This window comes from Adiantum capillus-veneris, chromosome 14 (genome assembly GCF_014529385.1).
Source record: "Adiantum capillus-veneris isolate H3 chromosome 14, ASM1452938v2, whole genome shotgun sequence".
Lineage (NCBI taxonomy): Eukaryota > Viridiplantae > Streptophyta > Polypodiopsida > Polypodiales > Pteridaceae > Adiantum > Adiantum capillus-veneris.
Window position 1 is genome coordinate 21,106,405 of NC_140944.1, and position 126,501 is coordinate 21,232,905.

The window sequence follows — 126,501 nt, forward strand, 5'->3', positions numbered from 1 at the left end:
GCCAAAATCATACTCGAGATAATAAGCGTGCTTATTATCTCTAGTGTAATTTTTTTGCCAATTTAGCTTTTTCATGCACGCATTTTGTTTTCAAGGATAAAAGTAGTAATTATTTGGTTTTAATAGTGAAATTGATTTGCTAAAACTCCATTGGGGCTTGAAAAATAAGTTTTTTGCTCTAAAGTGCACCTAATTCTAGTGCATGGTGTAGTTACTCTAGGATTAATGCAGAACCAACCTTCTACACTAAAAAAGAAGACCCAAAAGCAGAGGATTCTAGAACTTCCAGAGTACCAACTAGAAGAGTTAATCAAAGAGGCAAAGAAAACCTTTGCAAGAGATCTATTGGACAAGAATCATGTGGCCATCTTCTAGGGCTGATTCAAGATAGCAAATAACCAGGCAGTGGAGCTCCAAATGATGCCAAAAGAGATATATAATGTGGCTCCAGCCTTAGAGCTTTGGGAGGCCCACAGAACTCTCGGCCTTCCACCATTTTACCAGATGGAACCCTGTGAAGTAGGTCTTCAAAGAGATTATGAATTGCTGAACTCCATTCAAGAAGGCAGGGCATCTCACATCTCAGACTCTATAGGCCAACCAATTGAAGTGAATATCTCAAAGGAGATAGGTAAAAAGAGAGTTATGGGGAGTAGTCATAGCATTGAAGTGTGACAAAGAGTATTTAATAAGAGCAAATGTAATAGTGGAGATTGATCCTCTACACTTTCTTGGAATGATCACAAGTTTCTCAACTCCCGACATTGCTCTAATGAGATGGATTTCCTATATAAAGTCTTTGAATCCATAATTTAAGCATATGCAAGTAAAGAGAATCTAGTTGTCGGTATGCTTTCTAGAAAAAGATATCAAAATGAAGAGGAAATGGTTGTCGAGGGTGACGATGCAGGTACAAGGTTTTATAGTAGCTCTCATGCTAGAGGTGATCATGTTTGCATGTCAAATGCACTTGAGTCATTTACAGAGGACCTATATCAGGGTAATTGGTTGCTCATTGGATACTATTTGAGCACTTTGACAAGGCAAGAAAGGTGGAATGATCAAGAGTTGAAAAGAATATGCAAAAAATCCTATGGATACTTTTTGAAAAATAGGTACTTGTGGAAGCATCCAAAATAAAGAAATGGGATGCCATTGAGGGTTGTGAATGATGAGGACACTAAAAAAGACCTTATCAAAAAGTTTCATGAGAGTCATAATGCTGGACATAGAGGTGTATGGCCCTCTATGGGCCACCTTTACTAAAATGAAAGAGAGGTATTGGTGGAAAGGCGTGTATAAAGATATATATCACTTTGTGGAGACTTGTGAAACCTATCAAATGTATTCAAATATGAATCATCGTGATGGATTGAACCCTACCTACCCATTGGCTATGCACTATAAGTGGGTGGTAGATTTGGTTAGAATGCCATTGGGCTTTTTGCATATGAGATACATAGTGCTTACATGAGAAGGTTTAATTAACCATGTTGAAGGTCGTGCTCTAAGAACAAAAAGCATGGAAGGAATATATACGTTCCTCTTGGACGATGTGATAAGCGATTATGGCTATGTTGGGAAAATAACAGTAGACAAGGGTGAGTTGGATGCCGACAAAGCCAGGGAATTTTTCTCTAGGTTAGGCATTAAACTTGCTCTCACTATTGCATACAATCCTAATGGAATGGTAAATAAGAACATGGCCATCCTCCTATCTATTGGGGTAAAGGCGCTCCGTCTTTTGCCCGCGTCTGGACGTCCAGTGTCCGTCTGCCTGCCCACGTGTGTACATACCCTTATTCTTCATTACATATGAAAATAAGGAGCTCCTCATCATTACTTCCTAAGGCTGCTCCACCCACACCGGCTTGTGCTTCTCCCCTTTCCCGCATGCACCGTGCATGCACGCACCCATCCACGCACACACGCACTCACAAGTGGTATTAGAGCTATGGCTCGATGGCGACGGTGATCTCTCAATGGCGACAGAGCTCGATCGGAGCTTGCTGCTTCACGGCACCGGATCAGGTTGATTCGGTGGTGGATCCGGCAGGGATTGGACATCTCGGTGCTTCTCGACTATCCAAAGCACACATCCCCTCTAGAACATGTGAGGAATCTTGGAGATTCTTGAAGTATCTTTGTAGAAACAGAGATTTGCAGGAGACAGGATTCTTGAAAAAGCTTGGAAGCTTGAACAATTGGAGAGCAAGGCAGCACATCGGGGATCGGCCTTGACATAAAGGCTTTTGTGGAAAGCTAAGGTGAGCTCAAGAGTTTTGGAAACTCAGCAGGTCAACACAAAGGCTTGGAAGCAAAGCTTGTGGTGTGTGTAGAAACACATACACACACACACACACACAATTTTTATGCAGCTAGTCGAAGCAAACTCGACCAAGCAATAATATTGAAGCAATTACTCAAGCAAGACACACACTCATTGTGTATAGTGAGCCAAGCAAGCTCTGAGCAATCAATCAAGGGGATTTTGGGCAGCGCTGAAACTTGGGGAAAGCCGAGCAAGGAAAACAACTAGAGAGCCTTTTGGGAGAGTGTGTGGTCACACACACACACACTCACTACATTAGTTGGCCTGAGGATTTAGTAGAAGAACAAACCCTTACATAGGTATTTCCTTACAAAAATCAGACCCTATTAGTCAAATGAGTACACACACACACACACACACACACACACACACACACACACACACACACACACACACACACACACTCACACTCATAACACTGATGGATTTAAATAACTACAGATAAACAATTGTTTTTTCACACAGGAAAGGTCCTTCTAAGCCAATAACAAACAATAATAAGATATTATTATCCGGATATCTATATCATAAGAGAATCTAACTCTAAAATGATTGCAATACAAGCAAGAATTACTTCGAGAAGTATCGGTTCCTCTGGGAATCCTCTAAGCAATGTATGATCAGACAAGTATCAGCATCTGTGATACAATATCTTCAGGAAAAATATTTCATATTGCAAAGCTTCATCTACCTTGTAAATAGAGTGAAGACTGCTTTTTCAATAAATCTCAGATCTTTGTACCGGCTTTAGAATTCAATTGAATATATATATTATTTTGATTACTCTTGGATAATATCCTAGACTTTCAGAAAAGTAGCTGGAGTGCATACTCCTTATATTAATGTGGTTGTTAGTATGGAGTACCACCGAACTCCTAAAATTTGCCTTCACATGGTGAGTAGCTAGTGGGTTAAAAATAGTCCTTGCCTAAAACAGCATATGAAATCGTGAATACCCATTTGGGCGCGGGATGAGTGGATCACTCTTCATATTGTACTTAAAGGGTGTCTCCTTGCGATGTCTATGCATGCACAAACCCTGGACTATAGTGTCTTGGCACATATAGGAGTGTTATTTGGATTTTATAAACTCTCGCCTTCACACAAGCGCAAGCGAGTACACACACACACCTACACACACGCACACACACACTCGAGATATCCTCTCTCAAATTGCATGCTTCGGGCTGCTAATAACACTTGATAGCCGGGGTGGAAGGAAATCGTCTACATTTGCGCAAATACATCCATATTGGAGCATGGCTACCATATCGAATCAACAAGTAGGGTTTACCTATTGAGATTATTGGAATAATGTGTACTCTATATAACTCAGATAAGTGGTCACACAGCACACACATTACATAGTGTTTTCCACTATTTTTGTCTTCTTCAGTAAACTAACCGGCAGGGAAAGTAGGACCTACAGCCGGAAACTGGTATTGGTTATGACACATGCATATCTGGGTTAAGTAGGGCACTTTGCATACTGAGTTTTGGTTGGTTTTTTATGACATATGTGCTATACATTTTAGTGGATTCAACATCAAAAGAAATCTATATATTGAGAAAGAAGGATGGGTTGTACAACATCTAGGGATTTATAAATAATCAATTGACGGGATTACACAGGAAAAACTGCATACCGAGGGTGTTTAACGCATCTTGAATTTCATAGCATAAAACATGGCATTGGTTGAAATAAAGCAAAATTTTGGAAGGTTGCTTTGGATCTCCAAATTATTGTTATGTAGCATAAAAGGAGTTTAGATCTTGCTGATACTGAGGTTTAAAAACCTGGTCGTTGTTTCGGACATAAGTAACATGCACCCAGAGGAGGGTGTAATACAAGTAGAAGAGGAGCCGATAGTTGTGCTTTGTAATTGCATGATGGTAGCAAGATGGATTGAGCATAAAGCATAAAAACAGTAAATGTCATATGGTTTTTTTTGAGATTTTATACTAGTTACAAACATCCCATACCATACCGATTCAGATTTTTGGTGGTTGAAATACCTTTGTTGATAATACGGTTCGTACCTATTACTCATGACTGCTCATACTTTATTGAAGTTCTGCAATATACATAGGATATATTTCAAATTTTGCCTTTATAACATCTAACAATGATTGCCAATTTCTCATGAATAAGTGTGTATTTCAAGAAAAAGCTAGTACAATGGATTTTACTTACAAGGTTACAGCTAGGATGCATACTTGTACAGACCCAGTCAAAATGGCAGCTGTCAATAGAAAAATGGAATTAGAATGAGAAAAATAGGAACTGGAATACCTTGTGATTAATCATAAAAAACCATTGTCTAGAACTAGACCATATCTTGCCCGACTGGTCAAGAAAGTTGTAATATATCCAGAATAAAATGTACTACCACTTAGTGTGCGAAAATTTTGTTTGGGATTGATAGCAATAACAAGCGGCTGAGGTTGCATTGTACCTATCTTCCCACAATGTCAGAATGTGTTCTAATACATTTGTGTTGTTGGATCGAGGCAGGTATAAACCTCAATCTTGTTCCTTAGAGGATTCACCACAACCTTGTTACCTTACTGTTGTATTGGGTCTTCATTAATAAAGATGGTTATCATATGTCACAATGGTTTTGTAATTTGTTTTGTACTTTGTTAGTATTTAATATAATTTAATTATACAATTTGTATATCAAAAGGGATTTTCATAAACCCCCCCCCCCCCCCCCCCCCCCCCACACACACACACACACACACACACAATGAGGTAATTGACCAGAACCAGTAGTGGTCGGGTGCAGGCCACAAGAAAAGTGAACAAGCAACGGAATTGCATCAAGACCTCTAGAGAAGCAAGGAAATTGGGAGGGGAATTTGCCCAAAGGCAGCAGGTCGACACCATAGGGGCGGGCTCTCTATGAGCTACAATAGTTGAGTGAGCATTGCATCTAGTCGAGTAATTGAAGGGGCAGACGGCAGCTCTCGGGCAGGTGGAGTTGCCATGGGCACAATCCATACCTTGCAAGGCATTGAGTCAAGATAATCGAGAGTTTTGAAGGCTTGAGAGTCTGCGGGCAATAGAGCCATAACCAGAGCGAGCACTGAGCGCAACCGAGCAACAGGTAATTGGGGGGGAATTTGGGCAACCGAGCAAGCCAGTCAAAGGCGGCAGAGCGAGCTTGAGCAGCAGGCATAACACACATACACACACTATGTTTTCAATCGGGGTATGCAGCGCTGTCGTGATGTAGTCTGGAGAGTCTTGGCAACGCTCTGCAGCTCGTCAGAGCTTGCCCATTTTGCAATAAAGTTCAACCTTTTTTATAATTGTGACTTTATACACCTTTTGTGTGTGCAAGGGTGGGTTCACCCCCCCCCCCCCCCCCCACAAAATCGATTTACCTTCAAGGGATAGATCCGGCCAACGGCTCCCAACAGCCCCGATTATCGACCTTGACTCCCTGCCCCGTTCTCGCACACAGACTCTTCACTATGGCTTGAGAGCATCCTGACAGAGAGTGAGAGCGAGCAAATGAGAGAGACAGCTTGAAAGATATTGAGAGCAAGTGCCAGAAAGATAGCGAGTGTGAGAGAGACATAGTGAGCGAGTGAGTGAGAGGTGAGATAGAGCTCGCCTCTTTTGTCGTGCGCTCATGCACACAGGCAGACATGTGCAAGTATCGACGAGTAAGCCGCCTGGACATCACCCGGCATTGGCCAAACTTCGTCGACCTTTTTGGTGATTTTTCTCCTTCTTCTCAACTTCAGATTTTTGCGACCTGACATCGGTTTCGACACCGATTTTGGCTTTTTTTACTCGACGGCTATTGCCCGACATAACGCACTTTTGCCCGACGACTAAAGCCGACATCGAGCATTTTGTTGACTTCGAGTACATGTGGCCATAGTTTTGGTGCTTCTGCCCAGCGACGGAAGACGGCTTTTCGACTTCCACGATTTTCTCCAGTTTACGGCTTTGACGGCACATACCGACAAATCCAGCTATGAGGGCCCATTCCAGAGCAGGTTTTTATCTTGAGCGCACACAACTCTTGGATGGCTTTTTTGATCGACATGTTTACCGATTGATGAGGTAGTAGTTGCCAGTTTCTCAACGGTTTTTCTCACAGGTTGCAATGCAGCTTGTGTGGAGCATTAGAGAGCAGTTTTTGCACGGTCTTGTGCAGTTTCATGCTATGTATGCTTATATCGATACGGTTTGAGCTAGGTGTAGCTTGCAGGTAGCAGATTTACAAGTTTGTAGTGGTTTTTGGACAGGTACACAATGGAAAGGGAGAACGGGGAACACGCCCAGCACACACGCAAAAATGCCTCCTATAGCTCAGAGCATACACAACACCCCTCCCCACTTGGAAACCACCTCCAAACAACACAATCACCAAGACCACATGTGCACACATGCTCACACAGACTCATCCAATCCCACACAGAGCATAACACAACCTACCCCCATAGAAAATATGCCAATGATCGCCGCCCTTCGCACACAACACCACACACTTTCTCTCCGCCCGAGCTGAAGAAGAAGAAAAATTTTCCATCCTTGCCTTCGCCCCTCGCTCGCGAAAAAATCCCCCTTCTTCTTCTTTTTTTCTTTTTCTTCTTCCTCTCCCTTTCCCTTTCTTTTTCTTCCTCTTCCTTTCCCTTTTTTTTTTTTTTGGCTTCTCTTTAGAAACCTTTCTTCTGTTGTTTGCACTCAAGGGGCAACGATGGCACCGTCCTTGCTCCCTTTAAGTCTTTCCTTTTTTTCCTTTAAAGAGATCAGGGGAAGGGTCCCATGCACCCCCAAAACAATGCCACATGCACTACTACTCCTACACGCCATCACTAAGAGAGCTCCATGAGCCCCTCTCCCTTGTGGTCCCTCCATATGGTGCATGGTCCAAGCTATATAGCCTTGCTTGCTTGCTTGTGAAACCCCATGTGGGTTATATGGTGCACTGCATGGTGGCCTCTGCTCGCTTTGCCTCCAAGGGCTTAAACACCTCCATTCAAAAAACCCAACCCCCAAAATTCTCCTTTTCCCTATCACTTCAAACACCTGGAGTTTGGCACCTGATGATCGGAACACCAAACGGCAAAATCCGAGCAAACACTACCATCGTCAATTTCAACTTGTGAGCGGCCGGAAAGTTTTTTCGAAAATAAAAAACGTGACTCTTAAAACGGACGGGTTGGTTTGTATAAAAGATAGATCGGGATCGGGATCATTTTCCCAAGCCCAAACCCAAGCCCAAGCCCAGGCCTCAGTCTTATGATATATACTAGACTCACTCTTATATATATACCCTACTCCCTCAAGAGAGAATGAGAGCATGTGGGACAAGTCCTCCACTCTCCTCCTTTCTCTTCCCACTTGCACCCTTAGACTTTCTAGTTTGGGCCTAGTTCCCTACTGGAAATTGACAGTTTTAGGGATTTCGAGGGCATAGAGTGACCAAACGGAGGGCTGTAAAGCACGGCACGACCCTCTGACCGATACGCTCATTTTGAGCTATCACACGGCCCATTCCACGACACGCTCTAAAAATTCTAGCAAAAAAACAAACAAAAAACACGCTAAAAACTAGTCACAAGGCCTCCTAGAGCAGCTTTTTTGACACCTTAGGGTATCAAAAGCACATGCACTTACGCTCTGGGCGGGTGCTAGAACACGAGCATATTGAGAGTGCCTCTGTTCATACGGACACCCATTACCCATCCACGATAAGCTCTAGACCCTCAGCGGGGACACAAGGTAGCACCACCCAAGACCCTAAAATAGCCGCTAGTGATTCCTCCTCCGACTCAGAAATCATGGAAGCATACCCTACCCAAAACACTGAGAGAGAAGGCCATGCACCTCCCGAAGCTCCACAGCCTAGTACTAGTATGTTTAGCCGTTTCATGGAAACATTAGGTAGAGCTACTCGCTCGGAACCTGAGGCAAATGAAGCACGCGAAGGGGGTGGGGAAGTGGAATCTCCTTTCACATCGCACGTGGACCCCACACCCCCAAAGAGTGTCCATGTGGATATCCTACCAACTTCTTACCAAGAAGGCCCTGTTGAGCTGCCTCCTTCAGAAGTTCCCTCTAGAGTACCGTTGGTGACAAGTAAAACCACGGGGAGCAACATTGCTTCTTCCTCACAAGAAACCATTAACACGTCGACTCTAGAAGGATTGTTCATTAATGATCATTGGACATACGACCTCCACACTGAGGTGTTGACGGATCTACACTCTGGCCACGCCTACCATGTAGGATGGATAGAGATTGTACAATCCACTTCTAGTGCCACGAGCATCGAAGATCAACAGAAAATGATCTGTAATGTTATTCATGGCATTATTCAATCAGAAAGGCAAAACCGAGGGGTAAATATACTCTCAACTGGCCCCATGAGATTTCTGGATACGAGCAAGGCTCAACAGCCTACTCTATCACAAATGGAGACTCCTCTAATGAGCCCCATGGACCCATCTTACGTCATTTCACCTGGGATCTCTATGCAATCTGAGCCTCCGAGCGAAAACTTTAGCTTCCCTAACTTGGCTCAACCCTCTATCAAGGAAAACACAGTGCTCACTCCAGGGATAAGCCTGACAGAGAATGTACCGATGACATCTACGGTTAGCGCAGTGCCACTACCTAGTGTCGTAGTACCTAATATGGGGCCTCGACCATATGTGCCTCTAGCCCCTTATGCACACATGGCCCCCACACCTCCAATTGTACCACTTGCTTATGCTCCTCGAGTGCCGCTCCCTAGCTCTTATCCGAGTGGACCTATGCCCGGTTATGTTCCATATCCTGCATCATCCACACATATGCCAAGACCGGTACCCGTTCCTCTCCCACATATGATTCCAAGAGTACCTCCACCGGCCCTGCCTCCTCACATAGGTGACTTGGCAGTGTTTGCTCAAACCATAGGTCGATCTATCGCGGAAAATATGCGTCATGCATCTGATAGAGAGCCTAGAAGTAAGGCAGTACAAATTGCCAAACTCACGCAAAAATTCAATGGGGACGAAGATGCTAGAAAACACATTGAAGTGTTTGAACAAGTATGTGATTCCTTAGGGGAACGCAACGAACTACATAAGTGCAATGCCTTAAGCTTGACATTAAGTGGGAAGGCTGGAGATTGGTATAGGACCCTAAGGGTGGACGAGAAAACAATCTACCCTACCCTTCGAAGGTTGTTTCTAAAGGAGTACATACGAGAAGGTGTGCTTTGGGGTGTAGCATCTCAGCTACAGAAGGCCGAACGTAAGGAAGGAGAGTCAGTAAGGGACTTCATTAGTCGTCTAAAGCACTTAAACTCTCGTTGCCCTGTAAATGAGCGCTTCAACAATAACCAACGCTTGATCGATTCATTCGAGGGTTGAGGAATGAAGGAATCTATAATGGACTAGTGATTAGAGGTATCACAACCTGGGAAGATGTCACTGCCAATGCAATCCAATTAGAGGACAACTTGATGATAGCAGGCATGAGGGTGTCTACTGACACGAGATCCACTAGCTCACAAGCCATTGAGTATGAACCCATGACTGCAAAGCCCATTGCCAATGAGCCAAAGGTATTTGAGACATTCTTGACAGACCTCACCAAGGCAATCCAAGAGTCTCTTAAGGATAATCGACCCCCTCAAAATAGTCACATGTATCCAAGAAGGGAGCAACAATGGTGTTCCATTTGCTTAGGTCCACATAGCACTAGTGAGTGCCCTACGTTTAGAGTAAAATTTAATGGAACTTGCAACGCATGTGGTAGGTATGGTCACCAAGCTAAGGATTGTTTAATGATCAAACGTATGATGGCAAATAGACCACATGTAGCCTGGACGGATGCGCCTCGAGCTCCTGTATTGATGCCTACTCCACCTGTTGAGCAACTACCGCAACACATGGTCCCTAGATCTCAAAATGTTGTACAAGCTACACCGTTACCACCTCCTGTGCTAGGACCGCAGCCCCCGCATCCAAGAGTCGCCCCTATGAACCAAGTGGGTTGCGAGCCATCTAATGCTTATGCAGATGGCTGTGAGGAGGAAATAGACACTAGTATTGCCTATGGACTTGATACATTGGAAGAGTGTCCTATATACTACATGGAAGATTGTTGGGGATAAGTCAAGCCGGTTTATCAAGCTGCTGCTCTCGCACCCAGAGGTCAAAATATCAACACCCAGGCTAGGAGGCCACCTCTTCAATGCTACGAGTGTGGTGGACCACATCGAGTAGCGGAGTGCCCTATTAGGCTGCAAAAGAATGCTGCACAGATGCAAATGAATCAAGGGAGCACGTCTGCAATGCCAATACTCACATGTAATCGTTGTGGCATAGATCACTTGATTGCCCAATGCCCCTATAACCCAAATGCGCCTAAAATCACACCCCTAAATTTGGTCGAAATTGCTAGTGTGACATCGCCAATACCACCCGTCGCACCCGCTTATGCGATTACACGGTCCATGCTTCAAGGGCCAGGACATATCCTCGAAGAGAGAGATACCGCGTCAGTTATCCAAGCAAAGAAAAAGAAGACACGAAGGAAGAAGTCGCAGAATACGGAAAATTCAAAGCCAAGTTCCAAAACAAACATAGGAACAGGAGATGACCCCGTGTATATGAATGACCTCGAGGATGATTCAGATTCAGTCGAGACAATGGAGACTAGAACCAATACCACAAAGGGAAAGACCGACAAAGAAAACCGTAACATGGAACCAAATGAAAACCGAATGAGAGAAAACCATAAAGAGCCTCTGAAAACACCACAAGTGTTTCCAAATCCAATCCAAGACCCCCAAGATAAACCGCAGGGGCAAAAAGGAAAGAATCGTAAAAAGAAGATTGGGACGTACCCAAACCCAGTAGACGAGATTGAGCAGGTGAAACATCTAAGAGGTTTAGTGGAGGAGACTCAAAGGAAACTAGAACCAGAACCCATGCATATCAAAATTCATGACACAGTGTTTCCCACGCAAGTTCATCCACCCCACATGAACCATAGACCGTTAGCCATATCTAGTATCATCCAAGAAGGGAGTGAGGACAGGACATCAGAAAGTGAGCATACACCCTTCTTGTTGGAAAGGATGTTTAACGAAGGAATACCTGATCCCATTGAGGAATATGAGATTCCATCCTCACCAGTTCCTAGTCAAGGACCTACACCCTGCAAAACGCCAATGAATGTTGCCAAACTAGTGGACTTCATGTCTTCTGAGGTCCGAACCACGATCATAGCAAAGCTGTATGGAGATCCTGAGTTATTCCTTGCACTTCGAGCATTCCTTAACGGAGAGCTACGAACGGGATTACCGCAGTTTGCGCAACCAAATAGGCCTGACTCGATTATGATTGATGAGGAAAATCATGTGCAATCACTTGACTTAGATGGACACGAGTCTGTGATCGAGGTACCCATTAACGAATTAGGGCAGTATTTTGAAGGCGACGAGTCTAATGCGACCCTACCCATCACTACCAAGGGATTAACTATAAAGGGAATTCTTGATGGTGGTGCGGGAGTTAGCATCGTTACAAAAGATTGTTGGGAATCCATGGGAAAACCCCGCCTCAGTGTTACTAACATTGTGGTAAAGATGGCAAATGGTACCATAGCCAAACCTATGGGGATGCTCAAGGATCTTAAGATCAAAGTTCTAGGACACAAGGTTCGACATACGTTCATTGTAATGGATTTCTCTAAACACCTTATGTCATATGAAATGATTTTAGGACGACCATTCATGAGGGAAGCACAAATGGTTCACGATTGGTCTAAAAATCATGTCTATTTGCAATTCCAAGACTCTGTCCTTAGAGTGGATTTGGTGACTGGTAAGGTACACCCCTTAGGGAGTAAAACCATTATTGATCATCGCTCTGACACCACAGTTCACTCGACCCCACTACAATATTGTTACACTTGTAAGAAGGATACAGACATTGGCCAAGATTCTCCTTATATGGATGTGTTACCGGGTATGACGGAATCAGACAATGTGGATTGGGTCCACCTAGCATCAACCATAGATACCTGGGGAAATAGAGGAACCACTTGGGTCACACCAGAGGGGGAAGAGGTACCACAAATTGCACGTCTGAACATGATAAGTGCCATACATGCATCTTCTAAGGGCAAGGCAATTGTGGACCAATCTGACAGTGACACCGATAGCTCAATAGAAGACTTTGACCAACACGACTTGGACACTGACTCCCAGAGTGAAACGGATTCTGAATCTCATGAATTAGAGAGTGGAGCAAGTTCAGAGTCAAAACATTCGGAAGGACCGAGCACATCAACCGATGATAGCTCCTCCGAGAGTGAAGAGGACACCAACGAGGACTCCTTTAGTGAGCCAGATCTAAATGCAAATCAAAAGCAGGTCTCAAATAAGAAAAAGAAAAACCTTAAGAGGCGACGATATCGAGCCAATGTACGTGCTAGGATAAACGAGAAGAGATCCTCAGCAGAATGGCTCAGTTATATAGGAGCATGTGATGCTCATCGAAAATTGGTAGACAATTGGGGTGAATATCTCCAAAATGTTATGTGGTGTAGACCACGACCCCATGACATAGCCCAATTAGAGATCATAGACAAGCCAAAGTTGAGCCGCACTGCAAGGAGGCGTCAAAACCAAGAGTTAGCTCGACAACACAAGAAAGCAGAAATGGAAGCACAAACCAACGCACAACCAGAATCCACAGACTTGCATCCTGCACCAGAACATTTCAAATCTTACACCACAGGGGAAGCAAAGGTTGTGTACACAAAAGCCCAAAGAATACCTATCGATGGGAATAATGGAATCTATGATGGTCCGGCAATAGTTAAAGAAATAGAATTAGCTGACCCCGGTGAAGAATCAAAACCTGTTTTTATTGCCCAAGACCTCACAGAAGTTGAAGAAGCGGTCCTCAAAGAGCTTCTCAAGGAATTCAAGGACGTATTCGCTTGGACATACCATGATATGAAAGGTGTTCCGCCTTCTGTGGTCCAACATACAATCCCTATGATTAGCACTGCGAAGCCCGTACAACAAAGACCCTACCCGATGAATCCTAAGTACGCAAAGATCATTCAAGAAGAACTAGAAAAGCTTATCAAATGTGGGTTCATATATCCTATTGAACACTCTGAATGGGTGTCGCCAATAGTTATCGTGCCAAAAAAGAATGGGAAACTCAGGGTGTGCGTGGACCTCAAAAAAGTTAATGCAGCTACTAGAAGAGACCATTACCCCCTACCATATTCCGAACATGTACTCGAAAGAGTTGCAGGCAAGGAAGCTTATAGCTTTCTAGATGGGTACTCAGGCTACAACCAAATCACGATAGCGCTAGAGGACCAAGCTAAAACTGCCTTCATCACAGAATTTGGCGTGTTTGCATTTCGTGTGATGGCTTTTGGCTTAACAAATGCCCCTGCTACATTCCAACGATTAATAAACACTGCTTTTAAAGAATATTTGAGAGAGTTTTGTGAAGCTTTCTTAGACGACCTTTGTGTTTACTCTTCTTGGAAAGAACATCTATCATGTTTGCGGAAGGTGTTTGAAAAATGTAGGTTATATCGTATCTCATTGAACCCGTTCAAATGCCAATTTTGGGTCAAGCATGGAGTTATTTTAGGGCATATAGTATCCAAGAATGGTATCTCAACCGATGAGAGCAAAATTAAAGTGATTCTAGAGTTACCACCACCAACCAATTACAAGGGAGTTCAAAGGTTCATGGGACACGTGGGTTATTATCGACGGTTTATTTTATTTTTCGCTGAGATAGCACGTCCTTTGTACAAGCTTCTCATTGAATTTAAATGGACTGAAGAGTGTGACCAGGCCTATGAACAATTGAAGAAAACACTAGCAAGTGCTCCAATTTTAAGGACACCTAACTGGGATGTCATTTTCCATGTGCATATTGATGCATCAAACTTTGCTATTGGGTGTGTTCTCACTCAACCAGGAGAACATAAATTGGACTATCCCATTAGCTTTGCAAGCCGTCAATTGAACGATGCTGAAAGGAACTACACCACTACAGAGTGAGAAGGTTTGGCAATGGTTTATGCAGTAAAGAAATTTCGCTACTACCTTCTGGCAAACAAGTTTGTATTTTATGTGGATCATCAAGCGTTGCTGTATCTGGTAAACAAGCCATGCTCCACAGGAAGAATCACACGATGGTTGTTAATTCTTCTTGAGTTTGATTTCACGATTGTAGTGAGACCCGGTAAAAGGCACGTCATGGCTGATCATTTGTCTCGCATACCCAATGGTGAAGCCCCTACAGGAGTTGATGATGAATTACCCGATACTTCCCTATTCATAGTTGAGACTATGCCTGAATGGAGTGAGAACATTGTTAACTTTTTAGTTAATGGTTTTCCACCCAAGGAACTTCGTAAGGATATCGCTCGAAGGCTAGTAAAAGAATGTGAACCCTATTGTTTGATTGCCGGAACCCTGTATAGATTGGGCAAGGACGATATTCTTAGGCGTTGTGCCCGCGAGGATGAATATTTGTATATCTTGCAAGAAGCACATATGGGCATAGCAGGAGGACATTTTTCAGGGGACCTGACTGCTAGAAAGGTGCTGCAATCAGGCTATTGGTGGCCAACTTTATTTAAGGATGCATCACTTTTTACAAAAGGGTGTGATGAGTGCCAACGTTACAAGACCACACAGCGCAAGGACAGAATGCCCTTACATCCTATTAAAGTAACCCAACCATTTGAAAAATGGGGCTTAGACTTTGTAGGTCCAATTAGTCCCGCAGCTCGCAACACTCAATCTCGATATATTCTAGTTGCTACGGACTATGTAACAAAGTGGGCTGAAGCTAAGGCTTCACAAAAAGCTGACGCGAGGACAACAGCTAAGTTTCTTTTTGAGAACATTATCACAAGATTTGGTTGCCCTTTTGAAATTGTTAGTGATAATGGTACCCATTTTATAAATGAGGTAATAAGAGAGCTTACCACGACCTTTATGATATCCCACCATAAGTCTACACCTTATTACCCGCAAGCTAATGGACAAGCCGAGAGCACCAACAAGACTCTAATCTCTATTTTAACCAAGACGGTAGAAGCTCATCGCACTGATTGGGATTTGAAGTTGACATCTGCTCTATGGGCTTATCGTACTGCTTATAAAGTGGCTATTAATTGTACGCCATTCAAAATGGTATACGGCCAAGAAGCGGTTATGCCTTGGGAGTTTGTCATTCCTAGTCTTAGGGTAGCTTCGCAAGAAGGATGGAATGGTAACCCCTTAACCGAGCGTTTGTTTATCTTAGAAAAACTAGACGAAGAGAGACAGTTGGCTGTGCAAAATGCTCTTGTGGAAAAGGATAGGAGAAAGAAGTGGTTTGATCGCCATGTGAAGGACAAGGATATCAAAGTTGGTGATAAAGTCCTTATGTATGGAGTACGTAAAGAGAAGAAAAAGTTGAAATATGCTGGTAAAGGACCATATAGAGTATGTGAAATTACCCCACAAGGTACCCTTCGTGTGGAAACTCTTGATGGAGTTGAAACCATTGGATTCCTCAATGGGAGTAAATTCAAAAGATATTATGATCCTTTAAGCCAAGAGGAACTACGGGCCATTCATCAAAAGAAGGCCGCCAAAGCACAAACCGAGTTAAACAAGATACAAGCTCAAGCTGAGGCTAAGGAGCGACAACAACGTATAAGACAAAAACGAGAGGCTAACCTTGGGGTCACAAATGCATTCCACGTGGAAATCGAAGAGGATGGGTTGGACTCTGACACACCTCTACGATACCCCATTGAGTTAAATAGTGCCTATGGAAAAGTGCTATATAACGCCTTATTGGACACGGGTGCTAAATACAATCTGCTATCCTATGGGGTGTGGTGTCAGTTAGGGAAGCCACCTCTATCTGAGAGTATTATCCAAGTCAAGGGTGTCAACAAGAAAAAAACTGCGGTTTTTGGAATCTGGCACACTTCTGTCAGTTATGACAATGGGGTGGTAGCTCAAGACTTTTTGGTCATGCCTACTGGAACTATGGAGGGTAATATAAACCTAGGCCGCACGTGGATGATAGCCACCAAATGCACTATTGATTGGGGGACTGGGGGTGTTACAACGCAAAAACCAACTCTTAGCCCTACCACTCAAGCCATAGTCCCTGAGATATTGCCCAAGGAAATAAAACCCAAGACATTGCATGTCCAGGAGGTTGAACCATACGTCCCCATAGCCCAACTCTCTAGAGCTTCAACTAATGTAGTTGAAAGAAAGCTTGAGACACACAAGAACCATCCTAATATAACAGAGAAAACATACAAGTGGGTCCCTAAAGCTTCTTTAGTGACCATAGCTAGTGCTAAAAAACAGAAGCCTTGTAAGAAACGTACCAATCGCTCCAAGAAAAGTAAGAAAATGTTGCGATGGATCCCTAAACGACTATTGGAAGCCCAAGGATACTATGAAGGAAATGATCAAATCTGGGTGCCCAAACGTAGATTGTGCTCTTACCTATCACCTGACCCAAGTGAGCCCAATCCCGTAGCTCCAAAACGAATCAATGATCATGGAAAGAAAAAAATCACAGAATGCTACACACCCGCTCCCGAGCTAGTTTGGTTACCAAAGAAAGAATGATTTGTTCCACCTAGCTCAGGAAGGGGGGAGTCCCATGAAGATTCTAGCTCCTCATGTAATACATCCATAGAGGTAAAAGATTCTACACAGCCTCCATCTATAGTAGTGGACCTCCATGAAGCTACAAAAGAATCCACACCTCCCAGTGTTCAAGAATCACCTGATGAACCACTTCAAGTTCGATCCTGGGAGAGTACCTTACCACCCTTGCAGCTTGACAAGGCACCTAGGGTAATAACAAACTACTGGCAAAAATCCTCACCTATTACCAACTGGAACAATTGGTTTCAAAGGGTGACAAGCTCATTTCAAACGGTATGATCTACCCTAGGAAGGGGGGAGTGTTTGCTGACAGTCATCATTCATTTGTTTCCCTCTCAACCTTTTTCCCTGACCTCTCAATCTCCAATCTTAGGGAATGTACATATAAAGCTTTATACTCACAAAAAAAAAAAAAGAGCAAGAGCAATTAGCAAACGAGTATGCACATTAAAATCAAAACATTGACTCAGACCTACACATGTCACATTTGGTACAGTGAAACGGAAACCTATGCCATAAAACACCTTTGATCCTCATCACTTGAGTGATGGAGGGTAGGTAAGATTAGTACGATAGGAGTGTTTCTGTTTTAGAGTTGAGTGATTAGAAAAGTTCTCTTTTCCCACTGATGTGCCTCCTGGAGGTATTCCTTTTGTTTCCTAGTGTGTACAGGAGCGTATTGCTATTGATAGGATTTGGATCTTCATGGAACCTTCAAATCAAGCGCGACCATCAACACAAACAGGTGTTTCTTGTCCATTAGCATTGCCGTTATCTTTTTGCATCTATGTTTGTCTGCTTTGATTGTGATTGGTAGCATAATATTCAGCGCATTGGCTTAGTATCAAACATTTAATTCAATGTAATGTTTTGTCATAATCACTTGTTTAAGGTGTAAAAATCAAGCAGTCCGACTAAGCTAGTTTGACCAAGTTAGGTGTTAGAGATCTTCTCTTAATACCATGGGGAATGCCTTCCTAATAAACAATGGTTACTTAGGTTCTTAATCCGATTTAGGCAGCATTGTATGAAATGTACTAGGGCTTTCTAGTGGGCTTAACCCTAGTGACCTTTAGCTTAAGTATTATAAAGGGAGTTTACTAATGTGATGAGCCTGGGGAGTGTAACAATGTTATATGACCCCCCAAAGTTACAAAATGTAAATGCTGAAAATGAACAAACAAAAAATCAAAGTGCCACAATGTAAAATTTTAAGCTGGAAGAGAAATCTCAGCTTGATTTGGTACTTCACTCACATGTATCGCCTATGGTACTAGAGCCCTAGAGGTTCCCAGTGTGGGCGCTTTTCCTTGAAAAGCAAAAAACCCAAGGCATACAAAATAAGCACACACATCATAATTGAATCACTGTGAAAAGACCTTGGGGGGTCAAAGAAAAAGTAATCAGTCAGGCGATGATTTCATGAGAAATTCCTTTTATGGTAGCTTAACTACAAGGTTTTCTAGATATAGCCTCTAGTCAGCCCTTGAACATGAATACTTGGCTCTCGCGATTAAACAACTTAATTGACCACAGAAAATTAAGAAGCTTGCCCATGGTATTAATATTCGATCTCTAGTGCTTTTCGATCGTCATATTAGCGACCCCAGACTTGTTTAATTTTTTACCTTTACATCTGTTTATGCATTTGATTACATTGCAATTTAATGTTCATTGCTAACAAATTGTTTGAAATTCTTTTACCAATCAATGTGTCTACCTAAAACTGCATATGCTTCTTAAGAGAATGCAATTACTGTGCCAATGTTGTTTGATTTTGCAGTGACTGAAGAAGGCTAAGGACATTCATCTCAAATGCTCTTCCACCTCGACGAACCAGCTTCAACTCAATAGCTTCCGAGGACGGAATCTACATCAGGAAGGGGGGCATGTTAACCCTCACGGCTCACGGACACCCCATCACCTACGACGGACGTGTATTATGTATTCGATAGAGTCAGGTACCGGGCTTGTCGGACCAATAGGGAAAGGTAGAGTGATCGCCGATGAGAGGCGCACTTTAACTTGGACATTCAAGGGATTAGTTGGTTAAGCATGGGCGCCCAAGTGTGAATGGGGTGAGCTCCTATAAAAGCCAACTAAACCTAATTTTTACTCATTCTCTCATTTGTGCAATTGAAGAGTGCTCTTGCTCCATCTCCATCTTCTTCTTCTTCACCTCCTTGTGTGTGTGTGTGAGAGATAGAGAGAGAGGGAGAGTGTGTGTGCGATCGAGCATTACGAAGGCACGACGGCGGCGAAGCGGTTGAGCGCGGCACGACTGCAGCTTCTTCTTCATCGCGGCGAGGAATCCACCACGAAGGCGAGGGTAGAGCGGTGAGTGACACACCCTTTGTTTTCTTGAGCTTGCTAGTTTAGGCTTGTTGTGTGCTTGGAGCCGTTTGTGGCTCGCATACGGTGTATTGGCAAGTCCCTTGCTTCGACAGTGCGGCAAGGAGCGCACACTTAGGTTTCCTAGTCCTGCAATCCCAAGCTGCCAAAGTTGGCAAAAAAACATATGACACCTTACTCCGAGCCGATGCCCCGAACTTCGTCCTTTCATAACTTTCCATCGAGGACCCCGACTAAGGAGCCATTGATTCTTGATAAACCCACATGGTAAAACACGACCCCCAAGAACTCCAACGAGGCCCAAAAACTACCATATGGCACACTTTCCAATATGACCAGATGGACACACAACTGGCCCCTGATAAACTTTCAAATGGCCATAACTTTCCTCGTGGGGTTCCGATTGACGATCCAAGAGTAACGGCATGCTCCACAACCCGAGGTTCATACACTTACTGGCATGTTTTGGCCCGGGCCACCTGTCCCCATCTGCCCTATCAATTGGGGATCAGCAAAATCTTCCAAATTTGAACTAGCATATCTTTCACACCCCTAAGCTCCATTTGATGAGTTGTCCAGACGAGCCTCTAGAGTATCCCAAACACTACCTTCTAGGGTGCATCCCCCACATTTTGAACACCTTGATTATCCCAACTTGGAGGTCCCTTGGCCTAAAAAACCACTTTGAGCATACATTTTTGATGTCACTACCTTGCCAGGTCTCCCACACTAGCTTTAGCCCTTTACCATGCACCTATCCACATACACAACATTGCACTTAACACTTTCCAGCACGGACACCATCATTGCCCACCCCCAGTTGAACATTTATATTCAACCACCATCATATTTATAGAACTTGAAACCTGCAACACTTTGCTAGCACTCAAGCAGATTGAAAAAGGCACAATCATACGTGCATTATGTGCAATATGTACAACACCGCATATCCGCTACTCCCAAGTCTCCTCAGGTGGGTCGCCCAACCCCCCTGGCTACAATCTGGTTTACATCAGGCACCAAACCTCTGTTAAAGTAGAGCTTAAGCCGCACACCATTCACCCTGTTTCTAAGCAGCTTGCCAGTTGCCCTTATTAATTGATAGGTCCCGTTTGGAAAAGCTTTCTATACCCTGTACGGACCTGTCCACTTCTTCTTGAACTTCTTTTGGAAAGTAAAATCTAAATAGCTCTTATACTTCATCACTAGATCACCTTCTTCTATCCTTTTATCAAGCAAACTCTGATTATACTTAGCAATTTGCTTCTCCCGTTGCTCTACATAATAATTTTTTGTTGCCTCCCTGTTCATCTACAAAGCTTGGAGACTAGCAATTCGATCCTGTAGCATCCCCTTCTGTGTGGCATTGACTCGCCACATCCCCTTCAAAGCACCCAATTGCATATGCACCGGCAACACCGCCTCCTTATTGTAGACCAATTCAAATGGGGTAAAATTGGTCACCACCTTGTAGGACGTCCTGTACGCCCACAAACATTTTTCGAGATTCTCTTCCCACTCCGCCTCCTGCTTGTAAACATACTTTGTCAACATCTTTATGATTTGGCCATTTGCACTTTGTACCAAACCATTGCATTGAGGATATTTGTTGAGGCCCTCAAGCTAACTACTAAAGGGGAGTCTATGAGATCCAAAGAAAAGAAGAGAACAAGCCTCCACAATTATAGCACCTTCTAGGTAGCGGCCTTGCCTTGCCCCATGCTCCTCTTGGCTATCCCATGTCCATTACACTCAACCGCAGCTCTTGCATCTACTTTGATAGATCCTGAACCGTACGTATCCACTGCTGCGTAATAGCAGCCGCGAGCCCTATTCCTTGATTTTCCTCCTGAGTTGACTCTGGAGGACTTTGTGGTTGAATAGGTGCCATTGCTTCATAACTTGCTACGCCTTGTTCTATCCTCTTTTTAATTTTTCTACTTTTTGACCTTGCAATCGCCACTGTCCCATTCTAGTTCTTTGGGCTTTCAAAGTCCACTTTCTCTCGCACCTTCGGATGTAGGCATGCCATAAACTTATCCAATTTGAAGTACTCCCCATTGGCTAGCTACATCGCCGCTGCTAACTCTGCCCAAAATGCTTCGAAACAATCCAGAAACAAGCTGGATTCCTCACTTAGATCCTGCTTTAGAACCTTTAGCCTCGCATCCATCTCAAATAGAGATGCTTTTTCTTATGAAAATCATGTAAGAATCTTGCCCATAGAGCCCGACATGCATGTCGCGGATCAATATCCAAAGTTTCAAACCACTGTTTGGCCTTTTCGCGCATCACCAATGGGAAGGTTTGCATCTTCTTGTCCTCATTAGGCATTCACAAAGACAACATGTACACTTCAAAATTTGCAAGCCAAAAATCGGACCATAGCTTCGGGATGCCATCCTTACCAATACGGAAACCGGTATTTTTACTTCACCAACGGGAGCAATCAACGTGCTCCTCAGTGGGAACACCAAAATATGGAAAGGGGGAACAAGAAACATGCCCAACACAAACGCAAAAATGCCTCCTATAGCTCAGGGCATACACAACACCCCTGCCCACTTGGAAACCACCTCCAAAAAAAACAATCATCAAGACCACATGCACACTCACACAAACTCATCCGAACCCAACAGGGCATAACACAATCCGCACCCATAGAAAATGCACCAAAGATCACTGCCCTTTGCACACAACACCACACACTTTCTCTCCCTCTTTGCACACACACTGGCGAGGGGGCAACACTGCCGACACACACCCAAACCCACTTGTAACAGAGCAGAGAAGAGGGGAGAAGAAAAACCCTGTACGAAATGACCGCACGCTTCAAAATGGGGAGACTTTCTTCATTCAACAACAAAACACATATACAATCATGGCCATAGGCCGAAGCATACAAAAAACGCACACGGGGACGTGCTCTCTCCAACTCTCCACCCCAAGCTTTCCATGGCATCTTTCTCCACACAGAGTGCTCTCTCTCTCTCTCTCTCTCTCTCTCACACACACACACACACACACACACACACACACACACACCTTGTCATGCAAAAAAAAAAACCCTCCTTGAGCTTGCTTTACCCTCATCCGAGCCAAAGAAGAAGACAAATTTTCCATCCTTGCCTTCGCCCCTTGCTCGCTAAAAAATCCCCCTTCTTCTTCTGTTTTTCTTTTTCCTCTTCCTCTTCCTCTCCCTTTCCCTTTCTTTTTTTTGCCCTTCTGTTCTTCTTCTTCTTTTCCTTTCTCCTTTCTCTTCTTTCTTTTCTCCCTCCTCAACGACAACACCTCTTCCCTTTTCCTTTACCTTTGTATTAGCCTCCTTTTAGAAACCTTTCTTCTCTCTTTTGCACTAGAGGGGGAAGAGCGGCGTCATCGTTGCTCCCTTGGAGTCTTTTCTTTCTTCCTTAGAAGAGATCAAGGGAAGGGTCCCAAGCATCCCCGAAACAACACCACATGTGCTATTGCTCCTACAGGCCATCGCTAAGGGAGCTCCACGAGCTCCTCTCCCTTGTGATCCCTTCATATGGTGCATGGTCCAGGCTATATAGCCTTGCTTGTTTGCTTGTGAAACCCCATGTGGGTTATACGGTGTGTTCGGTGGTGGCCTCTCCTTGATTGGCCTCCAAGGGCTTAAAAAACCTCCATAAGCTTCAAAAAACCCAACCCCCAAAATTCACCTTTTCCCTATCACTTCAAACCCATGGAGTTTGGCACTCGGTGATCGGAACACCAAACGGCAAAATTTGGGCGAACGCCGCCGTCGTCAATTTTGACTTGTGCTTTCCTTGCTGCATCTTAGGTTTCTGGGTCCTGCAATCTCAAGCCACCAAAGTTGGCAAAAAAGAATCTAAATTTGGCACCTTACTCCGAGCCGGTGCTCCAAAATTCGTCCTTTCATAACTTTCCATTGAGGATCCCGACTAAGGAGCCATTGATTCTTGATAAACCCACATGGTAAGAACTACCCCCCAGAACACCAATGAGGCCCAAAGACTACCAGATGGCACACTTTCCAATATGACCTGATGGGCACACAAATGGCCCTCGATAAACTTTCAAATGGAGATAACTTTCCTCCTAGGGCTCCAATTGCCGATCCGAGAAGATCAACATGCTCCACAACCCGAGGTTCATACACCTATTTGCATGTTTCGGCCCGGGCCACTTGTCCCCATCTGACCTATCCGTCAGGGATCAACAAAATCTTTCAACTTTGAACTAATGTATCTTTCACACCAAAGCCCTTTTCGACAAGCCTCTAGAGTATCTTGAATACTACCTTCCAGGGTGCATTCCCCACATTTCAAACACCTTGATCTGCCATTCCGATTATCCCAACTTGGAGGTCCCCTGGCCTAATAAACCACTTTGAGCATACATTTTCACTGCCATTGCCTTGCCCAAGTCTCCCACACTAGCTTTAGCCCTTTACCATGCACTTGTCTGCATACACACCATTATACTTATTAACACTTTCCAGCACAGACCAACTTTGTTTGCACCAATGTCCATAGAGCTACTCGATCAGGAGTGAGCCAATTTGCCAAGCTTTTGGTAGCATATGTAGACCATTTGTGGATCTGTTTACTGAGACACTGAGTTTCTGTTCTTTATGCAATTTGGTGAAATGTTTTTGAGTTTTTTCTCAGTTTCCAAGGGAAACTCTGTCGGATTTTTTTCCAAAATTTCTCGCCATGGTTTATGCGTATTCGTAGTTTTCTCTCTAATGGTACAGTGGTCAATACTTCCCATTGAGGTGCTTGCCGTGCTTGCTGACTAAGGTGCTCGATGTGCTTGTCGTGCTTGCCGACTAAGGTGCTTGAGGTGCCATTCGTGCTTGCTAACTAAGATGCTTGAGGTGCTTGTCGTGCTTGCTGACTAGGGAGCTTGAGGTGCTTGTGGGAACACTACCCAAGCTTGAGGTGCTTTGTCATGCTTGCTAACTAAGGTGCTTGAGGGTAAGGTGTTCAAAAAATCAAATCCAATCTCTACTCAAGAGGGGGAGAGCCCTAAAGCTAGGGGGATGAGAGACAACACACCCACACAAACACACAAGGAAAGCCCAAGCCTCAAGAGGCAGCAAGGACACATGTTCACCCCCTACCCATATTGCCCTCGTGATGTGCCTAAAGCCTATTGGTTGGCCTTCCAAGGCATCCAATAATAAATTAGTTAATTTAATAATTTTGCATTTATCAAATCCTCTCTCTCAAAGAGGAAAGGGGGACACTTGTCCCAAGGCTACCCTTGTTGCTTGATATGCCCCTTGCATGTGATTGGCTAGACCTGGAAGGATCCAATGAGCTTCAAGCATGAACTACAAGGGGGGGTCGACCAAAGCAAGAAGGGGGGCTGCTTGGGGGTTATTTTCTCCCACACACACACTCATTGTGTGAAGTGCAAAGTGGAAGAGCTCCATCTCCTTCTCCAAGCTAGTGGAAGAGTTGAGAGCCTACACCAACACTCTTGGCTATGGAATGCAAATCCAACCAAGAGCCACGCTTCAATGCTTAAGCTTGCCATCTTATCCATCTTCATTACTATGCTATTATGTATGCTAGCAAGAAGAGTGATGATAAGTGAGGAACTATTTCTTTCTCCTATGGAATGTTTATTCTTCACGTTCCCTACCCTCATTCCCTGCTAGCTCTCTCCACCTTCGAAGGTGTTTGAGGCCTTGGGACTGAGGCTTGGGATAGTTAATGATTTTTGCAAATTTTATGCTATGCTTGTGATGCATTAAGCTTTCCATCTTCATTGCATCACCTAGGTCACAAGGAACACAAAGATTGTATTGTACCAAGTCTCTCCTGATGGGAGAATCTATAATACGAATGCCTATTGGAGGGGTGACCGGCTCCACATAAATCTGGTCCTCAACTGTTGTCATGTTCACTAAACTCTCTCTCTTGCAAAAGTATTGTTCATGCCAAGTTAACTAGGTACTATGTTTATGTTGCTACCATCAATTAAGTTCACCCTCTATGCTCACACAGTAATCTCACAAAAGTGCTTTCTCTAATTTTTCTAATTCCGCTACTCTCAAAGTTCATAGGCAATTTCCATTACATTGGTATCAGAGCATTTGGTTTCTCTTTTCTTGCTTAAGAAGAGAGGTCTTTAAGTAGCCTATTAATGGTTGATTTTGTTAATTATATTAGGGTAAGTGGGAATGGGATCTATTATCGGTTTTGTTGAGCCCACTATGTGGGATATGGTGCACACCTCGGGAGCTTTGATCCTAATAATGAAGTCTTTTTAGACTTGCCTACGGATTTCCCATTATTGAGCCATAAGAAGTCCAAAAGGAGCTATCCCTCGGCAACTCTGCCCTACTTCACTACTCTCTATAATTAACCAATTTGAGTTGTGGGTGTAGATACTTAAGTGTTGATTTTCAAAGGATAAGAGGAGTAGCAACTAAGGTTTTGAATTACCAAAGAGTACACTAAGTAACCACACCAATTTTGTAAACATGGCTGACAATAACCAAGAGAGTAGAATGAACATTGATAACTTTGATTTTGCACATGAAGTTGCTAATGATGATGCCCCCATGTTTGTCAATTATCTTATTACTAGGTTGCAACAAGCTATGGGAAACCCTGCTTTGCAAGTCGAAGTTACTCAACAACTTCGCGCTTATGGGATATCCCTTCCTCTCCAAGAGGAGAGAGAGCTTAGGAGGCCTCTTGAAGAGACCCCCAAAAGAAAACTCTCTCCCATACGAGAGGAGGAATCCAAAGAGCAAGAAAGTAATGAATCTTTAAGTTCCTCTGAAGATGTGGCTCCACGAAGACGGCGGTCTAGACGATCTCCAACTCCTCCCAAGAGGAAATGATCAACCCATAGTCCTTCTCCTTGTCACTCCAAAAGGGAAGAGAGAAAACAAAGGAAGAAAAGGGCAAGAAAGAGGTCACCCCTTCTCCTTCTTCTTCACCTTCATCCTTTTCCGATGAAAGCTATGGCTATTCTCTTGGAGAATACAAGAGGGGAGGACATCGCAAATCATGCATGGTGAACGTCACAAAAGCTCAAGAAGTTCAAAGAGGGAGGAAAGAGTATATCTTTTCTCACCTATAATGGCACCTTTGGTGCTACTAACAAAGTATTGGCCTTCATCCAACAATTTGATGTGACCTTTAGAGACGAGGGCTTCACGGAGTCCTCCAAGCTACGTCATAGCTATGCACTTCCAAAAATTGGCTTGTCAATGGTGGGCTAGCCTTCGTGGCAACAACAAAGCCCCAAAGACATGGAAAACTCTACAAGTTTCCATCATGAAGCAATTCCTTGCAAGCGATGCAAAGGACAAAGTGCTTACCGAATGGCGCAGTTTGAAGCTTCTCTCTCATCAGTCTATCCACAAATATGTAGACAAGTTTTGGGATTTACATCTCGAGGCTACTGTCTTCCAAAAGATAGACTTTGAGGAGCAAAAGCAACAATTCTGTGCGGGATTACTTGAAGAGATGGCCGAGTATGTCAACTCTCAACGGGCTGGTTCTATCACTGAAGTAATCCACCACACCATGGCTGCTTTGCACATCAATTTCCAAAAAGGGGCTAGACGGAATGTCAAGCCCATGAAAACCAAAAACAAAAGTGATGCAAAGGGGAAAACCAATGCCCAAAATTATTCCCAAGGCAATTCTAACAACAACAACAATCGGTCCAAGGAGAAGGGAGTTTACAAAGGTAAAAACAAACTCTGTCCTGAAGAGCTTGAAGCTTTTTGCAAGGACCATAAATGTTTTAAGTGTAGGGAGCAAGGACATGGCTATCGTTCTAGCCGCAAGAGAAATGCACTTTCAAGGGACAGCAAGCCTCCGTTACTCCCTTGATTGGGAAGTTGAAGCTTCATGTCCAAAGCTATGTCAACAAAGAAGACTTTTTCATCTCTCCTCTCCAACATGAGGATGCTGTCCTAGGGGCACCATGGTTCAACCGCATGGCTATCAACATGAAGTTCCCCGAAAGGAGAATCTACTTTACCTACAAGGGAAAGAGCATGTATATAGATGCTAGTGATCTGGTCGTACTATACCACTTGTAAATCCTCCTACTTTTGATAAATCAATGAAAAGCTCAGTTTTTGCATATATAATTTTTGTCAAAGAGTCTCTAAAAGGTCCTAATGTTTCATTAAATGTAAATGGTAGGAATCAAGAAGAGTTAGACTTGTCTAATTTTCTAAAAGGATTTCAAGGTGTGTTCATCGATGATGTCCCTATGGACTTACCTCCAAAATGAGGGGATGATGACTATCGAATTGAGCTCCTACCAAGAAGCTCACCGCCTAACAAGCCTCCTTATCGAGTTTCCCAAGCTCAATAGGAGATCATGAGGCAACTACAAGAATTGGTGGACAAAGGGATGGTGAGGCCTAACTCCTCTCTCCTTTTTTCTCCAGTTCTTTTAGTACAAAAGAAAGATGGTACATCCCGCATATGTTGGACTATCGAACACTAAACCATATCATATCCAAAATAGATTTCCTATGACTTGGGTAGAAGATCTATTTGATAAGCTACAAGGCTCTACCTACTTCAATAGGATTGACCTTAAAAGTGGTTATCATCAAATAAGGATAGTGGATGAAGATATCCTAAAGATCGCGTTTCGCACAACGTTTGGTATTGATGAATATATAGTCATGCCTTTTGGCTTGACTAATACACTAACCACGTTCGATTAATTAATGGAGAAAAATTTTAGACCCTACCGCAAATTCATTGGAGTGTTCTTTGATGATATTATTATCTACTCTATGTCATTGGAGGAACACAAGCAATTCCAAGTGATTTTTCAAGTACTATGGGAAAACAAGCTTTTTCTCAATTAAAAGAAAAGTGAAATTTTCCTTCAAGAGATTCAATATTTAGGTCATATTATCTCTTGAGATGGTATCCGAATGGATCCATCAAAATTAAAGGTAATAAAAGCATGGCCTAATCCAAGGAATCTACATGAGCTAAGAAGCTTTATTGGTATGTGTGCATACTATAGATGCTTCATAGCAAAATTCTCTCAAATAGCTAGACCATTACATGACTTAACAAAGAAGAACGTTAAGTATTCATGGACTACTAAGGAGCAAAATTCTTTTGACAAGCTTAAATAGAAGCTTACCTCCCAACCAGTCCTCATGCTTCCAGATCTCTCAAAGCCATTTGAGGTCCAATGTGATGCTTGTGGTGATTGCCTTGGAGCAGTCTTGCTTCAAGAAGGGCATGCCATAGCATATGAGATCCAAAGGCTCAATACGGATGAACAGGTCTTGTGCATTTATGAGAAAGAGATTTTAGCTGATCTACATGGCCTAGACACATGAAAGCCCTATATATTGGGGACTCCGTTTATTCTACAAACCGACCACCAAAGTCTCAAGTGCTTCATGACGCAAACCAAGCTTTCCGACAAACAAATGAGGTGGGTAAATTTTATTGCGCAATTAAATTTTCATATTGCTCACATTGCTGGTAAGCACAATCAAGTGGCGGATGCACTTTCACGACGACGATAAGTTAATGCGTTGTCTATAGCAACTCACAATTATCTATCTTCTATCATAGATGAGTATGCTATTGACTCTGACTTTAGAGACATAATGTCAGCCCTTGCTTTGGACCATGTAAGAAAGCTGTAATGACATCCATTTGATCAAGATCCATATCTTTAGTGGCAACCAAAGCAAGCAACATTCTCAGTGTGATCATCTTGACCACTGGAGAAAATATTTCCTAGAAATCAACACCATATTACTGCTTGAAACACTAAACAAACTTTGTAAATGTCAATCTTCTTCTTGTAAACCTTTTTACAAGGAATGCTTTCCTACCTTTTGGCAACGGAACAAGTTCCCATGTTTTGTTCTTTGCAATACTGGACAAGGAATGCTTTCCTACCTTTTGGCAATGGAACAAGTTCCCATGTTTTGTTCTTTCCCAAGTTCCCTTTATAGCATGTTCCCACTGAACCTTATCATTGGCTAGCATATCCTCTTTGTAACAAGAAGGCTCACCACTATCTGCCACCTGAAACAAAACGTTCTGGCGGATGTGAGACTCTTTGAGATCTCTACGGCTGATTAGAACTCGTACTAGCTTGTGTAATAAGTGGCTCGGGAGCTTCCTGGACAGGAGGTGATACATCAAAAAACGTCACTTTTCAAAATTCAACTCTTTCACTGGCTGTCTATGCATCTTAGTCTCATTAAAGAACATCACTGCTACGGATCACTGATTGACTTTTCAGATCCCATAAAAGATAGCCAAATTGACCATCTACACCATAGCCAATGAAGATGCATTTCCTGGACTTAGGATCTAGCTTAGCACGCAACTCCTTGGGTACATGTGCATAAGCTTCATAGCCAAATGTGGGGAGTTTTTCATAAGACAATTTATGTCCCGACCATAACTCCAAAGGTATACGAAACTGTAATGGAGCATGTGGTGATCTATTGATCAAGTACACCGTTGTGTATAATGCTTCAGCCCAAAACACTTGCAGTAGATTAGCCTGTGATAGTATAGACATAATCCGCTCTTGCATGGTCCTATTCATTCATTCCACAACACCATTTTGTGCAGGGGTATAAGGAGCTGTAAACTCACGCTTAATTCCCCTACTTGAGCAAAAGTCTGTAAACTCTTTGGAGACATATTCTCCACCATTGTCTGAGCGCAAAGCTTTCAACTTTATGTTCAGGCTGAGTTTCAACACTAGATAAGAACTTCTTGAAGCAAGAATAGGTCTCATCTTTAGACTTCATGGCATAGACCCAAACATGCCGTGTTGCATCGTTATGATGAATGTAACATGATAGGACGCACCACCATGGGATTTTCTTTCTTTGTCAGTAGAATGTGTACGATGTGTCCATGTTTGCTTTCCATATTGACAGTGCTCACAAAAGGGAAAATCAAAAAATGACGAAGACGGTAAGTAGTCCAAATGAGAGATTATCTCCATTCCCTTCTTTGACATATGTCCTAATAGGCTATGCCACAAAGCAACGGTTGGCAGCTCGGTTATAGAAAGAACATTGTTTTTATCAGATACATAAAGAGGATAAAGTGAACCAACTTTAGAACCATGGGCTATAATAAGATGACCCTTCGCAACACGCCAAGACTGCTGATGAAAAGTGACTTTGTAACCCAAGTCATCAAATACATCTAACCGAAATCTAATTGCGTGTCAAGGTTGAAACATGACGCATATTATGGATGATAAACTTCACCCCATTTTCCATAACCATGGCAATATCACCTATGCTAACAATGTTACAAGAGTAACTATCACCAAGTGTAACAGAACCAATGGTTTCCTCCTATGTAGTAAACCAATGCCTATGAGGTGTGACATGCAATGAAGCAGCCGAATAAAGAATCCATGTATAGGATACTTCACCACTAATAAGAAGTTCAGATGGTATAGAACTCTGCAAAGATAGAGTTTTTTGTGCATCATAAAAGACATCATTATTTTTAAGTCAACATATTAATGTCTTGCGCATCATTGTCATTCTGAACTATGTTCATTTCTTCAATCTTAACCAAACTCTTTGGTTTCTCCTCTTTATCATCATGATCTTTGCCTTTACCTTCGCCCTTCTCTTTGTCCCGCTTCCAAGCATAACATGTTAGGAAATAAGATGTAGCTAAATAGATAATTGAGTAGATTACTTAATGGAGAGAGACAGATTTACATGCACGAGATTATAGAGTAGAGAGAGAGAGAGAGAGTACACACGATATACGTGGTTCACCCAATGTGGGCTACGTCCACGTGAAAGCAGCCACTCAATGGCTTTAGTACTTCAAAACAAGAAGTAGTTACAAAGGGATTATACCCTTAATGGAGCTCCCGCCTCGCTTCACTCTCACCTCCTCACACTCACCTTGTTGCATCAACTTCACACTATGAAATGTGTGTAGAAATGGCCTTCTTTTATAGACCAAAAGGGATGCCCTCTCTTATGAGAGGCAGCCATGTGTAGCCGCCCTTGTGTGAATAAGTCCAAATCGGACCCTCCAATCCACCCATGTGTGGCCGCCCTTGAGAAGACAAGTCCGCTTTTGAATTCGCCACCGGCCATTGACTACCGGCCACCGGCCAACCGACAGTTGTTTTCCGACCGCCGTCCGTCCATAATATTCCGACGAGGAAAAAAAAAAGTCTCGGGGGCTTCCGTCCCCAAGGCCCCTAAAGTTGCCCTTGATTTTTTATTGTGAAATTTTTGGTTTCCGGTGAGTGATTTTCCTTCACGCACGATGGCTTCTCGTAATGGGGGCCTTACAAATGTGCGCTTTTACCATAGAAAATTACAACGGTAAATTAGACTCCATACTTAACAATCTCCCACTTGGAGACTGATCTCCAAACCAAACCTGTGGACTGATTTTCATTCTGGCTTCTTATCCTTGAATGCCGATTGAAGATGAGCAAAAGCTCAACTTCTCCTTGTTGACCACCTTTGTAAACATGTCTGCAGGATTTTTCACTCGTATGCACCTTTCCTAGCTTTAGCTGTCCCTCGTCCAAAAGAGTGCGTATGAAGTGATATCTCACCTCAATGTGCTTTGTCCTTGAATGAAAGGCTGAGTTCTTCGCAAGATGGATAGCGCTTTGGCTATCACTGTACGAGACACAATTGTCTTGTTTGAATCCAACCTCTTTTAAGAATCTGTGAAGCCATAGAATTTCTTTGCTTGCCTCCGTCATTGCTACATACTCTGCTTCCGTGGTAGAAAGTGAAACCACTTTCTGTAGCTTTGAAGCCCAACTTACTGTTGTGCCTCCAATCGTGAACACATAGCCAGTAGTTCTCCTTCGAGTATCTTTGTCACCTACCATATCTGCATCAGCATACTCTTCTAGAAAAATATCAGTTCCTCCAAAATACAAAGAATTTGTTGTTGTCCCTTTTAGATACCTAAGTATCCACTTCACAGCTTGCCAATGCTCTTTACTTGGGTTGTCTATGAACCTACTCACAACTCCCACTGCATGTGCAATGTCTTGCCTTGACTAGACCATAGCATACATTAGAGAACTTAACGCTGCAGCATATGGAACTTTAGACATATAGGCTATCTCCTCTTGTGTCTTTGGACACATATCCTTTGTTAGTTTAAAGTGACCAGCCAAAGGTGTAGAAACTGGTTTTGCATTTTGCATTGAAAACCTTTCTAGTACGTTCTTGATGTAATCTTCTTGATAGCTTTATTGTCTTCTTCGTCCTGTCCCTTGATATTTTCATACCAAGTATCCTCTTTGCAGCACCTAAATCTTTCATTGAAAAAGATTTAGACAGTTCCTCTTTTAGGTCTTTGATGTCCTGCATGTTAGCACTTGCAATCAACATGTCATCAACATACAACATTAGGATGATAAATTTCCCATCTCCCAAATTCTTCGTGTAGACGCAGTGATCCGAGTTGCATCTTGTGAATCCATGATCCAACATCCATCGATCAAACTTCAAGTACCATTGTCTTGATGCTTGCTTTAAACCATACAAGCTCTTCTTTAATCTGCAAACCATTTCCTCCTTACCTTTTACTTCATACCCCTTTGGTTAAAGCATGTAGATTTCCTCCTCTAAGTCACCGTGAGGGAATGCCGTATTTACATCCATTTGCTTGAGATTTAGATCATGAGTAGCCACAAGGCTTAAGACAAGCCTAATTGAGTTCATTTTTACAACATGAAAAAATATTTCATTGAAGACAATACCTTTCTTTTGAGAAAAACCTTTTACCACAAGCTTAGACTTGTACCTTTTCTTCCCACCTTCTTCTTCCTTCACCTTGTACACCCATTTGTTTTGAAGTGCCCACTTACCTTTAAGCAACTCAACCAATTCCCATGTTTGGTTGCGATGTAGTGAGTCCATCTCCACTTGCATGCTCTTTGTCCATTCTTCTTTGGATTCATGTTGCATAGCTTCTTCGTATGATTCCGGCTCTCCAGAATCTGAGATCAAGAGATGGTTGAAGGAAGGAACAAACATTTCTGGAGGTCTACTTGCTCTTGTAGATCTTCGGGGAATAGGTTGAGGCTCCTCATTTGGTTGACGTTGTTGCACATTGTCACCGTTTGTAGTCCTTGAGTCTTCCCCGTCCTCAAGCTCCATGTACTCATCACCTGTTTCTTTTGTTTGATTTCTTTCCAAGTAATCTTTGTACATATTTTGTTCGTTAAAAATTACATCCCTACTTCTTAAGATTTTACCATCTTGAGGATTCCATAGGTGATATCCAAAGTCACCTTCTCCATAGCCAATGAAGAAACACTTTTTAGACTTTGCATCTAGCTTTGATCTTAGGCTTCTATCTATGTGCATGAAAGCCTCACACCCAAACACTTTGAGAAATGCATAATTCACCGGTTTACCTGTCCATGCCTCTTCTGGAACTCCCCCATCCAATGCCGTTGAGGGTGACTGATTGATTAAGTACACAGACGTACTTACAGCTTTCGCCCAAAGCTCAAGCGGTAGGCTTGCATGTAGCCGCATGCTTCGTGCTCGCTCCATGTTCATCCTTTCCAAAATACCATTTTGTTGAGGTGTCCTTGGGGTTGTCCTTTGCCTCCGAATGCCATTGCTAGCACAAAAGCTTTCAAAAGCTTGGCTGCAATATTCACCTCCATTGTCAGATCTGAGGTTTTTAACCTTGGTACCTATTTCATTCTCCACAAAGGCTTTCCACCTTTGAAATATGGAAAATACATCAGATTTATTCTTCATGACATAAACCCATGTTTTTCTAGTCGCATCGTCTATGAATGTTACATAGTACAATGAGCGACCAAGTGATGGTGTACTTGCAGGACCCCAAACATCAGAATGAACAAACTCAAGTTTTTTATTTTTTCTTTCATTTCCTGATTTTTGAAATTTTACCCTCTTTTATTTACCATAAACACAATCTTCACAGAACTCTAAGTCCACTTCTTTCAAACCTGGTAGAAGCTTCTTTGTTTGAAGGATTTGCATTCCTTTGGCACTCATATGCCCAAGCTAGTAGTGCCACATTGCACTGTCAACTTCTGTAGTTGCTGCACAAGCTGAAGGTTGCATGCTAACAATACACAAGTAAAGTGTATCGACCTTTTCTCCCTTGGTAACCACCAAAGATCCCTTTGAGATCTTCCACCGTTTGTTTCCGAATACAATGTTGTGACCTTCATCGTCCAATTGTCCTGTAGAGATTAAATTTTTGCAAAGAGAAGGAACATGCCTAGCATCTTTAAGCTTCCATTCATTTTCGTTAGCAGTTTTGACAGAAACTGTACCTTTGTCAACAATCTCACAAGCTTCATCATCTCCCAAGTATACATACCCAAAATTACCTTTGGTGTAGTCTTGGAAATGTTGCTTGTGTGGTGTCGCATGGAATGAAGTCCCGGAATCTATTATCCAAGAATTAGACACATTGTCTAATGAGAGAATTAGAGCATCTTGCTCTACTTTACCTGCCACATTGGACTCCGATATTGGCTTGTTGTCTTGAGACTCTGTCTCCTTCTTCTTCTTGGACCAGCAATCCTTCTTGACGTGGCCCTTCTTGCCGCAGTTCCAACATTCAAGAACTGACTTTGTGCGTGACTTGCTCCGCCTTGAGCGATCACGACCCTTTTGGTTTTTGAACCTCTCCTTAGGCCTTCCTCTTGTTTCCACTGACAGTGCAGCACTTGATGATTCTCTTGTGCTTCTCCTTCGTATTTCCTCACTTAGGAGAACACCCACAACATCATCAAACTTAAGAGTATTTGTGCCAGAAATAGAATTACTTAGCCATCACAAGGCTGTCCCAACTATCCGGTAGAGATGATAGTATAAGGAGAGCTCGCACTTCGTCATCGAAATTGATTTTCACTGATCGAAGTTGACTTATGTTTGTGTTAAAGTCATTTAGGTGTTCTGCAACTGAACCATTCTCTGCCATCTTTAGATTGAACAAGCGCTTCATAAGAAATAACTTATTGGATGCCGATGGTTTCTCGTAGAAGTCGTCAAGTGACTTCGTCAAGTCCTCCGTGGTCTTCATCTCCGAAACATTGAAGGCCACCGTTGACGCCAAGCTTAACCGGATTGTTCCCAGTGCCTTTCGATCAAGGACAATCCATGCTTCATCTGCCATTGTTGCGGGCTTCTTTGCAAGACCGCCTAGTGGCAAATAGAGGTCCTTCTGGTAGAGATAGTCTTCAATCTGCATCTTCCAATGTTGGTAGTTTTTGCCGTTGAACTTCTCAATCTTGAGCTTCCCTTCCTCCGCCATAACTCCCACTCAATTCAAGGAATCCTTTCCTTGAGATAATTTAGCTACGAGCAAACCTTGCTCTGATACCAGTTGTTAGGAAATAAGACGTAGCTAAATAGATAATTGAGTAGATTACTTAATGGAGAGAGACAGATTTACATACACGAGATTATAGTGTAGAGAGAGAGAGAGAGTACACACGATATACGTGGCTCACCCAATGTGGGCTACGTCCACGTGAAAGCAGCCACTCAATGGCTTTAGTACTTCAAAACAAGAAGTAGTTAGAAAGGGATTATACCCTTAATGGAGTTCCCGCCTTACTTCACTCTCACCTCCTCACACTCACCTTGTTGCATCAACTTCACACTATGAAATGTGTGTAGAAATGGCCTTCTTTTATAGGCCAAAAGGGCTACCCTCTCTTATGAGAGGCAGCCATGTGTAGCCGCCCTTGTGTGAATAAGTCCAAATCGGACCCTCCAATCCGCCCATGTGTGGCCGCCCTTGAGAAGACAAGTCCGCTTTTGAATTTGGCCACCGGCCACTGACTTCCGACCACCGGCCACCACCGGCCATTGACTACCGGCCCCACCGACCAGCAGACGGTTGTTTTCCGACCACTTTCCGGCCGCCGTCCGGCCATAATATTATGGCGAAAAGGAATATTCTGACGAGGAAAAAAAAAGTTTCGAGGTCTTCCGCCTCCGAGGCCCCTAAAGTTGCCCCTGATTTTTGACTATGAAAATTTTGGTTTCCGGTGAGTGATTTTCCTCCACGCACGATGGCTTCTCCTCATAATGGGGGCCTTACAAATGTGCGCTTTTACCACAGAAAATTACAAGGGTAAATCAGGCTCCATACTTAACATAACAATCCTTCTTTATGTGACCAAATTTATCACAATAATGACATTGAACATTGCGACGACAACAAAACTTTGATCTACCCTTTGATGCATCTCTATTGTCCTCTTTCTTGGACTCACGTTGCGAAGAATGGCCCTTACGTTGCTTATTATCCCTTTGCACATAATGAGCTTCGTCATAATGCGAGCTAGTCATGGTCTTCCGACACATCTTCTCTGACAAAAGTGCACTAGTAACAATATCGTATTTTAGTGTACCATTAGGAGCAAAGTTACTAATAGTTGTGCAAAAGATATCCCACGAGGGTGGCAATGAACAAAGCGAAAAGATTGCTTCTTCTCATCATCAATGGTCATGCGTTGTGCACGAATCTGGGCAAAAAGAGAATCAAAATCATTGATATGGCTGGCAATTCTAGCCGACTCCTTCATACGAAGGTTGAAAAGTTTTCGCATCGTGAAAACCTTATTGCTAGCCGTATCCTTTTTGTAAGCATCCCATAATTTTTGCCATAAAGCATAAGCAGTCTCGCATTATAATACTGAAAAGTACATCTACTCACCAAGGTGCAATCTAATTGTAGACCTGTATAGCTCATCAAGCTCCTCCCACTAACACTGAGTGATGTGCATATCTTCAGTTCTAGCCGCATAGGCAATATGCAACTTTTGCTTCTTTTGGACAAGCACATCATGCATTTGGTTCTTCCAAAGCTGAAAATTAGTGCCATCAAACTTCTTTATGTCATAAACATCACGGTCTTTGCTAGTAGACATGGTGACAAAACTACCAAAAGATTTTGGGAAAATTTTGACAGAATCTCCTTTGTATTTGGGACTATGTCAACCAAAATACGAGACAAAATGACCAAGCATGTCACTCACAAAGCATAAAAGAGGGCAATGCCTCTCAAAAGCACACTGTATAGAGATCAACTGAGGCACATAAATTGTCAAACTAACCATAGACCGCCAACTTGGTGTCAAAAGCACCTATACCACTCTATACATATCCTATGGCGAGGTCTCGTAAGGGATGCTCCAGCTACCTGTATCACCGAAGGTATCTCCACATTTGACAATATCCCAACTGAATGAAAACCTCACGCTATCGACCCTCAACAACGTAGGTTATGTAGCAAAATGTATAGCCAAGTCTAAAAAATAGCTATCATTCAGACCAAGTCTCACAAATGGCTGGGACTGCCGTACTAGCCAAAAGATGGCTCCACAAAAGTGTACAATGGCAGTATCCACAAAGAAGTACAAGTTTGTCACGACGCTCAAACATGTGTCAAAAGCATGTGCATGCAAAGAAATATCCTTGCGACGAGGAGTCAAATTTCTCTAAAAAGAGCTCAAACACTGTCAAAAGTGCCAACATATGCATGTACGCATACAAAACTGCTCCCACTAGATCCAGAGTATGGCAAGCACTGAAACCTATAGCCTGTGCGATGCCGATGCTGTAGCCGAAGCTGAAATCGAGGCCGAGAAGCACAGAGGAAGCTAACCAAGCCACTCTATGTACCTGTATCTATATCTGTAGTCGAAGAAGGCAATGCCGTCAAACTCCCACTCTATGTGTGTGTATGAGGCCACTCCGAAAGAGGCTACACACTCCCGAATGAGCCATGGGATCTTGTAGATGGAAGAGACTGCAACAATGGTACTTGTAATGGCTATGGAAGCTCTGCAACACAAACTACCAAAAGAGAGCTGAAAAATACATCTCCTAAACTGTAGCTCGAATGAGGTTTCTGATGTCATGAATGGCTCCAAAAGGGGGGGTAAAACCAACAGGACACTTGATGGAAACGCTCTCAGAATGCTGAATTTGTCGATGCCGAAGTCGGAACCCTGTTTGCGCTCTTGAAAGTGTGCATGTGCGCGGAAGCGATTTCAAGAATGGAACAACTCTGATACCAGATGAAGGAGAGGATCCAGGAGCACAAGGGAAGAGAAAGATGAATACACACACACTCACACACACACCACCATAGCCACACACACAGGTGGAGGGAGAGAGTCGACACACACTGTGTGCCCCCTTTCTTTCTTCTCTATCTTATGCACTTAGGCACCATACACACTCTACTTTTGTGTTAGTGGCTCACACAAGTGTATAGTTGTACACTTAGGCCGGTTAGTAGCAGTTAGTGATGGGAGGTCGGCCACATGGCCATTTAACCTAACACATGCCTTGTACATTTCAAGCAACATGGGTAGGCTTTGGACAAGTGTCCTCCTTACCCCTTTGAGAGAGAGGGCTTGATAATATTTAGATAATTTATTAATCAATCTAAATGCTCATTGGACCTCTCTTTAGCCTAGCCAATATGATTCATGCACACCATGTGGCTAAGCATAGGGAGAACCTGACAAGTGTTCTTGTGGCCCTTAAGAAAGGGGTGCCCTTTGGGAGAGTGGAAGGTCAAGTCAAGTATGTCCCTAACTTTGGGGCTCGCTCCCTCTTTGTAGGGATCCTTTTTTGATTAAGCTCCTCAAGCGCTTACCTTCCAAGCATGGGGAAACTTCCCAAGCACCTTAGTCAACATGCATAGGCTTAGTATGAGCATGGACTCTCTTTCTCTCTCTCTCTCTCTCTCTCACACACACACACACACACACACACACACACACACACACACATATCCCTAGCTTGTAGGCTCGTTCCCCTCTTTGTAGCACTCAACTTTGACTTTGACTTGGACACCTCAAGCACATGGCCAGCTTGGCCAAGGACATTAGTTATCAAGCATGTCAAGCACTTTAATTATTAACACCTAAAACATGAACCTAGCTTAACCTAAGGTCCTAGGTCTAAGGACTTTTAACACTAACCTTTGGAGGTCTTTAATAAAGCTAACCCTAACGTCTTTCAAGCTCCACTAGCTAACATTGCTCTTTGACAAACCATCTCTCATTTGGACCCATTGACTTTGGTCCCATGTTGAGATAGATCATAAGCACATTTCTATATTCTAACTCTTGTTATCGTGTATTCTCCCACATTAAATGATCAATTTAATATGAAAAAATCATTTGGGTTAGTTAGATATTAAATTTTATGACATATTTTATGTCTCATGTTGGTGACCTTTGGAATCAACAATGCAACAAATTCGCAAAGTTTGCAAAAACGTTTTATGGAAGGGTGATTTGTCCAATTTTTTTTATCGAAATTCATTTGAAAATTTTGGAGTTTACCTAAAGATCAAGGAGGTTAAGGGATACTCATCGACATTTTAGTAGAAGCAAATAAGCTTATGAAAAAAATTGGGTAATGGCGTCTTTCCCCCCCCCCCCCCCCCCCCCCCATAATGATTAGGCACAATAAATTCACATAGGTGTTAAGCAATACTTCTTTGTTCAAGGTCCCTACTAGAAAGATCTCCTCGTTTTGAGTATTGTTCCTAGTTCTTTTCTTATTAAGCCCAAAGGCTCTAAGTTAGTAAAAGGCATTTGGCGGCCACACAAAAATTGGTGGGTCCGGGGACACCCCCAACTGTTTTCATCCAATCAACTGCCACCCTTGACTTGCGCACATTGCAGTCATGTCGTCTGAAGCCGACCTAAAATGCTAAACAACGTATGGGGCTGGAGCTTCTCTGCACAAGGGCCCTCCATTTGCATCGTTAGCGGACCTATGGGGGGAACCCTCTTAGAGGCCTGTCACGTGGTGGGTTATGAAACTCACATAATCCAAATAAGGGTTGAAAGAGGATAGCCTAGTTTGATGAGACCAGAGGCTCAAAATCAATGGGACTCTCTCATTTTAGTTTTTTACTCCAAAATAGAAAGTACCTTTTATGCGTGGGAAAGTGAAACTCAAAAAGTGTGGTGAGTTGACGTGTGTGGGAACGTCGTGGCAAAAATTTATTTGTGTCCGCTCCTTTGTGAATTGTACCATCTTCCCTCACCGTCGGATAGCTGCAAAAAAAGCAACGCGAAATTCACAAAGTGGACTTGAACCCTGCACGACAGACTAAGATCACAAAATTTCTTCCACCTGGGCTACAACAGTTGGATGCAGCTCAGTTCAAATAGTAAATACTTAAGTTGTGTCCGCCCTGTGTGACAAGCCCGACACCCAAGTTTGGCTTTTACGACCCTGTCCGTAGCCCGCGTGTGACAGGGGCCTTAGGCTGGGTTTAAATGAGCTCGGCGGCAAGCTGAGCCTCGTAACCTACCTAGCACCATCGTTCACATGAAGCGGAGGTAGAGGAAAATATAATGTAAAAGTTAATCAATTATAGCCAATGAGAGAGAGTTGTAGTTGCGCTGATGTATTGGATGCCATTGATGTCCGTTCTTAGGTGGGTAGAGAAAGTTGCTCTTCATTTTCAGAATAGTGAATGTGCGCCACCACATACCCACGCTCCTTTCGTCATTTCCGCCTCCGCCCTATCTGAACCCAGCCTTAGGAAACTCACCGCGTGGAAGGGCTCTCAGGACGTGTTCGTTCTACCCCAGTCGCTCGTAAGCGAATTTGACACATAGTTATTAATTGCCAAAGCGTGTGAACTCTTCACGAACCAGTCCGCAGAGTTGGGTCTTGGGGAGCTTCGTTTGCGGATGTGCACAAGGGGGGGTGGAACGATGCCTGTGGGAAACTGCTCTTATTCCTCTCTAAACATGGTGGACAAATCCAACTATGCTTGGCTAAATTTGCCAAATCCAACTAGCCGTTATGGTATTCTCTCTCTCTTTCTCTCTCTCCCCCCCTCCGCGCGCGCGCGCGCAAAACCGAGCTTGAAAGAGCTCACATGTACACATTATTCACACAGACTCTCTCTCTCTCTCTCTCTCTCTCTCTCTCTCTCTCTACACACACACACAATGGGCTTATCTGAGCGACAATCTTCCTCAAAGCTATGGAAGATTTCCATCTCTGCGAAGGCAGAGGGATTGGTGACAGCAGAGCTACAAATGGCATCTCCAGGAAGGATTGTAAAGAAGAACTTTCTTCTCTCGTTCTTGGCAAGAATCAAACGAAGAAGCTCCATGCATCAGCAGCAGGATGAAGGGGCCATTTGCGATGCTGCATTGCGTGTAAGGGCACGCCTTTTCTTCTTGAAGGCAAAGGTGGCAGCTGGACGCCTTTGCGAGTTTCACTTGCAGTCTAGGCAAGGCAGCCTGCTTCATTACAGAACCTCTGACAAAGCCTCTCTTCCTGCCCCAGCCTTCTTCCAATTCTTCAAGGTACATTACATTTCAAGAACGTCTTTTTCATTCTCAAAATGTCTTCTTTCAAGCAAATGTGAACGATTCTTCTTCCCGTGTACTGATGTTCGTTTCCTACACAGAACTTCCTTCTAAAACCCTCATTTTGATGTATACATGTGTGCATGCAGAAATGTCTATGATGTATGTTTGTAGGACCTCCCTGTCACATGTGTGTTTTTGCATTGATTATGCATGCATGTATGTTTATAAGTGCATGCCTATGTGCTTGTATCTGTATGTGCTAGAGTTTGTGCTTATATATGTATTTGTTGATGTATGTGTGTAGTAGGCCTGTGTATATGCTCGTCTTTGAGCTTGTACGCATGTTTCAATGTACGCATGCATTGATTATGCAGGTAACTATTTTCTAAACTGCACGTCTGTGTGCGTGTAACTGTGTGTTTGGATTTGGGCCCATGCCGGTTTGTATTCATTTAATTGTGTCACACATAGGTCTATATGTGTGGATGTCAATATCTAGTCTGAATGTGAACATTTTGTATGTGCTGAGCTTCACCAATTTTGTCAGCCCCTTACTTGTTGTACAAAGTTTCTGTGTATGTGCACTCACATCAATGAAGTAATGCTCTGTCAAAACGGAAAGAAACATATTCTATGCATGAGCTTAGCACTCTATGAGCCAAAAGGCTACTGTTGTGATGTAACTGATGTTTGAATGCAGAGGTCCTCTTCACTCTTGCGTTCTCCAGAAAGAGCACCATCATTACTATCAAGGATCCTCTTATCAAAGAGAAAGAAAAAGGGAAGTTTGCTTGTTTGTGGTGCAGGCATGGGGGCATTTGCTCTGTTTTTAGTAAATCATGCAAGCTCGTGGGCTACTCATTTTCAGACTTTTGCTTTGAATGCAGGCTCGCGCTTGGTTGGTTTATTTGTGAAATTTATTCACAGGAAATGTGATTCTGCTGGTTTTAAGGGTGCTGCTTGCTTTTGGCAAGGCATCCGGGGTGCAATCTCTCTGTTTCAGGTGCAAATTCAGCCTCTTACATCTGTAACCTTGATAGTCTCAAAACTTTCTTGTGCAAATATGTGGGGAAAGGTCAGGGTAGACTTTCTCTCTCTTAAAGCTGCTTCTCCAATTGTGGCCACCAAAGCTTTGTGTGTGTTGGCTGACAGTACAATGATTTCTGGACTCACCAAACTTATGATTTTTGCAGATGGTCATGTCCGTGGTTCGACCATTATTTACTGGGAATCAATTTGTGAACACAGCATTGCTGGTGGTTTTGATCGGAGTGCTTATCACGGTAATATGCTCTCTCTCTCTCTCTCTCTCTTTCTCTCTCTTTCTCTAGAGGAGAAGGCTGATGGTTGTACCTAGATTGAGAGCCTGGTGCCATGCCTTCCAAATTATCTCCCAATTTGATTTTAGAAAAAGAAAGGATTGGAATAATGCATCTGCAAATTATTTAAACAGAATACTCACTTTATCATCTTGCTTGCGCAGGGAAAAGCAAATAAGCTGCAAGATTTTCTAGATAGCAAGACAGGAGGTCGAGCGCAATTTTTGAAGGCGAGCATGGCTATGAAGTTCCTATTGGTTACACAGCTGGTTTGTGTGATAACCTTTCTGTATTTCTCTTACTCATGACTCTCAATGACTGCGGTTGGTTTCTAAATGCACTCTTTCTTCATTCCTGTAGATTAAGCGCTTTTGGGCACAGATAGGCCTTAAGCAGACCTGCCTCTTTGCGCTTTTGCTGGCATTCTTGACAAGTGCAGTGTCAGAAATGGACTGATGCCAGGTTAAGATTATGACGTGTCTTCTCCACTAAGAACGACCTCAGGCAGATTTTGGGATGTTCTGAGCAAAGATTGATCACAATAAAATCATTGAAGGGGCTGTTAGTGATGATTCAGAGGCAGGGGTGTGTACTAGAGTTCACATTGAAGGTGCTGAAAATATCGAAAGCTAATGTGCATACACTCGCAGTAGTTTGAGGAAATTGTGCCGCAAATAAGGTGCTCTAGTTAAAGCAAGACTGGATTGCTTGTTGAGGACAATGTGGCAGAAAATGAAATGTCTTCGTTGCAAGAAACTTCTTGGGAGGTATCCTTGGACGGATGAAATTTCTATGGTTATACAAGTGATCTGTTGTAAGCAGTTGTAATGGAAAGTATGAGGAGACAGAGGAAATTGCGCTGCAAATAAGGTGCTCTAGTTAAAGCAAGGCTGGATTTCTTGTTGAGGACAATGTGGCAGAAAATGAATTTTCTTCGTAGCAAGAAACATCTTGGGAGGTATCCTTGGACGGATGAAATTTCTATGGTTATACAATGATCCATTGTAAGCAGTTGTAATGGAAAGTATGAGGAGACAGAATCAGGATGACCTGCATTTTTTACAGCCATCTCAGCTGAATTACTCCAAATTGCAGATAAAAAGTTTATATGCAATAGGATGGTGCAACAACTCTCAATGAGCAACCTTTTGTTGTGAGTTTCTTTAACTCTTGATTGGTATGTATCTTTACCAATGAGGTGCTTCGTATATATGTGTCATCATGTAAGCATGACACTTCATAGTTTCATTTGAAGGGGTGCGACTTCTAAAATATTTTCCAGAAATTCAGGATTCAGTTGGTAGGCTGAATGGATCTCTTTATTTGAGGTGCAAAATCCCAAGATGGTTTAATACGGCTAACCTGGGATGGCTACTTTATAGCTTTCATACACTGCGTATATAAGCTTTTGCATATCACATTTCAGACTACCCTACTAAAGCCTTTGGGGTGTTTTCGAAAACTTACGAACTGAAAAAAGTGAAGATGTGAAAATGAGCCAGCTCCTTAGGGAATGCAATCAGATTCATTGATTTTTGTGTAAAAGCAATGAAATCTGCTGTTTTTTCCTGAATATGCTTTTCATGACTTCTGATATGCTGTTTCATTCAGTTTCATCGGAGAGAGAGAGAGAAATGAAATGTTATATTAACGTCTTCAAAAGGCCAAAATGACCTATGAGACCAATCAGTTACAAAATAGTGAATCTAATACCATGTCTGGGTACAAAAGAACTAGAAGTGGAACAAAATACTACTACTACTACTACAATCTAAAACTACGTGGGTGTAGCAGCTGATACAATAGGTACCCGGTAAACTGGATGTAACAGTGTGTGAAACAAAGATGGAAGAAATGGTGAGGATCCATCCTCATCTGCACTCTGGATGTCGAGAGAGTATGGCTCGAATCTTCTGTTGTAGTCTCCGTCGATGCTGTGTAGCTCCTCTCCTCAGTCGCGGTTGTCTGTATCTCTGTAGCTCCAATGCTCGGTCGATGAGAGTGCCAGTAGTGGTCGAATGAGTGTGGGACGAGCTCTGCAGTGGTGGCTGCTCCTCTGGCTGTCCCATATCTAGTGAAAAGAAATCTGTAATGTGTCTCTGGGACTGCCTCTCTCTAGCTCTCCCCAGTAAAGTGTCTCTATACCTGTGTAACTCAAGTAGATATAGTCCAAGACATCTCTGATCCTCATAACTCATGACCCTAGATAGAGGACCAAAACCCTCTCTGAATAAGCAGTGGAAACGCCCCCGTATCTCATAGAACACTGTGCAATGACATATGTAGTGCAACTCTGTCTCTGGCTCTCTCTGGCATAATCGGCATATCCTGCTGTCTGCTGGTATCCCTCTGAATCTACCAGTCTCAATCTCGAGCTGATGTGAGGATGTGCGTATCTGACCAATGGCACAACGCAAACCATGAGACATATGTGTGTCCATGTAGCTGGGTCGAATCACAAACCCATCTCCTGTGAGGTGGAGAAGATGCTCTCTATAGAAAGCCATCTTCGTGCTCAACTCTTGAGGCGGCTCTATCCATGTCCTCCTGGTGTCGAGCTGGATCAGGTCCTGACGAATGAGTCTAGTGATCTCCACCCGTGTAAGAGACAGCGAGGGTGCCTGAAGAGAATACTGGAAAGGGGGCAACCTATCCATGGTGAAGCCATGCGTCTGAAACCATGAAGTCATCTGTGCATACGAGCATGAAGTGTCCCCCTGTAGAGCTAACTGTCTGGAAGACTCAAGGGCCAATCTAGCATATCTGTCTCTAGTAGTATCCCATAGGCTGTGCACAAAGGACACTGATCTGGTAAGCGCCTCAATCTCCATGGGGGGGGGCAGCTAGCTCTGCTCGAATGATCGCGTGAGGTACGGAGGCCTTGGCTCTAATCAATCGGGAGATCATAGATACCAAGGGCCTCTCCATACGTCTCCAACCATCCTGGCCTACAGAAGGTCCCCATACATGTACCCCATACATCATAGCTGAGGCTACTAAAGTATCAAAGAGCCATAACTTTGTCCGAGGTTCCTGGAACTGAACCTGCGAACACATCCTCTCCAAGCCTCCCAAGGCCGCATAAGCTCTGGTCAGTCTAGTCTTTGCTGCTCTCTCCAAAGAAAACCTCGGCCCAGTGAAGACTATCCCAAGGTAAGTGTATGCATCTGTATACTCCACAATCTCTTGACCATACGTGAAGGTCGGTGCCGATCTCCCGATCCACTGCAGTGTGGTGTTAAACACCATGACCTTGGTTTTACCAAGGTTTACAGACAATCCACTATCCTCTGCAAAACTGTGTAATGCATCCAACTGTCGCTGCATACCCTCTGGTGAGTCAGAGATCAAGACAATATCATCAGCATATAACAACAATGGGATCCACGTCCCTGCCAGCTGGGCACCTCTATCACCCTCTCTGTCAATGTAATCAGACACCTCATCAACATACATACCAAATAGAGTAGGAGACAATGGGCAACCCTGTTTCACCCCGATAGTGGAGTGAACTAAGTCAGATATCCCCTCTGGGGTGCGTACATGTCCCATCACTGATCTGTATAAAGCCATAATCCCCCAAATCAACACTGTGGGCACCCCCATCTCCTGCAGTTTGCGCATCAGTCGAGCTCTCGGTACCATGTCAAATGCTTTGCGGAAATCCACAAAGCTACAATAAATCCGTCTCCCATGTGACCTGCCCTCCTCAATGATAGCTCTGAGTGTCAGAATATGGTCAAGAGTGGAGAAACCCCTCCTGAAACCTGCCTGTCCCTTTGCCCGTACACCCTCACCCTCTGCCCAGTTACTCAACTGCTGCTCAATAATGGATGCATACAATCGTGCCAGTGTGTGTCCAACCATAATAGTGCGGTAATTTCCAGGCTCTGTAGGATCACCTGCCTTGAATATAGGCACAATAGTAGACAACCTCCAAGTCTCAGGTAATCCCTCACACATGGCACGATTGAACAACACTGCAAGAACCTCCATCAGCATATCCCTAGCATGTATAAAGTGCTCCGCTACTAGACCGTCATGATCGTAAGCCCTCCTGGTCCTCATCCTGTCAATGGCTCTCTTTACCATCTCAGTGGTAAAGAAGGTGCTCGTAGGTGGACATGGCTCTGTAGGATCTGGAAGGGGATCCTGCCCAGGAACCGTATATAACGATGTCGCATACTGGCCCCACACATCAGGAGAAGTAATCATTGGGGGAGGGGAGTGCTCATGGAAGAGTCGCCATGCCTCGCCTGAGTCTCTACTCAAGAACAACTGATACAAGTCTCGCTCCATCTGGGCCAGGTAAGCTCGTTTCTTCTTTCGCACAAGGCGCCGGAAAGCAATCCGCGACTGTCTGTAGGTGATGACTCCTAAATGAAGATCCCTCTGAAGCTGGGCTCTCATCTCTCTGCACTCCTCATCATACCAACTATTCTGGGGCATGCTCCCAGAATGTCGCCTCCGATCCGATTGAGTGTGTGGGTATGCCTCTGATGTTGCATCATGTAGTGTCTCAGTCAATAAAGTAGTGCACTCCTCTACTGAGAGGCCTGGAGCAACTGTGCATAGACGATCCCAGATCGCCTCTGTATAAACCGAGTCAGTCTCTGGTGTAAATGTATAACGGGTGTGTGACCTGTCTCCTGATTTCTGGGCTGTACTAAACTGAAAAGATACGGACAGTGTCAAGAGAGCATGATCCACTGCTACGCCCATTGGTCTGGCTCCCACTGTGAAATCCTGAATACAAGGAATAAAGCTCGGCTGCGTCATAACATAGTCCACTGTACTGGCCCCATGTCTGTGTGGAAAGCATGCGAAGCCTGCTGCTCCAGGAAACGGCTGTAAGCCATTAAGTATGGCTAGCCCATGTGTAGTCGTCATCTCCATGAGGTATCTCCCATACTCAGTCTGCTCTCTGTCATGTGAGCATCTGTCAAACCCCAGCTCACCCACATCCAACTCTCTAAGCATCTCATCTGAGGTGTCGTAGAAGACTGTCTGACAGTTGCCCGTTCGAGCATTGAAGTCTCCTAGGAGGATGATATCACCATCCCTAGAAAACTCCCATATATCATCATCTAGAATTGAGAAAGGCGACTGCCCTCTGGATACAGCATATACTGATGTACTGGGGGGGGGGAAGTAACATATAGCAATATATAGAAATCGACCTGTGTCAGCTCTCAGCCTCACCCACATGTATCTAGCCTGATCATCTCTCCATACAATATGTAGTAGTGGCTGTAGCTCCTCCCTAAACAACACCGCTACTCCTCCTGAACCTCTACTCCCATGCTCAGATCTCGTGACTGTTCTGTGGGCTGTCTCCCATTTGTATCCCACCACATGTGGCAACAGTTGGCCAGGGGCCTGGTGAGTCTCTGAAAAGAAAACAATGTCCTTGTCTCTGAAACTGTCCTCAAAGGCACCAACATCCAACCTCATAGACCCATTACAATTCCAAGTCGCCATCCTCAATGTGGTCCCATAGGTCTCGCACCGTCATGTAGAGCGCCGCTCTACAATCACCACCCGACCATCTCTGTAAAAGGCCATCTTCCCCTTCTCCCTTGCCGCTTGAATCTCGGGCATTACTTCTCTCATATGCGCAAGTTGTGAGAGAGTGAGGTCATCGCCTAAGAAAATACCTGTCTTCTTGAGAGTAGGTCTCTTCCTCAAGAATTCCTTCTTCTCTTCCAATGAAGGGAAGCGTAGTATGAGAGCTCTTTCCTTTGAAGATTCTCCGGGGCCCTCACTCTTCTTGCCCACTCTCCATGCCTTTGTGTGTGAAGGCTTCTCCACCCCCATCATTGATGTGAGGCTTGTGACCTCTTTTTCCACATTGTTTATGTCCTTGAGGCCGGTTACCCTCACATGTAGAGCCCGCACCCTCCTTCTTTGTTCCTCTTCGAGGGTCATGTTGATAAGAGTGGGTGTACAAGGAGCTTCCTTACCTTTCCCTTTCTTGGCAACCTCAATCCATTTTTCGGCCTCCTCTACTTTCTTTTGCGTTTCGGATATGACCGCGGCCCATGACTTCTTCTCCTCATTGATGTTGTCAATTTCTTCCCTCAAAGAGGGCTGAAATTCCCCCTCTTCAAGCCCATTTTTTGACCGTGTTTCCAACACTTCTTTGTGGAGGTCCAAAATGCTATTCTCCAACGTGGCGATCTTGTTGAGAAGATGATCCTTCTCGTCCTTCCACCTCTTCTCCTTTTCTTCATTTTCTCGGAGGAAAACGGTCTTCGCGTTCCTCCAATCTTCCATCTCTTTTCTCCATGCTTTCATTTCCAATTTAATGATGGAAATTCGTTTGGAGTGAAGCATATATTTGAGTTTGCTTGTTGCCATAGGTGAGGTTGGGGATGACATGAGAGAGAGAGAGAGAGAGAGAGAGAGAGAGAGAGAGAGAGAAGAGAGGATTGATGTTTCTAAAGTGCAGAAAATGCAGCAAACCCTGAAACGCAGATCTGTCCAACAACCCCAAAAAAAAAAAAAAAAAAAAAAAAAAAAAGGTCGCGAACCCTAAAATACAGGTCGCGAGCCCTAAAAACAGGTCGCGAACCCTAAAATACAGCAGCAAACCCTAAACGACAGCATGGTAAAGAGAGAGAGAGAGATGGCGTGATGAGAGAGAGAGAGAGAGAGAGAGAGAGAGAGAGAGAGAGAGAGATTTTTTCTACATTCGTGGTACGAGGATTTTACATTAGTTGTCTTTAAGGACAGATGTTAGAACCCAAAGTATCCAGTATGGGAGGCTACAAGGCCCTGCGCAAAGTCTGCAGCAACAACGAGGAGTTGATAGGTAGCCAGACAGGTATAGGCACAACCTTTGCTCGTCTACAAACGAGTATTGAGACAGAGGTGCAGAGGCAAAGGAGTCCCCAGACAAATCGCTGGAGGAGAGGCTACCATACCAGGATTGAGAGGAGGTTCCAGGACAATTGGACATAGGGATAGAGGAGGACAAGCAATAGGTGACACACGCCAAGAGCAGTCTGAGTTGCCCCCCGGATAGGCCAATCTAGCAGACCTTGGATCTTTTGGAGAAGCAGCCGCAGGCGCCTCTCATAGTAGATGCTGTCCACGGGGAAGAGAGTGAGTCCTCAAAGTTTGCTGAGGACTTTGATTCATTCAGTAGGCTTTGCATCTCTTGCAAATGTTCCGATTTTTGAGATCTTGCCTGCTCAATTTTGTCCATGGAGATCTCCAGACGTTTCTTTGAGGAGTGGGCCAGTGTTGACATGTTTTTCTTGCAGTTGTCAGGAAAATGTCACATTCTCCTCAGTCCAGAGAGAGCTCCCACAATTAGATTTAGAGGGCAGGTTTCACATGATGACTCATTTTGGACGAAGAAGGCTGCTTATGATATCCTACAAGAGAAGACAATGGTTGAAGCCAATTACTTTATGGATATTAGATAATTTGCAGATTTGCTTGAGAGTCAGTTTAGAGAGGCTTTGGGAAGTTGGTTTGGTCAGAGAGATGTGCATGTTGGTACCTTCCCTTGGCTTTTGAGGTGGACAATTAATTTGTCCCTTTTGCCTCTCTTACAGTTTGGTTGGGCCGTAAATTTGCATCCTTTTTTGGGGTAAATCATGAGGAAATGTTAAGCGGTGCGGATACTCTTGGAGGCTCGGCCTAAGTTTCTACAAAAGATGCTTTATATGAGTCAGATACCTGGCACTGGTCTTCGTGGTTTTTTGCTACATTGCTTGAGGTGGACAGAGCTGCAAGCAATTTTGTGTAGACTTGATCACTATCCAGATAGCTATACATCACCACTTGATTAGAGTATCTTTATCCCCAGGCAGATTGTGTGATTTGCTATGGGAGTTTCAATGTACATCTTGCAAGGGTCTTTCCCTTGAGGAAGTTTGGTTAGACAATCTACCTCCTGATATGGACGTGGATGTACAAACCTTGTATGGGGATTGCGGATCTGAAGCTTCAGGAATGTCGAAACCATTGACCTTAAATTTCTTGTATATGGAATCTGGATCTATGGTTGATTTTTATGTAATGCAAAGAGTCAAAGCCCCACTCTGAGAGAGAGAGAGAGAGAGAGAGAGAGAGAGAGAGAGAGAGAGAGTGTCAATCGACCCTGTTTTCACTGTTGAGAAGGCTCTAATTTGGAGACTATGGATTTGCCCCTTGTTCAGTTAGACTGGGATCTTGTAGAGTGGCACTTGCCTTTGTTGAGTGATCGAAACCATTGACCTTAAATTTCTTGTATATGGAATCTGGATCTATGGTTGATTTTTATGTAATGCAAAGAGTCAAAGCCCCACTCTGAGAGAGAGAGAGAGAGAGAGAGAGAGAGAGAGAGAGAGAGAGAGAGAGAAAAAATAAAATGTCATACTAAACGTCTATAGAAGGCCAAAATGACCTATGAGACCAAACTGATACTATCGTGGTGGATCTAATACAATGTCTGGGTACGAAAATAAAATGAAGTAAAGTGAAAAGACTAAAATCTTAATTGCTAGATGTGAACTAAGCGGCTAGCTGGAACTGTGTAGAATATGAGGAGGGGGCTGAAATAGTGTCTAGGGGCTAATACAACACAATGTGGGTGTGCGTGTGGGGATATAATACAAAGGCGGGTACAAGATGGGTAGAGTGTACAATCCTCGAAATAGCTAAATCACAGGAGATCCATCATCGGTCAGTGGCGGATCTCATCAATCTCCTCCATGGTCAGTAGTCTGATCGGGCGTCGTGCATGTCGGGCCAAAGTGACCCTCGGAATTCTTTGGTGCAGCCTCCGTCGATGCTGTGTAGTCCTCCACAGTCGTTGGCGTTTGGATCTCCCTAGCTCGGTCGCTCGCTCGATCGGCGTGCCTCTGTTGTGAGGAGAATGTGAGCTCTACTGTGGTAACTGCTCCTCCGGCTGCCAATGTTTGCTCTAAAGAAGTCTGTGATCCGCCTCTGAGACTAGCTAGCCTCTCCTCTCATCAGGCTCTCTCTGTGTATGCACAGCTCAAGCAAAAATAGACCCTGACATTTCTGGTCCTCATACCCCATGACTCTAGAGAGTGGCCCAAAGCCCTCTCTAAACAAGCAATGAAAGCGGCCTCGTATCTCAGCTCAGACACTTTATTCCTATGCGGAGTCTGTCCTTTAGGTCCTTTAGGCTTTGATCTCTTCCTATGCGGAGTCTGTCTTTTAGGTCATGTCACGTCATCACTTTGCGACATATTCCCCTCTTGAAAAAATGTAATCGCCCTCGATTACGCCTGCAAATCAACATAAGCCAACAACCAGTTCGGTAGACATCGACGCACTAATCACATCCACATCTCATCGATCTCTAGCAGATGTCGGGATGGACTAAATCGTGTTATTATCATATCCACATCACCTCTCAGGTGAATCAAGACCGAAATGTTGTTGTCATTTCGTCTTTCAATCATGCACTCAAACATCACAGGCATGAAAGAGCACATATATCAAAATCATTAAGGAATTCCCATTACAAAGTACTTTTTTAGTCATATAGCAGAATACTGTCAGCCTATCAGTACCCTTGAAATCTGAAAAGGAATTGGTGACTTCAATCCATCTGGATAATCTGTGACAAAGGAGCGGAGTAACTCCCCTCTTGTGCGGACTAAATCGTGTTATTATCATATCCACATCACCTCTCAGGTGAATCAAGACCGAAATGTTGTTGTCATTTCGTCTTTCAATCATGCACTCAAACATCACACTCATGAAAGAGCACATATATCAAAATCATTAAGGAATTCCCATTACAAAGTACTTTTTTTCTTAAAGTCATATAGCAAAATAATGTCAGCCTATCAATACCCTTGAAATTTGAAAAGGAATTGGTGACTTCAATCCATCTGGATAATCTGTGACAAAGGAGCGGAGTAACTCCCCTCTTGTGCAGTCCGCACCACACCAGATTCAATCCGTTGATCATCGGTAACTCTTGGAATAGTTGAAGCAAGATCAAAAGCCTGAAGGTAAAACTGTAAAACTAAGGAGTATCTGCTAGGTCCTTCTCCTCCATCCATTTCGCATCCAATGCCGAATAGTTCTTAAACTTCACTAAATACCGTATCACTTTACCTTTCACTTTGCTTTCCTTGTGATCCAATATGTGCTTTAGAATGAGAATCTCCTCGGTCTCTTCCACGTCAAGTTGCTCCTCAGGCTCTCTATCCACTGACACCCTACCTATGAAAGGTTTTAATAGACTCACACTGTAACAAACTTGGACACCCCAAGTCTAGAATTTGGCACGACACACGAGAGAAAATCACTTATTCACACTTAATTCATAGTTCAATTGAGTTGATACGGCCTGGGGTAGTTCCGTGCCCAAAGAGATTGGCCCCAAAGACTGATGTCCCTTTCGGTATTTCTTTTTGTATTAATGTCTGAACAAAGTACAATTGCCCGCGGGTCCTCTTTGCTCACCGGCTCGTCAGCACAAGTGAGCCGGAAAGAGGCCCAGGGTCTTATTTAAAGGCCCTTGGCCATGGGAAAAGCAGTACATGTAAAGCTTCCAAACTCAAAAGCACTTGGCTCCCCAAAAGCAGCCAGCGCATAATGCGGAATTCTGTACGGCCTACCACGTCAGCAAAGCCAGCGCGTTTTACGAACATTCGTACGACAAGCCACGTCAACATTCCAACACAATTTTCGGGTTTGCGTACAACCAACTGCCAAATTTTTTTGATTGCTCGTGTCTCGAGGGCCCTATCGACAGGTGCCCTATAAGTTGAAACAACTTACGGGCATGCCACATCATCATTTTGTGACATACCTCTCTCTTGAAAGAATTGTAATCGCCCTCGATTACGCCTGCAAAACGGACAGAGGCCAAAAACCAGCTTGGTAGACATTGACTCTAAGTACTGATGCATTAGAAAAACACAAATCTAGCATGTGCTCAAAGACGACTCAGTCACTGTATATTCCCATCATATCAATCACATAAAAATTGATTCCAGATCTAAGACCATTATTCTTGGCAACATATTTTAGCAATCACATCTAGATGCACATTGGACCTCACTAATGTCAGATTAGCTAATTCTTATTGCAATCATGTCTATAGATTCTCAAGACCGAAATGCTGCTATCATTTCGTTTTTCAATCCTATAGTCAAACAAAATCACATGAGAGAGTACACATCAATTAGATTCAAGTTTGGAAATTCCCATTTTCTAGTCAAACAGAATCACATGAGAGAGTACACATCAATTAGATTCAAGTTTGGAAATTCCCATTTTCCTTATTTGTAAAGTCATACAACAAAATACTATCAGCACAGCAATATCCGTGAAAACCAAAGGGAAATCAATGACTTTATTCCATCCAGGTAATTTGTGACAAAGGAGCGGATTAACTCCCCTCTTGTTTAGCCCCGTGTGCACCAGATTCAACCCTGATGATCTGCGGGATCTTTCGGAATAGATGCAGCTAAGCCGAAAGCCTCAAGGAAAAGCTCAAAAATCAGAGGAGTATTTGCTAGGTCCTCCTCCATCCACTTCGCATATAATGCCTGATACTAGATAGTTCTTGAATTTCACTAAGAACCACCGAATCACTTTACCTTTTACTTTCCTTTCTTCATGGGCCAGTATCTGTTCTGGAACAAGTATCTCCTCACTCTCTTCCACTCTAGGTTGCTCATCTGGCTATGTGTCAACTGGCACCTCACCTTTAAAGGGTTTCAAGAGACTCACATGAAAAGCATTGTGAATCTTCCAAGTGTCTGGCAACTTGAGTCTAAAGGATACATCATTTATCTTTTCTTGAATCTGGAAAAGGCCATCAATTATAATGCCTCATGCTAAGCTTTGGAAAAAGCCGCTCCTTTCCCTTTCTTTTCCTTGGGCGTACCTTCTCAAAACGTAAGAGCACCCAATCATCTTCCTTCAACTTCAAATCGCGTCTATGTCTATCTGCTACCTTCTTGAGCCGTGTTTGAGACTTCTCTAAAGCCTCGCGAACCTTGGCAAAAGCAAAGTCCAAATCCCTCGTGTATTGAACTGCTTCAAAAAGCTTGTTCTTGGTGCTTAGAAACGAAGAGACCTTCTTAGCACCTTCGATTACCTCAAATGGCGTTTTCCTTGTTGAAGAGCGAACCGTGTTATTGTAGGCAAATTTCACCAAAGGCAAATATTTTTCCCATTGAGACTTTTGATCGGAGATGTAAGACTTCTATAAATCCAAAATCACTGAATTGGCTATCTCAGATTGCCCATTTGTCTGCAGGTGGAATGACAATGAGAATTGCAACCGCTTGCCAATGTTCTCCCAAATTGGCCTCTAAAACAAACTCGTGAATTGGGATCTCTGTCCAAGACTATTTAGGCATGCCATGTAATCGAAAAATGTGAGCAATGAACAACCTCGCCAAATGACAAGGCTTGATTGTTTTCTTTACTGGGATAAAGTGAGCTTGCCTGCTAAGTCTGTCAATGATCGTCCAAATGCCATCGTGTCCACTTTGAGTCTTGGGGAGGTCAAAGATAAAATCCATAGCAATGCTTTCCCAGAGGCGGGTGGGAATGGGTAAAGGCTGGAGAAGTCCCTGGTGCCTTATGCCTGTCAAACTTGACCTTTTGGTAGACTAAACAATTGCGAACAAAGTCATCCACATCCTTTTTGAGCCCCGGTCAATAGAAATAACGCTCCACACCCTTCAAGGTGGTATCTATGCCACCATGACTCGTAAAATGTGAACAATGGTACTCTGTCAAGACATTTTTTTTCTCAAAGACTGTGTAACACACAACATCGTTTTCCACATCAAATAGACGTCTCGTATGGAATAGCCTGAAATTGTCTCCCCATTCTATATTCGTGTGAAAATGTCAGCAAAGTCAAGATCTGTGGCCTATTGGTCAACCATATCCTTGAAGCTTTGGTGATGAATTGCGGAAATAGCTAGAACCAAGGTCTCCAGAGACAATGCATCTACCACTAAGTTCTTTTGTCCCTGAACATGGACAATCTAGAAGTGAAACTGTGACCGGATGTTAGCCCATTGCATTTGCTTTTTTGAAATCTGCTTCTGTGACAAGAAATAGCGTAAACTTTGATGAATCGTAAAGACTGTGCAATCAGCTCCGAGTAAACAGTGTCGTGTGTAAGAGCATGGATCGCTACCAATAGCTCTTTCTCATAGATGTGTGCTACCAACTCTGGCTGTGAAAACATCTTGCTTTCATAAGCAATGACATGGCCTTCTTGCATCAAAACTCTTCCAGACTACGACCACAAGCATCACAATCAACTTCGAATGGCTTCTGCAAGTCTCGCAAAGCCAACACTAGTCCACTAGTCAAATTTTCTTTGAGCGTCTGAAAAGTAGTCACCTCTATCGGTCCCCACGTGAAAGGGACTCCTTTTTGAGTTAGTAAATGCAAAGGTGAAGTTATCTCTGCAAACTTTCGAATGAACCGTTGATAATAAGAGCACAAGCCTAAAAAGCTTCAAACTTTGTGAACATTCTTTAGTTTAGGCCAATTGCGAATTGTCTCAATTGATGGTGATAATATTGAGAACTCTATAGTCAACCCACATTCTCCAATATCCGTCTTTCTTTAGTACTAGCAAATTGGAGAACAGAAAGGTGACGTGCTAGATTGGATGAGATCCTTTTCTAGAAGTTCTTTCACTTCATTTATTAATTCTTCATTCTAGGCTCGGCTAACTCGATAGGTGGCCGGTTCTGTGGTGTACTTCCAGGAATCAAATCAATCGTATGGTCCTCAGGACAAGGTCGAGGTAACTCGCATGGTAGGCCTTCAGAGAAACAATCCGCTTGTGTGCAAGGTGGTACCATACGTAATGTACATTACATATCTGTACGTACTCTTTGTCGTTCCGTATGAATGAATTTTTTATGTACATAAAAATACGTACCTTTGTAAAAAACTAGTAAATGAGAGAACATTAAGAAAAAAATTCCATTTCTCATTAGAGATTAAGAAAATGTATATCATGCAAACTACTTGGGGACACATTACTACACATTATCAATTGGAGATTCACTAGCCAAGTATTAAGTGACGATCATGCAAAACATACATTAAACATTTGTATTTGGTGACAAAAGAACAATGATAAACCTTCAAGCATTCATCAATGAAAGTACTTGCTAACAATTGAACAATGAAAGTGTACATAATAACATTGCTTCAAGTAGCCCACAACTCCTAATAAGGAGCGACCCAGAATCGTGACAAATGTCAACCCAAAATGGCTCCTAATAGAACATACCTAAATAAAAACACCCTGCTGAAATATGTGAAAATATCTAGACCTTGGTTGCTGCCATGAGGCCACAAAAAATAAAAAATAAAAAATTTCGTATAGTACGATCAGTCCGTGTACAGTACGGATCAGTATGGACGTGCCGTACAATACGGATCAACACATATGGACTACTAATCCAACCTTGCCTGTGTGTTCAGAAATTCTTGTCGTTCCTTATCCAATTCAGACATATTGGTTCGTTGTTCATCATTCAATTCTTTCAAGTAGATCGAGTAAATGAAAAGATTGGATTTCATTAATTTGGAAATGGTTGAAGCTGATACAACAGGGACGGACTCACCCTTCATTCAATTTCACATCAAGCACAATTTTCCTTCCCTTCTTATTCGTCAAAGTAGCTTTCTTAGCTCAATAATTAACCACGTCTTGTGGTACCAAGGGATTCCTAGAAGGACGTCACACCCTTCCAAAGGCATGATGTAAAAGTCCTCAAGCCATAAATACCCTTGACAATGCAAAAGAAGTTTGCCAATGACAGGTGTAATGGCAACATCCCGTCTGGGGGCCGCTAGAACCGCGTCCACCTGTAACCCCATTTTGTCGAGCGTAATTCCAAGTCAAGCCGCCAATTCAAGTGAAATGAAGTTGCCCTTGGCTCCTCTATCATAGAAACTGAGGGCTTCCTGATCTCGTACTTTGCCCCATGTGCGGCAAAGTTCTGTGCTTTCGTCCATTTGATCCGGGTCAATCTCCATACAATTTGGTATCAGACTTGCTTTCATCTTTCCTTTTCTGACACATTCTTCAGTTGCTCTAGAACTCTTTGGCCCGTCCTCTGATTTTCCTCGATGTGCCTTTATGGGGCACCTTGGAGAGATGTGTCCTTGTTCTCCGTAGTCAAAACACTTTCCCTCCTTGAGGTAGTCTAATTTTTGTTCCTCGATCAATCAAGGTCGTGCATTCTTCTTTTTTTGAAACTTCGTTTCTTTTTTGATATCATTTGTCGAATTTTGTCCGGTCCTTGGTGTCAAAACTTGATGAATGATGTAAGTCAGGTTACCCGAATGCATAGCAAATCCTTGCTTAGCATGTCCCATCAACTGTTGTATGGACTCGGACTTCTGCTGAAGGCAGTAATCTCGAATCTCTTTGGGAAGTCCAAAGCAAAATCGCTCATTTGCTGCTTGGAAGTGACCTTCTTGAAAGAAGAGGCAGGTAGAAAAGCATCCCAAATACCTTTCACAATAAGCATCCAAAGTGTCAGCCTTGGTGATCCGAAGATGGTTCCAGGCGGTAATCACATCTCATTTGTACTCCCAAGTCAGCCTAGAGGAAATAAAGAGCCGTTTGAACTTTAACCACTTAGTTGGGTCTTCTTTCCTTAGGAGAAGAGCGAACCACCATGTTCATGCATTTCCTTTCAAGAATGTTGCTGCCCTCTTGATTTTGGAGTGCTCTGAGTAGCGCCCTCCAGAGAATCCTATGTCAAACCGCTGAATAAAGGCTAAAGCGGGGGGAGTATCTCGAAACCCTCAAAAGGATTCAAACTTTACTGCTTGTCCACCCTCCTTAACTTCCTTGGTCTTTTTGCCCCTGTCCTCAAGGAAATCATGTTGGTTGGCTCTGTAAAATTGTTTCTTCCTTGAATAGAACATGTGGTCATCGGAGTCCGAACTCTCAAAGGATATCTCGTTAGATGTGTCAGAAACATGTTGAGATCTGCGGTATTGTCTGCTCTTCTTTGCCTTCTTCTTGTTCTTTCCAAATCTCTGGTTCTTTCTTCGTTTCTTGCTGTTCAAATTGGTGACGTGGCTACTGTACACACATGGTTGCCCACTGTACACACACTCTTTCGCCCTGGCTGCCGACTGCAATGACACGTGGAGTACGGGCAGGCCCGTGTTTTGTGGCGCAGATCACGGAAAAGCACTGATGACATGGCAGACAGCGTATGGAAACTGGCCGTTTTTCTTTACGCAGAGGTGGCTGCGCTGAAAGCTTTTGGGGATTTTCTTTAATTACCCAAGAGGGCTTGTGAGAGGAAACTGCTTTATTTTTGAAAGCTTTTGAGTTTTCAACTTTTGGGGCTCTGCTTGTGGCATCCCTTGTAATCTCTTTATAAGTGTGGGCACACCTCCCACGTCTCAGAGCATCAAGACGCAGAGTCTGAGAGTGAGAGCCTCCCACTCCCTTGTACTTTGAACTGCTGATTAATACAAAAAGAAATACCAAAAGGGGCGCCAGTCTTTGGGCCAATCTTTGGGGCCAATATCTCTAGGCACGGAACTCCGTCGGGCCAGTGTCGAATCAATTGTGAACTGCAAATTGTTTTGAAGTGAATTCTTGTGGTGTCACGGTAGAATCTCGACTTGGAGTGTCCAAGTTTGGTACAGTGGTATCAGAGCGCGGCCGATTTATCTTCTACCGGGAAATCCGATCCTTTTTATGCGGCACTTATAGATTCAAGCAGAGATCAATCGACTTCCTCTGCATCCGGAGATGCGGGAAGAGATCACGAAGAGAATTCACGCGAGTATGGCCCGCCTCGGCCTACTCAGGCGGAGCTTGAAGAGATGGAGCGTCAACGATTGATTGACGATGCAACAAAGATGATGCTAAATTTTGCGAAGGACCCGAAATTTGCAAAATTTATGAGCCAGACCTCCTTCAACGAGGTGCATTCACAGTGGCGGCAAACCACAGAACCACCCCTCAAACCGGCACTGAAGAAACCTCCTACTCTAAGGATGTTTACAGAGCAAGAATTAGAACAGGTGGTTGATGCACGGATTTCTTAGCTTTTTGACGCGCAGAACAAAGCAGAAAAGCACGACAAAAAGCAGAAGAAAGGAACTGACTTCCCGGGTTATTTGGGTCGTCAGTCTACATTTGCATCAACAAGAAAGCAAAAGAAGCGTGTTTGATTTGAAGGAGTACTGAGTTCTTTTGCTTCTTCTTCTGTTGATAGTTCTTCTAGCTCCTCTGACTCGCGCAAAGAAGATAGAAAAGGGAAAAAGCGAAGCAAAAAGCAAAGCTACGGAAAAGGCAAAGAAGCCTAAATCTCGTCCAATGGTTGACAGTTTTACAGAGGGTTGTTTTCGGACAGTTCGAACTATGACGATAACAGTTTTTACGCAAAGAAGAAGAATTTCTATAAGGCCAATCAATATGACTTTCTAGAAGATAAAAGCAAGAAAGTTTGAGAGTTCAAGGAAGGAGGACAGTCAAATAAATTTGACACGTTTTCTGGATATGGAGATGCTTTAAAGGCTTTGGCTTTCATTCAGCAGTTTGACATAGCTTTCTCTGGAGGGTGTTACTCAGAGCACTCCAAGATTCGGAGGGGTATCTCTTACTTCAAGGGAAATTCTTGAACTTGGTGGTCTTCGAAAAATGAAAGTAGAAAGAGGAAGAGCAACCCAGAAAAGAAAGAAGGATGCACGACCCAAACTCACTCCTCAAGAGAGAGCTCTTTACATCAAAGAGGGGAAGTGCTTTGGATGCGGAGAAAGTGTGCACATCTCCGCGAAGTGTCCTAAGAAGGCACCGAAAGAACAGAATGACAAGGATGAAGACATGCCTGAAGGTTCGAGAGCAACTGAGGAACGTGGACAAAAAGGGAAGATGAAAGCAGGACTAGTTCCAAATTGCATGGGCACTGACCCAAGCACGATTGATGAGAGTACAAAACTTTACCGAGCTTAGGGCAAAGTGAAAGACCAAGAAGCCCTGATCTTCGTTGATGGAGGAGCCAAGGCCAACTTCAAATCAGCTGAATTGGTGGCGCGGCTCGAGATCACACCCTATCGGATGGGACTACTAGCAGAGGCAGTTCTAGCGGCACCCAGCAGGGACGTACCATTACACCTGTCATTGGCAAATATCAGGGGTATTTGGGGCATGAGGACTTCTACTTAATGCCCTTGGAAGGTTGCGATGTCCTCTTGGGAATTCCTTGGTACCATAAGAACAATGCAGTGGTGACTATCGGGTGAAAAATTGTACTTGATGTAAAACTTAAGGGCGAGTCTGTCCCTATTGTATCGGCTTCGGTCGTTTCAAAATTAATGAAATCCAGTCTGTTTGTTTACTCGATCTTTTTGAGAGAGATGAATGATGAAGATAGGACAAATATGTCTGAACTTGATAAAGAACGCCAAGATTTTCTCCACACTCATGCCGATTGCTTTTCAGAGGGCCTGCCAGGCGAGTTACCACCCGCTCGTCCTAAGTAGTGAGGATCATACCATTGATCTGATTACTGGAAGCACACTATCGACCCGGCCACCTTACCGTGTGAGCCGAGCCCAAAACGAAGAAATTATGAATCAAGTGAAAGACCTCTTGGAAAAGAGTCTTGTTCAGCCTAGTACTTCACCCTACTGCTCTCTAATGTTGTTGGTTTTGAAAAAAGAAGGATCTTGGAGAATGTGCATCGAGTATAGAGCTCTCAACAAAATCACCATAAAAAACAGATCTCCGATTCCTAGAATTGATGATATTCTTGACTGACTACAGGGGATCCTCGTGCTTTAGCAGGATCGACTTGAAGAGCGGATATCATCAGATCTGAATCGCGCCACGAGATGTCTACAAGACAGCTTTTCGGACGACTTTTGGGTTATTTGAGTTTTTGTTAATGTCTTTTGGCCTAACCAATGCTCTTGCGACATGTAACCGGATGATGGACATGATTTTTCAAAAGTACAGACTATTTGTTGACACTTTCTTTGACGATATCATTGTTTTTTCCAAGGATGAAATAGAACATAGAGAATATCTGCTACAGGTCTTTCAGGCATTACGAGATCACAAGTTCGTGATTAATGCAAAGAAAAGTGAATTTTTCCTACCAAAGATACACTTTTTGGGTCACATTGTGTCAACAGAGTAGGAGTGCAGATGGATCCGGTCAAGATAGAGACAGCAGACACGGCTACCCTCTTGCACCCTTCCTCTTTCTGTTTTATGCTGAGGCGATGAGCAGGTTTTTGGTGTTGCAGCAGGTTGGTTTACAGGGCTTAGCACTTCCTATTCGGGGAGATGAGCTACTGGACGTCGAGTTTACAGACGACTCAGCCTTGTACTTGGATGGCCGGGAGGCCAACCTTCACAGGTGTGAGCAGGCTCTAGAGACCTTTTGTTGTGCATCTGGCGCATTGATCAACTGGAGAAAGACAGTGGCTTTCTCGGTTGGTAGTGCTCCTATCCCTGATTGGATGCAAGGTGAGGGTTTCAGGTGGATTCCCCCAGGGACTGCAGTTCGGTACTTGGGCTGTCAGGTTGGTTTGGACTTGTCTCCCGAGCAGCAGATTGCTCCCCTCCTCTTGTCTATCAAGAGGAAGTTGTTACATTGGAGCTCCGCACGACTCTCTTTGGCAGGCAGAGTTGTAGTGGCCAACCAAGTGTGGTTGGCTACTATGCGGTACATCATTTCTTGTTGGATCTTTTCGAGTTCTTGTATCAGCCAGGTAGAGAGGTTGATCAAGAAATTCCTTTGGTCAGGGCGTGACACTCAGATAGCTCGGGCCAAAGTGGCTTGGTAGGTCATCACTCTCCCTTGTTCTCGGGGAGGGCCTGGGATCATAGACCCAGCACAGCAGAGTAGAGCCCTTCTTGGGAAGTTCATTGTTAGAGGACTTCTTCCAGGTGAGGAGCCGTGGAAGGAGTTCTTCCTACAATGGATTCGTGCTAGGGTGCCTCATGTTGATTGTTAGAGGACTTCTTCCAGGTGAGGAGCCCTGGAAGGGTGCCTCAGGTTGGAGGCCCCTGGCGACCTTCGACCATATGGATCTTCACAAAGATGTGCAGAGTTGGCTTGAGCAGGAGACTGGAGAACCGCTTCGCTGTGAGTTTGCTTTGATCTTGGGAGCACCTGCGGCGAGGCTTGAATGAGCGTCAGCCTACTTGCACGGAAGAGCGCATGAGACAGCCCCTTGTTGGGAACCCCATGGTTAGCAATCAGAGAGGCCAATTGGTTGGTAGTCGGCCTCATGTTTCTTGGGGTCCCATGGCACCGGGTCCAACACGCTCTTTAGGTGATTGGTTACAGTTTTCAGGCTTGTCAGAGGAGCTGCAGGGCTTTTAGCTATAGGGCATGAGATGGGTGCAGAGCATGTGCCAGGACATCTCAAAAGGCAATACCAGCTAACTGGCTCACACCTCTCGAGCCAGCAGCACCCAGATGGATGGGAGCCTTCACGCGACTGGAGGTTCTCATCTCACTTCGGGCTTGTTCAGAGATTGTACCCTCCGTGTTTTTCAAGTTATAGCGTGAGGGTTGCTTACAACGAGCTGCAGTAGAGGCCCCACAGGTGGCAGAGTGCTCTTTTCAGATGAGCCGGGTGGTGGGCATGTGTGGGAGGACTTGTGTCATCGATCTTGACCCAGTAGCTCTGGAGACTGGACACTGGAGAGTGTGGGCCTGGGAGAGCTGTCCATTGGCACGAGTACAGTGGGATCATGGAGAGTGGCTTTGGCGGGACCCTTTCTCTTCTACAGACCAGCCAGGTGTCCCTTTCTTTCAGTACACTGTTCGACTGGGACGTCACATACTGGCAACACAGAGAGAGGTTCGTCCTACTGCAGCACCTCATTGGCAGGAGGAGGGTCTCACAGCTGAGTTCTTGGTAGCTTTTTGAGAGAGGTTGTGGGACTCCAGATAGTCGAGGCGAGTCACTTTGTTTCAGTGGCTGGTCGCACACAGAGCTACAGCAGTTGGGAGTTGGCTTGTACATAGTGGTCTCTCGGCGCATGTGCAGCTTGTGACCATCTTGTGGAGAGTCAGCGTCACTGTCTTTGGGACTGTCCTTTGGCACAGTAGGGTGTGGCTTCGTGTTCTTCGGTTGATGCTTGCTCTTTCCACGGCTTGGCAGTACACTTGGGGGGCAGCTGCTTGGTCAACTCTCACGGGCCCGACACTTCAGTTTGAGCTATCTTCCACCAACAGGATGATAGTGATGCAGGGGGGGGCGACCTACACTCCAACCTACCACAGAGCTTACTCCATAGGAGTGGTGCACAGAGAGAGAGGAGTGCTGGGAGCTCATCAGTGGCTTGACACTCTGGTTCATTTGGCAGGCCCGTTGTTTCTGCATCTCTGAGGATCGCCCTGTACCACCAACAGAGACCGTTCGCGATATTTGGCTAGAGCTGATCCACACACTCAAAGGACATCTCAAGAGACTCGAGGGCAGCTCTAACCGCATGCGGGAGCGCAGAGAGGCATTCCTTCGACTCTTGCGTCCTGGGCCTTTTTTCACCATGGTCCAGGGTGTACTCAGATGGCACTACCGTCCACCTGTGTGGCTCTTCCCTCCTCCCATTTCTTGATTTAGCCTCATTGTACATATGCTGTTTTTTCATTGGGAAAGTCTCCCCATCATGGTTGTTGTAGCCCTCTCTTGAAGAGGAGATTGTAGCCCTATGGGCAATTTCATTAACTAAAAGAAGGATCTTTTTCTCGGGAAAAAAATAGGTTAGAAGCTTTTTGGGCTTGTGTTCGTACTACAGGTGGTTTATTAGAAAGTTTGCAGAGGTTGCTTCCTTTTTGCATTTGTTGATACAGAAAGGAGTCCCTTTCTCGTGGGGACCCACATAGGTGACTGCCTTTCAGACATTGAAAGAGAAATTTACCACAGGACCAATTTTGACTTTGCCGTACTTGCAGAAGTCATTTGAAGTATATTGTGATGCTTGTGGTCTAGTCTGGGTGCGGTCTTAATGCAAGAAGGCCATGCCATTGTTCTCAAGGCTGGAATTGACAACATAGATTTATGAGAAAGAGCTTTTGGCGGTTATCCTTGCTCTTACTCAGTGGCGACATTACCTACCCGGAGCTGATTTTACTGTTTTCACAAACCATCAGAGTTTACGCTACTTCTTGTCACAGAAGCAGCTATCGGAAAAGAAGATGCGGTGGGCGAACATCTTGTCACAGTTTCACTTCTAGATTGTCCATGTGCAGGGACAAAAGAATTTGGTGGCGGATGCTTTGTCTCGGAAGCCGTTGGTTCTCGCTATTTCCGCGATACATTATAGGAGCTTCGAGGATATGGTCGATCAGTATGCCATAGATACAAATTTTGCAAATATTTTCACTCGGATACGGAATGGGGAGATAGTAGCGGGATATTCCATCCGAGATGGCTACTTGATGAGAAACCATGTTGTGTGTTACATAGCCGTTGAGGGAAAAGGTTATGACCGAATGCCTCTGTCCAGCTTTTACGGGTCACCGCGCCATTACTACCACCTTGAAAGGGGTAGAGAGATACTTCTTTTGGCCGAGACTCAAGAAGGATGTGGACAAGTTTGTGCGTAGTTGCTTGGTATGCCAAAAGGTCAAGTTTGACAGGCATAAAGCATAGGGATTGTTACAGCCTTTGCCCATAGCCACCGGCCCCTGGGAAAGTATTGCAATGGACTTCATTTTTGATCTCCCGAGAACACAGAGTGGTCACGATGGTATCTGGATTGTTATTGACAGATTTAGCAAGCAAGCTCATTTCATTCCAGTGAAGAAAACAATCAAGCCGGATCACTTAGCGAGACTGTTTGTGGCCCAGATCTTCAGATTACATGGCATGTCTGAGACGATTGTCTCCGACAGGGACCCCAGATTCACGAGTTTGTTTTGGAAGGCAATTTCGGAGAACATTGGCACGCGTTGTAGTTTTCGTCATCTTTCCACCCGTAGACTGACGGGCAATCTGAGATTGCCAATTAAATGGTACTAGATTTATTGAAGTCTTACATCTCGGATCAGAAGACTCAATGGGAAAAGTATTTACCTTTGGTGGAATTTTTCTACAACAACACGATACACTCTTCGACGGGGAAGGCGCCATTTGAGATTATTGAAGGTGCTACGAAGTTTCCACCCTTCTAACCACGAAAGAGATGATTTTTGAAGTTGAAGCCGGTGAGTACACGCATGACTTGGACACGGCTTTTGTCAAGGTCCGCGAGGCTTTGCAGAAATCTCAAGAAAGACAGAAAAAGGCAGCAAATCGCCATCGACATGATTTGAAATTAAAGGAGAACGATTGGGTGCTCTTTCGTCTTGAGAAGGCACGCCTGAGAAAGAAAAAGGGAAAGGAGAGACTTTTTCCGAAGGTTAGTATGCGATACTACGGACCTTTCCAGATCTCCTAAAAGATAAATGATGTCTCCTTCCGACTGTAGCTGCCTGACACTTGGAGGATTCACAATGCTTTTCATGTGAGTCTCTTGAAGCCTTTTAAAGGCGATGTGGCCGAAGATGGGCGAGCTTGATGAGCAACCCGAAGTGGAAGAAAAAGAGGAGATCCTGGTTCCCGAACAGATATTGGCACATAAAGACAGAAAGATTAAGGGTAAAGTGATAAGGTTATTCTTGGTTAAATTCAAGAAATATCATGCATTGGATGCGAAGTGGATGGAGGAGGACCTAGCAGATACTCCTCAGATCGTGAATCTTTACCTTCAAGCTTTTGGTTTAGCTAACTTTAGCATAGTTTATTCCAAATGGAATCCCGAATTCAACTTGGCCGGATGTAGCAGGTATGCACAAGAGGGGAGTTACTCCGCTCCTTTGTCAACAGATGCCTCGATTTTTGATACTAGAGTCACTGATGTCTCTTTAGCTTCAGGGATACTGAGAGCTGACGGTATTCTGTTGTAATGACTTTATGAATTGGAATTCCCGATAATATGATATTGATTTGTTCTTGACTTGTTTAAGTGCAGGAACTGATAGACGAAATGACTGCAACATTTTGGTATGAATGATCTCGATAGATGTGATTGCAATAGGGACTAGTCAATCGGGCATCTATGAGGTCCTGAGTGGATTTAGATGCGATTGCTAATTGCATTGCCTATAAATCACGATCTGAGATCCGAATGAATGTTGAATGTGATTTGTCATGCGATGTCCTGTGATGTCAAGTGATGTCCTGGGATGTCATGTGATGTGACTGTCGATTTGGTACATGTGCTAGATGTGTGTTCCTAGTGCGTCGGTGCTAACAATCAGTGTTTGCTAAGACAGTTTATGGCTTCTGTCTGTTTTGCAGGCGTAATCGAGGGCGATTACAATGCTTTCAAGAGAGGGGTATGTCACAAACTGGTGATGTGACTGTTGTACACACATGGCTGCCCACCGTACACACACACACACACACACACACACTCCCACCTTGGCTGCCGACTGTAGTGACACGTGGCGCATGGACAGGCTTGCGTTTTGCGGCACAGATTACGGAAAAGCACCGATGACGTGGTAGGTAGCGTACGGAAACTGACTGTTTTTTTCTTTACGCAGAGGTGGCTATGTTGAAAGCTTTTGGGGATTGCTTTAATTACCCCAAGAGGGCTTGTGAGGAAAAATTGAAACTTCTTTATTTTTGAAAGCTTTTGAGTTTTCAGCTTTTGGGGCTCTGCGTTTGGCATCCCTTGTAATCTCTTTATAAGTGTGGGTAGTCCTCCCACTTCTCAGAGCATCTGGGCGCAGAGCCTGAAAGTGAGAGCCTCCCACTCCCATGTACTTTGAGTTGCAAATTAATACAAAAAGAAATACCGAAAGGGGCGCCAGTCTCTGGGGCCAATATCTCTAAGCACGGAACTCCGCCGGCCCAGTGTCAAATCAATTGTGAACTGTGAACTGTTTTGAAGTGAATTCTTGTGGTGTTGCGGTAGAACCTCGACTTGGAGTGTCCAAGTGTGTTACACTTGAATCGGAAGAGGAAGAGCTATCCGATTTGTCAGAAGAAAATGAGGACGAACTGGATGGTCCTTTGAATCCTACATGCTTCTTCTGTTTTCTTGCATTTGCAAAAGAAGATTGACGACCCAAATAACCGGGATAGTCAGTCCCCTTGCTACGTTTCTTCGATTGTTTCTTCACCCCAAAAATTGGTCGACTTGTCTTTCGTCAACGTCATCAAGTTCTTCCTCAGTAAACCTTGAGGGCTGATTTTATTGGTGTGTCAATGGCTTTCTGCCAATGCATATGCACTTTGTTAATTGGGGGCCGGGTCAAAATTTTGGCATACTGTGGATCCTTCGCAATCTAGAGCATCTGCTTGCGCAATCATCAACCTGCTGCTGACGTTGCATCTCCATTAGTTGAAAATCCGTAGGCCGAGGTGGCTCGTATTCTTGATCTGTTGATGCATCCGTGCTGCCTCCCGTTCATGAGGTGGCAAGAGGAGTCGTCTGATTCTTGCTAGAATCCATGCGTGTTGCAGAAAAAGGGATCAGATTTCCTGGTAGTAGAGAAATCGATTGAGCTCTGATACTATTGTAACAAACTTGGACACCCCAAGTCTAGAATCTGTCACGACACACCAGAGAGAATCACACAAGTCTGTGGACGGAAAGGGGACAAGAATTGTAACCGAGTATCAATATTCTTCTGAGATTTTCCTTAACAAGGATCTCTGTTTGAAACTATAGACTGAGACATGCGGCCCCAATGTGACATGAAACGTTTCGGGGTTTTGTGCGTTTTGGGATTCGTTTCGGAGCTAAAAGAAAGCAAAACACAGGTTTCGTTTTACATGTATGTACCTATAAATTTAGTTTTTCCATACGTCAACCACACGCCGGACGCACACGGATACGGAAGTACGCAATAAGTACGGATGAGACTACCCGGAAATTTCACACGTCAAGTAGCCTACTACATAGGACGCTTAAAAGCCTACATACTACTTTACCATGTTTTAAACTTTATACACAAACAAAAAACCATATAAAGTTCGAATTTAGAATTTAGAGACTAGCTTGTGGGCAGGGGAGAAGCTGGAGGTGAGCAAGAGAGAGCGAGACGATGGGCTGGCCCCTGATTCGCAGCTCGCAGCTCGCAGCTCATTAATGTGCTGCAATGCCTGCATAATAGAGTCAGAAGTCCAACTCGCACGGCCAAAAAACCTGTAAGCGAAAAATTTTTAATGAGAGTAGCGGAATTTAATGAGAGTACTTTCAAGAAATGATTTTGTGAGCATAGCGGGTAGACATAATTGAAGATAGCAACATAATCATAGTAATTAGTTAACTTGGCATAGACAATACTTTTGCAAGAGAGAGAATTTAGAGAACATGACAATAGTTGAGGACCGGATTTATGTGGAGCCGGTCCCCCCTCCAATAGGCATTTGTATTATGATTTCTCCCATAGAGAGAGACTTGTTACAATACATTCTTTGTATTCCTTGTGACCTAGGTGAAGCAATGAAGATGGAAAGCTTCATGCATCTGCATCATAGCATAACCTAAACTTGAAGAAAGCTTTAACTATACCAAGCCTCAGTCCCAAGACCTCAAACACCTTCGAAGGTGGAGAGAGCTAGCAGGGAATGAGGGTAGGGAAGAGGAAGAAGAAACATTTCATACGAGAAAGAGCTAGTTCCTCACTTATCATAACTCTTGTGCTAGCATACATAATAGCATAGTAATGAAGAAGAAATAGATGGCAAGCTCAAGCATTGAAGCATGGCTCTTGGATGGATTTGCACTCCATAGCCAAGAGTGTTGGTGTAGGCTCTCAACCTCTACTTGCTTGGAGAAAGAGAGGGAGCTCTTGCACTTTGCATAGTACACAATGAGAGTGTTTGTGGGTGTGTGTGGGTGAGTATACCCCCTAAACACCCCCCTAGCTTGCTTGGGTCGACCCCCCCTTGTAGCTCATGCTTGAAGCTCATTGGACCCCTCCAGGCCTAGCCAATCACAAGCAGGAGCCATTACAAGCAACAGGGATAGCCTTGGGACAAGTGTCCCCCTTTCCCCTTTGAGAGAGAGGACTTGATAAATGCAAAATCAATTAATTAAATATCCTTTATTATCATTGGACCCCTTGGGTGGCCAACCAATAGGTTTCAGGCACACCATGAGGGCAACATGAGGAGGAACTTGACAAGTGTCCTTGCTGCCTCTTCACGCTGTGGCTTCCCTTGTGTGTGTGTGTGTGTTCTCTCTCATCCCCCCCCCCTTGTAGGCTCGCCCCCCTCCTTGTAGGGATCTTTTTGACTTTGGATGAGCAAGCCCCTTAGTCATCAAGCATGACTAAGCACTTGAAGTAGGGGGTGTTTCCACAAGCATCTCAGGCAAGCTTCTCAAGGCACCTCAAGCACCTTAATCATGCACCAAGTCAAGCACCTCAAGCATGGAGCCAGTCAAGCACCTCAAGCATCTTAATCAAGCACCTCAAGCATGACAAGCACCTCGAGCACGACAAGCATCTGGAGTTTGGGCCGGGTTCCCACCTCAAGCTCAACCCTAGCTTACGTAAGGTCAAAGGACTTTTACACACATTATTGGAGGTCTTCAATGAAGCTAACCCTAATGTCTTATGCTCCATTGGTTAGCCTTGCTCTTGATAGACCATCTCCCATTTGGGCCCCTTTACTATTGGCCCCGTGTTGAGATAGATCTATAAGCACATATCTATATCTTAACACTTGTTCTCGTTTATTCTCCCACATTAAGTGATCAATTTATATGAGAAAATCATTTGGGTTGGTTAGATATTAGATTTTATGACATATAATAATACATTGAATATACATACAAATTGACTTGCCAAGACATGTGAAATACCAAAATCTAGATGTTAGACTCGGGAACAAGATAAGTAGACAGCTAGCTGCAGCAACGTATAGGTAAAGACGAGGGGGCTAGGCTGACCCGTAAGGCTGAGAGAGAGAGAGAGAGAGAGAGAGAGAGAGAGAGAGAGAGAGAGAGAGAGAGAGAGAGAGAGAGAGAGAGAGAGAGAGAGAGAGAGAGAGAGAGAGAGAGAAACAAACTAGGACACCTCAAGTTTGGAATTTGTCGCGACATGAGAAAGAATCACTTAAAACACTTAACAATTTAAATCACAGCTCACTTGAGTCAACACGGCTCGTGTAGTTCCATGCCCAGAGAGACTATCACCCCCTTTCGTTATTTCTTTTTGTATTAGTAATTGAGAAAAGTACTGGTGCCCTTGGGTCGCCTTTGCTCACCGGCTTGTCAGCACGCAATGAGCCAAGAAGAAGAGAGCCCATGGGTCTTATTTAATGCCCTTGGCCATGGCAAAGCAGTTACATCAAAGGATTTCAAACTCAAAAGCATAGGCTCCCAAAAACAGCCACCGCTCTTTGCGGAAATCTGCACGAACTGCCACGTTAGCAGTGCAACGTGTTTTACAGAAATTCTGTACGGACAACCACGTCAGCAGTGCTACGCGTTTTCTGGGAATTCCGTACAGCTGCTAGTCCGCAAGTCTTTTTTTGAATAAAACTCCTAGTGTCCCTAGGGCCCATCACGCGGGACCCTATAAGTTGGAACAACTAATAAATCCTTAGTTCTGTTTAGGCATGCCACGTCATCAATTTGTGACATACCCCCCTCTTGAATGAATGGTAATCGTCTTCGATTATGCCTGCAAAAGAGTCAAAGCCCATAAACCAATTCAATAGACACAACCTCTAAGTACCGACGCACTAGACCACCACAAATCTAGCACTTGCACAAGGACGACCCAATCATTGCACATTCACACGAAATCAATCACATAAAAAAATTGATTCCACATCTAAGACCATGATTCTTGGCAACGTATTTAGCAATCGGATCTAGATCCATCTCGAACCTCACTAATGTCGGATTAGCTAATTCTTATTGCGATCATGTCTATAGATTCTCAAGACCGAAATGCTACAGTCATTTTGTCTTTGAATCTTGCACTCAAATAAATCACACGAGAGAGTACACATCAATCAAGTTTAGGTTTGAGAATTCCCATTTTCAATATTCATAAAGTCATATTATAGAATACTGTCAGTGCAGTAGTATCCTTGAAATCCAAAGGGAAATCAATGACTTTGATCCATCCAGGTAATGTGTGACAAAAGAGCGGAGGCGCGTCTGCACTAGATTCATCCCTGTTGAGCCGCGGGATCTTTCGGACTAGACACAGCTAATCCAAAAGCCTCAAGGTAAAGTTCCAAAATCTCACGAGTATCTGCTAGGTCCTCCTCCATCCTCTTCGCATCCAATGCCGGATAGTTCTTAAATTTCACTAAGACCTGCCGAATCACTTTACCTTTCACTTTTCTTTCTTTATGTGCTAGAATCTGTTCTGGAACGAGTATCTCCTCGCTCTCTTTCACTCCGGGTTGCTCATCAGGCTCCCCATCAACTGGCTGTCACGTGACACATCCCAACCCTATGTGTCCGTGGACAAGCTACACCACAGCAGGGTTCAGTTAGTCCAATCAGTCTAGATTAGCAGTGATCTGGCACTTTTGTGAGTCTATTCGTAGACCGTGCATGCCCAGTCACTTAGCATAGATGCATATCCTCCGGTTGCACACAGCATGATCATCGGAATTCCCATCAGAATCCATTAGCATCAGTTAGGGGAATTTTCCAGTGCATTTAGCCTATTTTCCTATTTATTGGTATTTTCACTTATTATTTTTTAATTACCTTCCAACAAAAGTAGGTAGGGCAATTTTGCTAAGTTAATATATAAGCAAACCAAAGTTCACACTTTCTGGCAGAAGAGGCAGCAGGAGCTTCTCGCTCAACAGGCAACTTCTCAGCAATACCCCCCGAAGACCTCTAGCGTTTTCTGTTTCCAGCAGTAAAACTCTATTCCTTGGCGTTTTTCTTCACCGAACCTCGCCTACAAGATCCCTTCCCTGGCGTTTTTACCAATCTACAACAGCCAAGCCTTCAGCACCTTGGTCGCTAGCAGAGGAGTAAAGCCATCGTTTTGACTCGAGACATTTCAGCTTTGATAGCAGTAGATCCAGCGTTTCCCCAGAGCATCAGCCTCGCAGTCAATTGGCTTTGCATAGCGACTTCCTGCAGGCAATTCAGCCAGTATTTTCATTGCCAAGCAACCCTACTTTCAGCCCAGCGTTTTTGATGCAAAAACGCCAGCAAGACAGCAGTTTTCCTCAGCGATTTCAGTCCAACACTAACGCTAAGAGAGTTGCAGATTTCAGCAGCGAGAAAACGCAGGTTTTCAGCCATGACACAATAGAGCAGATTTCCCCCAAGAAGGTTGCAGATTGCTCCCCCATTTGCAGCCATCAAAACGCAGCCAAAACAGTCATTTTCAGCCACCAAGAAGACCACGAAAATCAGCAGATAAAAGATCCCAGATTTCAGCCATCAAGTCGTTGTCGTCATCACCGTCGTCGTCATCGGCATAGTCCCATTGCATACGCATTGTACACCTTTGTGCAATCAAAGTAGACCACTCTCGCCGACGAGAGTGGGGCCTTTGGAGGAGGGTTTTACAACCTCTCGGTGTCGTATCTCTTCTCTCTCCTTCTCTCAGTCTCATTCACTTGCACGCACAATCCACTCACTTTGTTCGTGACCACAGCACTCTACAGACGGAAAGCTCTCTCTTTCCCTAAGAACTAAAAGGAACCTTGAGCAAATAAAGATCACTAATCTTGAGAAAAAACAACATTCATTCCGCAGCACCTAACATTGGTATCAGAGCGTACTCTTTCTACTTCTAATGTCATTTGTTGGGTTCTGTCCGGTTTTTGGGGTCGAAACTTGATCAGTGGGGTGAGTCAGGTGACTCGAATGCATAACAAATCCCGGCTTAGCATGTCCCATCAATTGTTGTATAGACTCGGACTTTTGGTGAAGGTAGTAATTTCGGATTTCTTTGGGAAGTCCACAACAAAACTGCCCGATTTGTTGCTTAAAGGTACCTTCTTGATAGAAAAGCATCCCAAAACCTCTCACAATAAGCATCCAAAGTGTCAACCTTGGTTATCCGGAGATGGTTCCAAGCGGTCATCACATCTCATTCGTACTCATGAGTCAGCCTGAACTTTTAAGAAGAAATAAAGAGCCACTTGATCTTTAACCACTTGGTCGGGGCTTCCTTTTGTAAAAGAAGAGTGGAGCACCACGTTCGTGCATTTCGTTTTAAAAATGATGCTGTCCTCTTGATCTAGCAATGAATGCTCTGAGTAGCGTCCTCTTGAGAATGCTATATCGAACTGTTGAATAGGCTAAGGGGAGGATCTCGGAATTCGGAAAAAGATTCAAACTTTACTATTTGTCCACCTTTAAATCCCAGACTTGTGGCCACATGCATCACAATATACCTCAAATGACTTTTGCAACTCTGGCAAAACTGATACTGGGTAGTTGTCAAATTCTCCTTGAGAGTCTTAAAGATTGCAATCTCAAGTGTCCCCAAGTAAAAGGTATCATTTTTTGTGTCAGAGCATGTAGAGGGGCAACAATCTCCACAAACTTTTGAATGAATTACCAATAGTAAGAACACAAACCTAGATAGTTCTGAACCTCATTCTTCAAATTTTGCCAATCTCTGATGGTCTCAATCTTGGCCGGATCCATTTTGACACCCTCTGCAGAGACGATGTGTCATAGAAAGTGAATCTCTCGTAAGAAAAACTCACTTTTCTTTCCATTCACCACCAACCAATGTTGCCATAGTGCCTAAATACTTGTAGCAGATGTTGTCGATGCTCTTCCTCATTCTTGGAGAATACGATGATGTTGTCAAAAAAGGTGTCCACAAATGACCTATACTCTCAAAAAATCCTGTCCATCATCCTGTTGAAGGTTACAGGAGCACTAGTGAGACCAAATGGCATCACCAAATACTTCTACAATTCAAAGGACGTCCTGAAGGCGGTCTTGTATTTGAACATCTCCAAGAGCAATCTTGATATGATGATAGCCACTTTTTAGATCGATTCTATTGAAACAAATAGAACCCTAAAATTTGTCTAGTAGATCATCGATCCTGGGTATCTGGAATCTGTTCTTGATGGTGATTTTATTGAGAGCCCTGTAGTTAATGCACGTTCTCCAAGATCTATCTTTCTTTAGAACTAAAATCACGGGGAGAACAAAATGGTGAGGTATTGGGTTGAATCAATCCTTTTTCCAACAATTCTTTTACTTGGTTCATAATCTCTTCATTTTGGGCTCTGCTTACTCTATAAGGTGGCTAGTTTGGTGGCATACCACCTGGACGTAGAGGAGGTAACTCCCTATGGTAAGCCTTCTGAGAAACAGTCAGCTTGAGCTTGCAAAAATTCATGTTGTTCCTTCTCAAGGTCAAACAAATTTGACATTTTCTTGTCAGCTCTCATTCAAGAAAATCAAGTAAACAAACAAATTGGATCTCATTAATCTGGAAATGGTCGAAGCCGATACAAGTGGGATAGGCTCGTCCTTCAATTTTATATCGAGTACTATTTCTCTACCCCTTTTATTCTCTAAAGTTGCTTTTCTTCCCCTGTAGTCGACCACCACATTATTCATTCCTAAAAGGATATCACACCTCTCCAAAAGCATGATCTAGAAGTCCTCATGCCCCAAATACCTTTGACAATGCAACCCAAGTTGCCCTATGACAGGTGTAATGGCAACATTCCTAAAAGGATATCACACCTCTCCAAAAGCATGATCTAGAAGTCCTCATGCCCCAAATACCTCTGACAATGCAACCCAAGTTGCCCTATGACAGGTGTAATGGCAACATTCCGTCCTAGTGGCGCTAGAACTGTGTCAACCGGTGGCCCTATTTCTTGTGGCGTAATTCCCAGCTGAGCCGCCAATTCAGTCGAAATGAAGATATTGGCTTCTTGATCTCGCACTTTGCCCCACGCTCTGCAGAGCTCCGTACTTTCATCCATTTGCTCATGAATGGTCCCCACAAAGTTTGCTATTAGTTCAACTTTTGTCTTTTCCTTCTTTGCTCGCTCCTTTGTTGCTCTAGAACTCTCAGACTTGTCCTCAAGCTTTTCTTTTGGTGCCTTGTTAGGGCGCCTGGCTAAAACCTGTCCATCTTTTCCACAACTGTAACATTTACCCCTCCTTAAAGTGTTCGGCCCGTTCCTTGGCCGACAATCAAGGGCATGAAGGTCTCTTCTTCTGTTGCTTCCCCTTGGTTCGGTCTGAGTGGTAAACAATCTGTGGGGTATATAAGAGTGCCTCTGCAATGCAAATCCTTGCTTTGCATGTCCTATCATTTGTTGCATGGAGTGGGACTTCTACATCACACAATTATCTCGTATCTCTTTAGGTAGACCACAACAAAATCGCTCTATTTGCTCCTTGAATGTAGCTTTCTTGAAAGAAGAGGCCGGTAATAAAGTTTCTCAAAATCTCTGACACTAAGTATCTAGGGTATCTTCCTTGGTCATCCTCAATTGATTCCAAGCGATGATTACATCACGTTTTTTTTTCTTGAGTGAGCCATGAGGAAGTGAATACTCTTTTGAATAGGGATCTGCAAAAACACGATTGAGACACTCATAATGCTAGCTGTCTTTGGGGGAATAGTAGTGAGCAGATGGTACCGACATGATCCTGTTCCTTCTGATTTGGGCTCACACCCATCAAAGATTACTCTTGGTCAAGTCCAATATGACACTGGATCAGCCTACACGGAGCATCCAAGGTAACCGAGACACCAAGGCTTTGATATGTTAGAATAGGCAGCAAAAGATGCAACGAAGACACAGAAACTGGCCTCCAATTCTGTGGATACCTTGAATCTAATCTGGCTCAATTCCGAAAAGATCCTCTGACACTAGAGAACACTTGCAATGCCACATACATATTCAAGGCAAGTGTGGAGAAGAGAGATCATTGAGGTAGATAGAGTGTCATGTGACACATCCAACCCTATGTGTCCGTGGACAAGCTACAACATGACCAGGGTTTCAATTCAATCCATTCAGTTTAGATTAGAAGTGATCTGGCACTTTTGTGAGTCTATTCGTAGACCGTGCATGTCCAGTCACTTAATGTAGATGCATATCCTCTGGTTGCACACAGCATGATCATAAGCATTCCCATCAGAATCCATCAGAATCCTTAAAGGGAATTTTCCAGTGCATTTAGCCTATTTTACCTATTTTTGACATTTTTCACTTATTATTTTTAAGTGGCTTTTGTTGGAAAGTAGGTAGGGCAAATTGAGTAAGTTTGTATATAAGCAAACCTAGACTAGCACTAAATGGCAGAAGAGGCAACAGGAGCCAAGCTCAGCAGGCAACTTCTCAACAAGACCAGACCCCTTGGCGGTTTTCCCCTCCAAGCAAGAAGAACCATTGCCATCTGACCCTTGCTCCTAGTGTTTCTCATCAGCAGATCACCGCGACGGAAGCAAGCTCAGACCTAGCCTTTTCACTCAGCATCATCAATAGAACCCCCAGCAGATGGCGTTGTAGCGTTTTTGATAGGTGTAAGCATGGCGTTTTTCAGCAGTAGAAGACCATCAAGATCAGCCCTAAAGAAGTAGCAGATTCAGCCCGGAAAGACCATCAGTTTTCAGCCTTAAGAAACCTCAGTATTCAGCCCTAAACTTGCAGATATTCAGCGATAAAGACCCACGGAAACAGCCCCCCAAATCAGCATTTTGGACTAGTCGTAGATTTCAGCCCATATCGTTTTTGGATTGCAGATTTCAGCCCTAGTGTTGGCCTTGTCATTCCCGTCGTAGTCGTCGACATAGCCTAGACTTGCATCAGTCACATGCATTCTGTTTGTACCAATTTGTGCAATCAATAAGTAGACCACTCTCGCCGACGAGAGTGGGGCCTTCGGAGGAGGGTTTTACAACGTCTCTGGTGTCGTATCTCTCTTCTCTCTCTATCTCTCAGTCTCATACACTTGCATGCACAGTGTCCATTCACGTTGTTTGTGATCATAGCATTCTCTCATTAAGAACGGAAGGCTCTACCTTCCATAAGAAGAAAAGAAACCTTGAGCACAGTTCGGAGCACTCATCTTGAGCAAAGCGCAAACATTCATTCCGCTGCACCTAACATAGAGTAAAAACATTCAGAATGAGAGAGAGAGAGAGAGAGAGAGAGAGAGAGAGAGAGAAGAGAGAGAGAGAGATGCCAAGGGTTGTTTTGTTGTCGTCTATAAATGACAAGGGGAGTAAGTGACATTCTGTAGATAAATAGACCCTTGGTCCACAGAACTGCTACTGATACTGCCATCTACTTTGGCAGACGAGACCAGTGACTTGGCTTTCGCATCATCAAAACACCCAAATTAGAGCAAAAATGATCCTCTGAGAGAGAGAGAGAGAGAGAGAGAGAGAGAGAGAGAGAGAGAGAGAGAGAGAGAGAGAGAGAGAGAGAGATGAATGGATATATTAACGTCTACAAAAGGCGAAAATAACCTATGAGACCAACTGATTACAATGATGAGTCTAGTACCAAGTCTGGGTACAAACAAAGAAAACTACAAACTAAAAACTGAGATAGGAGTGCTACCGACTCCTATGGGTGGCTGGTAGGTTGAGCAATGGTATCATGCCACAAAGGGATAAGTGTCACCATGATACAATATAGTAGTAGCATGAAGCCTATCTTGATCGACACTCTGGGTGTCGTGCTCGAATCCTGTGAATCCTCTGCCGCAATCTCCGTCAGTGCTATGTGGCTCCCCTCCTCCGTCGCGGTCGTCTCGATCTCCCTAGCTCTATAGCTCGGTCAATGAGAGTACCGCTGGTTTGTGTATGGGTGGAACCGAGCTCTGTGATGGTGGTGTCCCCTTTGCCTCTGTGGTACTCAAACTGAAGAAATCTGAGATGCGTCACTGGGGCTGTCTCTGTCTATGCCCTCTCAATAGAGAGTCTCTATGTCTCTTTATCTCAAGTAGAAATAATCCGAGACATCTCTGATCCTGATATCTCATGACTCTATCTAACGAGTCAAAACCATCTCTGAATAAACAATGAAGGGGTCCGCGTATCTCATAGTAGACTGTGCAGTGACATATGTAGTGAAACTCTGTCTCTGGCTCTGCATGGCATAACTGACATATCCTACTGTCTGCTGGTATGCCTCTGAATCTACCTGTCTCAATCCCAAGCTGGTGTGAAGATGTGCGAATCTGGCCTATGGCACATCGTAACCCATGAGATAGATGTGTGTCCATGTAGCTGGGCCGTGTGACAAATCCGTCTGTCGTGAGTTGGAGAAGGTGCTCTTTATAGAAAGCCCTCTTCGTACCCAATTCCCGTGATGGCTCTATCCATGTCCTCCTGCTATCAAGCTGATAAGATCCTGCCGAATGAGTCTAGTAATCTCCATGCGTGTAAGAGCCAAAGATGGTGCATCAAGAGAATACAGGAAAGGGGGCAGCCTGTCCATGCTGAAACCATGCCTCTGAAACCATGAGCTCATCTGTGCATACCAACATGATGTATCTCCTTGTAATGCCAGTTGTCTGGATGACTCAAGAGCAAGCCTAGCATACCTGTCCCTGGTGGTGTCCCATAAGCTGTGTACAAATGATACTGATCTGGTGAGTGCCTCAACCTCCATAGGTGGGGCAGCCAGCTCTGCTCGTATGATGTCATGAGGAACTGAGGCCTTGGCTCTAATCAGCCTAGAAATCATAGATATCAAGGGCCTCTCCATATTACTCCATCCAGCACTGTCAACAGACGGTCCCCAAACCTGAACCCCGTAGTGTATAACTGAAGCGACCAAAGTGTTGAAAAGCCAAAGCTTTGTTCGAGGTTCTTGGAACTGAACCTGCGAACAAATCCTCTCTAAACCGCCTAGGGCTGCATAGGCACGAGTCAATCTAGTGTCTGTTGCCACTTTCAGTGTGAACCTCGGGCCACTAAAGACCACCCCAAGATGTGAGAGAGAGAGAGAGAGAGAGAGAGAGAGAGAGAGAGAGAGAAATGAAATGAAATGTTATATTAACGTCTTCAAAAGGCCAAAATGACCTATGAGACCAATCAGTTACAAAATAGTGAATCTAATACCATGTCTGGGTACAAAAGAACTAGAAGTGGAACAAAATACTACTACTACTACTACAATCTAAAACTACGTGGGTGTAGCAGCTGATACAATAGGTACCCGGTAAACTGGATGTAACAGTGTGTGAAACAAAGATGGAAGAAATGGTGAGGATCCATCCTCATCTGCACTCTGAATGTCGAGAGAGTATGGCTCGAGAGAGAGAGAGGCCTCCAGGCCATTTGCCGTCTAGAGGGTATGGAGGTCTCTGCCCTCCTAGGCTTGCACAACGAGAGAAGTGCTCGGCCTCTCTGCCCATGATGCCCACCGAATGGGCTGCCTTGAGGGGAAAGGTTGAAGGAAAGAATCTGCTGCCCATCGCCTTGACATAAGGGACTCTCACTAAGGACTGACCTCTAAGCTGCCCATTGCTGCCAGACAAAACACCATAAGGCTTCCCTCCAAACATGCAGACATATCCCCCCCCACATGGCCAGCACAGGCTGCCCCACGACGTGAAAATTGTCCAAGAATAAAAAATAAATATACAAAGGGTCCCATGCGCCACCTGGGAGCACCGGGAAGGCAAGCGGAAAGTCCTATGGATCAGGATTCTGCAGGAGTCTCTTGGCTGGGTACAACCACACAGCAAAGCTCACTCCCTATCACCTGTCCCTGGGAGATACCGGGACTGACTGGAAGAATCTAGAGAGATGCACAAACTCTAATAGATGACTCCTATGATGAGAGCTCACTTTGAGATACAATTGTTGACTTTGGACCCTCAACAGTCCAACAAGTCCATGAACGATCACATTTTATTGATGCAGGATATGGAGCAGCCTCCTTCCGTTTCTTCCTACCCTTGTCTGTGTGCCCGGCTGCCTTGTTTTGTTAACCCCCTTCTTTCCACTTTCCTTACAGGGTGTTTCTTCTGCGTTTGCCTTGTTCCCTGTATGCTCTCGGGCTCTGCTTGTGGCTTTGTTTGCTTTGTGTGCGGTTCTTTGTTTTCTCATCTTATGTGTGCCTGTAGTGTGTCTGGGTTGTCTGTAGTGCTTGTGGTTGTTTTCAGTGTGCTGTTTTCTGTTTTCATAGTATAGCGGACATAGGGTGCAGGAATATCGGGAGGGTGGCTGGTCCTTTTCATCGACTTATCTTTGAAGTATTTGGTGCTCTTGCGGTTTTGAGGATTTGTATGCAAGGTTTGGTGAAAGCGCGGTCTCCTCATAGGCAGTATGCTCCAGCTTTCGATGCAATTTTCTGTGTGATGGATATAAGTTAGTGAAGTGCACCTCTTGCCTTCGAGCTAGTGTGTTTGATATGGGAGATCTTTTATTGGGGTTTTCGGCCTTCTGGTGGGTTGTTTCTGCTACAGCTCCCTTCTACCCTCGTGGTGTTAGCTTTACTCCCTTGCCTTAAATTTCTGATGTATCTCCCTTGATTGTCCTTTGCCTTGTAATGTTGTACAATACCAGTCGGCTCTGATGTAGTTAGTACCTTTCGGCTTTTTTAACGTGATGTGAAGCTCCTTGAAACAATTTGTCTTTAAAGTATGTCTCAGACCATTGGCATATAGTCTTCTATTGATCTCTAGGCGCGGGTACATATGTTGCCAATGTGTGAAACAAAGGGTCCAACCCGCTCTTTGTGTGTGTGTGAGAGAGAGAGAGAGAGAGAGAGAGAGAGAGAGAGAGAGAGAGAAGAAGAAGAAGAAGAAGAAGAAGAAGAAGAAGAGAGTCCTTGAAGTCAATCATGTAAATTGTAGCAAGCCAACAAATAGTGCACTTGTAAAACGCTTTGCCAAGATTGAAACCTCGGGTGATTGAATTAAGAACAAAACTTGAAAATGTTCCAAATTTCCTTCTACACAATTCGTTTTTAAAATATTAGGTTGAAGCTGGCGGCCTTTTTACATTACACTTTATTTCTGTTTCGCAGCATGCAGGGTCGTTACAGAAACTGCACATTCATGCAGTTCGCAATGGGCAGTCTTTTCAAAAACTCCTTAGAAGTGTTGAGACATACTATGCTACAAGGCCCTTTTTAAACTTTGCCTGGAGGCTGAATCTGTACAACACAATTGCAAGTTTGTCCCCGAAGGATATCGTACAACAGATACAAAAATTGCCCCTCGAGAAGAGAGCTTGTCAATGACTATCCTAGTACGTCTCTTTAGTGATGCCCACCCACCTCCTAATTTACACTACCTTTGTGAAGGTTGGGTGATGCTGAGGGCATTTAAGAATTCTCTTTGAAACGTGAAGGTACTCACCCTTGTAGGTCTCATAGGGTGCCATGGCTGAAGGCACATACGGTTCTTCACATCATAGAACCAAAGACCCTGTTTTACAAAACGACTTAACTTGTTTTCTTTGCCTGCTATGAAATTGTTGTGAAGTAATACACATCCTTTTTTCTTACAAGCTTCTGTTGCATTGGAGGAATCCCAATGCCCAAAGACATGCCCATTCGGAAAATGCTCGTGGTCGAGAAAAACTGTGCGTAGACCAGTCTGTTTTATAACACATTGTCTCCTGCCCACCCTCCTCTCTGCTCTCTGACCACAGAGAATGGTGTAGAAGCTTGGCTGCTCTGTAGCTTGACTCTTCATTGCATGGCGTACGATGGCCTCAAATGCATGGATTGTGCTTTCATCAGATCGTGCGAGGTAAAAGCCTGAATTTGCACCCATGAGGCTGTTCTCTGGCTGTGTCTCATTAGGTTCATCACTCTGTATCACTATAGTGTTGTTGCCTCCCAATGCCAACAGCTGTGGCAGAGGATTCTCGAACCAGGCAATGTCCATGTCACTCCATAAAACAGAGTAACCTTTTTTGAGCACTTTCAAGACTGACATTGATTTAAGCTTCGACACACGTTTGAAGCATTCAGAGGCAAAGACACAATTGCCATCGCTGCCTATAGCAGATCTGTATTCCTTTGAGGGAGTTTCCAAGTAGACTGGAAGACCTTGCAGATAGGCATACTCGAACAAGTTCTCATCAAAGGCTGCAATGAGAACATTTTGTATGCCTAATGACTGGGCTCTGCATATGAAGCTGAGCAGCATCTCCTTGTAATTTGATGTGCCACCTACCATCACCACCACTTTGTTTTCGTCGGCTACTAGGGGAAGCAGCAAGTCGAGCGTACGTGGACTGCTGTGGATTGTGTCGTTACTGCTGAAATGCCGAATTGCATCTTGTGATTCCACTTTATCACCAGCAGTCTTGCTGACTATGAAGGGTTCTCTCTTCTGTTCCACCAAACATAGATTATGAATGTTTGCGTCTGCACAACTTATCAATTTCCAAGGTGCTGTGACAGAGTGAAGATCATGATCACCACCACGTGAAAGGATGCTGTTAATGCGGGCCTCTTCTTCTGAGGGAGAGACTGAGGAGAATGGGGAGGCAACTCTTACACTTGTTATGGCCTCACTTGCATCGATAAGCGTACGGTGTGATCGCACTCCTTCAATCAAATGCCGATGAATCCAATCCTCAAAGGTGCCCTTCACATAAGAAAAAGGAGGAATTGACGTTTGAAGTAGAGGGTAAGGTGATTGTTCATTGCTCTTAAAATTGTTCCAAGCCCAATAAGAATCAGGACCTTGAAGGGTTCCCTCTGACATGACGAGATCTGCTATGTCTTTGCAAGTTGTAGGAAATCCAGTTATTGTGCTGATTATATCAACCAGCCCTGAAAGTCGTGTGTTGGTGAAGGCGACCCCAAAAGCTTCACGATCCATGGCTCGAGGCTTACCGACAAGGGCCCATTTTCCATGAATCTGATGGATCCTGTGCAAGGCTTCCATTACATTTTGAAACAAAAAAATGTTTGTGTCCACAACCATGGAGAACTCTGTCTCTGCTTGTTGAGCTCTTGCAAACATGCTATGCACATGTGGAGTGCCCCACATACTGTAATCGATATTGGGCTCTACAGAGACCTCATCGCATAGCCGCTGAGAAACGTTGTAGAATGATGCGTCTTTTCCGAGCAGCACTATTTTGGGAGTGGGTCGCAATCGGAGCCATGACAGCAAAGCTTGGTATTGAGGGTCATCTGAGGAGTTGGAGAAGGGGCGTGCAGGGGCGGTGAAGATGGTAAGGGAAGGTGGATTTGATGCAGAGGATAGCGCTTTTCTGTTACTGCAGAAAAGTTCATGGGGAGCTCGACAAGCGGCGAGAGGTGACTTGACACTGAGGAGGCTAATGCGGGCGTAGAATGCACCAAAGATGAGGGTGCCAAGTACGAGGCAGGGGAGGATGGAGATGGAGACTCTTGCTTGTCTGCCGAGGGTGGTGGCAACTTTGCCCATGCCGCTGTTGAGCGTTTCCTATCAAAACTTTGGCCTAATCAAAACGCAGGGATAGGTGCGGAAAAATGCAGATTAGGCCTATTAATCTCCTAATGCAGCACAGATTGATAGATTAAGAGATGGGGGTTCGGTTGGTATAACTCTAGAAATTTGGGCCTTTTTTCAATCCGACTGGCCAGCTCTTTTGGTGTATATCGTATAGTGTATGTTGCTTGCATTGCATGGAAAAAGCCCAGGTCACAGGTGGGTCCTGCCTTTCGAGAGACGGCCTTTTCAAGGCGGGTTCCTTTTACAACGTCAAATGCATGTTCACTATTTCTTTGTTCAAGATTCCAGAGAGGCGCACACACATACATACACACACACACGCACTTCACATTTACGTTACTTTTTCCTCACATATTTCGCACGTAGTCTTTCACATCACAAACTCCCACCAACATACAGCTACACACACATTTAGTATTTACCCGCATGTTCTCTCTCTCTCTCTCTCGTCATTCCAAGTTCCAAGTTTTTTTTGCACACACAAAGTTCGTACTGAATGACTTCATACTTGTACGTTCCGTTTACAAATTGTATACTACTGGTTCCTACAGAGATTAGGTGTAAGTTAGGACACACACACACAGAAGGTCTCCCCCCCCTCTCTCTCTCTCTCTCTCTCTCTCTCTCTACTTTGACCCATTCTTACTGTTGCCTCTCTTTTTCAAGCTCGCGGTTAGCGCGAAAGGACCACCCACACGACTTTTATCATTTGTGATGCTCGCTCCAAATCGCATAACAAAGTACACATTCTTTGCGACAATTCTCAAGGACTTTCTTTTCACTAACTACCACTGTGCGGGAAAAATGTGTCTCAGCATAATATCGTGCCATTTCCAATTTCAAAAATGCCGGTTGAGGGGAAGAGGAGAAATTCCACCCTAAAATAGAGAAAAATAGTGTAAAAAGTCAAAAAATACCCCCGATCTAAAAGTTCCTCTTGGCAAACTCAAGGAAGGAAATCTGTATGTTTGGAAAAATGATTTTTCCTGAACACTGCTAACTACCCTTGATGCCCATGTACCTTGTGGTTGAACTGGTTATTTATGTGGATGAGTACAGCCCCAACTCTAGATGACAAGGGCACGGTGTGATGCCCACAACATTGAAGGGCACCGGCTAGTTAACGAAGCCAAAGAGGTGGAATCAATAGAAAAGATGTACAATATGTGGCTTTACAAAATGTTACACTATCTTTTCTTCTCTCTAATTAAAATCATCGTGCTCTTACAGCAATAAAATTCATAGAAATAAAATCTACCAAAAGGGGGGAGGGGGTGTTTAGATTTGTATATGTTAAATTTTCTTGCTAGGCCAAAGACCTAGTGGATAGAGCAAATAGGCCAACATTTTGGGATTAACTTTGAATCGCTTGGATGTCTATTTTGAGCCCTTACTTTTTCTTGAGATCCATGGGGGGAGGGGGGTTAGAGTTTAGATTTGTATATGTCATATTTTCTTGGTAGGCCAAAATATGCACAGACCTAGTGGATAGAGCAAGTAGCAGGTCGTGCCAATTTTGTTTTTGGGTTGATTGAGGGGAATCTGAGTAGATGCCTTCGTTTTGAAAGGAAAGGAAAATGCAAAAGCTTTAGCAAGGTTAAAAATAATGGGGCGCACTACAGCCTGGGACGGCCAACTATCTGCACAGGGGTGAGGAGCACGATGCGTGGATCAATGGCAAGGTATCATGTGGGTACCACATGGGAGAGATGGCAACATTGGGCATGAGTACGGAGATATTTTTTTTCTCCTCTTCCCCATGGTGGTATAAGACAGGTTGCTGTAGGGGCTTGCACAAACTATCTTAGCCGTATACTACGAGTGTCGAGTGTTGGAAATGATGGCACAGAAGCCAAAGAAAATGGGGAGAGGCAAGGAGTGTCGTAGCAGTACAGAGCCTAGGAGAGAGAGAGAGAGAGAGAGAGAGAGAGAGAGAGAGAGAGAGAGAGGCCGTGCATGAGGTTGTGCACCGAGTTGCAATGAGTAGAGAGAGAGATTTTTAATGCACATATCATGCATCAAAAAAGGGGGAAAAAATTGGCGGTTCCAATCGTCGACTCTCTCTTGCGCTTGTATGGAGGCGAGCGGAGAAAAACATAAGAAAAAGCCAAGGTAGGGGGACCTAGTGATGCACAATCTTTGTGTCTCTCTCTCTCTCTCTCTCTCTCTCTCTCTCTCTCTCTCTCTCTCTGCGCACGCGCACGCGTGCGTGTGTGTGTCATATGCACTGGAGGTCCCATCCTAGGTGCAACATAAAGACACAAGTTGCGAAGTGGTGGGGAGATGAAGGGGGAAGGAGCGTCTGCGTGGCATTAATAAACCCTCACATGAGTGAAGGAGTTGCGGTAAGGTAGTGAAGGGCCTGGTGTAGAGATGGGGAATCGACCACGCAGGAATGATCTCCAATTCATTTTGCTCCAAATTCAAATATTCCAAAGGAATCGAATCATACAAATTAATAGCTTTCTTGCAATTTAGATCGAAAATAGGGACTATGATTTTTGGGATTAACTTTGAATCACTTGGATTTCCATTTTGAGCCCTAACTTTTTCTTGAGATCCATGTAGCAAGTGCATTGATAAAGAAGTTTCTTGTTGTCCAAGGCCATGGATATGAGGTTCATCTAATGCATATTGTGTATAAGAAAATTGGGGTGACAATGAAACTTTCGAAAAGTCTTATGCACCACGAGCCTTGAACAAGAGACCTTTGGTCTAAGGTGTAACGAACTACATTAGACTATCCCCAAGAGACCTCTAGTTTGCTGTCGATTGATACTTGCTATTTCATTAAACTATCCTCAAGAGACCTCTGGTTCGTTGTCCTTTGGCACTTGCTCTTTGATTCATATGGAACCCGCAATGATATTGTTGGGTGAGGGTAGATGTAAATTTGTTCTATGAGATTTGGGGCATAATACTCCAAGAGCAATGATATTGTTGGGTGAGGGTAGATGTAAATTTGTTCTATGAGATTTGGGGCATAATACTCCATTGCTCTTGGAGCCACCCTTGCCATTCAGGTTGTGTTCGGATGTATCCTCAATAGGATTGGGCTTGTTTGTTGCTATCATCTAGTTGGGTAAAAATTTTGTTTTCGGGTCCACCCAAAAAACAAGTAGCATCTAGACACCATTCTCTTTTTGGCATGTTAAAGTTTGCCTTGAAGAACAAGGACAAAGGTGTAGATATTTTGAATCCAAGTTTTTAGTTTATGAATGCATCTCTTCATAAGAGAATTTCACGATTTCCTATTTAGCTTTTTGTTTCCAAAAGAAATTTTTTGTTTTATATTAAGAAATGAAGAAAGTTACAATGAAAGACAGACATGCTCCAATCGAACCATGGCATCGAACCATAGACCATACATTGGTTGACAATAGGAGCCACCTTGAGACCATAAGAAGCACCGAAAAGCAAAGACTGTCTTGGGGTTGCCACCAAGGAGAAACCCGTTATGAGCCATATTGTTAAAGTCAAGGATAAGAATAAGCAGAAAAGACATTTTAGTTTGTTAATAGTCCCTTGACTTGCAAACAGGGAATAAACTCGGATCTGTGAGTATTAACTATCACAACACTTGGAATATACTAACTCTTTGTATGATCTTTACAATTCCAATGGTGAAACTTGTGAAATAAAATTTCCTTGCAAATCATGGGCTTTCAATGTATATGCAAACTCTTTGTATGATCTTGATAATTCTAATTGTGACCTCTCTCTCTCTCTCTCTCTCTCTCTCCCCCCCCCCCCCCCCTTTACCCCACCCCCCCACTCGCAATTGTTAGTCGACATGTTATATTACCTCAACAAAGACTATACAAAGAACCCCAAGCACCACATGTGCATTGAGAGGACAACTTTGTAGAAAGAGGTTGTACAATACATAAGTTGGAGACCCAATTGTGGAATCTCCTCAAAGGTTCACCTTGCAAATCACGGGCCTTCAATGTATTCTTTTGCAATTTAGGTGGTCACAAAGTAAGAAACCCCATTCTAAAGCCATGTCATGCAAGAATAATTGGTCTCGCCCCCTCAAACCAAGTGATGATCTATTCGCTCGGAAGCAAGCAAGACTCGGGAGATTGATCTAGGGCTACCCATTGCGTGTAGTCAACCTGTTGATAAGTAAAAGCTTAGACATGTAGTTCACCTACTTTGGTAAGCTGGTTTTGTTAAGCTTTGATGAGAGGGGATAGACATTTTACTGATAATTTTCAGCACGTCAAGGCCCGGCCTAGGATTGAGGCTATTTTGTAATTTTATGCTGTGCTTAATACAAATAACTCACAATTTGAGTTTTGGGGGAAAAAAAGAAATACTTTTGTATGGTGTATGTTTTTTTTTCTTTTGGCATTCTCAAAGAAGCCTGGAAGAAGAAGATAGGTAAAAGGACATTTGGAATTTATTAATTTCATTATTGATTGGACTACCGTTCGTGTGAATGAATAGTTGAAATCTTCTTTTTGTTCACTTTGTCAATCGATTGGTCATTTCATTTTATAACCTTAGACGTCTTTTCTTTCATTTGACGATTCTTTTAGGACGCTAATATGAATCTCCACATTAGCTGATGCTAATGCTAATGGGAAAGCTCATTTAGCATTCCTATTTAGCATTCCCATTTAGCCGAAATCTCCACAAACACCTTTGTTGCATACACTCATCGCAGTAAAACCTTTCACGTGAGTGCAATTTGAACTTGGGTGTCCAATATTATTACTGTTGAGCGAACTGTCTCACCCAATGGCTTGCTTGTCAGGGTGTTAACCTTTGCGCATATTTTTATCACCTAAGATGGAGGTCGTATTATTTATTTGGTAGAATCAGGTACCGGACTTGTCTGTCCAATAGAAAAATGGTAAGAGTGATTGCCGATGAGAGGCGCGCTGTAATTGGAACATTCAAGGGATTAGTTGGCTAAACATGGGCGCCCAAGTGTGAATAGGGCGAGGTCATATAAAAGTCAACTAAACCTAAAATTCAGTACTTTCATTTGTGCAATTGAAGAGTGTTCTTGCTCCATCTCCATTTTCTTCTTCTTCATCTCCTTGTGTGTGTGTGCATGCGAGAGAGAGAGAGAGAGAGAGAGAGAGAGAGAGAGAGAGAGAGCATTGCAACGATGGTATAATACTCCATTGCTCTTGGAGCCATGCCCTTGCATTTAGGTTGTGTTTGGATGTATCCTCAATAGGGTTGGGCTTGTTTGTTGCTATCATCTAGTTGGGTAAAAATTTTGTTTTCGGGTCCACCCAAAAAACAAGTAGCATCTCCACACCATTCTCTTTTTGGCATGTTAAAGTTTGCCTTGAAGAACAAGGAGAAAGGTGTAGAATATTTTGAATCCAAGTTTTTATTTTATGAATGTATCTCTTCGTAAGAGAATTTCACGATTTCCTATTTAGCTTTTTGTTTCCAAAAGATTTTTTTTATTTTATATTAAGAAATCAAGAAAGTTACAATGAAAGACAGAATTGCTCCAATCGAGCCATGGCATCCAACCATAGACCATACATTGGTTGACAATGGGAGCCACCCTGAGACCATAAGAAGCACCAAAAAGCAAAGACTGTCTTGGGGTTGCCACCAAGGAGAAAGCCCATATTGTTAAAGTTAAGGATAAGAATAAGTAGGAAAGACATTTTAGTTTTTTAATAGTCCCTTGACTTGTAAACAGGGAATAAACTGGGATCTGTGAGTATTAACTATCACAACACTTGGAATATACTAACTCTTTGTATGATCTTTACAATTCCAATGGTGAAACTTGTGAAATAAAATTTCCTTGCAAATCATGGGCTTTCAATGTATATGCAAACTCTTTGTATGATCTTGATAATTCTAATTGTGACCTCTCTCTCTCTGTCTTTCTCTTTCCCCCCCTTGTCCCAACCCCACTCGCAATTGTGAGTAGACATGTTATATTACCTCAACAAAGACTATACAAAGAACCCCAAGCACCACATGTGCATTGAGAGGACAACTTTGCAGAAAGGGGTTGTACAATACATAAGTTGGAGACCGTGAGGTTTCCTTCACCAATTGCTCTTGCGATAGACCAATTGTGGAATCTCCTCAAAGGTTCACCTTGCAAATCACGGGCCTTCAATGTATTCTTTTGCAATTTAGGTTGTCACAAAGTAAGAAACCCCATTCTAAAGCCATGTCATGCAAGAATAATTGGTCTAGCCCCCTCAAGCCAAGTGATGATCTATTCGCTCGGAAGCAAGCAAGACTCGGGAGATTGATCTAAAGGTACCCATTGCGTGTTGTCAACCTGTGATGATAAGTAAAAGCTTAGACATGTAGTTCACCTACTTTGTTAAGCCTTGATGAGAGGCGATAGACATCCAACTTGTAATTTTTAGCACGTCAAGGCTCGGCCTAAGGTTGAGGCTATTTTTTAATTTTATGCTGTGCTTAATACAAATAACTCACAAATTGTGAGTTTTGGGGGAAAAAAAGAAATACTTTTGTATGGTGTATGTTGAAAGAAGAAGATAGGTAAAAGGACATTTGGAATTTATTAATTTCATTATTGATTGGACATACCTTTCGTGTGAATGAATAGTTGAAATCTTCTTTTTGTTCACTTTGTCCATCGATTGGTCATTTCATTTCATAACCTTAGATGTCTTTTCTTTCATTTGACGATTCTTTTAGATCCTAATATGAATTTTCACATTAGCTAATGCTAATGCTAATGGGAAAGCTCATTTAGCATTCCCATTTAATCGAAATCTCCACAAACACCTTTGTTGCATATACTCATCACAGTAAAACGTTTCACGTGAGTGCAATTTGAACTTGGCTATCCAATATTATTACTATTGAGCTAACCGTCTCACCCAATGGTTTGTTTGTCGGGGTGTTAACCTTTACGCACATTCTTATCACCTAAGACTGACGGACATATCATTTATTTGGTAGAGTAAGGTATCGGGTTTGTCTATCCAATAGGAAAATGATAAAAGTGATTGCCGATGAGAGGCACACTGTAACTGGAATATTCAAGGGATTAGTTGGTTAAGCATGGGTGCCCAAGTGTGAATGGGGCGAGCTCATATTAAAGTCAACTAAACTTAAAATTCAGTTACTTTCATTTGTGCAATTGAAGTGTTCTTGTTCCATCTTCATCTTCTTCTTCTTCATCTCCTTGTGTGTGTGTGTATGCGAGAGAGAGAGAGAGAGAGAGAGAGAGAGAGAGAGAGGGTTGCAATGATGGCGTAGCGATTGAGCGCGGCGCAACGGCGGCCCTTCTTCGCGACAAAGAATCTTCAACGACAGCAAGCGTAGAGCAGTGAGAGTGACACACCATCGCCATCTTTGAGCTTATTAGTTTAAGCTAGTTGCGTGCTTGGAGCCATTTGTGGCTCGTAGACAGTGTATCGACAAGTTCTTGCATTGATACGTGCGACGGACGCGCACATTTTTGGCGTCGCTGTCGAGGAATGCCATACACTAAGCTTGAATGGCATTCTGTGCTTCTTTTGTGGTGCAATTTCAATTGTAGGAAAGGTAGAGAAGGAAGGTGTGTGTGTTGAGAAGAAAGATTTTGTTTTGCTACTGTGTATTTCTTTGTTAATGAGGTTTTGAAAGGTACTATGTTTTCTCCGTGATAAGGTGTTAGTATTAAGGTTGTAGATCCATAATGTTAGTTCTGTGTAATGTAAAGTACAGTAAGTAAGAAGTAGATCTCTTAGAGTTAATAAATTGTGATAGTGTGTAAGAGTAGGTGTATTGATTGTAAGTAAGTAGGTAGAGTGTGTGTGTGCTCGCGTGCAGGCTGCGGCGATCTTATCTAAAAAAAATAAAAATAAATAAATAAATAAAAAAATTTAAAGGTAAGACCGGGATTGGAAATATCTCTCAGACCCAAGCCTAACCTCACGTCCAGGCTCATGCCTTAGTCCCCCATTTAAAATTACGTATTTTAGTCTCACACGTAGCTAAAAATCCATTTTTTTGAGGACCAACGGAGCTTCAAGTGACCGAACATTGTACTGTAAAATACATCGCGACCCTTTGAGTGATATGCTAGTTTCGAGCTATCACACATTTTAATAAAAAAAATCGATCATTAAAAAACATAGAAAAACATAAAAAAATGAGTGAAAATGGACGCCTAAAAAAGTAAGCGGTTAACTTTCGAGGTTATTCGTCGACGCTTGTAGGGTGTCAAAAGGCACATGCATCTGCGCTTTGATCGTTTGCTAGAGACGGAGCAACTAAAGAGAAATTTGACTTACGGGAGTTCTCAATATCCACCTATCTTAGGTTCCGGGCCCTGAGCGGGGACCCAAGGTAGTACAAACCAAGACCAAAACATAGCGGCTAGTGACTCTTCTTCTGACTACGACGTCATGGAGGGTTTCCCAATGTCTAATCCCGATAGCTCAAGCCAAGACATGCATGCCATGGGCCCGCTGTCTAGCCCGAGCGTGCTTAGCTGCTTGAAGAAAACCTCTAGTAGAGCAACTAAAGAGAAATTTGACTTACGGGAGTTCTCAATATCCACCTATCTTAGGTTCCGGGCCCTCAGCGGGGACCCAAGGTAGTACAAACCAAGACCAAAACATAGCGGCTAGTGACTCTTCTTCTGACTACAACGTCATGGAGGGTTTCCCAATGTCTAATCCCGATAGCTCAAGCCAAGACATGCATACCATGGGCCCGATGTCTGGTCCGAGCGTGCTTAGCCGCTTGAAGAAAACCTCTAGTAGAGTCACTCGCTCCAAACATGAAGCTAATGATGTAAATGAGGGGGGTGGGGAAGTAAGTTCTCCATTCATGACCAACGTAGACCCTATGCCCTTAGAGAATGTGCACGTGAATACTCCATTCACTGCACCCCCTGACTCTTTAGAGCTATTTCCCTCCAAGGTTATATTACCTGATGGTAGAAGCCTTGCCGAAGTGCAAGGGGTTGAGGGATATATCATTGCGGCTAGGAAAAATGAAATTGAGAGCTTACGCAAGGCGGAGCAACGAAGAGAGTTAAAAGCGAAAGCTCCTATGTCAAAATCTTTGCTAGGAGAGCAATCGAGTGCTCCTGAATTAGCGACCGCTAAGGGTCAACCCATAGACAGCCCCATTGCATCTAGTTCAAAGGATCCCCCTAGCACCTCAAGCTTAGATGGAGAGTTCTTAAATGAGAAATGGGAGTACGAATTACAAACGAAAACTCTAACCAATCTATACACAGGTCACACCTATCACGTGGGTTGGTTAGATGTCCTACAATCCACAATGGGTGCTAGTAGTGTGGAGGATCAACAATAAAGAGTTTGTGAGGTCGTCCATAGGGTCATTGAGTTAGAGAGACAGATCAAGGGGATCAACATGCCTTCAACGGGTCTCATGAGATTCTTGGATACAGGAAAGGCTAAACAATCGACCTTATCGCAAATGGAGACTCTCTCGATAAGTCTGATGGATCCTCCATATGCTATTTCGCCAGGGGTCTCAGTGCAATCTTTCCCTTGATAACACCACAACTACCATGCCTACCCCAATGATGGGCATGCCAAGAAACACGCCATGGACCTCATTTGTTAGTAAAGCACCGCTACATGGTAGCTCAATGCCTGCACAACAGTATCTACAAGTGTGTACCAATCGTATGCACCTATGGGTCATTGTACTCATGTAGCCCCTACCCCTCCCATTGTTGCAACAACCTATGCTCCACAACCACAACACCCAAGTTCTTATTTCATGGGACTATACCAGCTAGCATTAGCATGTCACATCCGACGTCTGCTATGCCTAGGGCCAAACATATGAACTTTGGGTCACCACATGGCACGGCACTGTACCAAACGTGGAACATAAGGGCTTCCTACGCGCCAAGCCCAATGCCAATACCTACTCCATATGTAGTCTTTGGAGCACCTCCACCCACGGTTCCTGTTCACTTAGGTGACTTGGCAACGTTTGTTCAAGCTATTGGTCGATCTATTGCTGAGAATATGCGTAACACGCCTGATAGAGAGCCTAGAAGTAAGGCAGTACAAATAGCCAAGCTCACACAAAAATTTAGTTGAGACGGAGATGTGAGAAAGCATATCGAGGTATTTGAACAAATATGCGATTCTCTAGGAGAACACAATTGAAGAAACTGTGCAGGAGAGAAGAGGAAGGAGAAGAGCACATGACACACAGATATGGGTGGGGAGACTCAATCAGTGAGCAGCCCCCTATACACTTATGTTATGTATAAGGTATACAAGTCAGTGGGCGCCCAGACTCTGGGTGGCCGGGCAAGGCACATGCGTCTATATCCCAACAACCTTCTACTTAAAGGCGACTGTGCCTTTAAGCAAGGAAACCTAGTCTAAAGACTACAAAAGGCAAGAGAAAATTGCTCTCAACCGATGCCCACTGGCTGGCTGTGATCGTGTGCATCTGGCTGTCCTGCTCCCGTGTAAGTCCATACACCACCAGACATAACGTACACGTACTGCAAGTATGTATGCAATATCTGCACATCTCCCTCGTGCACTATGCCATCATCAGTCAACAAACGACTGACAACCCCAACTACAAATGCTCCCACTGCAGCTGCGATATCCGGTCTCAAGATCAGCATCTCATACATGAGACCACCGAATGCCGATGCAATGCTAGCGGGCCCTGCTAGCTCTATGGAGCATGCATCAACATATATATCCCTGGCAATAGGCATCTCTGACTGATAAGGTGTGTCAGCCACATTCATCTCTTGACTGTCCGCAAAAGACGCATCAACCTGTCGTGCAACCTCAGAGCAAACTAGCTAGCTGCTCTAGGTGTCTGCTGGAAGACATATCCTACAAAACTATATCCCCATGCTCACTATCGAGCATAGAAAGGAATGATTGCATAATCGCTGACGTCTTAGCCTCCTCTGCAATCATCAACTGCAAACATGACCACTCAATCTGTTGTGACTCACTAGAGCTCTCATGCTCTAACTCCTTATGCATAGACTCTTGCACAAATTTCTCCTGTCGTGACTCACTAGAGCAAGACCGCTCTACCTGTCTATCCTGCATAGAAGTATCTCGCACAACTGACTCTCTGCTTTGATCAGTCACTAGCAAAGCATGCATGTCTCACTCTGTCACCTCTCTGTGTGACTGCTCAAGTCGTGCCCCAACTGTGTGCACAACGAGCTCACTACTCTGCACTCCATGCAAAGCACCCTACAACCCATGAGCAAAAGAGACTATCCGGGTCTCTGTCTCTCTGCATGGCTGTAAACAAGATTGAGACTCGACCATCTCGCACCAGTACTACGTGCAATGGGTACTATGTGCAAGCTCTAGCACCTCTCGCAATCACTAGCGAACCCAAACGCAGCGCAAAATATCGCTCAAGCAGCGATACCCGACATCCACTATCCCTGAGCTGACCAACGGAGATCAAACTCATCGTCAAATCTGGCACATGACGCACATCTTTGAGCACGTACGATACACCGCTCGGTAATGACAGTCTCACATCTCCTGAACCAGCAATCTCATGCAGTGACCCATCTGCCAATCGCACACTACCATGCACTATGCTAGAATAGCTACTGAACCAGTCACGATACGGAGTGACATGAAAAATAGCGTCCCTGTCTAGCACCCACTGCAAAAGAAGTGCACTATCCTCAGATGTCAAAAAATCAGGAGTAATACAGGAAGCAAATGTGACCTCATTGTCACTAGGGTACTCACATTGTATCTGATCCTGCAACAATTATCAAGTCAACGGAGCCTATAGCATCTACTGCATCCTTGAGACTAGCCTGCCTCCTGTACTGTCTCATACGACAAAAGCATCACCGTCTAATGTGCCCTGAATGACCACAATGCCAACACGGAACACATCGGTGCATATGTGAATGCCGTTGTCTCACAAGAGTCTCAGATGACTCCGATCTCTCATACATCTCATGCAATCTCTGCCAACATGCTCTCGTAGTCGTCTCATACATAACAAGAGCAAATATAGACTCTACAAGGTGCAAACATATCGTAGATAATGCCATCTCATCTAGCTCCTGTCCCCACTGATTGTCAGACAAGCATGAAGGTCTACCTGCATCACCACTCAATGGTTCATGCAACCCTCGTTGTGTCAATGCATCAAGCATACACTCTCTCCATGTTGCAAAGTCTGACCCATCAAACATGCGCTTTTCGGAGAGATCATAATCTGAGCGATCACCTATCTATGCCATTAGCACAATGTAGCAAACTAGAAAGCAAAATCAATGTCTGAGCACCTGCCAACTGTCCAAGAATATGGCAAAGTCACAATGCAAAATCTGTGAGACAATCGGTGAGCATAAAGCTCCCACAAATGGCAATGATGCAAATCCCAAATGCCAAGTGTATGAGGCTCCTGTAAAGTAAACCAAGCTCCTATATGGCTCGAAATCAGCCCCAAAATTCAGCTCTTAAATGGCTGCATAAACAAGTCACAAACGTGTCCGAGATCAGCCTACAAAACAACTGAGCCATACATGGACACCTGCAAAGAGGAAACAATGGCTGAAAATTCAGCGTCCAAATAAGCCCTCAAACCTGCCTGTAAACTTGTAAACCTGTGACTGAAACTTGCTGAAAGACCTCAAGCCATTAGTGCTCGAATCCGGTTACCTAGCTCGTAGCCACACAAGTATAGATCACAATATTCACTCCTGTGAGTGTGCCAAGATAACTGTATGCCTGCCAAACCGTGAGCTAATCACCAAGCCCACACTGTGCGGTATCGATGCATACATGCACTAAGCTCCCACCTGCAGAGAACACTGCACGTAATCACTGAGTGCAATCGCAATCACAACCTGGATCGCATCAACTTATGCGCATAAAACTCCTGGGAAAATTTCACCAGAGTTTCCACGCACAATGTCTATGAACACAAAATAACCATTGTCCTGCAAGCTCAATACAATGAGCAATCAATGCGCATCAAACTACACTCAACATACATGCATAAGCTCTGCAAACCTGTGTCCAAAAAATGCTCACAAAGAGTACCACAGGTGACCAACATATCATCCACAACCAACCTCTGCACTTGCTCACAAGATCTACTGCTCACCACATAAGCATACATAGAGCATTACCCGCTCAAAGACCATGTATGCAAGCCACAACACTGCAGAAGAACCACTCAACTGCAACAACTGGCAACACCTGTGGGAGTACTAGACTCAACCTGTACTGAGGGAGTCAAACCCGATCTTGTAACACGTGCAAATGCTCATAATCGAGCAAATCAAACCAATCCACCTCCTGCTTGCCAATCTACACAAGATGGGTTTCTTTGGGGCTAAAACCTATCTTCTGATGTAGTGCTCAGAACGAAATTCTGAGGGCATAAACAGCTTCGAAAGGGGGGTAAAACTATAGGTCACCTACTGAAAATGCTCCCGGAACGCCGAGTGTGAATTTCCAAGCTCCGGATCTAGAATCTGCCTGAAAAGTGCGCACGCACGATTCTGCAAAAACGCACCGAACTTGGCTCTGATACCAATTAAAGGAACTGTGCAGAAGAGAAGAGGAAGGAGAAGAGTACATGACACACAGATATGGGTGGGGAGACTCCATCAGTGAGAAACCCCGTATACACTTATGCTATGTATAAGGTATACGAGTCAGTGGCCGCCCAGACTCTGGGCGGCCGGGCAAGGCACATGCGCCTATATCCCAACAACAATAACTTGCATAAGAGTAATGCTTTAAGCCTAACCTTAAGTGGGAAGGCAGGGGATTGGTTTAGAATCCTAAGGGTGGAAGAAAAAACGATTTACCCTACTCTTAGGAGATTGTTCTCGAAAGAATACATACGAGAGGGAGTGCTTTGGGGTGTAGCCTCTCAGCTCAAGAAAGCCCAGCGAGAGGAAGGAGAGTCAGTGAGAGACTTTATTAGTCGCTTGAAGCATTTGAATTCTCGTTGTAATCCAAATGAGCGCTTCAACAATAATTAATTGCTTGATAGATTCATTAGGGGATTACGACATGAGGATATCTACAATTGCCTAGTCATTAGACGTATCACCACTTGGGAAGTAGTCACTACCAATGCGTTTCAATTGGAGGATAATTTAATGATTCAAGGAGAAAGATTGTCTGTTGAGCCTAAATCTATTAGCTCGTAGGCATCAGGACATCAGCCAATGACCCTAAAGTCTATTTCTAAGGAGCCAAAGATATCTGAGATGACTTTAGCAGATCTCACCAAGGCTATTCAAGAGAGTCAAAATATCAATTACACTGCTAAGAGACCACCTCTTCAATGCTATGAGTGTGGAGGTCCACATCGTGTAGCCGAGTGTCCTATTAGGCTACAAAAGAACGCCACACTAATGCAAACAAATGAAGCGAGCACGTCTACAATGCCGATACTCATGTGTAATCGATGTGGCATAGATCATTTGATTGCCCAATGTCCAAATGCAGCGAAGATCATGCCATTAAATTTGATTGAGGTTACCGAGGAGCCATCACAAAGTACACCTGTGGTACCAGTAAACGTACTTACACGATCGATGCTCCAAAAACAAAATCATATTCTTGAGGAAGGAGACACGACATCAATTGCCCCAAGAAAACACGAAGGAAGAGATCGCAAAAAGCAGCGAAGTCAGACCCTAGTTCAAAGACCAACATAGGGACTGATGACGACCCTGTATATATGAATGATGCTGAAGAGGATTCTGATTCAGGTGAAACCATGGAGAGCAAAACGACCACTAAGATAGAAATCAACAAGGAAGATCTTTATGACCCACAATGGCCAGGATCCAAGAAGAAGATAAGAACTTATCCAAACCTTGCAGAGGAGATTGAGCGAGTCAAGCAATTAAGGAGTTTGGTAGAAGATACCCAAAGGGATCTAGAACCAGCACTTAGGCATATCTAGATCACAAACACCGTGTTCCCTACACAACAACAACCTCACCAAGTCCATAGAACCTTAGCCATACCTAGTGTCATCCAAGAAGAAAGTGACTTAACGTCATGGGAAAGTGGGCATACTCACTTCTTGATGGAAAGAATGTTTACAGAGCGACTACTTGATCCTATCGAAGAAATGGAGATCCCATCTTTCCCATGTCAAGGGACTGAAGCCCAAAAGGTGCCGTTAAACATTGCGAAATTAATGGATTTCATGTCTTCAAAAGTTAGAACCACCATCATGTACAAACTATATAAAGACCCTGAGTTAGTCTCAGCTCTTCGAGCCTTCCTTAATGTAGAACGGAAGTTTGGGCTACCACAATTTGCACAGATGGATGGAGCTGGGGAGATGCCAATAGAGGAGGAACACTTAGATCCACAACCCAACATAGATGAGAACCTTGTTATAGAAATACATGTTAACAAGTTGGGACAATACTTTGAAGGTGATGAATCCAATGCCACCATACCAATCACTACTAAGGGATTAACTGTGAAGGGAATCCTTGATGGTGGCGCTGGGGTTAACATTGTGACTGAAAATTGTTGGGAAACTATGGGAAGACCTCACCTTGGGACCACAACTATAGTAGTGAAGATGGCCAATGGGTCTATTATTAAACCTAATGGGATGCTAGAAGATCTCAAGATCAAGGTCTTTGGATCTAAAATAAAGATTACCTTCATTGTTATGGATTTCTCCAAACACACTATGGCATCGAAGATGATCTTAGGACGTCCTTTCATGAGGGAAGCAAAAATGGTGCATGACTGGTCTAAAAAACCATGTCTACTTGCAGTGGTCGAGCACATCCTTTAGGAAATAGGTTCATAATTGATCATAGATCTGACACCACAGTTCACTCAGTCCCATTGCAATATTGTTACACGTGTAAAGCGAACACTGATGTTGGAGAAGATTCTCCTTATATGGATGTACTACCTGGGATGACTGAGTCAGCAATGTGGATTGGGTCCACCTAGCAGAAACCATAGACACTTGGGGAAACAGGGGGACAACCTGGGTAACACCTGAGGGAATGAACTGTCATCACTCGTACCTTTAAATATGCTAGAAGCAATGCATATAGCTTCTGACAAGACTCATCCTAATATAACGAAGAAAACATACAAGTGGGTCCCTAAATCTTCTTTAGCGACCATGGCTGAAGCTAAAAAATAGAAGCCTTGTAAGAAACCTACCACTCGCTCCAAGAAAAGTAAGAAAATGTTGCGATGGATTCCTAAACGACTATTGGAAGCCCAAGGCTACTATCAAGGAAATGATAAAATCTGGGTGCCAAAACGTAGATTGTGTTCTTACCTGTCACCTGACCTGTGCGTGCCCAATCCTGTAGCCCCAAAACGAATTGACGATCGTGGAAAGAAAAAAATCACAGAATGCTACACACCCGCTCGAGAGCTAGTTTGGGTACCGAAGAAAGAACGATTTGTTCCACCTAGCTCAGGAAGGGAAGAGTCCCATGAAGCTTCTAGCTTCTCATGTAATGCATCCGTAGAGGTAAAAGCTTCTCCACATTCTCCACCTACAATAGTGGACCTCCATGAAGCTACAAAGGAATCCACACCTCCTAGTGTTCAAGCATCACCTGATGAACCACTTCAAGTTCGATCCTGGGAGAGTACCTTATCACCCTTGCAACTCGATGAGGCACCTAAGGTAATAGAAAACTAATAGCCAAAATCCTCACCTATTATCAACTGGAACAATTGGTTTCAAAGGGTGACGAGCACATTTCAAATAGTATGATCTACCCAAGGAAGGCGCGAGTGTTTGCTGACAGTCATCATTCACTCACTCCCCTCTCAACCTTCCTCCTTGACCTCTCAATATCCTAATCTTAGGGAAGGTATATATAAAGCCTTATACTCACAAAAAACAAAAATAATAAAGAGCAAGAGCAATTAGCAAACGAGTATGCACAATAAAAGTCAAAACATTGACCAAACCTACACATCCACATCCGGTACACTGAAACAGAAACCTATGTCATCAAAAACCTTTGATCCTCATCACTTGAGTGTTGGAGGGTAGGTAAGATTAGTACGATAGGAGTGTTTCTGTTTTAGAGTTTAGTGATTAGCAAAGTTATTTCTTCTCACTGATGCCTCCTAGAGGTATTCTTTGTGTTTCCTCGTGTGTACAAGAACGTGTTGCTATTGTTAGGATTTGGACCTTCATGGAATCTTTCTCTCGTTCACACTTCAAATCAAGCATGACCATCAACACAAACAGGTGTTTCTTGTCTATTAGCATTGCCCCTTATCTTTTTGCATCTATGTTTGTCTGCTTTAATTGTGATTGGTAGTATAATATCGAACGCATTTGCTTAGTATCAAACATTAAATTCAATGTAATTTTTTGTCATAAGCACTTAGGTTTAAAAATCAAGCAGTCTGACTAAGCTAGTTTGACCAAGTTAGGTGTTAGAGATCTTCTCTTAATACCATGGGGAATGCTTTCCTAATAATCAATGGTTACTTAGGTTCTTAATCCGATTTAGGCAGCATTGTGTGAAATGTACTAGGGCTTTCTAGTGGATTTGTCCCTATTGATCTCTAGCTTAAGTATTATAAAGGGAGTTTACTAGTGTGATGAGCCTGGGGAGGGTAACAATGTTATAGGACCCCCAAAGTTACAAAATTAAAATACTGAAAACGAACAAACAAAAAAATCAAAGTGCCATAATATAAAATCTTAAGCTGGAAGAGAAACCTTAGCTTGATTTGGTACTCCACTCACATGTATCGCCTATGGTAGTAGAGCCCTAGAGGTTCCTAGTATGGGCGCTTTTTCTTGAAAAGAAAAAAATCCAAGGCATACAAAATAAGCACGCACATCAAAATTGAATCACTGTGAAAAGACTTTGAGGGGTCAAAGAAAAGGAAATAAGTTAGGTAATGATTTCATGAGCAATTCCTTTTATCGTAGCTTAACTACAAGGTCTTCTAGCCTCTAGTCCGCCCTCGGATATGAAATACTTGGCTCTCGCGATTAAACAACTTAATTGACCAGAGAAAATTGAGAAGCTTGCCCATGGTATTAAAAGTCAATCTTTAGTGCCTTTCGACTGTTAAATTAGCGACCCTAGACTTGTTTAATTTTTTACCTTTACAACTGTTTATGCGTTTGATTATATTGCAATTTAATGTTTATTGCTGACAAATGGTTTAAAATTCTGTTACCAATGCAATTATCTGCCTACAACTGCATATACTTTTTAATTGTATATGAGAATGCAATTACTGTGCCAATGTTGTTTGATTTTGCAGTGACTGAAGAAGGCTAAGGAAATTCATCTCACCTCGACAAATGAGCTTCAACTCAATAGCCTCCGAGGACGGAATCTACATCAGGAAGGGGGCATGTTAACCCTCACATACATTCCTATCACCTAAGATGGACGCCGTATTATTTATTTGGTAGAGTCAGGTACTGGGCTTGTCGGTCCAATAGGAAAAGGGTAAGAGTGATCACTGATGACATTAGTTGGTTAAGCATGGGCGCCCAAGTGTGCATGGGGTGAGCTCATATAAAATTCAGCTAAACCTAAAATTCACTTATTCTTTCATTTGTGCAATTGAAGAGTGCTCTTGCTCCATCTCCATCTTCTTCTTGTTCATCTCCTTGTGTTGTGTGTGTGTGTGTGTATGCGAGAGAGAGAGAGAGAGAGAGAGAGAGAGAGAGAGAGAGCATTGCAACGACGGCACGACGGCGGCGAAGCGGTTGAGCGCGAATAGCGGCGACTACTTCTTCTTCGCGACAAGGAATCCTCCACGACAGCAAGCGTAGAGCGGTGAGTTACACACCATCTCCATCTTTGACCTTACTAGTTTAGGCTAGTTGCGTGCTTGGAGCCATTTGTGGCTCGCACACAGTGTATCAGCAAGTTCCTTGCATTGACACGTGCGACAGGCGCGCACACAGGGATGTGATGCCTTTAATACAAAAATAGATGCACTCTAAAGTCCTCCCCATGACCTCTCCCCTTGTGTGGACGTGCGAGCAAAAGAAGACAAGGACAAGGTAGATGCGGAGGGGATAGGTGGCCCTAGCAGGCAACCACATATGCCTTGCTCTCGTCTTCCCTCGCTTGCATGCCACTTGCCATTGCTCCTGCATCTTGCCATTTGCTGGGCTCCATCCCCTCTCTTTAAACCCCAAGGTGACATCCTTAAATACCCTTAATAAAATCCATTTGCAAAATCTTAGCAATTGTTAAGTCAATTCCTTTCCACTTGCCTTCGTTGCGACCTATCCGGTGCGCATTCGTTGCTAGAGCTTGGCCCGCTACTTGACATTGTGCGAAGAGCAATAAAGAGCAACAAAACTTTCTCAAACCTTGATATGTTTCCTCCTTGTTGAACAAAACAAACTTTTTTCAATTTCACCAAGGTGAACAGACACACTATTTCGTAACATTAGAAAAATTGTGAGAAAAAACTTTCTTTGCATAAAGGACCTATGAAATTCCCTATTGGTTCACATTTACTCAATACTTCTTTAGGTCCGTTGAAGGCTAGGTTTACTATAATTAGCAAGAAAGCGCAAAAACTATAAGGTGTTTTCAAGATAAAAACATTCATGTGCACATTGGCTAACGAAACCTCGGCCACCTCTTCATGGGATGCGCGGCTATTAGAGGTCTTGCAGGAAAGATGTGCAAATGGGTACAAACGACGTGAAGGATAGGGTTTTTCAAGAGCGATCTGTGCCTTGGTGGTAAACATTTTTGAAGTTCTGCACTGTTACTTTGTACTCAAATTGTCAGATATTGTTTCTTAAGTAATATTTGGAAGGCCAAGAACTGTCATGTCTTCTATAGCGACCTCTCTGAGGCTAGCTTCTCAGAGATTGTACTAGAAGCAAGGAAATAATATATGTGGTAAAGTAAAAGACATAGCTCGGACAACCCTCGCCATCCGATCGAGCCCTGTGTAATAGTAACCTATTAGATACTTGTAACTAAGTTCGGTTGTAACCCTCTGTCCTTCAAGGCTCGCCCTGAACTTGAGGTTGATTTGTATATCTGTTAGTGACTAAATAATACAATCACTCCCAATTGTGAGTTTCGGAAAAAAAAAAGAAGAAGATAAAAACATGCATGCTTGTCATGACATTACATGTTAATATAAATATGTTTTTTTGAAAAACTATTATCATTGTGAGCGGAAAGAATATAAATATGTTTTCTAATTTTGGAAGCTCGCAACAGGGTTTGATAGCGATGAGTTTTTTTGTGTGTAAATGTTTGGTTTTCCATGTATGCATTAATGGATTGTAGTGTTTTAAGAACAAAATCGTGCTTAATTAGAATACCCTCTTACGAGGGTGTCTTTTTGTGAATCCTTGTTTTGGTGATTACTTCTTTATGAACGTTAATGATAACTAAGCAAACCTTAATGAGAGGCGGTTTTAAATCTTTGTTTCGATGGGTTTCTTAAAATGTTTCTCATCAGGTCATCAGGGAGTTAGCTAATGAGCCAAAGAAAAGTATTAGCTATGCGCGCATATATATATATATATTGGTGTGTGGCCGGATGGCCTTGGCGTGAACCCAGGTCCTATGTGCCAAGATAGTGTGCAATCAGTTGTATTCTCAATATAAGGAGGTGCTCGTGCTTGAATGAGATACACTAAGTTTGGTCCTAAATCCGTGTACACCACATTGGTGGAGGCGGCGGGCATTCACCTGCTTGCGCAAGCTCCACTTTCTTGCCACGGTTTCTTGCTTCATGTAGCTATGGCGTTTTACATTGAGCCAGACTAGGAGCCCAAGGGCTTTTGAGGCTCACGTCACCCTGCCGCTTCCAATTCCTAGCCGTTGCACCCCCCTACAATCCTTCTTCATGCAGTAAGCTTGCCAGCTCCCCTGCAGGATAGACCCATGCAGGTCGTGCCTCCCCCTGTCTCCGATGCCTTCAAGGACAAATTCAAGCAGGTCGCTCCAAACCTGTAGTTCCCTAAGTTCCCTTCCCAGTTCGTGAAGCCTCGCCCTGCCGTCCTTGTAACCCTACTCACCAAGCTCACCATCAATTTCGTCCTTCCTTACAAAACTGAGTTGGATGTTAAGGAGGTTGACATGATAATTGTGCCGGCAACCACTGAACAGATGGGTATTCTTCCTGGTCATGTACCCACCATTGCAGAGTTGAAGCCTGGCATCATGTCTGTTCATGAAGGCTCTAAAGTGACTCAATACTTTGGAGTAAGGAAAGGGCTGGCGCAGTTCAGTGCGAAGTCTTCTACAACAAGCATGGATGTTGAAAAAGTTGAAGCCCAGATTGGCGTTCAAGTGCATAGTGCACTCTTGTTAGACAAACAGCAGTGTAGCCCTTCCTTTCAGACGATGGCAGCCAGCAATCCTAGCTTGTCGTATGACACCATTTTTGTTTCTGGCTCTGTGTGGTCAGAAAAAGCGACTGGCAAGGATGGCTTAGAGAAGACATTTGCCAAGGTGGTAGTCCAAGAACCTATAGTGTCAATGTTTCCTACAACAATCTACTCTCAAAGTCATCTATGCTCCCCATTCTCTTGGGACCTTCAAAGCTCTTGGTGGTTTGATTATTTGCAATTGTTATTGTTGTCAGTTTATTCGAAGAGATGGGAGTTGCTGCACATCGATTTTTGCAGAGGTGCCCGATCTTCTAGTCTTGTTGGTCATAAAGTAGATCTACAAGCATGAAGCTCACCCTTTCATTCTGTGTTTAGTGATAGTCTTGTCATCTTTAGTTCATTTTGCAATTTAGTTTCTGTTGATGTATGTCACCAAAAACATCACGTTCATGCTCTTATGCCATAGCCCTCATTTTGTAGTTTCTCGTCTTGTCCATTTCATTGGGATAGAGACCTAATGTTTGCATAAGCGAGATGTTCAAATTCCATGCCTTGATGATGATCAGCATGATGACGAGTCTAGCCCCCAAGCTCAGTCCCTTAGCTCCGAAGCCATTGTATGATCACTCCCGCCGGATGAGGCGTTGGAGTTGATCCCTTTGTGTCGAGTCCTTTCTCAGCCCAAAACTTTAAAAAGATGTCTATCTTTTTCTCCCTAAGGGGGGAGGTGTGGTGTGTGGCCGGATGGCCTTGGTGTGAACCCAGATCCTATGTGCCAAGATAGTGTGCAATCAGTTGTATTCTCAATATAAGGAGGTGCTCGTGCTTGCATGAGAGACACTCGGTTTGGTCCTAAATCCGTGTACACCACAATATATATATATATATATATATATATATATATATATATATATAAAAGGTACATACTTCAAAGAATTTCATTAATTTGTTTTGAAGATTCCAACAGAGCTATCAAATTTAAAAGCAAAAGATTTTATACCTTTGTTCACGCGTGCCCTACTTCGCCTCCACTCTTTGGCCTTGTCTTGACCACCCTGTCCATGGTTTGTATTTGCTTGCCTTGCAAGCAAGCTTTGGTTGTCCTCGCTTCTAGCACCCAAGAATACTCTCTGCCATCGCCTTCCTCACCTTACCACCACGAGCTATAGCAGACCCTCCTCTCGAACAACACGTCATTAGCAATATCACGTGCATGCAAACGAACGACGGAGCGTGACAGAGAGGTGACATGGCGTGCGCATCACCACCACAACTTCATCGCCATATTCCTAGCTCCCATGAACAGCTCTCTCTCTCTCTCTCTCTCTCTCTCTCATCTTGCAAGTGTTGAAAGACAGAGGGACCACCTTCGCTTCTGCTTCCATGCCTCCGTCTGCAACCCTCTTTCCCACCTCCTCAACGGATTGCGCGCTCATCACCATGCTACCTCCCTATGCTTCTCAACACAGAAAGACCTTGGTGCCTGCTCACCTGCACGATTGATAGTTAGAGAGAGAGAGAGAGAGAGAGAGAGAGAGAGAGAGAGAGAGGTCCTAGTATCTGTACGTTTACAATGGCAAGAGATAGTGCGACCAATGAAAACGCAAACGGCACATGCGATACAGAGTTGTTTCTCACTTTCGGTCCTTGAACAGGACATACATTGCTCACACACACACACACACACAAGGAGGGAGGGAGAGAGAGGGAGAGAGAGAGAGAGAGACTCTTGGGTCAACATCTTCACAACCCTCTCTCGCTTCCTATGCCGCCCATTTGACTTCTGACACTCATCTGCATCACCTACACAAAATATCCTACTTGCACATGTGCTTTTCCAATCTCCCACAACTCGAGGCTTCCTTTCTCCTTTGATCTCACTTTCCAAGGCAAGAGCATCTCCCCTAATACCCTTTAATATAGCTCAAAGAAAGATTATGCAGCCAATAAGTTATTGGAGTTTGACAACAAGTTTCAAAGTTATGTTCCTTTTTAGCCAATAAATTATTGGAATTTGACAACAAGTTTCAAAGTTATGTTTTTTTTTTTTTTTTTCCTCCTACTGTATAACGAGCCAAAGAAAAGTTTCAAAGTTATGTTCATTTTGATTTGTTAATGTACCATGCAGATAGTGTACATGTCTATATAATATATCAAGACTCTCTAAATCTTAAAAATAAATGTTTGCTTCTTATATAATCCCATGCATGGAACTTGTGCTTCAGACCCACATAACTTACTATAATTTAACACGTTTCTCTAAATCTTAAAAATAAATGTTTGCTTCTTATATAATCCCATGCATGGAACTTGTGCTTCAGACCCACATAACTTACTATAATTTAATACAAACGTGTGGACCTAGTATACATAAGTTGCCTACAAATGTTTCCTAGGTTTTGGAATTTTGTTTTGGACCTTAATATACCTATCCTTTATATTGGTCACTTGCAAGTGTTTTTCGAGCACTCTTTTATGGGTCCCATTATATATCACGATAAGCTCAAAAGTTTAAGGAGTCAATTTTTAAAAACTAAATGATTATTGAATAAAAGGTCTTAAAAGACAATTTTGAATTTCTTTTTATGTTAGACATGATATTGTATTGGTACCAAATAGTGTTAATAATTTTCAAATACTTAGCACACATACATCCTAGCTAGTGGGACAACAAATATGCATGCCTCTAGTTGTATGGTGCATGATACTGATTCCATACGTTTTTGCTCATGTTGAACCTAATAAACACATCTTGCTTGGCTTTATAATTAGGTAGTCTGTGTGCGCGTACGTGTGCACGCACACACACACAGACCTTGTGCATGCTCATGTGCGGGTGCACATTTGCAGAAGTGTATAGAGCACAAGGAATGGAGCTATTCTACATGGGTATTCTTGAAAAAGAAAAGACAAAAATAAAAATAGCCCTCTTTGTGACTATTCATGAGGCTTCCTTATTCGATACTTCAAAGTTTAGAAGGGCTTACCTTATATGCAAATTGAAACTAGAATAAGCAATGTCTTAACTTGCACTGTTTCAATGATAGAGCATGGTGTATACAAAATTTATTGCTCTCTCAAGCAATGCACACCATGATAGGTGTTAAAGATCATTTTGGACGTAGTCGAGAAAAAGTCAATGGAACAGAAGACATTTATGAGGTCATCAAAGGAAAGTCAAGGAAAAAAGAACTCGAAAATTGTTGGAAGCTCCTCCTCATGACTAATTGAAATTGACGTCCCCACAGGGGATCAATGGTGCATGTCAAAAGACGTGACTGGCATTTATCTACGTCATTGGATTGCACTTGTGCACTATTATGATCATGATGTACACTATTTGTGATGTGATTTCAAGGTGATCTTGTTGTGAATTTGATGTGAGTCACACAAGGTGAGTGAACGCTATGTGAACTATGCATGACTTGGTGAGAACCACATGTGAGCAGTGGCAACGGGCGAAACTTGAAGGTCACTATATGGTTTATAGTTGTCGACTTACTATGAAAATTGAGAGTCATGATGTAATGATAAGGCGTTGACTTTGTATCTCACATGTAGTAAATTCAAATCCCAATTCGGCCCGCTTTTTGCCCTCCTAAGGAAACGGACGGCTCATGTGTATCACGCATCATGAGCGGTCAATCCCCTTTGGAGGGGTAGTGGTAAAGGGTGTGGAGAGTAGTCCTATTTGTTTTTCTTGGTGTGTGTGTGTGTGTGTTTTTTTTTTTTTTTTGGGGGGGGGGGGGGGGGGGGGGGGGGGGTTGATTGGAGTTAATGTAAAATGGTGAAGAATTGAATTACATGGGAAATGTAATGTTAAGCGCGAAAGATAGTGGAGTGATCATAAAAAGGAGTAATTTGTGTCGCAAATTGTGTGAACTTTGTGAAGCGTACATTTTTCACACATGGAAGAAAGGGAGTTTTGGAATTGCAATGTGTATAAGAACCTCAAAAATATGGATGCTTTGTTAATACTACCTTTCAACAGAGAGGGAGGGTGTATGTCAAGGGAGTTTCAACGAGTGTATAACGTAGTACCCTTCAAATGTTTAAAGCTGTCTTATTTTTATCCCTCTTTAATCGATAGTCTCTCTCTCTCTCCCCCCCCCCCCCCAACAACCCAAAATAGCCGGAATGAAAGGCAATGCAAGTGTCTATCTGTAGATGGCTTGTTCTGTGAGTGTCAATGGATGGAGTCATGAGTTGTAGCACTTGCTTGAAAGGGTTACTTGATGTAGGTGCATCACAAAGTGTGGCTAGGTAAATAGTTTTGCCATCGGTGGGATGGATGTACAACATTTTGAATTTGTCAGTCTCGTGATGATGCATGATGTGCTGATGATGCTTTTTTTGTAGTAAATTTTCAATCCAATGCATTTATGAGTTTGTTCAATAATTGAGTATGTGTTGCCGACGCTTTTCTCTCAATAAATTTTGAAAATTTGTGTTTGATCGAGTACTTGTTTTTCACACACAATCAAGTGTATTTTGGTGCAATGACTTGCAATGTGTATTAGAAGCAAAAAAGTGTGTGAGTCTATATGTGGATATTTTCTTTTATGAGTGTCGTTGTTGAAGTCATCTCTACAACAATCCGAGTGTGGGATCTCAAAAAATAGAAGCCGATAAGTGTGGCTACATATGTTTTTCTCTCTCTTTTGGTTAGGTGGAGAGAACATTGTGCTTTCGTTAGTTTTCTACTTGGTGAGCCAAAGGTCGTTTTTTGGCTCTCTGAGCTCACAAACGGCCACGTGTCTGAGGTTTTGAAACGGAAAAAGGGCTTTGCTATTTTTAAGGACAAAAAGCATCAGCAGCTTGAAACTAAAAAAGCCACCGTAGACGATGCAAGGGCAGACTATTCTGTAAATTGGTTTCGGGTCCTCAAGGCAGTTAATTCGCTGATAAATCTAGGGAAGAAGCAATATTCGCTCACTAGCTGTGCAAGGATTTGGTTGGCATGCATGCCAAATTTATGTGATGCCCTTATGAAAGCACGAGCATGTTCACGTTGCTGGTGCAAGCGTCAATTTCACCTCTCCATGCTCAGCAATGCAGGCTTTGCATTGTGTAGATTCTCAATCTCTCTCTCATAAATGGTTGATGCGATGACTAAAACACTGGAGAATTTATATTATGTTGTGTAGAGATAGAACAATAAACTTCCTTGGATCTCTTATGACCTCATGGGAACGTGTACTAGGACTAGGGCAACCACAAAAAGGCTTGTGTCTTGCTCATCTCTTTCCGTGAGTTCATTAAAAGAAGCAAAGATCTCCATAGAAAGTGGTAGATCTTTTTGACAACACAAACGTGCGGAGGGGGAAGAGCTCGCCGGTGTCTCAAACACATGGCCCTAGGCGTAGGGTTCTCCCTTTGCTTGTGATGACGGGCGGTCCCCCCCCCCCCCCCCCCCCCCCCCCCCCCCCCCCCCCCCCCCCCCCCCCCCCCCCCCCCCCCCCCCCCCCCCCCCCCCCCCCCCCCCCCTCTCTTTGTGCGTGTGTGTGTGTGCGCGCGCATGCGCGAACAAGTTCGTGGTTTTTCGGCAGGCAAAAAAACCTTTTTCGGCATCCAACCCAATGCCCTCAATGAAATTGCATGGCTAGGATTGTATGAATCTTTTTCAATATTATTGTAGAAAAGAATCTCAACATGCATTTCGACAACGATGATGGGAGACTGTCGGTTGAAATACCTATGCCTCTTTCAAAGCCAAGTGTACTCAGAACCAGCGTCAAAACGAGGCGAAGTTTTCACAGAGCCAACCTCAACTGTTTTGACAATCATCGACATCACCTAGGAAAAAGGTGTTGAGCTTCTAACTACTCCGTTAAAAGTTTACTCACGTCAACATTCATGATGCTCTTCCCCCTAAAAACAACAAAACCATATATTGATATGGGGTTAGGCTCCTCGGAGGAGGTGATGACTCCCGGGATAGATGAAAGACCTGAACTTTTGGAAGCAGTGGTTGAGCCAGGTGTATGGCAGAAGAGGACCATAAAATGAATGAAGAAGTGGAGGTATCTACCTCACCCTGTCAAAGTCTTGAAGAGATTTTGGAGGTTCATGATGAGATGCCTACTGTATGCTATACTCGGGAGGAGCTTGTGAAAGAGCCCCTTTTGTTATCATGTTTGAGGAGTGCGCAACAGTAAACCAGTCTCAATGATGTTATGCAAGGCTGAAAATCGCCAGTTAGCATGTGATGAAGCTTTTGATGCTCAACTCTAGCTATATGCGAGTGCAATTAAATCAGAAGGCATAGAGAATGTGTGGGATACAGTCCAGCCAAGGCCTTTTGACATGTGTTATAGGCAAGATGCCTCTCGATCAAGAGATGGATGCAATGTTAACTCCAAGTGTACAAATGGAAAGGGAAAAGTATCGTTTTGGTCAGAATGTCTATGGTATCTTTGAGTTCGGCCGTGATGAGAATTGGGTAGAAGATTAGATTGTGGTTATGGAAGCAAAGCCATGAGTGTCACTGGAGCCAATTCAGGAAATGTATGACAAGAGGGAGTGCTCAGGTTGGTGAATGATCCAAAGGCTCTTTGGCCCTTTCTTGGCATGGGTTTTGATGTTTAAGTATGAGAAAGCAATGGTAAAGATATTTGATGCTTGTGTGTGGGGTTGCATGTATATGATCCCGAGCATGTACGAGGGACTCTCTAAACCAAAACGGGAACATGACGGGTATTGGGTAAACCTTGGACATGAAAGAGTGCTGACAATTTGTGACTTTGAGTGGAGCAAATGTGTGGTAACAATGATGATGCTTGGTGGGGCCAAGGAATATCATATGCTCTACGTCGATGGGGAAAAAGTAAGTCAAAATTTAAGTTTGGATCCGTGTAAACCTGTATGGATCTTGTGAGGAAGACCATATACAAGAATTCGCAAAGTGAGTAGAGGTTGGGTTCTGATATATACAGAGAGGAGGATTACAGATGAAGTTGGGAACAAGAAGAGTATTTAGGTGGCGGTGAATGGCTAGGCTTGGTTGAGTCTTTGTTGGGATTCTATGGGGCGTGAGAGCCCTGAGGAATTGACAAGGCAAGTCTGAGAGGATAGACTTGGTTGAGTCTTTGTTGGGATTCTACGGGGCGTGAGAGCCCGAGGAATTGACAAGGCAAGTCTGAGACTGTTGATGCAGAGAGGTGCATGCTTTGGACATGTTTAGTTGGAGATTTTGATGTGCCACGGTGCCCTTCTTGAGCCCAGAGCACATGGTTTGTGACATGTATTGAGATTGAATGTTATCAGGATTGCAAGCAGCCACGAATGGTGGCTTCTCTTGTTGAGGATAAGCTCACTGACCTGACATGTTTTAAGGTCAGTCCATAGCTGCTAACTGTGACTTTATGCGGGCTTATTCTGATGAATGATGGTGAATGCAAGGGTGGATAGAGGTAGCAAGGTAGCTAGTTATGTGTGGTCAATATAAGGATAGGTGGAGGAAATCGGCTCAGCTTTCCTAGTTTGGTGAGCATGTTATGAGTCGATGTAAGGCATATCAAAATGGAGAATAGCTGAAAACCAGCCCGCAAAAACCTTGCAAAAAACTTAGCGCTGCTACATATAACCTAAATCGAGTTGCAACCCACTTTGGGTGTTCGAGCCCTTTCAACAATGAAGCTGCTCAAAAAATGTAAAATTAGAGCTCGGTTGGAGGACTATTCAGGTTCACTGACTTGATCCAATTTTTTATAATCGAATTTTAAATGAATATAAGTATGGTTTGCAAGATGATTGTAGAAAAGCAGCCATAACTCGTTATATAGTGTCCCCTTGACGTAGAACATAAAGTTAGTTTTGCTTCCCTTTAATCTCAATTAATATCTTGTAACTTTTGTATTTGTTTTGATTCCTATTTTGTGTCTAACAGAGAGGACATGTATTCTGAATAGTGGACGTTTTGACTGCAAAATCATGACTCTGGCTCGACAACATTACAAGGTCTGTTATCTGCATCCAATTCCCTATGTCTATGCGCTTTCTTGGCGCAACACATAAATGCTACGGGGTAGGGCACAACTTTCGTTTCTTATTATTTTTGGAGACACACCACAGTGCCAACTCTCCACCATACTTTTGTATGGCACTTCTGCATGACGTGCACTGTATACTTAGCATTTGCAATCTGTGGTGCTTCATTGCAACACAAAATGTTTAACTATTTACATTGTTTTTTTGTAGCTTGACTCAAAGATCAGTATGTAGCTTGGACAATTGAAAAATACCTGTATAGAATTGCAGGTCAGTAAAGCACTTCATTTCTTATTGCTATCCATTATAGAGGAAGCCATGAAATTGGACCATTTTACAGACAACTATACAGGTAATCAACCATCATATATGTTTAATTAATACACATGAAATTCTTTTGTTAGAGTTTGCCAATGTACGTTGTACTTGTTAACTTTAGTGCCAGATGCTTATGTCCATTTGCGTATATCCTACTATGTTGTATAGATGTTCTATAGCAATGCCCACCAACCAAGACTAGTTTGATGATGCATGATGTGTTCATGAAGCTCTCTTCATAGGACACTACCAACCCTTGAGCCCCATCTAAGAAGATATCTTTACAACCTTTGTTTAATTGTTTCTCTTGGTTTGAGCCTTGTCTCTTGTCAACATGAGATGCCATTTAACATTAAGGATGTACTAATAAATGGTATTTGATTACAAAAAATGAAAAAAGAATTCACTAAACGAGCTAGATTGGGGAGCAGAATCCGAGTTTGTGGGGGACACTTTCTGTCCTACCAAAAATTTTAAAAGTACAGCCAAAAATAGAAGTGCAGATTGTAGCCTCCTGGGAAGAGTCTATGTTGCTTTTATCTTCAATAAAAGGCTAAATTATTTCACTTTTTTGTGCAAATATTTGTTATTATCACACTTCTTAGTTTATAAAGAAATACGAAAGCTTAGAAAATTGGCTAACCCAAGGTATGGAGAAGTCCCACTACCAAGGAAGAACCAAGATTTCAAGCACACTAGACATGAGGGTGAGGCACAAAAAGAAAATATCTTGCATTAAGTATTTCAACAGTTTTACAACAAGTCCCTTACAAAACGAGATCAGCAGAAGCGAAGAAGTTATTAAAAAAGTTGAGATAGTGCTACAATTATACAAAGGATTAAGCAGAAAAGCTAAGGTACATACAATAGCTCATTTGCAAGTGAAAGGTTTTTACAATGGCTTGCCACTCAAAAAATATTGAGATGTAAAACCTTAAACATGGTACGCCTGGATAAATTCTCTCTTAGATTTATCAGGCATGAGGTAGCAGTCATGAGGGATCATTGCCTGTGGTAATATAGATGGACTTCACGGATGTGGCATACCTATCGAGAGTGATGGCCACTTTATCTTGCCAGCTCACTCATTGGTGGTTTCACATTGGATGTTGTACGTAGTTCTTAAATGTTGTAGTTGCCACTTATGTTTCATAGAACTTATCATTATTTTCATTGGGAAAGAGGAAGAAGCATTTTTTAGTCTCCATCTCCATTGTGTGCTCTCTTGGTTGTGTGCAACGTGCTTGCAAGGGCTTGAGCTTTCTTGTTTTCTAGCTTTATATGGTATCACAACTTGGTTGTGGCTAAGGAGTTGTGAGTATCAAGCACAAGAAAAACAAAAGAAATGGTTGGAGGTTAAAAATTTCTCCCTTCCCGTGCCTTGTATGTTGGTACTACACTCACATGTAGGGTTCTCAAGAGACATATGTAACAATCTCCAAAATCAATAATTTTTGTGGGGAATTATGTGGTCCTTTGGACTGAGCTTGTGCAACTAAATTTCCATTTCAAGAGCATTTTTTGTTGGAATTAGGGTTGCAAGAAAACACACAGAGCTTGGAGAAGACGAAGGAAGCTCAAGGCACACAACAGAGAGACTTTCACTTAGTGTGCAATGGAAATATAAATTAGCCCTAGAGTGATGGGCGTATATAAAATACACAGGGAAACAACCTCCTAGTGAGGGAAAAAATAACTTGGAGGTCCTAAGTGTGTTCACACAGATCACTACCACATGTATACAAATACCCCGTGGAGTGATGTGGTGAACGAGAGCTGGCACATAGAGTAAATGGAAGTGCCATGCCATGAGGACATGATCACTCCACAAGGGGAGTAAGCCCAAAGCTTTGCAAAAATCTTTGAACTTCTCACGAGACAATTCCTTTGTGAAAAGATTTGCAAGGTTGTCCTGTGTTTGCACATAAGCCAAGCCGATCTCTTCTGCTGAGAGCCTCTCCCTGACATAGTGGTAATACACCTCAATGTGCTTTGTGCGAGCATGAAAAACTGGGATCCTCGCAACTTCCAATGCACTCTGACTGTCAATGTAGATAGTGTTGGCAGTGTCCTGTCCAACACCCAAATTAGCCATAAGGCATTTGAGCCATATACACTCAACCGTAGCTGTGAAGACTGCCCTGTACTCAGCTTCACAATTGGAAGTGGACACAATAGGTTGCTTCTTGCTCAACCATGATATGCATGAGCTGCCAAGCATGAAACAAAAACCACTTGTGGACACTCATGTGTCAAAACAACCAGCCCACTTTGAGTCCAAAAAAACATGCAAATCTGGCGGCAATGATCCCCCCTTGGGATAAAACAAGCCAAGATGTAAAGTTCCACTCAAGCAGCAAAAGATTCTCTTGACATCCTGTCAATGCTTAGACCTTGGGCTATGCATGAATCTGTTGACCTTTGAGACTGCAAACTGAATATCTGGCCTTGTGTTTCATACATAAATGAGACATCCAATAGTAGTTTGGTAAAGAGTGCCCACTGCAAGATTACCAGCATCATGAAGACTCAATTTCAAACCTGTTTCCATAGGAGTGGCAATAGGTTTGCAATTCTCAAGTCCAAACTTACATAGCAATGTCTCTATGTAACTTGTCTGACACAAGGCAATACCACCATTACACTACTTAAACTGTATACCCAAGTAATGATGCAACATCCCCAAATATTTCATCTTGAAAGTAGCATTCAAATTAGCCTTAAATTCAGCAATATGTCTCTCATTTGGTCTAGTGATCAACAAATCATCCACGTAGAGAACCACAATGAGAAGTACATTACCCTCACACTTTACATACAATGTGCTTTCTGTTGGACTGTTACAAAAGTCTCATTTGACCAAATGAGTGCCATCCTTCTCATACCAAGAACGAGGAGATTGCTTCAATCCATACAAAGCTTGCTAAATTTGTGCACCTTATCCTCTTGTCCTTTCTTGACAAGACCGCAAGTCTACGTTACATAAACTTCCTCAAATATGTCACCATTCAAGAAAGCTATAACAATGTCTGATTGATGTACATCCCAACCAAAAATGAGCTGGCAATGCACATAGAAAATGCACAGTAGTCATACAACAAGTGGGAGCAAAAGTCTCTTCATAATCTATGCCTTTTTGCTATGCATAAACCTTTGCAACAAGTCGAACCTTATAGCACTTGCGTTTCAACTTGTAAACCCACTTCATAGCAATGGCCTTTTTTCCATGAGGCAAATCACATTAATTCCATGTGTCATTTTCTATAAGTGCATCATATTCTGTTTTTTTACATGGCAGCTATCCAATTTTTTTAATTTTGTGCTTTATCAAAAGATAGAGGTTCCTCAACATCATGTAAGCTAGACACAGCCAAAGCATGACAATCTGATGTAAAAGATGCATGGCGAGAGCCTCAACGAGTGCGACTAGACAAAGGTGCATCCAATTTACTGTCACGCTATCGAGAAGTCTGATGTCTTGCCAAGAAAGCACTGGGCTTTTGGCTGTGAGAGTTTGTGGGAGAACTCCAAAAACTATATGAAGGAGTTATACCAAAAATGCCATGAAGTCTAAGGTTTGGAAGGAAGTGTAATCAAAGAAGCCCCACTCTTTCTCTCTTACACTCATACACACAAAGAAAGAACAAAAAGAGTATATCAAAACAACACAAAGATGAAAACATCAAGGCTATGGTCATATCGTATCATGGGTAATATGAAAGGGTTAATAGATGGGTTAATGGCATTCAATCTTTACTGACCAAACGGGTTACGAACCGTTCTTTGGAATTGTAATTTTGTGCTTACTATAATATATATGTTTTGTCTAGTGATTAAGATTAATTGTGTGTACAAATCCTCTTGGTTCATAGCAAGATAACTACACTTACGTCAAAAGAAAAGTTATAGTCTATAAGGGGTAATATGATGGGATCCGGTGAAAGAAGTATTTCATTGCGCCTTTCTGGGCCAGAGAGAAACACTATACGTTGTTAACAGTGTATTTTATGATTAATCCACACATTAATTGTAATAGATCGCACAGAGTGGAAGTAATAGAAATTCACCTCATTTGGATTATTCATCTAAGATAACTCTAGGATGTGCAAAATGTACATATGAGAGAAGTGAAGAGAAGAGAAGTTTTCCTCCCAAGCTCTATTCTTGTCCGTAGGCAATAAGGATACTTCGGGGAGAGATGTACCTTGTGCACTAGTATTTCTTCACAAGAAGGCTGTTGATAGAACGTTGTTGCTTGAATGCCTTCAAGAGAAACAATTAGGACACAAGAGAGATAGAGATATGAATAGAGGTAGAAATAGTAGAAGACGTAGAGGTATAGGTTGGGCTTGGAGATGAAAAAAAAAAGAGAAAAAAGAAGAAGCAAAAAACATCTTACTTATCAACCCCTTCAAGAGTATTTTCCAATTTGATGAAGATAGCAAGAGATAGAAGACTTCAGCCTTGATTGACTGGAGTTGATGTTTACAAGGATGCTTTCAAGTTTAGCTAGCCTTCCTCAAAGGCAAGTGTAGGGCTAAAGGCTAATTTAGTATGAATCCTCTCACTCCCTCTTGAATGGTTTTCAAAGAAGAAGAGGTCCCCTTTTTTAGGTGAAGGGAACCCCCAAGGGTTACACAAGAATGAGAAGAGGCAATGTAAACAGGAACTGACAAAATTTGAAATGGGCTATCCTTGCATGATGTGGACAGACTGAAGTCCACCATTTTGATCATATCTCCTCAACCGTGGCTCCAAATAAAAAAATCAAAATAGGGGCAAAAATGTTAGCTCAGAAGCTATATAATGCATTAAAATAAGTGTGATTTTCTCATATTAAACTGATCATTTAATGTGGGAGAATAAATGGGAACAAGGGTTAGAATATCGACATGCTTATGGAAAAAGAATATGTTTGGAAGGCCAAGAACTGTCATGTCTTCTATAGCGACCTCTCTGGGGCTAGCTTCTTAGAGATTGTACAAGAAGCCAGGAAATAATATATGTGGTAAAGTAAAAGACATAGCTCGGACAACCCTCGCCATCCGATCGAGCCCTGTGTAATAGTAACCTATTAGATACTTGTAACTAAGTTCGGTTGTAACCCTCTGTCCTTCAAGGCTCGCCCTGAACTTGAGGTTGATTTGTATATCTGTTGGTATTTGTATATCTGTTAGTATTTGTATATCTGTTGGTGACTAAATAATACAATCACTCCCAATTATGAGTTTCGAAAAAAAGAAAAAAAGAAGATAAAAACATTCATGCTTGTCATGACATTACATGTTAATATAAATATGTTTTTTTGAATGCGCGTAGAAGAGGTTATCTTTGACTTCAAAGAGACCCACTGCCGCTTTCCCAGAGATGTGGTCGTTGAGCATGCGGAGGACCGCAGGATCAGCTTTTTGCGTGTCGAGGATGCGTTGGCGTAGAGTGCTGGTTGCTGTGGAGATAGCAGTGAGGGCGGGCATTCGACTGAGGGCGTCGGGCATGACATTGGTGGTACCCGGTTTGTGGATGATGTCGATGTCGTATTCTTCCAGTGTGTCTTGCCACCTAGCTTCCTTGGGGGTGATTTTGGGTTGTGTCTGGAAGTACTTGAGGGAGATGTTGTCTGTATAGACCTTTGTGTGTTTGTCTTGGACATAGTGTCGCCACTTTCGGAGGCAGTGGACGACAGCGAGCATTTCCTTCTCATGTGTAGTCCATCTTGTTTCTACATCTGTGAACTTGTGAGATTCGTAGGCGATGGGCTGCTGCTCTTGGATGAGGACTCCACCAATGGCACCATCGGAGGCATCTGTATGCACTTCAAATGGTTTGGTGAAGTCGGGTAGTCGAAGGACGGGGGTACTACACATGGCGATCTTCAGGTTCTCAAAGGCTTCTTCTTCTTTAGAGGTCCACTGAAAGGGTTTGTGGCCTTTGGTTATCTCTGTAAGTGGCGCAGCAATTTTGCTGAAGTCGCGGATGAAGCGGCGTGTGTACTGACAGAAGCCCACAAACTCTCGGACTTCTTTGATTGATGTTGGGGGAGCCCACTTGATGACGGCGTCGACTTTCTTGGGATCCACCATGATGCCTTCTGACGTGACAATGAACCCGAGGAACTCGATTTTCTGGACAGCAAACTCACATTTCTCCAGCTTGGCATAAAGTTGGTGTTCACGGAGGCGCTGGAGTACTGCGGCGACATGCTTCTGGTGCTCTTCTAAGGTCTTGCTGTAAATGAGAAGATCGTCAATGTAAGTGATGAGGAAATCATCTATCATGTCCCGGAAACTGTCATGGATGATTCTGCAGAAAGTGCCAGGACCGCCGGTGAGACCGAACCCCAGGACCATCCATTCCCAGCAGCCGTAGCGTGTGCGGAATGCAGTCTTCGGGATGTCTTTAGAGGCAATTCGGACTTGGTGATAGCCTGAGCGGAGGTCGATGCGCGTGAAGTATTGGGCACCCTGTAGTCTGTCCAGAAGATCTTCCATGAGGGGAACTGGGTACCTGTTCTTGATAGTTATCTTATTGAGGGCCCGATAATCCACGCATACTCGCATCGAACCGTCTTTCTTCTTGACGAACAGGACTGGGGCCCCAAAAGGAGAGCTGCTTGGCCGGATGAAACCTTGATCCTCCAATTCTTGGAGTTGCTTCTTGAGCTCTTTGAGCTCGGTGTCGTTCATGCAGTAGGGGGCCTTTGCCGGGGGTGTGCTTCCTGGGATGAGGTCAATTTCATGTTGAATTTGACGGGGAGGGGGTAGGCCGGGGGGAAGTTCTGGAGGCATGACATCCTTGTACTTCTGGAGGATGGGGGTAAGTGAGGGGTCACCCACTTTGGCCTGCTCGATGGTGATAGAGTTGAGCCTTGTGGTGGGCTGCTCCTTTGCTTGCATAATGCAGAGGTGAACCTGAGCTCCTTTCTTGAGAGCCCTCTCTGCTTGCTTTGCACTCATGAGGTTGAGTTTGGGGGACGAGTATTTTGGGAGTTTCTGTTTGCCTTTCATCGCTGCTAACTGCGCAGGGTCTTGGCGGTTGATGGGGGGGGGCTTTGGTTTGCAGATGCGCCTGACGGGTGAATGCCTGCTGCGTTGTGAGTCTGGCGCCTTGTACTGTCACTGCTTTGCTTTGATTATTTAGCAGTAATTGATCCACCTTCATGCCTAGGAGTGCAATGAGGTACTTGTCATTGAAGGACAGACCAATGATTGCCTCAAAGTCGTCCATTGGGACCACTATGAAGTCAAGGCGACATGTGAATTCACCCATCTCGATCCTGACTTGACGGGCTGCCTTTACGTTGCTATCCTTTCCTTGGGCAAACTTGACTGTAGTTTCATTGACGGTGGTGAGGCGTAGGCCCAGGCGAGCGGCGCACTGCGGGGATAGAAAGTTGTGTGTAGCTCCTGAGTCTACCATGATCCATTGTTGCTGGGTCCCAATTGTTGCCTGGACATACAAGTTCTGAATGTCCGTGATAGCTGCTGCCATGCATTGAGGGTGGAGGGATACTGCTCCAATCCGAAGTTGTTGGTCAGCACTAGGGTCATCCGTTTCTTCTATTCTGCGTTGGGGGGGGGAGGGTGGTTCTTCGATTTGGATGGTGTTGGCTCTGCTAGATGATGTTGAGGCATAATTGCGCTTGCGCACACAAGCGTAGTTGGGGCCGTGAGCAATTCGGCAGTCACTGCACCAGACACAATCGTGGTGCGGATTGTTATTATTGCCGTGGTAAGTGTGGGGGGCAAAACTAGTGGACATGGTGTTGTAAGAGTTGCTCGCAACAGAGCTGCGAGGGATTAAGGCGGCATTTCCGCGGCCTAATCCAGGGTTGGCATTGGGTGGTGTTGGGCGGGGAACATTGCTTCTGTTATTCTGTACAAATTCGCGGCCTTGCCCGGCGGGTGGGTTAGGCCGGTGGTTGGGGGCAAAATTGTTGGTGCGAGGGTTATTTGGAGGCAAACCTGGTGTGGGGTTTGTGTCGGGTAGCTTTTCTGCCATATTGGCAGCCACTTCCCAGAGGTTGGGATTCTGTTTTTCGACCTCTCGACGGGCCCAGTGCTTAAGGCCGTACAGGAAACCATGTAGCCTGTCTGCTGTGTGCATCAATGGGAGTTGGAGCATGAGTCGACGGTATTTGACAATGTATTCTGATATGTGGCCGTCCTGGCGTAGATCACGCCACGAATCTCTGATTTTGTTGCCCTCATTCTCTGGGACAAAGTAGCTGAGCATGTCTCTTTGTAGGTCCTCCCAGTCCTCCCAGCGCTTTGATTGCTGTTCAGTGAGGAACCATACATAGGCGTCGTCGGCCAGAAAGGTTTTGGCCACTTGCACATATTTGCGTTTGCCTATGTTGTTCCACTGCATGTAGTCTTCTACCTCGCTGAACCACTTGTTGAGTTCCAGTGAGGTGCGGTTGCCTTTGTATTTCCCTGGGGGACTGGGTTTGAATTTTCCCAGTCTGTTTTCGTCTTCTAGATGTCTGTCAGGGCTGTAGTAGCGTCTTTCACTTTGATCATCCTGATAATCTTCGTCTTCGGGTCGCGGTCGTCTTTGTGTGTTACGTCGCGTGTTGACATTACTGGTGCCTGGTCGGTCTTCATATCGCTGGCCCAACTGTGTTTGAATCAGGTCGCCCAGGTTGGCCGACATCAAGTTGATCTGTTGTTCCACGGAGGCCATGATGCGGGCCTCCAGTCTCCTTTCTATTGTGTCTTGGGCATCTTGTCGTGTCTTCGTTTCCTTCTTCTTCTTATCCTTCTTATTCAGATCAGGCTCGGTTCTGTATCCGTCATCATATTTTTGATCTCCAACCATTTCTGTATTTTGTGGCCGAAGCCGAAAAGAAAACTCAAAAAATGTCGAAAATTGAAAAACAGCGAGAAAACGGCTTGAAAACGTTGAAAAACTATGAAACAGCGCGAAACTGGGTCCAAAACGACGAAAACTGTGAAAAACAGCTCGAAAACGATGAAAACCGGTCCCAAACGGTGTAAGACGGGGCAAAACGAGGTAAAACGTTGAAAAACGATGGGGAACGTGGAGAAACGCGTCAAAACGGGCCAAGAATGCGGAGAACGCGGTGAAAACGGGGCGAAACGCGGGTCAAACGAGGCAAAACGGTGAAAAACTGTGGGGAACGTGGAGAAAATGCAAGGAACGGGGCAAAACGGGGCAATCACGCGAGGGACGTGGTGAAACGGGGCAAAACGGGGCAACACGGGCCGAGAACGCGGAGGAAACGTGGAAAAACGAGGCAGACGGGCCGAAAACGTGGTGACAACCACGAGCCACGGGCCAACGTCGGGTCGACGGGGACTCGAGCCGAAGCTCATCGCCATGCTACCTCCCTGTGCTTCTCAACACAGAAAGACCTTGGTGCCTACTCACCTGCACGATCGATAGTTAGAGAGAGAGAGAGAGAGAGAGAGAGAGAGAGAGAGAGAGAGAGAGAGAGAGAGAGAGAGAGAGAGAGAGAGAGAGAGAGAGAGAGAGAGAGTCCTAGTATCTGCACGTTTGCAGTGGCGAGAGATAGTGCGACCAATGAAAACGCAAACGATACAATGCGATACAGAGTCGTTTCTCACTTTCGGTCCCTGAACATGACATACATTGCTCGCACAGAGAGAGAGAGAGAGAGAGAGAGAGAGAGAGAGAGAGAGAGAGAGAGAGAGAGAGAGAGAGAGAGAGAGAGAGAGAGTCTCGGGTCAACATCTTCACAGCCCTCTCTCGCTTCCTATGCCGCCCATTTGGTTTCTGACACTCATCTGCATCACCTACACAAAATATCCTACTTGCACATGTGCTTTTCCAATCTCCCACGACTCGAAGCTTCCTTTCTCCTTTGATCTCACTTCCCAAGGCAAGAGCATCTCCCCTAATACCCCTTAATATAGCTCAAAGAAAGATTATACAGCCAATAAATTATTGGAATTTGACAACAAGTTTCAAAGTTATGTTCTTTTCTAGCCAAATAAATTATTGGAATTTGACAACAAGTTTCAAAGTTATGTTCTTTTTTCGTTTCTACTACTGTATAACGAGCCAAAGAAAAGTATTAGCTATGCTTTATAGAAATTGACAAAAAGTTTCAAAGTTATATTCATTTTTATTTGTTAATGTACCATGCAGATAGTGTACATGTCTATATAATATGAAGACTCTCTAAATCATAAAAATAATATTTTTGCATGAGCATACATCCATGGCTTTACATGAGCATGACAAATCCTTGTAATTTTTTGGGCTGTTGAATATTAATCCACTCACAATCGTGAGTTTTGCTAGAAAGAATAAATAAATAAATGTTGCTTCTTATATAATCCCATGCATGGAACTTGTGCTTTAGACCCACATAACTTACTCTAATTTAATACAAACGTGTGGAGCTAGTATACATAAGTTGCCTACAAATGTTTCCTAAGTTTTGGAATTTTGTTTTGGACCTTAATATACCTATCCTTTATATTGGTCACTTGCATAGGGTCACTTCGCTTGCATTAATTAATTAGATGGCACGATTCGTTCTCTCATTTCCCTCAAAAGTGAAGGGTTTCCTATTTGCTCTTGTTTCTGCGATGCAATAAGACTCTGCGTTATCCTTGCCTTGGCTGCTCCCCCCTCCCTATCCTTAGATGAGCTTCCATTAAATGCACCCACCATTGGCCTCCGCCCTTTGTCTTCGTTTGCGCGAGCTTCCTCCCACCATCCCCTCCCACCTAGATTTCTCACTCCCCACCTTTCTCTTGCAAGCCGTTCAGGGACAGCACTGTAACACACATGCGGGCGGCAATAATCGCAGCGCGTCTCTATTTCTGCTACATGTGAAGCAAAACATCGCCTTCCCTTGCGTTGCGCAGACCCTCTGCACACGACCCATGCCCTCCTCTCCCCCCAACGCGTCGTTTCTACGTGTGCTGAGCAGTTGCGCCTCGCAAAGCCGATCAGCTACCCTTATCGCGAGAACCTGTAGGCAAAGAGAGAGAGAGAGAGAGAGAGAGAGAGAGAGAGGTGCTGGCTCAATGCTCCCTCTGTCTCTCCCCATCGCCTCAGTCCTCACCTCGCATGATCCGCTCTGATCAAGTAGCTGCACTGCACGAATTCCAGACTGCGTCAGAATCAAAACAAAGTCTCCTTTTATCGCTTCGCCATTGTCATGACATATCAGAGCTTCCCCTTCTCTCTCTCTCTCTCTCTCTCTCTCTCTCTCTCTCTCCTCTTCCTTCTCTCCACGTGCCACCTTCCCTTAGGGCTAAAGCCTTAATAAACCCCCAAATCTAAATTTTAAGATGATGAGTTTGTTTGGCCTCTATTCCCAAAACACCCCTCCAATTTCAAAATGATCACTTAAGAGATAAGCAAAAGTAAAAGGTATTCACCCTTTTTTTTTTCCTTTGAACTCAAACAGTATCTCCTTTTATTCCTCTTAAAACAAATGTAGAAAAGATTACAGGCACATATATATTTGGGTCCCATTATATATCACGATAAGCTCAAAAGTTTAAAGAGTCATTTTTAAAAGCTATATGATTATTGAATAAAAGGTCCTATTTTTTTTTAAAAAAATTCTTTTTATGTTAGACACGATATTGTATTGGTACCAAATAGTGTTAATAATTTTTCAAATACTTAGCACACATACATCATAGCTAGTGGGACAACAAATATGCATGCCTCTAGTTGTAGCCTCTAGTTGTATGGTGCATGATAATGATTCCATACGTTTTTGCTCATGTTGAACCTAATAAACACATCTTGCTTGGCTTTATAATTAGGTAGTGTGTGTGCGCGTGTGCACACGCGCACACACACACAGACCTTGTGCATGCTCATGTGCAGGTGCACATTTGTTGAAGTGTATAGAGCACAAGGAATGTAGCTATTCCATAGGGGTATGGTTGAAAGAGAAAAGACGAAAATAAAAATAGCCCTCTTTGTGACTATTCATGAGGCTTCCTTATTCGATACTTCAAAGTTTAGAAGGGCTTGCCTTATATGCAAATTGAAACTAGAATAAGCAATGTCTAACTTGCACTGGTTCAATGATAGAGCATGGTGTATGGAAATTTTATTGCTCTCTCAAGCAATGTACACCATGATAGGTGTTAAAGATCATTTTTGACGTCGTCGAGGAAAAGTCAATGGAACAGAAAACATTTTTGTGACTTTAGGATACCATAAAGTGACCAAAAAACATATTGTATTTAAAACACGAGATTTTGAGTGGCATTGAAAAATTCTTGTTTGTGCGCTTGCATAGGCATTAGATACACTGCTTCTTTTGCCATTTCATCTAAAGTGGTACATTTCTTCAAATAAAAGTCTTTCTTCAAATGATCGTTTTTTTTTTTCGACACACCAGAGGGCCCACAGGGGGAGGTGCTTATCCCTTCCAAATATTAGCCATGTTACATGGTCGGGCAAGGGCCGCGTACCATCGGGCAA

At 43.5% G+C, this 126,501-nt stretch overlaps 2 protein-coding genes across 3 annotated transcripts; one reads left to right on the top strand and one right to left on the bottom strand.

Annotated features, from left to right (window-relative positions):
- Nucleotides 1-41,216: 41,216 nt before the first annotated feature.
- LOC147442055 (uncharacterized) lies at nucleotides 41,217-82,154 on the top strand. Of its 2 annotated transcripts, none has more exons than XM_086528383.1 (6): nucleotides 41,217-41,739; nucleotides 42,446-42,748; nucleotides 42,939-43,028; nucleotides 43,229-43,333; nucleotides 43,425-44,217; nucleotides 82,017-82,154. In XM_086528383.1, the coding sequence occupies exons 1-5, from the start codon at nucleotides 41,377-41,379 to the stop codon at nucleotides 43,518-43,520; spliced, it is 957 nt and encodes a 318-aa protein (XP_086384509.1). In that variant the 5' UTR covers nucleotides 41,217-41,376; the 3' UTR covers nucleotides 43,521-44,217; nucleotides 82,017-82,154. The 2 variants fall into 2 exon arrangements, with proteins under 2 accessions (XP_086384509.1, XP_086384508.1); XM_086528382.1 differs by having other exon boundaries at nucleotides 41,233-41,739; nucleotides 43,425-44,241; nucleotides 82,017-82,151.
- On the bottom strand, nucleotides 82,017-85,024 carry LOC147442056 (beta-arabinofuranosyltransferase RAY1-like). Its single transcript, XM_086528381.1, has one exon. The coding sequence runs from the start codon at nucleotides 84,400-84,402 to the stop codon at nucleotides 82,282-82,284; it is 2,121 nt and encodes a 706-aa protein (XP_086384507.1). The 5' UTR covers nucleotides 84,403-85,024; the 3' UTR covers nucleotides 82,017-82,281.
- Between the last annotated feature and the right edge of the window lie 41,477 nt (nucleotides 85,025-126,501).

Bases quoted from the DNA above. Each gene is read 5' to 3' on its own strand.
- LOC147442055 (XM_086528383.1), top strand. From the start codon at position 41,377: ATGGGCTTATCTGAGCGACAATCTTCCTCAAAGCTATGGAAGATTTCC. The intron at 42,749-42,938 runs GTGCAAATTCAG...TGATTTTTGCAG, and splicing joins GTGCAATCTCTCTGTTTCAG to ATGGTCATGTCCGTGGTTCG. The intron at 43,334-43,424 runs GTTTGTGTGATA...TCATTCCTGTAG, and splicing joins TCCTATTGGTTACACAGCTG to ATTAAGCGCTTTTGGGCACA.
- LOC147442056 (XM_086528381.1), bottom strand. From the start codon at position 84,402: ATGGGCAAAGTTGCCACCACCCTCGGCAGACAAGCAAGAGTCTCCATC.